Genomic DNA, 144,179 nt, shown 5'->3' on the forward strand with positions numbered 1-144,179 from the left:
CTACATTAGATTAGGCTAGGGCAATTTACAGAGCCCAGTGCAACTCAAAAGGATGTTTTATTAAAGGGTCCTGAAACCCCCTGTTTCAGCAGCAGTTAGTTCTCACCACAGTTTTGAAAAATGCAACAAAAGTGGGTGTGGTGCTCTGCATGCTGTGGAGTGGAGGGGAAGAAGGGGGGACAAACAACACAACAGTGTCTTCAGATTTCTTTTGCTCTCCTTGAGTTAAAAGGATCAAATCTTCCCATAAATGCATTCTGCAATTCATTATTACATATAAAAAAAAAATAACAAATTTATTATACACGGTTTTATAAGCTTTTTAGTAGAATGGAATAACATGTCACTTCTTCTCCATATCATCCATCATCAAATAGACTAGATGAGTGGGCAGTACGGACTTTCAAGGAAAAAGATCAAGTGACAATTAAAACAAGGTTGCTCTGTGCATTGTTTAGCTACTGTATAATGGGACTGTCACTTGCAAAAATAATGATGGGGAAGAAAGTCCTGTGGACACTAGACAGAATACACCCTGACGTCACCAACAAAACTGAAGCAAAACAACAGGGTCTTGTTTTTGGTTTCTGTTTTTGCAACACACTCCAAAGTTGGGATAGAGAGACAATAAAAGTGAAAAGGTTGTGGAATATCCCAATTAAATTGTTTTAAAACAGTCCACAATAAACAGGTGAACTGGAAATAGGTTAGATAGGTAAATAGGTATCATGATTGAATATAAAAAGAGTATCTCAGTCTTTGCAAGCAAAGCTGGATCATGGCTCATCACTTTGTGCCAAATTTCATGAAAGAAGTGTCAAACAAATAAAAAAATCACATTTCTCATGGCAAAATCACAAAGACTTTAGGTATTTCACCAACTACTATACATAATATTGTGAACAATATTGTGAAAAGATTCAGCAAAAGCTATTTGTCAATTCTATGCAGCGATGCCAAAGGGTCTGGGCCAGAGCTCATCTCAGATAATCAAAAAAAGTGGAAATGTGTGCTGTGGTCAGATGAGTCTACATTTTTATTCGGTTCCTAGAAAAAACGGACATCGAGTTCTCAGTCCCAAAGACCAAAGGGACCATCCAGACTTTCATCAGCGATAGATGCAAAAGCAAACGTCATGGTACTGGGGTTTAGCAGAGCAAATGGCACGGATGACTGAAATATGTGCAAAGGTACCACTGACATGGATGCATAACTTGTACAGAGACATATACTGCCATCAAGATGATGTCTTTCCATCTGGCAAATCTCCGCTCTCTACAGAACGAAACGGAAAATAAACAAATGAAGAAAATGAAATCCTGCTCTCCCGGACAAATAAGGATTTCTCACACTCTGCTGCTCTGTGTTTCACGGAAACCTGGCTGAATGACGCCATTCCAGACAGCGCGCTCCATCTGCCGGACTTTCAGCTGTTTAGAGCAGATCGCGACGCAGAATCAATGGGAAAATCATGCTGCAGTGGGACATGCATTTATATCAATGAACGGTGGTGTACAGATGTAACTGTGTTAAAGAAGATGTACTGTTCAGATCTAGAAGTGCTTTTTGTTAACTGCAAACCATTCTATTCGCCGCGGGAGTTTCACTTGTTCATTCTTGTGAGTGTTTACATCCCTCCACAAGCGCACGTGAGCCAGGCTTTACAGAAACTCGTTGATCAGATCACAGAGACAGAACAACAACACCCGGACTCTGATTTAATCATTCTTGGGGACTTTAATAAAGCCAATCTCTCCCGTGAACTGCCAAAATACAGACAGCGTGTTACATGTCCCACCAAAGACAGTAATATATTGGATCACTGTTACACCACAATAAAGTATGGATATCACTCCACGAGCAGCTTTGGGGCTGTTTGATCACTGCCTGGTTCATCTTATACCGACCTACAGGCAGAAACTTAAATCTGCTAAACCTGTAGTAAAGATTGTAAAGAGATGGACCAACGATACAGAGCAGGATTTACAAGCTCATTTTGACCTCACTGATTGGAGTGTTTTTGAAGCTGCTACCACCGATCTGGACGAACTCACAGAGACTGTAACATCCTATATTAGTTTTTAGTGAGGATATATGTATTCCTACCAGGACTTATTTAACATTCAACAATGATAAGCCATGGTTTACAGCAAAACTCAGACATCTTCATCAGGCCAAAGAGGATGCCTACAGAAATGGGGACAGAGTCTTGTATAATCAGGCCAGGAACACACTGAACAAAGAGATTAGAGTGGCTAAAAGGACCTACGCTAAAAAGTTGGAAGACCAGTTCACTTCCAACGACTCAACTTCAGTGTGGAAAGGGCTGAGAGCATCACAAACTACAAGACACCATCCCCCTGCACTGAGGCTAATCAACGACTTGCTAACAACCTGAATGAGTTTTACTGTAGATTTGAAACCCCCCACACCCGTTCTGACCATCTCTCTACACAACCGTTAACACCTCCTGCAATCCCCCTCTCCACCCCTCCTGCACTTCAAATCAGTGAAAACGATATGCGCCAGGTCTTCAGGAAGAACAAAAGAAGAAAAGCACCAGGCCCAGATGGCGTTACACTGGCCTGTCTGAAAACCTGTGCTGACCAGCTGGCCCCCATCTTTTCACAGATCTTCAACAGATCTCTGGAGTTGTGTGAAGTGCTTTCCTGCTTCAAATGCTCCACCATCATCCCCGTTCCAAAGAAACCCAACATAACAGGACTTAACGACTATAGACCTGTGGCTCTAACATCTGTTGTCATGAAGTCATTTGAAAAAATGGTTCTGGCTTATCTGAAGGACATCACTGGACACTTACTGGACCCCCTGCAGTTTGCTTACCGAGCAAACAGGTCCTTGGATGATGCAATCAACACGGGATTGCACTTCATCCTGGAATATCTGGACAAAACAGTCATCGGTCTCATCCAGGACGGTGACGAGTCTGCTTACACACAAGAGGTTGAGCAGCTGGCTAGCTTGTTAAAAAGGCCCAACAAAAGTTGTACTTCCTTCGCCAGCTGAGGAAGTTTAACCTGCCACAGGAGCTGCTGAAACAGTTCTACTCAGCTGTCATTGAGTCTGTCTTGTGCACTTCAATAACTGTCTGGTTTGGTTCAGCTACAAAATCAGACATCAGAAGACTACAGAGAATGGTTCGGACTGCTGAAAGGATTATTGGTGTTCCACTGCCCACCCTTCAAGAACTGTATACATCCAGAGTGAGGAAAAGGGCTCAGAAAATCACTCTGGATCCCTCACATCCAAGTAACCCTCTTTTTGAACTTTTGCCATCTGGCCGGCGCTTCAGAGGCGCAAACACCAGGACAGCCAGGCACAAGAACAGTTTCTTCCCCCAGGCAATATACCTCATGAACAGTTTAATGTTCCCCACTCATGCAATAAAAATGTGCAATATCCTTATATTTATTTGTTACCCCTCCATCCAAGTACATCTTTGCATCTTACTCTATTCTATTCCATTATCATCTATAGCACAACTGTTCATACAATTTCTTTATTTGCATTTTTTTTCTCTGTGTGTTGTTGTCTCTGTGTACTGGAAGCTTATGTAACTAAAACAAATTCCTTGTATGCGCAAGCATACTTGGCAATAAAGCTATTTCTGATTTTCTGAAATTGTCTTTCAAGCACAATCTAGCATGGGTGCTCAACCTAAGGATGCTGATGTGGCGTCAGTGGATTGTGATGATACATTGCAAAAAACACCCAGTACACTGACAATACTTGAGTTGACATTTCTCAAGATGGATGTCTAATACATTTCTCAAGAGAAATGAAGCCAACAGAATATCTCAGAATATATTTAGTGAAATAAACATTGAGTAACAAAAAGATCAGTAGTTCAAGGATTAGTAACATTGATTGATCCAGATGGTGGATCAGCATCTAGAGACGACCTCTACAATCTTGAATGTCAGCAGAGATCATGTCAACTAGCCAAACCCTAGAGACAGATCCCTTGTGAAGACCTCATCACCTTGATGAGACCGACTGAGCATGGTTTCTCCCAAGTTTTTTTTTTTTTTTTGTCACCAATGGAGTTTTGGTTCCTTTCCACTGTCGCCTTTGGCTTGGTAAGTTGGGGACGCTTGACTGACTGCACAGACACTATTGGAAGAGAGCTGAACTGGACGATGACATCACTGATCACTCATCAGAAACTACACTGAACAAAATTATAAACGCAACACTTTTGTTTTTGCCCCCATTTTTCATGAGCTGAACTCAAAAGATCTAAGACTTTTTCTATGTACACAAAAGGCTCAAATCTGTCTAAATCGGTGTTAGTGAGCACTTCTTCTTTGCTGAGATAATCCATCCACCTCACAGGTGTGGCATATAAGCATATTATACAGCATCACCATTTCACACACGCAGTGCAACACATCTCCCCTCAATAAATTCAACACCACGAAAACCAGTCAGTATCTGGTGTGACCACCCTTTGCCTCACGCAGTGCAACACATCTCCTTTGCATAGAGTTGATCAGGTTGTTGACTGTGGGCTGTGGAATGTTGGTCCACTCCTCTTCAATATATAATCCAACCAAAAAGATAACTTAAGCAAAAAAAACACACTCTCTTAAACCACAAACCAGGGGCCTCATTTATAAAACTTTACATAGAATTCATCCAAAAAGTGTACGTACGCACAAAAGCTAGATTCTGTGTATGCACAAAAGTGTTCAGATTTATAAAACCATTAATATGCCATAACCTGCGCAAAAATCCTTTTATAAATCCCAGTCAGAGAAAGATTGTGTGTACGTGCATTTCCACAAAGAATTTCCTCCCCCCAGAAATCACCAATACTTTTCATATGTTGTAGAGAGGACTTCACACGACATCAACACCTCTGTGCAGCTGCGGTTGTACAGTAAGAAATTATCATTGGACTTATTCGAACTGGATAATGGTCCGTTCGACCACTTAATCCTCCATAATATCGAAGTAAGTGCGCATCATTGATCATTTTACTCGCTAAAAATATTTTTATATTGTATATATTTTTATAACACGAGATCTGCAGTTCAGTTTAAAGATGAATTACTGTGCACCTATAGCACTCCTCACTGTCAATAAAAGAGGAAAAGTGATCAAGCGCATCCACTACAAATATGTCTAAATTCAAATAATTTTGGTTTAAATTCTGCTTAATGACTTTATGTAATTTCAGTCCTTATCTCCATATGAGAGTGGAATATTTAATTTAAACGTATATATCGACCAGTGTTGGGGTAGTTACTCAAAAAATTTAATTAGTTACTAGTTACTTCTGTAAATTGTAATGAGATTACTTTACTAGTTACTGCATTTGAAAAGAAACTTCACTACTTATTACTTTACTTTTCTTTTTTTAGGGCCCTATGAAATCCGTTTTATTTTTTTCCAAATTCTGTTTTATTTTTTTCCAAAATCCATTTTTCCGGTTTAATTTTTCTGGATTCCATTTTTTTCTGTTTTATTTTTTCTCAACTCCTTTTTAATGGTTAAATTTAATTGTATTAAAAAAAAGCATGTCTAATTAATTTAAATCATAACACATACATTTTCACAACAATTTATTAAAAGTTTAACAAAAATTAAGTTTAGGGCCCTATTAAATTTTTTATTTTTTCTTCACCATATGTTTTAATGTAACCAAATTCTGTGTTTTAGCATGTCTAATTATTTAAATGCATAAAAACAACTTAATTTATTAATTTTTTTCTTAAAATAGCCTTATTTTAATGCATATAAATATGTCAATGACTTGCTGAAGTGCACGAAAACCAGCTACAGTATGTATGTATAAGACCCGGAAATAATTTCTCTCTCTCTCTCTACAGTATAAAAAATACATTATATATTATTATGTAAAGTATAATATTATACACTATAATATAATACAATGTAATATAGGGCCCTATTTTAACCATCTAAAGGCAAAGTGTAAAGCACACGGCGCAGGTGCACTCAGGGCGTGTCCAAATCCACTTTTGCTATTTTAACGACGGAAAAACGGTTGGCCCGCCCGGGCGCATGGTCTAAACAGGTTGTCCCTTTTCTCTTAATGAGTAATGGGTGTTTTTTGGGCGTAACGTGCAATAAACCAATCAGAGTCTCATCTTCCATTCCCTTTAAGAGACAGTTGCGCTCGTGCCATGACGGATTTGCTATGTACACGGCAGAATTTGGCAAGCACAAAGACAGAACGCGTCTCCGAGATGAAATGGAGCTGCTCGTGTGCAAGCAAATAGCCTAATTCTGATACATGCGATGACTATCCATTATGACATGTAGGCATGTTTATATTTAATTAGCCTAGAAAAAATTCTTATGCATTGCAATCCATTAATTTTTACTATTTGGCATGTTTGTGTGCTGCTGTGCGTCCCTGTGTTTAATAAACAGCGTGTACGTGCGTTGTGGACCCGCCTATACTAACACGCTCTTTAAATAACAAAGAAAAAACATTGTGCCAGACTTTAGACCAGGTTTGAGTTAGTCTATGGCGCAGTCTATTTTCAGCTCCTTAAAATAGCAATGCGCCAGCAATGAGCCTGAACACACCTCTTTTTTAGACCAGCACGCCCATGGGCGCACAAATGGGCGCAAATGCATTTGCTAATTAAACGATGTGGCGCTGGATGGGAAAATGCGAACGGCGCCAGACTGAAACTAGCAAACACACTTGCGCTGCGCATTGCATCGCATTGCGCCAGGTGTATGATAGGGCCCATAATATTGTATTGTATTATAGTTATTATATCCAAGTTGTCTGTCTGGAACGCAGCATTAGGTTAACGTCAAATAAACTATCGTTTACTACAATTAAGAGCCATTCTTTAAGGTGACGTTTCAGCACTTGACAAATGGATAGCGTCTCCTAAGTAGCACTTAAAGCACAGCTATGTGCGATTGCTTTACGTGCATTTTTGGGAAACGCAATGAAACAATAACGAACGATCGTAAAATTACTCGTAGAAAACGTTCTTAAACGCTAAGATCAATCGTTATCGGCAGGCAAACACGGCTTGTGTAACGCAGGAAAGCATGTTCCTATAGTCTAGTAAAGTAGTGTAGTTACCAATATTATTAGTGTAATGCGTTACTTTACTTCGTTACCCAAAAAAGTAATATAGTTACTGTAATCCGCACACAAACCACTCACCACCCCAAAAACTAAAATCGACATGAAAACAGAGCTTAAAATCACAGTTTTTACTTAATTTTCTTACTCCAGAAAAAAAAGTCTTCACACATGGGTCAGAGTTTGTGTGCAGATGCGCAAATTTTCCCATCAAGTTTGTTTTGATAAATCCCACCTTTTGCGTAGGAAGTGGCGTAAACCTCTTTCAGGGCTGTTTTTGTGCACACGCAATGGTTATAAAGGAGGCCCCAGAGCATCCCAAACATGCTCAGTGGGTGACATGTCCAGTGAGTACGCTGGCCATGCAAGAACTGGGATGTTTTCAGCTTCAAGGAATTGTGTACAGATCCTTGCAACATGGGGCCATGCATTATCATGCTGCAACATGAGGTGATGGTCATAGATGAATGGCACACGGTATCTCTGTGCATTCAAAATGCCATCAATAAAGTGCCACTGTGTTTGTTGTCCATGCCATACGCCTGCCCATACCATAACCCCACCGCCACCATGGGCCACTCGATCCACAATGCTGACATCAGCAATCCGCTCACCCAAACGACGCCATACACGCTGTCTGCCATCTGCCCTGTACAGTGAAAACCAGGATTCATCCATGAAGAAAACACTCTAAAGTGCCAGACGCCATCGAATGTGAGCATTTGCCCACTCAAGTTGGTTACGATGACGAAATGCAGTAAGGTCGAGACCCCGATGAGGACAACAAGCATGCAGATGAGCTTCCCTGGGACGGAAACTGTCCGGGTGGCTGGTCTCAGACGATCTTAGAGGTGAAGATGCTGGATGTGGAGGTCCTGGGCTGGTGTGGTTACACATGGTCTGCGGTTATGAGGCCGGTTGGATGTACTGCCAAATTGTCTGAAACGCCTTTGGAGACGGCTTATGGTAGAGAAATGAAGATTGGCGTAAATCCGACAGCTTGTTCCAGTTTGTGCCAATATCCAGCAACTTCGCACAGCCATTGAAGAGGAGTGGACCAACATTCCACAGGCCACAATCAACAACCTGATCAACTCTATGCGAAGGAGATGTGTTGCACTGCGTGAGGCAAATGGTGGTCACACCAGATACTGACTGGTTTTCCTGTTTGACACTTTAAAGCTGCTTTGACAATCAGTATTGTAAAAAGCTCAATATAAATAAAAGTGAGTTGACTTGATTGAAATGCTTAAAACTAGTACAATTACTCAACTCTTGAGTAATAAGCAGTGGTGGTCAGTAACGGAGTAGCTTTACTTTGTTACTGTACTTAAGTACATTTTTCAAGTATCTGTACTTTACTGGAGTAGTTTTATTTTGAGTAACTTTTACTTCACTACATTCCAAAGCATAGGATCATACTTTTTACTACACTACATTTCATTAAACATATCGCTATTCCTTATAATACATCACATGCTCCGAAACGCAGAAGCGGTGTCTGATTCAAGAACGAACTGATTCTTTTTAATGAACCTTTTAAATCGGTTCGCAAATCGCACCAAAAGATTTATTCACAAATTATAATGATCCTATTGCAGCTGTTTTCGAGTCGACAACCATGGACTGTATAAAAACATGGACGTAGTGTCCGTGACGTCACCCATAGACCCCGAAGAGCATTTTTGAAGCTCAAAGTGTGCAGGGCGGGCCATCGCCATCTTGGCAGTGAGTCACCGTGTGACTCTCCCGGGTAATCGAAAATGGGCAAAAAGGCGGGAGCTGTTTGCTGAAGCCACGCCCACCTAACTCGACGGAAGTGTCAGCAGCGGCAATCCACCTGTCACTCAAGTGACCACGCCCTTAATTATGTGGAACTTTAAGGCTTAATATAATTTAAATGGATGAGTTCTAAAAAATTCACCTCCCTCACAGTTGTCATGAAGGGCAAAATTAGCTATATAAACCCAAAATCATTTTTTGAACCAGGCTGTAAACATGTTTTTTTTTTTTTCTGCTGTAAAGTTGGGCATTTTAACATGGGGAGTCTATGGGACTGACTCCCTTTTGCAGCCAGCCTCAAGCGGCCAGTCGATGAATTGCAGTTTTAGTCACTTCCATGTTGGCTTCACGAGAGAGAGCGGGAGGTTGCCGCTCGTCAACAACTCACTGATTCAAATGAACCGTTTAGTGCAAGTCTCTAGTGAACTGAATTCACAACCGGGTCTTGTGAGCGCGCACGCATGACTGATGCTGCTAAAAGTAAGTTACTAATTTTAGGATTATTTATTGCAACTGAAAACCATATTTAGGTCAAAACTGTCAGTTGTTTGTGAACTAAATCTGCTGTAAAGGATGATCTATTTAAGCCCACTGAAATGCTTGAATGCAGACACATCAACATCGTGTCATTATACTGTGATGTTTATAAATTCAAAAAAGGAAACATTAAAATTACTCAGATTAAATAAAATAACTCAGGCACGTTCAAATCCCCCTCCCCCAAAACTAAAACATTTATAAAAAATCTAACTCTATGTGATATTTCTTTTTATATATTTAAAAAAAACAATAAAAATTTTTATATTGTTTGGATTAACTAGCCGAGTAGACAGATTGGGATTTTCCTTAGTTGTCAGTTATAATCATCAAAATTAAAAGAAATAAACATTTGAAATATATCAGTCTGTGTGTAATCAATGAATATAATATACAAGTTTCACTTTTTGAATGGAATTAGTAAAATAAATCAACTTTTTGATGCATCTCTCAGTTAAATCACATCCAGCACCTGTATATAACTGTGATGTTGTTGTTGATTGTTGAAAACAACAAACTTTAAATCACCTTTTTCTTACTGGTGAAAATCAGATGGTCAAATTTGTTTTCTCTCAGGTACATTGCAGTGTAAGCTTCACAGTGAACATTACTACATCACACTCATCAACGTAGTCCATATCAACAACAAAAATATATCTTGACTCCATATATTGGTTATTTTGGGAAAATCCCAGGCATTTTGAGCAGTATAGGATTATAAAAAATATGTGCTAATATAAAATTTAATTAAGTAGCCTACATAAAATTGCAAAATAAATCTATCAGTAGTTTTTTTTTTTTTTTTTTTTACTTAAGTACATAAGAAAATGAGTACTTTTGTAATTTCACTTGAGTAAAATTGAAAAAGGAGTACTGGAGTAATATTTTATTATATGTATCTGTAATTTTACTCAAGTATTTGATTTGTGTACTTTGTCCACCACTGGTAATAAGAGTACAGTTTGAACTCTCAGTAAGCTGTTTTCCACAAGAAGTATTTACTATATATTTTCTTGTGAAAGAATTTAATGGAATCACTAAAGTGGGGGGATGTTGCATATGTATTGTAAAACCAAGAGTGCCCAATAGATGTCAGTGATGCATAGAGGTGAGCAGATCTGTAGCACTGTTGTAGGCAGAGAAAAGCTAGATTGCATTGTATGGCACTTTTATATGTATGTTGATTGCTGCTGAGAGGTGTCATTATTAAAAACACCATCCAGACCTAGACTGTTTTCTGAGCCTTTTTTAGTATATAAGATATTACACATTTCTCTGAAAGCAATAGTTAAAAAACAACAACAAAAAACAAACTAACAAAAAACATTAATTTTGCTCAAGTAAATATACACCGCTGTGCAAAATTTTGGGATCAGTAATATTTTTAATGTTTTAAAGAAGTCTCTTATGCTCATCAAGGCTGTATTAATTTGACCAAAAATACAGAAAAAAATAAAATAAAAATATTGCAAAATATTATAACCATTTATAATAATGGTTTTCTATGTTATTTCTTCAACAAAAAAACCATACTCAAAATTTACATCATCATCAACCAAAAATACAAAGCAACAAATATCCATAATTTGAAATAAATGCTGTTCTTTTAAACTCAAATCAACAAAATAATCCTGAAAAAAGTATCACAGGTTCCAAAAATATTAAGCAGCACAACCGTTTCCAATATTGATAATAAATCAGCATATTACAATTATTTCTGAAGGATCATGTGACATTGAAGACTGGAGTAATGATGCTGAAAAGTCAGCTTTGCATCACAGGAATAAATTAATATTTTAAAGCATATTAAAATAGAAAACCATTATTTTAAATTTCAATATTTCACAATATTTTTGTTTTTTTTTTCCTTCTGTATTTCATATAATAATTACTGTTAATAATGTTCATCGTCTGTTTGATTACATCTTTAATTGATTTTTCCATACATTTCTGCCATATGTACTTAAACTGAGTCAAATACAAGTAAATATTGTAGAAACTTAATTTTTGCCTTGCAATGATTTGTATCGTAAAAAGCGCTATACAAATAAACTTGAATTGATCAAATAAATGCAGCCATGATGAGCAGAAGAGACTTCAAATTTTACAGATCCAAAACATTTGAACAGCAGTCTTCAATTTTAAATCTTAAAGAATGTGTCTTGAGGGGTGGTTAGATGAAACTGTGAAGGGGGATTTCAGAAAATATGCTTAGGGCCCCCAAAATGCTAGGGCTGGCCCTGAAAGTATGGCCCATTTCAGGGATGGTCAAAATTGAAAATCAGTCAGTGCTATAGAAATTTACAGGTACATTTTAAGCCTCCTCAAGCTTCTTGAGGAGACTACATTCTATGACCCCCCTAATTCTCACCATGAAATGTAATTTTTTTTTACTGTTATTTAAAAAAGGCGTTAGAACTTCAGATGCTTCACACACTGATTGAAGTGACTAAACATTAAAAGAAAAATGAACCACCCCTCTGCTAGACTGAAGAGGGCCCTCTCTGGGAGGTTAGTTTTTGATTGCTTGTATGACTTAAGGTAAGGTATCTTTTACAGTAGTATTATAACTTTAACTGGCTTATATATGATATGTCAAGCTTGGGACTGTTCGGCATTCAAAACAACCCAACCTTATTAACCATCACAATTTTTATGTACTATTAGGTGTCAACCTTATTTACATAAAAAGTGATGTTAGCTAGCATACTAGTTATTCCAAATTCCACTTGTATACTTTAATGTGACTCATGTTATGGTTATAGACTATAGGTTTAACAATATTCTGCAGACAAATACAACATAATTTGGGCTACTTATAGCAAAGCATTAACTTAATAGCCCCTGATGGTACCATTTTCTTTATGCTAGGACAATATTAGCAAGACTAATACTATCATAACCACAATGTAAACAATCTGATTTTGAATTCATGAGACAATGTATACATTTAGCTAAAATTGAGTTACTTACATAGTTAAACTGAATGCTTGCTACAGTAGCCTTATTTTGTGGCATAAAAAGGGGGAAATGCAAAGCTGACAATGAAAGAAGCTGAAATTAAATTACCTTATTTTAGTTGGAGTGGTTGTGAAATCAATCTAAGCCCTGTAATTTAATTGACCAATCAGCAGCTGCAACAGTTGTATAGTGCAATGATCACACTACTTTATATTAGTTAAAATTGGCTTACTGCAACAAAATTATGACCACCAAATACAAACATTTGTCTGTTAAATATATTACAACAAAGCTGATAGTTTCATACAGCAAACTTTATTGACATACAAAGAACACAGTCAGTTACCTCATAAGAGCAAAACATTTCTCTGTATAAGAATTATACAGTGAACACTGAGCCAAAGCCTATAGAAATGTGAGATAAAGAGCAATTATTGTTTTGCTGACACTGAAGTGAGAATGCTGGTGTACCAACAAGTTTCTAAACCAAAAGCATGTAGAACAAGACTTTTGAAATTACATTCACAAAGATTTCCCAAAATAGTAAAATATCAAAAACATGACAAACAGTTATTTTCCTAGGAAACTACAGAAGATCAGAAAAAAAGTAGATCGATGACTTAATTCTTAATAATTCACTTAAAATGAAGGGGGGGGGGGCAATTTATTATTGTATTGCGCTGTATTAATATTTCTAATTATCTTCCTCTTCATCACTTAACACTCTCTTATATCTGCGCTTAGCTATGGGAGCAGGACTCTCGTGGTCTGAATCGATGCTTCTTTCAAAGTTATTCCTGGATAAAGGATCCACATCTGAAATATCTGTGGGAGAGAAAAGAAATCTAGATAAATTTAGGAATTCATAGCACTTTAATCAATATCCTTCAGCATCATACATTGATTTTAAAACTTTTAAAACTCTACAATTACCAATCAACTACTTTTAAAAATTTCACAAAGACCTTAAATGACTCATCTTAAGTTGTTTAAAAGTATTAAAATTAAACCATGTCCAATCCAGTTACTATTTTTTTTTCTTTCTCCATTGTAGGATACCAAGTGAACAGGCAGTATAGGTTTACTAACATAAAAGCCCTGCACTCAACACACAGAAAATAAACTTTCCTCTTTGAGCCATAATTCTTTGGCATCAGTGACTCTCGGATTATACTAAACTGCTACCCCTTTGCACCTGCCTAATTTCAAACTGCTTTAAAGACAAAGAACATTTGTAAAGATAACACCAACTGGTAACATCCAAGTCTGCCTCATCCTGACTGTCGCACAAAAACTTATTTCACCCACAACTATTCTATAACTATTCTGTCACCCTCATGTCATTCCAAACCCATAAACAAATGCCCCTTCATTCAATCAAATCTACACCCATATCACATAAAGACAAAGCAAACAAATACAATAAACCAAATTCTAACACTTTACAGGTTAAGTAAAAATATTAAAATGCAATAGCGCATATAGCAAAAAGCTCCTCTATATAATTATTTTTCCAGCTCACTGATGAGCTTATGGACACCGAATGATTATTCTGAGGTAGATGTAGCCTATTATTACATTGCAATAAGTAAGTCGTACTGTAGGCTCTCTTATAAAATAGTCTACCTTTTGATGTTAATTCATGTTCATTATGTACTATAGTAGTAAAGAGAAAGATTAAATGGGTTACTTGCCGCTTGAATTGAGGCGATTAAGTGATCGCGCCTGCTGCATTACAGAGCGCCAACACTATTTATTGTATTTTAAAGCTGATACTTTGTTTATTAATAAGTAACAAAGCACAAATCTTTTTGCGATTACTGGATGGCAAGTGCGCTTCAAATAATGAAGTTCAAGCATTAACAGAACACAGCGTAGACCTAAGATCTTGTTAAGAAGAAACCAAATTATTAATGATTATAAACGAGAATTGTTAATGATATTGCCAATATCCACACAGCTGACAGCTTTACCTGTTGTAGTTTGTTGCACGAAATAAATGCTGATTTTTCTCACTTTCACTTTGCACGTCTCCATTTCGATCTCTCTCGCGCTGCACTGAGCTGCGTTTATCAGGTGTGTGACAATGCTGCTGTGCGGCAGAGATGAGGACTGTTTGAAACCCTTTTTTTTCACTAAAACTTTGATGCACATCGTCTCAGTTTAATACGTGAACATAGCAAAACAATCAAGAAAAAACGCATTACATGTAAATTTTTAAGTTATAACATGTAAATACATAGGCCTAGTCACCAGTGGCGACCTCAGCAAAAACTTCACTCGCAATTTAATATTTTTGGTTGCAAACACGACCGTTTTAGATGCAATTTGGAGCCCTGCCTTATGGAGTTCATTCACGTTTATTTAATACAATAACTAGTAGCAAATTAGAAAAGGTGACCGTTCACACTGTCGTTTAAACTTAGGCAACTAATAAGTTTTAAGCTTTGGCAAACTTTCAAGTATTGCATTTCCCCTCACGTTTTCTTTTTTTGAGCACTGCTTGGATACGTGCACTTCCTGGTTTTCTTTCTACTTATTCAGGCCAGAAGTAAATGAAGTCAAACTGAGTCATCAATTGAGTTAAAACCAACCCACGCATGGTTTCCATGGTGTTTAACCGCTACTGGTCTCTACTCACTGATATCAGTGCAATTTACATGAATCTCAGAGACCATCTTGCTGAACCACGTCAATAGATGGAAGTGGTAATAGAAGTTCTAAAATTGTAGATGAGCTTTTAAGTTACTGTTCATTACCTCTCTGATCATCATCATCATCATCATCCAACACTCTTCTTCTCTTCTTTGATATTTTCTCCTCTATACGATCACTGAAACACAAATAATCAAAATCACACTTAGTAGAAATGTGAAGAAAGTCATGTTTAGCTTGAACCTCCAGAAATTTTGGTCACTAAAGAAGTACATATACTGGTACTAACCTTTGTTCCACAGTATCAGAACTGCCCTCAAATGATGGAGAATCTATAAAGACAGAGAAAACTTAAATCGCTATATTGGTAATTACCAAATAAGTACGTAGTTGAAATAGTTCACATGGTCAAATATATTTTCAATAATAGAGCTACAAGCAGCAATTATGAGGCTAAGCACACCAATGCCATAACATTTAATTAAAAAATAGCATTCTGGCGATGATTTTAGAAAATTGAAAAATAGTAGTGAAATTTCTATATGGTAGAAACTATATGGTAACATATAGAACTTCTATGGTCTGCCACAGACTTCAGGAGTGACAAAGAACTAACAGATAATAGCATTTACACCTCCAGTGCTTGGCCTCTAATAAAATGATCAACATTGGCATTACCAAATATGTCGGATACTTACCCTTTGATTTAGAAGAGGCGCATTTCCTCTGACGTGACAACAGCAAAGCTCTCAGTGCTTGAGCTCTCATCTCTTGATTATCATTATCCTCCATCTCAACAGTCAGACTGTTCTCCTGGTTTCCCTCAGAGTCCCCTTCAGCTGCAGTCTCCTCAACCATGTCAAGAGATGCTGCTACTGACCTCAGCTGATGCACGCTCAGACTGGAAGAAATTCTCCAGAAAGATTCCTGATGAATGACACATTGGATGAGATGATAGATTAGTACAGTGTTTTTCAACCGGGGGTACGCGTAGCCCTAGTGGTCTGTCACGTATTTGCAGGGGTCTGCTGAATCATTACAAAAATGTTTAAGACATTTTTATTATTATTATTATTTTTATCATAAACTGACATGTTATTTTATTGTATATTGACACTAATATAATTATCAAAACAAGTAAATTTTAGGTTAAAGTTCAAGTTACTGTAGGTGTGTTTTATATTTGCCACACTTTTTAAACATTCGCATGAACAGCTTATAACAGCTCTTTGGAGAACAAAGCAGCCACTATGAACTGGTAGGCCTGTTGCGAGAATTACTATGACTTATCACGTGACATATGGACATGACCGTGATAAGTTTTGGTATATTGCCCATTGTGTTTATATGGGTGTTTGTTTACATGAAGAATTAATTCACCAATATTTTAGCCGATCGCAGTGACTCCAGACACACTCATACACACACACACACACACAGAGAGAGAGAGAGAGAGAGAGAGAGAGAGAGAGAGAGAGAGAGAGAGAGAGAGAGAGACAGCTGACAGTGAAAATGAGGGTGTGCAATTACCTGGGTCTTTCTTTAGGTCAAGTCATATAATTATGAAAAAACACATGTTTGCCATCAGCTGTGTGATGAATGTGTGATCTTTGTCGTAGTATCCTTTCAGCACTTAAGGGGCACTGAATCAATAGCATTGATCTCTATGAAGTGAAACATCAGCTTCAGTGTTACCCATGTGATGCTCTGATTGTCAATTGAACCTTGTAAAATGGCACTCAAAGTTAAATTAATTTCAACACCTTGTTTCATTAATCAATGAGATTATAGTTTTTAAGCTTATCCGTTGAATGAATGGTTTTTAATGATGACTCCCTTGTAAAGTCAATCCACTGCTATCACTTGCTGGCGTAACAATGACTGACAGCCCAGAGCTATTACTGAAACATCACTATATAGTCAGTGGCATAAAATGGTCTTAAAATGACAATAATATTGTATCTCGCAATTATTTCTGGGGCGGTATATCGCCAAATAAGAAAAAAAAATAGTTAGAGACCGGCTTATGGACAGGTGGCTTAAAAACTTGATGGGTCATCTGCCAGTGGACCTGACACAACAGAAAAGCTAAGAAAAATGGACAACACAAAAACATATCAATATTAATGGTGGGTGGGGTGGGGGGACCATGAGTATGGTTTGAGATATCATAGGGGTCCAGTACTCAAAAAAGGTTGAGAACCAATGGCTTAGTGTATAGTATTTTCAAATAATTACTATTATGGCAATAAGGAAGCTTCTGAAGCTCAAACCAACCTGTCCGTCTGTGGGTGCACGGATGCCGACTGCGCGTAGAAGTTTTTGGAAAGCCTTGTTCTCCATGGCATCCTCATTCTCCTCTGTCAGAGGAACCAGTGCCACAGGATGAGAAACACCTGGGGAAAGAGCGGCCATATTTTAAATTTAACTTTTTGCATCTGATGAAAAACCTGTGAGTGGTTTTGCCTGTGTAAAACCTGCCAGAATGAGGTTAGGGTGTTTTGGGTGGTTTCTAGGGCTTTTCTACAGATGCAGTCACTGTGGATATGTTCTGAAGAGAAACAGATCATGCTGTATCAAACAACATTAGGCAGTCAAAAAAAGACATGATCAGTAGGAGGCTGTTGTGTTTTCTTTGTTTCATTCTTCTCAACCCTGTTCTGGAGATCCCCAACCACTGCACATAATGTATGTCTCTCTTGTGGGACACACCAAATCGAAATCTAGTTGTGTTAGATGAGGTAGAAAAAAAAAAAAGTGCAGTGGTGGGGGTCCTCAGGGCAGGTTTCAGAATCACTGGTTTAGGGAGTTTGTTCAAGACAAAGGGTAGAGTCATATACTGTATATTCACCCTCACAGTGTGCTGTAGCACTACTTAAATACTCAATAGCCAAATTCAAGTTGGCCGGACAGTCATTTGTTGTTTCTGAATCTTTATTATTGGTATCCGAGACTCTGTGAGCTTGGAGACTGTATAGTACACACCAAGTTTTTAAAATGTGTGCAATAAATGAATAGTGCTCATCAACAGCTGTTGTGATCGTATTCTCACTTAAATAACAGCTCTTTGGAGAACAAAGCAGCCACTATGAACTATGAACCAAGCAAGAGCTTGGACCCAGAAACAGTACTCACAACTTTCATCTGATAGCAAATGGATATATAATATACACCATGATAATTGAAAATGACATTTAAAAAGATAAGACTCAAGACTTCTCTTCCTTTTCTTGGATATCATTTACATTTCATATGACAATAAAATAAAAAGTGGGTCAGTTATTATTGAGGATTCTCCTTAAAAAAAATAAAAAATACACTGTTCACCTCACTTGGTGCAGTATGCATTTGTGCCATGGTTAAACTAAGTTTTAACAAAGCATAGGGGTGCATCAAATAGACAGTGTCAACTTCCACTAATGCATAGTGCAGGCTTTGCTGTCTCATGTCTGTGTCAGTGTGTGGTTTTGCAACAAACAGACAAAAAATTATAAGCATTTGGTGGAATTCCCTTTTAAATTTATCTGTTGTGTCATGTTATATAAATATATAAAAATATTATGAATATTATGGATATATTCACTCATTTATGGTTTGAGCTTCTTAATGTGTTATCATCCTCACTGCTTTCATTAGAAGCTTTAGGCAACAGGCTCTATTACATTCATTTCCAATGGAAAAATAATTTTCAGATTTTCCAGTTTGAGCTTTTGGTATCTTCAAGATCTATTATCGGTATTGCACAACTTTTACTTTACAGCAGTTACTGAAATGGCAAAACCATTACTTAAAAGGGGGGTTTTATTTAGTGTACATTATCATGACCATTTTTTATTGTTTTTTTTTTATTTTTATTTCCACTCTCTTTTTAATTAGCAGAGATTATGTTGCTGTATTGTTTATTGTAAGTTTATTATATTTTGCTTTAGGAGTTGATGACATATGAAAACATTTTTATATTTGGGGGAAAATATGACTAAACTTGGCTTAGGACTGAAATTTCATGTAATCAGGGCCCAACACAAGTGTGTAGTTGTGAAAGTGCATGTAGTTAACCTTTAAGCTAAACAGTAGCACATACAAATAAAACTGACATAATCCTCTTATAACTACCATCTTAAAAGTATACTGTACACTGTACATCATTTTTCTAAAGACACCAGTTTACAGTGGAATCGCTTCTTGAGCCTTCCATTACTGCTTGCAGTTATATTTTCAATTGCTTTGCATATTCAAAGATATTGTATTGTTTAACAATGCAATTTTGAACCGTGAATCATGATAAAAAAAAGAGTATAATATAGTTCAAGTTGAGCTTTACTGTCATTCCGCTACATGTGTGGACATACAGTGGAACGAAATGTCGTGCCTCACAGGACCACGGTGCTACCTAATGCTTCACATAAATACTGTACCTATACACAACTAACCTACTGACAGATTTTGACTATAAATATATGTAGCGTCTGGACCAATCAGACACACCATTTTTCATTTGATTTAACAAATCAATTATTCATTAGATTAACAGATGATCAAAGACCCCTCTAAACATACTAGGTGCCATGATGTCTGTGAACGACACAAGGCCCCAGGTTACCATGGCAGCCAAGGCCCCTCAGCCAGATCAGATAAACCTTTACAACCTAATGGCATGTTTGAGAGTTCTCCATTTCACTACATTTTACATAGGAAAGACACATAATGCTCAGTATAATGGACTCTTCTCTAAATAATTAATAGGAAAACCTTTCTTTGAATGAACACACATATACTTCAAGTCATTGTGTATGTTGTTACGGTTCTTGTACATCGTCTTTTGTGTATGGTATATGTTTTATGCATGCTTATGATAAGACCACTTTTCATGTAATCTTACCTATATGTAATCATTTCATGTTTAGGATCTATGAATTCGTCTTCTGATGATCTAAACGAGAGTTTATATTATGTTTATACCTATGCAACATATTAGCATTCTAAGAACCTTTAGTAATTTTGCATCAACCCCCCACTCGAGTTCCATTTGCAAACTGCCATGCTCTCAGACAAAACGTCGTAAAACTCCCCAGTATTTCCAAACTCCCGCTTGGAATTTCAGCTTTTCTCATTGGACAAGCCCATCCTGAGAGGTGTGAACCATCTCAGATTTTAAAAAGGCTCACAGTTCCGCTCTGTCCGGTTGGTCTTTTCCTTCTGCTAAGAGTATTTGAGCAAGAATGCTTCTGTAACCCGCTAAGTCTGCTCCGGGCCTTCGTGCCTTGACTTTCCATTCACCAAAGATCTTAGGATCTCAGCTGACGTCTCTCTTAACTCTTTTTTTTTTTTTTTTTACTTTCCACTGGGAGGAAACTCCCAATCACCATCGAGTCAGGACATCTTTGGAATTCATTACCCTTAAAAACTGGAAGAACGTGATTTTGACTCCTACACCACTAAATCATCAAGACTTTGCATCCAGATGCTTGTTCCAGGCTAAGGCAATACAAGTATCATACATTTAACTAAACAAAACAGAGGTTAAGTATAAGCTATCCACCTTTTTCCTCAACGCGGAAGTAAGCCTATGGGTGAGACTTCCATTTCATTAGCCGCTATAGGTAAATAACGAGCAGGGTTTTTCACACATTGAAAATTTTTTGGCGGCCGCCAAAACGATTTTTTGTCCCGCCAAAGCCTTATTTGATCTGTAATTGGGTTTTGTGAGTGAAGCAGGCTACAGACGGAGCGACGGAGAGAACGAGCACAGCGCCCCACCCCCCCGCGCGCGCACTCCCCGTCTTCAGTTTCTGTCTTTGCTCGCTCCCTCGCATCATCAAATCAACTGATCCTAAAGGTCGGAAGACCGAATCCATGTTTCACGTGGTGCATTCGGAGAATATTTTTGCTGAATTACCGCTGGGTGTGAATTGCAGTCAAAAAAAAAAAAAGTTGCCTTATCTTCTCTTACAACTTGTGACAAGCATTCCGCACATGCAGCTGCTGACATAACTTTAAATAAACGCAAATAATAATAATAATAAAAAAAAAATCTATCCAGTTATGAGGTGTTGTGTGTGTGTGTGTGTGTGTGTGTGTGTGTGTGTGTGTGTGTGTGTGTTGACAAATCTTTCGCGATGTCCTAACAGCCAGGATTCACACACCGCTAAAGTCCGATTCGCGACCTAATGACTCCTTTGAGCGATTCATTATAATGAATGGTTAAAGCAATTGGTCTGCCGTCAGTGTCTGAATCGGTGTATAACAAATCATTACTTTTTAGAAGAACATACACATCTGAAATGAAAAAGTAAGTGTGCTTACCCCATTTAGCAAGAGTGTTTAGTAAAATTTTGCCTTAATTATCCACAGTATGTAAAGGCCTATGACAATGTGTAGTAAATTACCTATAAAATCATTTAGTTTAAAGTTAGACTGGAGTGAGATGAAACTAGATCAAAGCACAAAGCAAGCTGTTGCTAGCTAGCTGCTAATTTTATATTGTAAAAAAAATTACACTATTAGACCTTTTAATGCTAAGTTTTTAATGCTACTTTTTAATTGATATGATTATACTAAAATAATTATCAGGTCTATCAAAAAAGGATTTTATCTTTCAAAACCTTTGAAAGCCATCCGTGGGAAAAATCACAGCTTTTTTTGCAAAGAGGGAAAGAAAGGATGACAGTGAGAGTGACAGGTAATATCTATGTCAGATAATTGCATAATTTGTAAATAGATAAATTGTGATACCTTTGACATTTCAAATATACTTTGGTATCGATGATGTTTACATGTAAAATAAGTTGTAATCGCTTTCTTTTCCTATCTAGCCTGACAGTGATTTTTTTATTTTTTTATTATTATCATGAATAAATAGGATAAGAAAAAAAATCACAAACTGTTTCTTTGTATTTATTTTAAATTAAACATTTATTGTCAATATTGGGCTTGCGAATCATGTGGGTGGATGACCATGTCTGTCAGCCACCACCGAAGACATTTTGACCCAGGAAAAACCCTGACGAGGAGAATAACAACATGCAGTAAACGGTACAACTGTTTGCAGTACAAACCAGTGTGTTCCTAATTAAGATAACAGATTGAAAATAATATGATAGGACACATCAATTGTCAATATCAAGCAGCAACGGCAACAGCTGTTTTGTACAGCTAAAAATAGCTGGATGCAAATGAAACCTGAAGCTAGACCCATAGAATTTACAAATGGCGGCGCCCATTTTTACGTCAGGAAAAAGGTGGATAGACCCCATTATAAACAGCGCTGATGGTTTTACTCAGGTGGTTAACGGACTCTTTCCATAGCTTCATTCTCTGGTTTTCCTGATGGTATCATCCATCAAATCTCATTTGCCCTTTCGCCTGTAAGAGTGATAGTATGTATGTTTGTTTTATTTGTTAGACTAGTTTGCGTTAATGTTTAGTAGGGGTGTGACGAGATCTCCTGGCATAAGATACGATGTGTCTCGCGAGATCTGACTGGTCTTGCGAGAAGGTGACAATATCCTAGCACAGACCTTTCAGATATATTTGCATTACACTGGCCCTTTCACCAGTGGTAGGGGTGGACAATAATTCAATATCAATATGTATCGCGATATAATTTTTTTCAATAACGGTGATATGGTTTTTAAACACATTTCCGATATTTCGATATACCAGTGTTTCCCATACTTTGATTTATTTGTGGTGTTTGACTTCGTTGAATAAATATGAGCACTGAACGTTTCAAAATCAAAACACGTCGCGGGTGTTTTTCAGAAAAGTTTCGAAGGCATTTTCATTTTATCTGATAAAGAAGCGTTCATAAGCGCAGCTCCTTTGATTATAGCCGTTACTGGAGAAACCACTCTCACAGCGCCTCCTGCTGGCAGACAATCAGTTTGCATTTAAGCCCGGCTCCAGCAACATGCTTTTTTTTTTCCTGCAGCAACTCAAGAGCACTCTTCATACTCTTTACACTGCCTAAGCACATTTGTTTCAATCTATATCCAAAGTACTGCAAAAACAGTTACATTTTGAAATATTTTTACTATTTAAAATAACTGTTTTATTTTAAAATGTAGTTTATTCCTGTGATCAAAACTGAATTTTCAGCATCATTACTCCAGTCTTGACATGATCTTCAGAAATCATTCTATTATGCTGATTTGCTGATTATCAATATTTAAGAGAGTTGAGTACTTTTTTTCAGGATTCTTTGATGAATAGAAAGATCCAAAGATCAGCATTTATCTGAAACAAAGCTTTTGTAACATTACATTTTGATTACATTTGATTTGATTACACTATTCCATTCAAAAGCTTTGAGTCAGCATCATTTCTTTCTTTCTTTCTTTCTTTTTTTGGAAGACTATTTAGCAGAGATGCTTTAAATTGATTAAAAGTGATGATAAAGACATTTATAATGTTAAAAATATTTCTATTTCAAATAAATGTTCTTCATAAAACACACTATTTCCTACTCAGCTGATTTCAACAAATTATTTTTGAGCAGCAAATCAGAATATAAGAATGATTTCTGAAGGATCATGTAATCAGACTAATGATGCTAAAAATATAGCTTTGAAATCACAGGAATAAATTACATTTTAAAATATTTCCAAATATAAAACAGTTATTTTAAATAGTAAAAATATTTCAAAATGTTACTTTTCTTGCTGTATTTTTGGATCAAATAAATGCAGGCTTGGTGAGCAGAAGAGAATTCTTTAAAAACATTAAAAATCTTACTGTTCAAAAGCTTTTGACTAGTAGTATATATTAGCCTACAGTTTGAAGTTAAATATATTAATTTTAATAAGGTGAGTCTAAAATGATTATTTGACAGTGATTTCACATTTATTGTTTGTATGAAGGCTAAATACAAAAAAAAAAAAGTTTTTTTTTTTTTTTTTTTTTTTTCAAAAATTTAAATGGTTTTAAATGAGGTCAGACTTGGCAAATTCATTTTTCATAAATTTATATACACTGACATCTGTTGTGGGCGTTCTTGGCAGTTTTTACGAGGCTTTTTATAGTGTTCATATCGATATCGGAATTATATCGTATCGACCGAAATTAAGAAATATATTGTAATATAAATTTTGGCCATATCGTCCAGCCCTAACCAGTGGTATGTAATGTAAGGTATGTAAGATATTATTTTCACATCAGGCAAGTGGCCAGATGATAAGCGGGAAAATTATGCAGTGAAGTCTTTATCCAGCCATAAAAACAGAATTCACAGTTTAACGCGGAATGTCACGGAATTTCTCAAATTTTGAATTCATTAACCAAAAGTAAGTAATTCCACTTAAATCAAATCACGATATGGCCTAGTATCTGTAAATATAAAGCCACAAAAGTCGATTTAAATATGAATCCTGCATGTTCTGCCTGTCTTGGTTAATGAATAGCGCAGACGCGCGGTTTACACAAACAAACAAAAACAAAAAAACACACACACACACACATATATATATATATGAAAGTGACGTGACCCATACTAAGAATTCGTGCTCTGCATTTAACCCATCCAAAGTGCACACACAGCAGTGTACACACACCCGGAGCAGTGGGCAGCCATTTATGCTGCGGCGCCCAGGGAGCAGTTGGGGGTTCGGTGCCTTGCTCAAGGGCACCTCAGTCGTGGTATTGTCAGCCCGAGACTCCAACCCACAACCTTAGGGTAAGGAGTCAAACTCTCTAACCACTAGGCCACGAGTTAATAAGAACTGAGTTTCTGATTCTGCCTTGCAAATTAATGTCCCTTACGATTTTGATCCTCGCTACATGCTCTGATGCATTAATACTGTTTGAAGGTATTTTCTGTGGCCACGAAAATATCCTTTCTTAGAGTTTATATGAAATTACGCTAAATTTTCGCTGGATGAACAGATTAGTTGATGGCAATTTAATTCTTCTACAGTTACTACTGGCAGCTCATAAATAATTGTAATTAACCATAATTAATTGTAATTATTTATTTCCCTTTTGAGCTTAAATTTACTACATATACTATATACAAATACTAAACAAAAAATAAAAAAAAAAAAAAAACAAAAAAAAAAAAATCAAAATTATATGAATGCTTCACATAATACTGTACATGTGCAAAGAGAAACATCGCAAGTCAAGCAGCTGGCTGGGGAACAGTGAAAGTTGATTTGTAGTGAATGAGCCTTTAAACATACACATATTAGGTGAGATGGTCCATGTTTCAGGAGGCAGAGTGTTCATGTGGGGGTTTCAGAGGAGGGCGGGGTGATTTGACTTCAGGGCTCACAGCCTGCGGGAAAAAGCTGTTGAGCAGTCTGGCGGAGCAGGCTCTGATGCTCCAGTACTGTCTTCCTGATGGTAGGAGCTGGAAGAGACTGTGGGAGGGATGGGTGGGGACCTTTACGATACTGCTGGCTTTGCTGGAGCATCGTATGAGGAAAATGTCCAGGATGGAGGGGAGAGGGGCACCGATGATCTTTGCAACTGTGTTCACTGTCCGCTGGAGGATTTTGGGGTCTGCTGCACTATAATTCCCGTACCAGACAGTGATGCAGCTGGACAGCACACTCTCAATGGTTCCCCTGTAGAATGTGGTGAGGGTGGGTGGGGGGAGACATGCTCTTTTCAGCCAGCGGAGAAAGTGTAGGCGCTGATGTGCCTTCTTGGAGAGTGACATGGTGTTGGTGGTCCAGGTGAGATCCTCTGTGATGGAATTTAGTGCTGCTGACTCTCCACAGTCGAGCTGTCGATGCTCAGTGGGGGGTGGTCAATGGAGTTTCTCCTGAAGTCCATCACAACCTCCTTTGTCTTCTCCACATGGAGGGACAGGTTGTTAGTGCCACACCATTCAACCAGTTGTGCCACTTCCTCTCTGTAGTGCATTTCATCGGTGTTGCTGATAAGACCTACCACGGTTATGTCATCCGCAAACTTAATGATGTGGTTGAAGCTGAACTTGGCAGTGCAGTCGTGGGTCAGCAGCGTGAAGAGCAGTGGGCTGAGTACACAGCCTTGTTGGGCACCTGTGCTCAGCGTGGTAGTGTGCGAGGGTGTTGTGGCTGACATGTACTGACTGATGTCTTCCAGTTAGAAAGTCCAGGATCCAATTACAGAGGGAACTGTTAAGGCCAGCAGGTTTAGTTTATTAATGAGCTGTTGTGGGATTATTGTGTTGAATGCTGAGCTGAAGTCAATGAACAGCATTCTTACATAGGAGTCTTTATTTTTGAGGTGGGTAAGAGCCAGGTGGAGGAAATTAGATCGTCTGTAGAGGGGTTTGGACAGTATGCAAACTGGAGCAGATTGAGTGTGTTGGGGAGGCTGGTTTTGATGTTGTGCATGACTAACCTCTCAAAGCACTTCATCATGATTGGAGTCAGCGCTATGGGACGGTAGTAATTTAGACAGGACACAGATGATTTCTTTGGAACCGCTGGTCTAGTGGGGTTAGCCCTTAGCCTAGCTTGTGTGCCTCCACGCTTGCCACGCAAATATGCACAAAAAGGTAGAAATGCATCTCGATTCAAAAACACACACCATCTTATTCCTAAATGGCAATGGTTAGGCAAAGCTATGTCTGTAACCTCTGGTTCATATGCAAAACTAAAAGATAAAGGATTGTAAACGCTCTCTCCAAAAGTTCAATTCCTTAATGGCTTGTTTGGATGTTATGGGTTTTGTAAATATATTATTTTCATCTCATGTAACATGACACTACCTCTAAAGCAAGACAATGATGCCTACGTTATTACTCCTCTGGCCCTACCCACTAGTCCAGGCCTCAACAGTGTGAGCATTTTAATCGCATTTCTGACTAAGAATAGATGCGTGTGAACCGTACAAGCATGTGTTTGATTATAAAGTCAAAAAAATAAATGATATAAATAGTGTTGTCACGGTACCAAAATTTCAGTATTCGGTACCGATACCAGTGAACATCCATGGTTCTCTGTACCAATTTCGGTACCAAAGCAAAACCAATGCCATTCTTTATACTTATTTACAATTGTGTTTAAAGTTTTTCTACAAGTAATATAATTATGAAAAACAGTAAACGAGTTTCACCCAAATTTAATTTGTGTTTTAATTAATGAAATTAAAACATTTTATTTTTTGTTAAATAAAGGGGAAAAATCAAAACAAAAAAAAAACACATTGAAAAAAAATTATGTAAAAAAAATAAATAAAAAATTAACATTTATTAAGTTTGTTAACAGTAGTAGCAGTATCACATACATTCTACTAAATAATAGTAATATTTCTAGCACAATGCCTTTATGTAAAAATGAACTTTTATTTTGACGGGTTGCCATGAATACCTTTAAATTGACACTGGTTTTACTCAAATTAAACTGTAACATGCTTGTGAAGTGACTCAGAACAGTTCTGGTGATGTTGTTTACCGTATTTTTCGGACTATAAGTTGCACCTAAGTATAAGTCGCATCAGTCCAAAAATATGTCATGACGAGGAAAAAAAAACATAAGTCGCATTTATTTAGAACCAAGAACCAAGAGAAAACATTACTGTCTACAGCTGCGAGAGGGCGCTCTATGCTGCTCAGTGATCAGATCAGCTGCATATTTTACCATATTTTATAGTTTGTAATCTGCAGAATAGGATTTTCTTTTTGGGGGCATTTTGTTTGCATTCAGTCTTTCTCAGTTGTCTTTAAGTTAATATTTCAGTTAACAGTTTTCAGTTAATATCTTCAGGGGTATGCTACAGGAGCACTGAGCAGCATAGAGCGCCCTCTCGTGGCTGTAGACGGTAATGTTTTCTCTTGGTTCATGTCAAATTAATTTTGATAAATAAGTCGCACCTGACTATAAGTCGCAGGACCAGCCAAACTATGAAAAAAAGTGTGACTTATAGTCCGGAAAATATGGTATGTATTTATGTCCTCATTGAGACGGCAGATGCTGAAATTACTGCAAGCGTCACGTGCTTCAGTCTATGTAGTAAACAAACCCGCACGTCTCTGCCATTCATTCATTCACACAGAGAAGCGCAGAACATGCAGGATTCATATTTCAATCAACTTTTGCGGCTTAACATTTACAGATACTGGTCCATATGGAGATTTGATTTGATTAATTTATGCTAACTTTGACAAATTCCGTGACTGTCCATATTAAAATGTAAGTTTCATTTTCATGACTGGATTTTGAGATTCCATCTGCATTTTCTGCTTCGCGGAAATCGTAGCGCTGTATGCGTCAAGAACCGGGTAGACCAGGTACTCTGTACCACCAGTACTTAAAGAAACCTGGTACAGTGACATTTTCAGTTTTTTAGTACCGACTTGGTACCGAAGTACCGGGTCTTTTGACAACACTAGATATAAATAATAAATCAGTTTTATGCAATTTGAGGTAATAAAAATTCTTAAATTGTATAACAAACATGATTTAAAAAATTTCTTTAATTTGGGAATGCATTTATGCCAGTGCTTGTGATCTACTGTTTATGAATTTATGTTTACATAATGTTAATTGTTTAACATTGACAATGTTTACTTGTTTACATTGTCATATGATGCAGAGGTAGAGATTTTATCTCCCTCATCTTTTTTGAGGGAGATAAAATATGTTGGTTATTTGACAGCTGCGCAAATGGATATTTAAATGCTAATGAGTTTTATTATTATTATTATTATTATTGTATGTCTTATTGTAATTTCAGGGAAGAAAATAAATACGAAAATTTAAATGTGGGACACGATTTACCCCTTGCAGGACATTGGAAAAAGCTCTCAACTTTGAGACACTGCAGTAAAGCCTGTAAACCAGGCACAATTAAATGCAGAGTTAAAAAAAAAAACAAAAAAAAAAATCAAAAAAAACTTTTGTTGAAAGATGACGCAATGCCAACAGTATTAAATCTGACAGCAGTAACATCACAGTAAATAATTTCATAATGCTTTGTCCGTAAAAGAGGGCTTTATATATTTATTTTTATTTATGTTTTCAAAATACTTTTTTTACATGCAAAAAAAGAGTGCTTGTGTTAATAAACCCATTTTCTTTCTTACAAGGAGAACCTCAAAGAACAATGAAATACTAAAAATAAAAAAGGCAGAGAATTACCATAAATACTTCTGAAAATGGACACCTTACTATTCACTGGCTTGTTTTTGCTCATGCACAACATAAATGCTTTAAGGGACGCATGTTGAGTAACCTCCTACTGTACACTCTCAAACCACAGATATATTTGTGGAGACCTGTGAATACTTTCACTCTAACTGCAAGCAGAAGTAACAGAGAGGCTTTAATCACTAATGTTTTATGTACTCACCATCCTCCTCACGGTCATCAGCAGTTCTGTTAAGGGAATTCTGTAGCCACAGGACAGGCCCTGACAAACCTGTTAACACAAAATATTAGGAATGTTCTCAGCCTTCACTTAGAAATAATCTCAAAATGATGCCTGATAATACATACCTTGTTGCTGTAAAGTCTGGACCATGTTTCTCAGACTATGAATTTTCTTCAAAGAATTGTCTCTACTCATGCTCTTTTGTCCTTCTTTGGCTGAGTTGTCAACAAGCTCTTCATAGTCTTGTTCATCTTCATCTTGATCAGATTTATCCTCTTCTTCTTCCTCTATCTCCAGTTCCTTCTCCCGTGGCTCTCCAGTGAGATCAAAGAACTCTTCCTCTGTCTGACATGTATAACCACACACACAAATATAAATGTATATCTGCCGACAGAACAGCAGCTACTGTAAATGTTGGCTGGTTGGGAGTTATTAAAGGATTATGAATTACAGATACCTTAATCATTTTACTATGATGATGGCACAGGTAGTTTATCGCAAGTTTAGACACACAGACCTTTAGGGGTATGGAAGCATATGGGTAGCAAAAGGACAATGCAATATCTAAAATGGCAATGAATTTCTGTATTTAAATTTACATTTTCCCATACATGTGTGCAACATTTAGTGCAAAATGAAAATGAAATTATCCTATACATGTGCAACATTTAGTGCAAAATTAAATTGAAAAATAAACTATAGAATTTACATTTGCCATTTTCTACACTAGTTTTTTATGTAAATGAAAAATATTTTAATGCTTCATAAGTTGCAAAATTAAAATGAAATCATATTACCCAAATGGATAAGATGTTTAACATGTCCAAGCAAAAACTGAAGCAAAATTATCATTTAAATGCCATTTTTCCTACATGCATTTAGACTTACGAGTAGGACACTTGAGATTGTATTTTCATCGTGATACCACGTGATAATTGTAGCAAAATGCAGTGTGAATTTCAAAATGCATTCTGAGCAAAATGGTTGCAAAAATGGTGATTTAAATGTCTTATTTTTTCTTAAATGCATTGACACTTACACTTAAGACGTTTCAATTGCATTTTCATTAAACACCCTGTGATCAGTGTAGACTAGTCAATGTGGATTTGAAAATGCATTCCGAGCCGATCAAGCCCCCAACCTATCAATCATTACATCAAGGCGGGGCTCCGCAACAAGATGCACAATAGGTCAATATTCACCATTAACCAAACGTTTTTCACCTGCCTCAACATCTCTCACTGTTTTACACTCCGATTGATGCACATAAGCAAACAGACAGTGCAGTTCTACACTTATTTACTTGCCACCTTACACCGTGGCTACACCGGACGTGACAGTTGTGTTGCATCGCGCCGCATCCAGTGTAGACAGCATCGTTGATTATAATGGGTTCAATACTGTCGTTTGTCGTTCCACTCGCATCTGGTGTAGACACGGTGTTGCCTTCCTCTCTTTTTACCCATAATGGAGCACATGTCCCGTGGCACCTAAGTGTCACGCATGCCTTAAGATCCCTCAGTCTGTTTACACTCCGGTTGATGCATGTGACCATACAGACCAAACGCTGCTACTCCTGGTAAATAAGTGTAGAATTTGCTTACATGCATCACTTGATGTGCAGACAGTGAGCTATGCAATGCATCTGCAATGCTTAGGTGCTCGGAGACACACAATCTATTATAGGAGAAGAATAAATGTAATCATTGACAGCTTGTGGGCGTGATCGGCTCGGAATGCATTTTCAAATCCATATTGACTTAAGCTACATTATGGCAGGGTATTTAATGAAAATGCAGTTGAAATTTAAATTTTTGCAACAATTTTGCTGCACATTTGGCTCAGAATGCATTTTGAAATTCACACTGCATTTTGCTACAATTATCACGTGTTATCACAATGAAAATGCAATCTCAAGTGTACTACCCGTAAGTCTAAATGCATTTAGGAAAAATGGCATTTTAATTATAACTTTGCTACAGTTTTTGCTTGGACATGTTAAACATATCTAATCCATTTGGGTAATACAATTTTAATTTTGCAACTTAAGCATTAAAATATGTTTTTAATTTACATATCAAAACTAGTGTAGAAAATGGCCAATGTAAATTATATAATTGAATTTTCATTTTGCACTAAATGTTGCACATATGTATGGGAAAATTTACATTTAAATACAGAAATACATTGCCATTTTACATATTGCATTGTCATTTTGCATATTACATTTCAAAATGAATTATGCTACCCATATGCTTCCATAGAGGGGGGCTTGGGGTCTTTACATGGGGCCTCAGTAAACTGCTGTCAAAAAGTAAAAACGCCAACCACCTTATCTCCATCACATTCTGGTAAAGACTGGTATAGACATTTATTGCTAAGATATGGCTAGGGCCTCCTACCAGTGGTAAGGGCTCTCAGGACATTACATCAAGTCAAAAAAGGCCACTTCAATGTATCTATGATCTAAATGACCACCTTGTGAAACTTTAAAATTCACAGGCAGGAAAAAAAAAAAAAAAAAAAAAAAAAAAAAGTGGTGCTTGATGGGTGTTAATTTTTAACCCTGGTTTCAGGCATTTTTGTTTTAGTTCAGCATAAATGTAGTTATTACCATTGTACATACTGTACAACATAATTCATCCATTTTGCATTACACCAATGAGGTGCAGAGGGTTAAAATATGCCAGTCATGAAAAAACTTGTCTTTTAATTTTAGGATGAAATGTGACTGCCCTATCAAAGCTTTTTATATTGCACCATGGAATTTATATGTGACCCTGGACCACAAAACCAGTCTTAAGTCGCTTGGGTATATTTCCAGCAATAGCCAAAAATACATTGTATGGGTCAAAATTATAGATTTTTCTTTTATGCCAAAAATCATTAGGATATTAAGTAAAGAACATGTTCCATGAAGATATTTTGTAAATTTCCTACCGTAAATATATCAAAACTTCATTTTTGATTAGAAATATGCATTTGTTAAGAACTTAATTTGGACAACTTTAAAGGCCTAACAAACCATACATCAATGGAAAGCTCATTTGTTCAGCTTTCAGATGATGTATAAATCTCAATTTCGAAAAACTGACACTTAAGACTGGTTTTGTGGTCCATGGTCACTTATGTTGATGGACGCACCATTCCACTACTCCTCCCAGGAGCACTGGGTTTTCTCTTCTTGTAAAGATCTCTGCGATCGGACACTAGACCCATGCTGAGGATCTTGTCGACTATTCGAGCCCTTGAACGCTTGGCTGTGATCCGCTTTAGAATATTTCCAAGCACATCTATGAAAATAACAGAGAAAACAATAAATAAAGGACTTTGCCGAAAACAATAAATAAAGGACTTTACCGAAAACAATAAATAAAGGACTTTACATAGTTAGGTAGATGTGATGATTATTTTCAGTTTTATTATTTCTTATTATTTGCACTTACAAGTACAATTAGAATATCATGGAAAAGTTCTTTAGTTTTCATAATTTAATTTAAAAAAAGCAAACTTATATCCTAGATTCATTGCACACAAACAGAAATATTTCAAGAGTTTTTTTGTTTTAAGTCTGATGGTTACAACTTACAGCTTAGGAAAATTAAAAATTCAGTATCTCAAAAAATTAGAATACTTTCTCAAAGATCAATAAGAAAAAAAGATTTACAAAACAGAAATGTTCTAGACCTCCAAAGTAGGTTTAATTATGTGTTCAATGAATTATGTAATTCAATGTGGAGAGGCGTGGAGGCGATCAGCCAGTGGCACTACTGAGGCGTTATTGAAGCCCAGGTTGCTTTGATAGCGGCCTTCAGCTCCTCTGTATTGTTTTTCAGATGTTACTTATCTTCCTCTTCACAATACCCCATAGATTCTCCATGAGGTTCAGGTCAGGCATGCTGTCTGGCCAATCAAGCACAGTAATATCATGGTCAGCAAACCACTTGGAAGTGGTTTTGGCACTGTGGCTAGGTGCTAAAGTCCTGCTGCAAAATGAAATCAGCATCTCCATAAAGCTTGTTAGCAGATGGAAGCATAAAGTGCTCCAAAATCTCCTGGTAAATGGCTGCACTGACTTTGGACTTGATAAAACACAAAGAACCAACACCAGCAGACGTCACGGCACCCCAAATCATCACTGACTTTGGATTCTGTGCCTCTTCAGTCTTCCTCCAGACCTTGATTTCCAATGACATGCAAAATTTACTTTAATCTGAAGAGAGGACTGTGGACCACTGAGCAACAGTCCAGTTCTTTTTCTCCTTATCCCAGGTGAGATGCTTTTTATGTTTTTTCTTCTGGTTCAAGAGTGGCTTGGTTCTAGGAATGTGACAGCTATAGCCCATTTCCTGAAGACGTCAGAGTGGTGACTCTTGATGTGCTGACTCTGGCTTCAGTCCGCTCCTTGTGAAGCTCTCCAAAGTTCTTGAATCAGCTTTTCCTCATAATCTTCCCAAGGCTGTGGTCATCCCTGTTGCTCGTGCACCTTTTCCTACAACACTTTTTCCTTCCAGTCAACTTTCTATGAATATATTTCGATACAGCACTCTGTGAACAGCCAGCCCTTTCAGCAATGACCTTCTGTGACTTACCCTCCTTGTGGAGGGTGTCGAATGATCATCTTCTGGAGAAGTCAGTAGTCTTTCCCATAATTGTGGCTGCATATTCTAAACTAGCCCAGGAGGTACCCAGTATTTATACTCAAAATTAATCAAACTAATCAAGCTCAAAATGGAATATTCAAATTTTTTGAGATACTGAATTTTACATTTTCCTAAGCTGTAAGTTGTAACCATCAGAATTAAAACAAAAACCTCTTGAAATATTTCAGTTTGCATGCAACCAATCTAGTATATAGGAAAATTTGCTTTTTTAAAATTAAATTACAAAAAATAAAGAACTTTTCCATGATATTCTATTTTTTTTTTAGATGTACCTGTATGTTGAAGAAACAGCTTCACAAAACATGTGAGCAATTACCACTGATTTCATGAATTTAATTTCAAAGTTTTCATGAACCCCAAGTGTTCAAAACATTCTTCATTTTAAAATGGACATCACTGAAAACAGTGATAACTTCAGATGTTTCGGTAATAATCAAATGTTAATTCAGGAAAACTTTATGATTTAGTGAGTTCAGTTGTGAAAGATTTATTAGACATTCAAATATTTTTTTTTTTTTTACTCATTAAAAAGGCTACTCACAGTCATTTATTTTTATCTCATTACCTCATTTCATTTTTGTTATTACAGTGAAAGGGCAATGAAATCAACAACCAAAATTCATCATAGTATTTTTTACTTGATTATGAAATAATGATTATTTCATATAATAAAAATGTATAATTTACACTAACCATCAGAGTCTCTAAACTCCTCAAAGAGCACCTGGAGTTCGTCTTCCTGTTCTTCGGTCCAGAGCACGATACGAGTACCTTTCCTGATCAAATGAGGGGTAAAAAAAAAAAAAAAAAAAAAAAGACATTTTTTTTTCCTAAACCACCAAGTGTTTAAATAATGAGCAAGTAATGACTGATAAACTAATGGCAATCACATGAAGCAAAGCCTAAATTAATACAAATCTGAATTGCCAGTTTTTATTTTTGTAGTTACAATGCCACCTAGCATCTGCAATTGATGAAACTGTTCAGAATGTATACCAAGTTTAGTGAACTTTGGATGCTGGGCTCAAGATATAGGCCAACAGGTCATTATGACCAACACCAAAATATAGAACAGCCCAATATATGCTAGCTTACTAAAAAACACACACAACCTACGTTATTAGCGGCTAAAATTATATTAACTGATGGTGGGCATTCTAGCAGATATATTTGTTTGATATTTCATGTATGTTAGATCTTGTTTTCACCACAGAAAACAAAACAAAAAAAAAACAACTTTAATTTCACCCCTTTTGCCCCTTTTTAAGTACTTTAAGTACTTTTTTCCCGTTAAAAATGTTAGTATACACGTCCTCCCTCTTGTGTGGCAAGGAAAGATAAAAATGCCCTACATAAACTTCAGTTTCTTGCAGAGACTGATCATTTCATTTTATTAAACCTCAGAGAAGAACTTTGTATTTTCTGTACCTTTTTTTTCTTCTTCTTTTTTTTCAAACGGACAGAACCCAGTGATTGTATTTTATGAATCAACAAGCACCATGAATTCAGCTAAAACCATTTTTAACTTTTTTACTTTAAACTTTTTTAACTAATGGGGAAAGAAAGTCATCTACACCTTGGATGGCTTGAAGAAGAGTACATTAACAGCAAATTTTTATTTTTGGGTGAACTATTGCTTTAAGTTTTTGCTTTAAGGATTTTGTGTGTAGCAGATATAGTAATAACAGCGTTAATGGAGTTACTTTAAGTACTGTGCACAGACTTGTAAAAATGCATGGTTTAATTTCATTATCAATCTTTTTTTATTAGCTGTGGCAGCCCTACTGTAAAATCCTGCTATGTGTGCTAGGTGTGTTTTACACAATTTGAATTCACTTTTTTTGAGGCAAAGAAAGCTTATAACATAACCACTAGCCAGCATTGACAAGTTAAAGCTGTAAGTGATGTTTGCAGCAAAATTTGACTAGAAGAGTAAAAATAATGAAACTGAAACTAACAAAACCCTTAAGTAAAAACTATTTGTTAGTTCAGTTGAATTTAAAGAAAAAGAGGGAGAGAGAGAAAGGATGCAGCTTCCTATGTAGACAACAAGCAGCTCACTAGGATTTTAAACAGAGCAAAATGTCTCTACTTTGCTACCAGGCTTTACTTTCCAACTACAGGTTTTACAAAAGAATCATACCTCTCTTTCTTTAAATCCTTCACACTGTCCACTAAACCCATGGACACCATGTGAGACACCACCTCACGTCTAGTGTGGCTGATGCTAAGCAATGGTAATATTGTCTCAACAATATCTGGCACTGAAAAACAAACACAACAACAACAAAGATCATTTAGAAGACTGGTCAAAACTCAAAAAACAAACAAACGACAGACACTGTGAATGACTGGAACTCCACCTCCAGAGTCCTTGTACTCTTCATATAATCGCTGAAGCTGTTCCTCTTCCTCAGGAGTCCACTTGCTTTTTTTCTTGCCTTCCCTAAAATATATGAAAATGTGAATAAAACATATCACTAACTTTTGAGCACTGTAATGAAGTTTTTGATTTGAGCTCTCTTCAACCTTAATATCAACAAGGTCAAAACGTGTAATTACCCGTCTTTATTATATCCCTCTGTCATTTCTCTTACAGCACCTACATTCTTCCAGAACAGCAGCTCCACAAACGCTTTGTTGTTTTTAGTAGCAAACACAAAGAACCGGTTCAGAACATATTTTGCAAATGTAACAAGCTCCTGTAAGGACAAAAAACCCATGAGGAGTTAATTAAACAACTGATTGTTAGTTTTTCTTTTAGAATTTAGATGCAAAGGTGTGAGATTAAGAACTCCAAACACTTTCTTTCAAACACCAAAACCAGTGACTTTGGCATCATTAGCGCTATGCTCTACCAGTCAAGCTACAGACACCATATGGTTACAAAAGATGCAGAAAGAACTACACTGTAATAATGGAGAATATTAATGGAAAGCATCAGTGTGTGTGTTACCTGATAGACAGCCACCGCTGGGTCTTCCAGGATCTTATTAAACATGGAAAAGATGGACAACTGATACAGTAGTGCCTCCATCTTTAGATCCACAGCCAGTCTGTGCAGCATGCGTGTGATGCAGTGGTTGGTGTGAACAGAGTTCTGGGAGTACGAGCGCAGCAGGATAATGTATGGACGGACAACACTTGGATTGGCAAACCTGTCAAAAAAAAAATTAATTATAGAGTATTATTGAACATATTAGAACATAAAACTAGAGAAACCTTTAATCAGCTTTACTTTAAATCAATATGAAATGTAATTATGTTTTTAATACATTTTGATAATGGTTGTTTCTGCTTATTACAAAATAAATAAACAGCAAATAAGCAGAAGTGGTTAAAAAGGCATATAAATTAGTCTTTTTTTTTTTTTTTAATTATCACCACTGCCGATAAATTTTCCCTGTATGACCGTTTTGTGAAAAACCAAATTGTAGAGAGAGAGAGAGAGAGAGAGAGAGAGAGAAACTTTCCGACCATGTGACTACCTAACAGAGATGAAATGTGTATAGACCACACTTTGCTTTTTAAGGTTATACGTTTATGTTACCACAACAATTTAAGAAAAAGTTTTATTCAGACAAATTTATGCCCGCTCCACTGCCAACGGTAGTGCAAAATTCCATTTACGACAGTTCAAGGAACAAGCATGCATATGAGTGAGAAAAAACCCAAGGAATGTCCCAAAGACATGCTTTTGTGTGGATCTACTTTCTTAACCCATGGATTCAGGATCAGCCATTGCCTCTATTAGAAAAGGTCATGTTAGAACTAGCAATGACAGCTTGGAGTAACAAGGAGACAGACCAACTGTTTGATGTTGCTAAACAGTCCAAAAAAATTTAATACTGAATAACTTACAATCTAGACAGTATTGATTCATTTCAGTTTTACAATAAACTGAAAAAGCACAAATGACAGAGCATGCCAAAACTTCTCCAGGGTCCAAAACTCCCCCTCAGACCCCAGAGGGATAAAACAATATTGGCATATTGGTATAAATTATCAAGACAGAAAATACAAGACAGGAAGTTTATTTTTTAGCTGGAAAAATGAACTCCATTTACATCTACTTTAAGTAGAATTAATTCTCCACACACCTCTTGATGAAATCTAAGAAGTTGAACTCCGTCTCAGACACAGCAACAGACTCCAGCTCTTCCTCTTCCTCCAACTCAAGTCCATCCTCTTCCTCAAGAGCAGAATCTAAAGGAACCGACTCTACACATCAAAAAGACAAAGTCAATACATCATCTTACTACTCCAGTACTGGGTATAACAGCAGAGTGTAGTATTGTTTATAATGATATCAAGTAGTATTGTCAGAATACATTTCAGGTATTGGCACCAATACCAATTTTGACACTTAAATACTGGCAATAATAACAGAAATGTTGGTAGGTGCATTTATCCAAAAGGAATGACACACTGCAATGAAGGTATATTTTTTAACCATTTACATATCCCCTGGGAGTCAGACCATTGACCTTGGCACTGCTGGTGCCATGCTCTACTTTTCAAACTATAACAATACTATAAGGTTTGATAATATACACTATTCTACCAAACCTGATAGTATTGTTGTTGAACAATACTAGAAAAGTCCATCAAGTATTGTTGTTGATGCTGCCAGGAATAGAAGTATACTTTAGTCTTCTCTGTAATGGTATGGGGTAAAGAAGTATAATGTAATATGTGACAGTATCAGGTACAGTAATATATGTACTGTGAGCTTACTAGGGAGTTTAGTGAAAAGTATCTGCTTCAGAAGCTCTAGCTCCTCCTCAGGTTCCACCTCAACAGATCCAAACGTGTCTCCTTCAGGCCACACTGCCCTGATTCAAAACAACAGTTTTGCAAGAGAATGAGTAATAATGCAAAGGAGAACTCAGTTTGGTACTTGTATGCTGAATTCTGTAAGTTATATATACAGACACAATCATTATCATGAAATAAAACTGCTCACACCACAAGATAAGATTTTGTTCATTATGCACACCACTAGACACATATACAGTTGATACAGCTCATCAATAAATGGAGAAAGTCATAAAAACCAAACAAATAAAAAACATATAAATAAACATGAATAAAACTTACCTGCATGCTTTGCATTTAAAGAAATGAGAAGCATCTTTATACATATGATTAAGACCATGTGTAAGGAACGTTGTTTTAATACACTTATATTTATGGATGGGAATCTTTAGGCACCTCACATTCTTAACTGATTTAACTTAGATTCTTGGAATCTCAATCGGATTAAAAAATGATTCCTGAGCTACATTTTTTCTTATGAATTAGTTTACGGACTTTACAGACAAGTTCCAGTTCTGTTGCTTGCACACCCATCCTAGGGCTTTCAGCTGTGGACATGGTTCATCATAGGACTTCTGACTAGTCTGCACAGGTCCATCATCAAAATTGCTCCCACATAGACCTTACCATTGCAATTTCCAGAATCGATTCAATCACAAGAGACAATAAAAATACATCAGAGAATATTTTTTTTCTCCAACCCCTAGTTAAATTTAACATAAATAGTGTGCACATTTCCAATTAAAGTTAGGTGTTTAAAAAATGGTGTGAAACTTTAAAATATACTCTATATGTGTTTTAGTACGGTTCCCTTACCGTGCAGCACGGAGTAAACTCAAAGCTTCAGGTCCTGCGCAAGACATAATACAGTCTTGAATCCTGCCCAATGCTTCTGTCCTCTGCTCATCCACTGGAGTCTCAGATGTGGCATCAAAGGGCACAGCACTCTGTGTCAAACTCTCTGACAACTGCAAGCCAACATGAAAAACATCACACAACTTAGTGCCTTCATATGCACAAGCTAAGACGGTTTAAAAATCAGATCCATTCCATCTCAAATTTAACCCCACAAAAACGCAAGCCCCAAAAAATAAAATGCATTAAAGGGATAGTTCACCCAAAAATCAAAATTATCAAAAACTAATATTGCAATGCATTATTATTATTATTTTTTAATTAGTGGAAAAAACAACAAATAAAAAAAAACAACAAAAACAAATAATCATATTTAAGGGGTTAATTCAACCCTTGCTATTCTACTCTTAGCATATTGGGCTTGACAGGTCTACTCATTTTTTTTAACAGCTGGAAATTCCCAACTCACTCTTCTCTGTGCAAAAATTATTAATTTAAATTTCATGCACTTACACTTTCAGCAAAACTTTTAGTTCTAGTCATTTATTACCCTCCTAGAGGAGCTGGATATGCTTCTAGCCTTACTTCCTTATGATGGTGTAACCCCCTTGAATTGCACATTTAATTAGTTTAACCATATGATAAATTCATTGTCCATTTCCTTTATTTGTATATCTCTAAAAACAAACCAACAAAAAAACACTCTTGTATTTTTGCGCAACACTATGATTTACCATTAGAGGGCGGTTAACACTACGGTATGAATGTGGAGTCAATTGCGTCTAGTTCAGACAAAGCCACCTGCTGAAAATGCACAAAAATCACACAAGGTTAAATTTCATCCTGTCGCTGAGAGATAAACAGTCTTTTGATTACGAATTTTTCTTTTGTGAGAACTGTTTTTTCTTTTTTTTGAACGCTGATTCTTCTCGTGTGACTGTTCGAATGGCGAGCCAGAGCCCTGATCTACAATTCAAATTGTCGTGATTCTGCACGGATCCGCTGAAGTTTACAGCTAAGCTGAGATCTCATACACTTACACACTACCTGGGTAGAAAATAACTACACACACTTTACACATTGACATTTGAGGACTTCACATACCTACAAAAGAGCTGAAGGATTATTGAGACATTTATTTTATTTGTTTTGACTCCTGGACTTCATAGACATTGGACTCAATCCCAAACCATCCCCCCACCCCCCTTTCATTTACAGATGTTGAGTGGGAACCAGAAAATTGTATATTCATTCAAACTGTGAAAATTGTTCAAGTTATTATTTTCTTGGTTTATATTAAAAAGTGCCGGATGTTAATTCATTTACTATAAGTGGCCCAATGAGTCATTCTTAAATCCTCCCAGAGTCGAACCTAGGCCCATTCTAAAAGTTATCAAGTGTAACACTCAGAATACTTAACCTGTTGCCACGTGTTACAATGGCAACCCACTTTTAGCCTTTGGCGACCTAAGATAAACCTTTTCACTTTTATGATGCTATTTTTATTACTGTTAATTTACACCTTCCATCTTGTGTACCTTAAACTGTCTGCCAGTTTTATTTAGATGAAAGATTTGCCTCCCTTTTTCCCCTCCTTATTTACTCTGTTGTAGCATCATCTCTTTATCACTAACACCACATCTGTCAGTTGACAGAACAATCATCAAAGTGAAACTATCCACTTTGACAGTGAGTTTTCCCTCTGAAATTAAAGTAATGGTGTTCAGCAATGTACCTCAAAAACGCCTCATCAAAATGAACTGATCAGCGCCACTCCCTGCAAGGATCTGCTGAGGATTGCTTCCATAAGATCTTCACAGGGAAGAGAACAAAAATAAGGGGCATCACTGTTGCGACTGGTCTGTCAACTGACAGAAGTGGTGTTATTGTTTCTCCCAGGATTAGTCACCTCCGAGGCAATTCACATGGTGAGATATCAAATGAATGTTTGAAAGAATTCTTTACAACATTCAAAACTTTCCTCTGCCACTTCCACAATCTCCCACCTCTTTAACAGCTGATGATTTCGCAATTCTTTTTTTCCACAGTCAAAACTACAACCATGAGCAGTCAGTTCTCAACTTCACAAAGGAAGGAACAAGTCCACACTGACAGCTAAATATCTCCTCCTTCCCCTCACAGAGAGGGAGTTTCTAAACCTCTCTTGCCACCATACCTACACTCCAGATCCCATCCTCTATGCCACTCAACGTATACTGCCTTATGAACCTATGTGAAAGATGATTCCAAATTCCAGTTCTCATTCTACTAAATCCATCTACACACCTTTTGAAACCATTAATTATCAAATTGTTTTGTCCACCCTCTTATCACTGGGCAATACATGCTTCATTTTGCCGGATTCAATTAACTCACAGGTAGATCTTTTTAAGTTTGCCTGGGGGTGGGGATTATCCAAAGGGGTACCTCAATCACCACATCACTCTGACCTTTTATACAGGCACATGGTTTTTCCTACAAGTTCTATATTGATGACAGACAGCTTTATTCAATGGGACCTCGATGATGGGTAACAACAGTAACAATGTTACTGTTTGTATTGCACAACATCAGGAAAATCAGGTCCTTCCTAACTGAGCATGCAGCACAACTTATCATCAAGACCCTAGATACCATGCTATAGAGACTGTGCCTGTTCCACGAACTAGCAAACCCAAAAATGTCCAAAACAATTTAAAGGTAACAATTTAATTGATGTTCAACAAATGACTAACAGATATAATACAGATAAACAAATAATAAAGTTTGGCTTAATGAATATTAGATCCCTTTCTACAAAAGCGCTTTTTGTTAATGATATGATAACAGATCATTACTTAGATGTGCTCTGTTTGACAGAAATCTGGATTTAAAAGATTACTGTTATAAACATGAGCCACGCCCAAAGGGTAAAGGGGGAGTAATTTACAGTAATATTTTCAGTATCTTTCAGAGGTCTGGTTTCAAGTATAATTAATTTGAAGAAATGGTGCTTCACATAACATTACCCAGAGAAACAAGTGTTAATGATAAATCCCCTGTGACGTTTGTACTGGCTACTTTATACAGGCCACCAGGGCACCATACAGACTAGGGATATGCCAGTATCAAATGTTCATGTTGCGATTAATTGCTAATGCTTTTATCACAGTATACAGTATTATCATGGTATTGAAATTTAATTTAAAAAAAAAGTGGTCATAATACAGTATAACAGGTTTAATAACTTTTTTCTTATAACAAAAATAACACTTAAATACAATAAAGCAATACAGAAAAATATATAAAGTTAAAAGTTTTACACAGATTAAAGTGCAAAAGAACTATAAAGATCAATAGGTATCACTTTACAATAAGACCTCATTAGTTAACCTTAGTTAATGCATTAACATTCACAATGAGCAATATCTACATTTGCTACAGAAGTTATTAATCTTTGTTAAAAAATATAAGTCTTAGCTCATGTTAGCTCATTAAATAACACAGTTGCAACTTTCGATTTTAACGTGTTATTTAATATTGGAATGCCTAAGATTAATGAACGTTCAGAAGAATTTTTCATTGACAGTTTGTCAACTAATGAATTAACTAATGAAGCCCTAATGTGAGGTGTGAATGAACAATAAAGAATCAAAACACTTTCAAACAATATCTAGGGCATGTTGTAGTCCAGATTAAAAGGTGAAAAATGTTGAAAATAAATAGCCTATAAAGTCTAAATATTTAAGTATTTGGCACTGTGATGAACACCATAGCAAATCCACAAAATCTGAATGGCTATTTAAATCTATTAAAATACCTTTTAGAAAGTAGTGCAGCTGCTTTATTTATGGGGTTTCCACGGTAACGGCGCATTTTCTGCAGTTTAGCGCCATCTGCTGTCAGAGAGTGAATGTGCTTTCATTCAGCACATCTCTCACGTGTTCCCCCATGTGCTTCTAATGCTTGCTTGTTTACATCACAGGGCATACTCAGTCTTTTAAGCAGCATACAGCAGTGTTGTGCATTTTCACCAGTTGATCGGAAAAGTATTCTTAAAATGCATCCCAAATTCTGAATAATTTGTAATATACAATTATTCATGGTATTTAAAAGTGTCCACGGTAACAATATCGTGCATATTCATTATCATGATATATCGCATTACTGAACACCGGCACATGTCTAATACAGACTTTATCAAAGAATTTGCTCATTTTCTATCTGAGTTAGTGCTGGCTGCAGATAAAGTCTTAATTGTTGGTGATTTTATTATCCATGTTGATAATGAAAAAGGTGCACTGGGATCAGCATTTATAGACATTCTGAACTCCACTGGGGTCAGAAAAAAAAAAAAAAAAAAACGTGTCAGGGCCTACTCATTGTCGTAATCATACTATGGATTTAATACTGTCACATGAAATTACACATTAATGGCATTGAAGTAACATTTCCCAACAGCACAGCAATAAGGACTTTATGAACTTCTTAACTTCCAAGATCGATACTCTGCTATAGGAGAGGAAGACTTGTATAAACTTAAATCATCAAAACCTACAACATGATTGTTAGACTCTATTCAATCTAAGATACTAAAAAAGGTGCTTCCAGAAGTCATAGATCCTCTTTTGAATATTATTAATTTGCCAATGTCATTAGGATATGTCCCCAAAACCTTCAAACTGGCTGTTATTAAGCTTCTCATTAAAAAAAAACACAACTTGATCCTAGAGAATTAGTTAATTACAGACCGATCTCAAATCTCCCTTTTCTGTCAAAAATTCTAGAAAAGGCAGTATCCTTTCAGCTATGTTCCTTCTTCGAGAGAAATGGTATCTGTGAGGATTTACAATTAGGATTTAGACCGTATCATAGTACTAAGACTGCTCTCATCAAAGTTACAAATGACCTGCTCTTATCGTTGTTGTATTTCTCTATTAGTGCTACTGGATCTGCTGTGTTTGACATATCAACCAAAACATTCTTGAGTTTACTACAAAATTATGTTGGCATTAGTGGAATTGCATTGTCATGGCTCAAGTCTTACTTATCTGACCGTCATCAATTCATACAGTAGCAGTGAATGATGAGATATGCGACCTGTGCTGGCAAAATGAGTCACAATGAGCAATTTTTCAAAAATTTGTTTTATGTTCACATTCTCCATTAAAAGACCCTCAGAATGATGTATGATTTGTTGGAATCGGTCAAAAAATGACTGAGCAACACCCATTTGATATTGATAGAGTTGGCAAAGTCGATTTTGAGAAAAAACTAAAGTTTTCTGAAAGTTTCAAAGCAAAAATCACAGAGCAACATTGCATATTTTACTCCAGTTATTTTCTTAATAACTATATTAATAATCACAATATAGATATTTTTTTATTTCATCCTTGTTATAAATAAGAACATACGCAAAACAACAACAGAAGAACAAATATAAGAAACAAATAATGCATCACACTACACAAACAAAAGCATTCAAGTAAGAAAAACAAATAATCAAATGTAAAAATTGTCTTTCGTCTGTTCATTACAAATAAATTGATTATTAAAACTACAAAAGCGGTTCAATCAAGAGCACCAAGTGATTCCCTCTTTTCTTTTAATGTTAGATTAAAGGGGTCATATAATGCTTTTTTATATTTGGAGTAACAGAATATGTTGACATGCTTTAATGTTCAAAAAAACTATTTTTCAAATACTGTTCATTATTGTAGGTCCTCTATGCCCCGCCTCTCTCAAACACGTAGTTTTCTACAAAGTCCCTCCTTCTGACAAGTGCAGTCTGCTCTGATTGGCCTTAGTTTTACCATCAGTTCAAGCCCGAAAGGGGAACAGAGTCGCGTGACAGACAGTGATGAGGCTCTTATGTGTCTGCAGTCACAAGCCACGGATGGTTAAGACAGCTGACTCCACTGTCATGTAACCCTCTCTCTCACACACACACGCACGCACACACGCACACACGCAAAACTCCACATTTGAACAGTAAATAACAAATACTTAAACTAATAACAAAACATACTTACAGTAGCTGATACAGAAGCGCCAGATTGTCGTAGCAAAGTCAGAATCACCTCCTCTCACAAAACGGTTGTCCATAAAATGCGCTGCTGTTCTGTTAAAAAATATTTCCACATAGTGACGTAGAGATGTCGGGGTGTGTTTGAATGAGCTGTTTTAGGGAGGCATGGCAGAGTCTTAACTTTTATAAAGAATATCTCTTTGGATTTGAGACTTTAGTCTTTGCAACTTTACAGATCTTCTTCATGCACCAAGAGCTTGTAACACTCCAAAGAGAAAGGACAAATTGAATCATATGACCCCTTTAACATTAATGGGGTGGCCTATATTAAGACCTACTGTAATGCACAGATCTAATATGTTACATATCAGAAGTTTTTCCTCAACAGTTCCCCTATAGGTTCACTTAAGATATAACAGATCATGTTTGTGTGAATACTTAAACACTGTAATTCTGTGCATATTTATCAGCAACTCAAGAAAAGGAACTCCTCTCAGATGAGAAGCGAGTGGAGAAAAGGTACTCCTCTCAGAAAACATACAAATAAAGGTGATTAAACATCTAAAATTATTATTTGGAGCATTGAGATCGCTAGATGAGGGCTTAATGAAATCATTTTTGTAAAAATCTCAAAATGAAGGAAGCAACATTTCCTTACTTTAGCACAGGAAAACCAGTCTCCTCTTGGCTTATATCGAAATCCTCCGACATTATAATTAGTGACTGTTGTACAAATCCTACCTCTCCACTTCTAATTAGTGACTGTTGTTTTGTTTTGATCTCTCCCCTGTGCTTTCGCGTTTGTCACTTCTGAGTGGCGCATATGCAAAGCCGACCTCATATCCGCCCGGCACTGCTTCAGTGTACAACAGTGAGCGCAAGCAAGATTAAAGTGATTATTACATTTTTAATTATGGTTATTTTACCTACAAAAATGCATTGATTCGCTACCCCTAATTTAACTTCTTTTGGACTGATGCACAGCAACATCCACTGAGTGCCATAAAACAGCTTGAAAGATCAAAAGATAATTTTTAATATAACTAATAACTAAGAGTAATTTATGGGCTAATTTCCATTTTTGGGTGAACTAACCCTTTAAATAGGAAAATGTCAATAATGCAAAAAAGCACTTCATCACTGAATTCAGTTATGTCATCATTCAGCTCAGTTCAGTTTAAATAGTATCTGTGCAATCACGTTGATGATCTCGCTGGAAATCAAGTGTCCCCAACTAAGCAAGCCAGAGGTGAGTAAAACATTGAGCTTCATTTCACCAGATTCCTTTGTAAACAAGACACAGGGTCAACGCTAGATTTGCAGAGACCGAGATCAAAAAGCAATGGTGTGCCATCTAAATTGGATCCAACAGGAATAACACAGCACATTTCTGAGAGCAAAAAAAATATTTATACTATGTGTCACTACTGGTTTGTTAAAGATCGTTTGATATGTCCTAATTATGTGTATGTGTCTAACCAAAGTCACAGAAGGCTCCAACTATGAAGGACGTACCTTGTCAAACAGGCTAACAGAAAATTTGTTTACTATGCAAAACTATTATCCAATCATAGCATAGTGGGTGTTTACTTTCAAGTCTTCAATGCGACATGCCAATAAAAACATTTCTCGAGCCGGCCTCAAGACCAGGGTAGAAAATAGCTTATTACTTATTGATATTAATGTTTTTGAATGTAAAAACCATGCGTACATCATAAGTGTTATCTCTTCTACTCGTTAGTGCCATGTGTCTAACCATTTCTACTTCCAATCTGATCCAAATCGCCCAATGACCCATTGGAAAGCATATTTACACTGTTTGAATCGTTTCATATACCCCATATAATGCCATACAAAAAAAATACTAATTCTGTGAACAAGTGACCTATTTCACCCGCAGTTTCAGCGTCTATTCATAGTGTTGGGGGCAGGATGCTTTAGATCCTAGACCGTAAGACCGGAAGTTCCCCTTCTAAGGAACTCAACATGGGAACTCAAAGTGTCCCTCTAATGGACACTTTGGGGAATGCCTCCAGGGTGACCAGTGTCTGAAGCACGTGTGAAACAACAGCAATCTATTGGTCCACGTGGCCCGTGACATCATAGGCAGGTGCCCGGAAGTATAAAAGGGCACCTGCTAAATACGTACCCAGTTTGTGTTGTCTTCAGGGGCCATCTGTTGTAGCAGTGTGTACAATGTCAGTTAACCCAGATCAGCATTTCAAGAAGTGTGTGCCTCCGTGTCCTAGGTTTCTGACACCTGAGGACATGTATGTTATGTGCCTGGTGTGGAGCACGCGCGTTCGGTGGTTGAGGGCTCCAAAAACATGCATTGTGAGAAATTTATGATGCATAAGCTCCTATCACGATTGTCGCTTTTTTTTCGAGTTAGAAGTGGCAACCATCTGCAACTTGCAGGTTGGGTCCCGCCGCTGCCAAGGCACAGTGGAAACTCAGCTCATGGGGGATGCGGGTGGAGCTCTCTGAGAAGTTCAAGAAAGGTGTCTCTCTCTCAAAAACTCCTACCATGGGCTCAAGCGTGCATTGCGATCCAGACGTTTTTACATTAGAATCCTCAGAATCCAACAGCACACTGCTGGGCTCTTCTAGTCAGCATGGCGATGAAGAAGTTGATGTGGCTGGTGTTGATGATGATAGTGTGAGCACTGAATCGACATCAGCAACTCCCAGCCACGCATACTGGGATATTCTGGATGTAATGGATCACGCTTCTAAGCGTCTCTCTTGCTTGGGACTCAAGATTTGCCTAAACTGGCCATCTAGATGAGCGTTTTTTGGCCGGTCATGATCTTCTCGTCCCCATGAGTCTTCCGTTTCTCCCAGATCTCCCGGAGATTTCTAAATCCTGGGGGAAACCATAGTCCTTTCAGCTGCACCTCTTTCAACATGCCGACTATGCTAATCTTGAGAATGTGGATGAGCGTGGATATGAAGATGCCTCTTGTTGAGTCATCTTTAAAGACTCCTGCCTTGAATGACAGGGCGTATGTGGCAGTGGGCCAGGCTAGTGGAGCTTTGCACACCATGGCGGTGTTACAAGCTTATCAGGCTGATCTGCTTAAGGATTCGGATGAAGGCAGAGGTTTGCCCCCTGAGGCAGTTAAAGAGCTGTGGTGCACCACAAATCTGACTCTCCATGCCACAAAGCAGACTGCTGCTGCCACTGGAAGTTCAATGGCAGCGATGGTGGCTATGGAGAGACACCTTTGGATTAATCTTGCGGCCATCCGGAAGAAAGAGAAAAGTACCGAGAAGATTAGGCAAATAGTCTGGTGACGTAGGTCTGCGCGCGTTTCTCAATACAAAGTACGCTGATTTTGGACTTGCATCCTCGGTAGTTTGGACTTTGCGCATTTGACTCGGGAGTGTGATGACCGCGATGACACAAATCCGGTAATTCTGCAAACAGCAGCGTACTTGATAACATCAGTCAGCTCGCCTTGGCTACTGCAATTTTCCTCAATGTATATTTACAATAAAACGAAATAGGATATCAAATACCACTGCCTCCTTTCATTTTCATTTGAAGACAATAATAGCCACAGAAATGTGCTTAGTTTAGGGAAATGTGTATATATACAGCCATTACAATGAAACGAAATATTATATCAATTTGCCTTTTTATTTTCATTTTAACATATAGATAAGTTGAATACAGACCAAAGATTACCTGTTAGATTTACTCAAAACGAATTATATTTTATGTATAACCACTAAAGAGACATCAGAGCCAGCGGCACCAGGGTTTCTACAGACATGAACCAGTTAAATTTAAGACTTTTTAAGACCTTTTTAATACCACCTTATATGAAATTTAAGACCTAAACCTGTAATGTACATACACATTTTTATTACATTCATATATGTAATATTTAATGTGTTTAAATTAAAAAGAAAACAAAATATCATTGCTGTAATAAATGATATTTATTACTACGATACACAGTAAACTTTTAATGTCAGCAGACAATATTCCATACAAAATATCCCTGCAAAATAACTACATTACTGAGATTTTTGGTGGAGTAAACAATTTATTCTGAAGCAATATTTTCATCAGTGTTCTGTTCTATCAGCTTTTACATACTTAAATCTGCATATTTATTTACCTTTACAAAAGCCTATGTTTAACCTTTTTAGATGTATGCATCATATTTCATGTCAAATTATTACAATTTATCAATAAATTCAATATACACTATAGGGCTGCTACAAGGCAGATTAAATAATTTACACTGCAAATAAAAATAATTACAACTGCAATAAATAATGTTATTAGATTAATGTTTAAAATGCATTTATGAATATACAAATAAGAAAGGTTGAGGGGAAAATGCATACTTTCCAACATACTTCTCAACTAAACTACCAGTAAGTGCAGGCGGTAAGTCACTTAATGAGTGAGTCACTGAATCATTCATTCAACTGATTGAGTGTGTTATCACGCTGGTATCTTAAGGACTTTGGTGGACAGCTGACTCCTAAAGTTTTTGATATTCTTCATATTCTGTGTGGTGATCAAATAGAAATTAATCTTTTCTAATAAGTTTAAATTGATTTTTACCATTTATGGGCATTTTACCTTTATAAAGCCATTTTTTCTATAACTGTGCATTATCTTTTGAGTCAAAATCTTACATTTAATCAGTGAATTAGAATAATAAGACATTTGGGCTGTTATTAAGCAAATGAAATCAGTATCAACAAAATTCCTCTTTAAAATCCAAACATGAGCTGCACCTGAAGTGGCATTTAGAAGTATTTACATACTGTTTAATGCAAAACATGTATACAAATGCTTAAATAATCTGATATATTAAACAAAACATTGAATACTGATATTTAAAATAATAATAAAAGAAAAGAAAAGATACTTTAAATGTGAAATTAAAACCGCCAGCAGGTGGCAGAAAGTCACTGTTAATAAGTGAGCCATTGCGATTGAACCGAATCAATTAAAAGTGTGATTCATTCAGGAACAAAATGGCAACGCTGTAATGTTTCTCAAAGACGCAAAACAGCGCTGTGGATTTGTTTGGAATTATTTTGTTGGCGAAATATTGCATAAACAGGCGATATGGTGTCTAAAACGTAAGTCTCTTAATAAAACCTCAAGTTTATTGAACTGTTGTAAAAAAAAAAAAAAAAAAAAAAAAAAAATCATTATTACATTTGTATATAGTAATCTTGAAAGAATGCACTGTAAATGCGCAAGCGCACTAGACTTAACGTAATGCGTGCTTTGAATGTTTTTTTGTGTTGTCAGAATATTGAGCAAAATAGCTCACGTTTCCTGGTATTACTTAACTATATCATGTTATGAATAAACTAAACAATTTTAGTTTCTCCTGATTTTATGTGTTGGCCGTCACACTCATTTGTTCTGAAGTCTCTCACAAAGAGACAAACAGACAAACAGAGTGAGCCTCAGCGCGAACTTGTATTCTGTATTCTGCTAACATACTGCAATTCTCTGATGACGCAGTAACTTACCGCGGGGAAGAAAAAAATCTTCGGTCTGTCCAATGATTGTAAACAGTCATTAGGTCCATCAGACTTAATATATTAGTGGCAATGTGACCAAAAGAATCTGAATTTAAGACATTTTAAGACTTTTTAAGGTCTTATATTTGGAAAACATTATTTAAGACATTTTAAGACTTTTTAAGGACCCGCGGACACCCTGGGCACATATCAGAAGGACTAGCCGAGGTGAGGCTGCTCTCCGCGGATACATGATCACTGAGCTCCCGCTGATCGCGTGGAGCTGACAGTCTCCGAAATAGTTGAAACACATTTTTAAATAGGCGCTGTTTTTATAAATAAACCACAGATTTGAGTTTTAAACAACTATATTCTCGTCTGAAATACTATTAAAATTACATTATGACATAATAACAGAAATATTTTGAAAATGATCCGAATAAATGGTGGTTGAAATCACAGTGCTGCGTGAACTCAACCAATCAGCATGTTTAGCGCCCAAGTCCCGCCCCGAAAATTGCAGCACTTTGAAAAAGTAATACCTCGCCAGCAGGGACTTTCTAAGGGGCTTTTTTTTTTACCCGGAACTTTATTTAGTTCCTGGTTCCTGCGGTGGAAACACACCGAGTACCAGCCCAAAGTCCCTAGTTCCTGGGTAAAGTTCCTGCGGTGGAAACGCGGCTTAAGTGGGAGAATCTGTCTGGAGCTGAGGTTCACAGACAAGATCAAAAGATTAGTGTTGCTAACCACACCCCTCCTCCTTCTAGGAGTCGGCTGGGGAAGGCTAATGCTGACAGAGGGAAATAAGACCTCAGGGATGTGCTAGTTAAGAAATGCAGCACTTGTTTGTGTTCTGATGCTGGCGCTGCTTGATTCTCTTTCCCCCACCTCCCTCTGTGTTTTTTGGATGCTGCTTACATCAGGCTCCGATTTTGGACTAATGATGTTATGTTTCGCCTTGTTAAATCATTTACTGATGGTCCGAATCTTCCTCTTGTGAGCTTCTGGTCAATTAACACAATAGTTTGCTAGCCTGTGGGGCTGACTACTGTTTGTAGGTCTCCTTGAGCCCTCTCCTAGACAGTGCTGTCTCTTCTGCTAGGGTTGTAAGTAGATAGCCCACTCTCTGTGGTCTGGGTGATTTCAGCTGGTCCACATTGGGTGGCCTCTTCATATATACATAGTTATCTGAGGATATCTATGTGCCAGCTCGGTGGCTGCTCCCCTTCCTAGGGTCTTTGAGCAGCGGCTTCCTTGAGCTCTTGCCTAGACAGTGCTATACCTCCCTAACAGGGTTGTAAGTAGATAGCACACTCTGTGTGGTCTGGGCAGCCTGCAGGAAGGCTTTCTGGCTATCTAGGCGAGCTGTGTTTTGGTCTACAAGCCATCGTAAGTTCCTGAGGACATAACTATCTGAAGGTAGCCGTGTTAGCTCACCTGCTCGCTCCGGTCCATTTGAGATTCAGTAGCATCTCTTGGATTCATCTAGAGGCTTAATTTCAGCCCCTTGTGGTCTTGTGTATTTAGGGTAGTATTGTTCACATAGCATAGCTATCTGAGGATAGCTGTGTGTGTGTTTACCTGGATTCGGTTCCCTCATTTCGGCCAGCTTATGTAAGCGGCCTAGGATGTCAGTGGCTTGGCCCCTTTCTTAGGAGAGTTTGGTATATCACTTCCTTTGGTGCTCCCACCAGGCAGGGCTGGCATGCATCTCCACATGGTGTGATTGGATTTAATTCCCCAAAGTGTCCACTAGAGGGATGCAGCGTTGCGTTCCCTAGAAGGGGAATGTCTTGGGTTACCCATGTAACCATAGTTCCCCAAAAGGGAACGAGTCAGTGCGTCACCTTGTCATGCCTTTAGCCTGCCTGTTTATGTCTCCTTCAGACAACTGAATTGGGGACGTATTTCCGGGGGTTGGGGATTGTGGGGGCGGACACATACACAGGGTTATTTATAAAAAAAACAAAAAAAAAAACAGATTATTATTTGAAAATGATTTTCCTTTAAACTAACTAGTAACGTATCTGCCAGTTTACTACAGAAAACTACAGTTCAGTTCAATTAACAACAACAACAAAAAAAACATTAAAATGGTTCAAGAACTGGTAACTTAAACCGGGTTCGTACAGATACTGCTAAATAAAATTCAAGAACTTTCACTACTTTTTTGGTTTTCAAGGACTAAAATAAGATCTCACTTATCAATCAATATTGTTATTATCTTTCAAATTCTAATAAATAAACTAATAAAACAAAATTGTACAAATAAAATGCAGCATATCCAAAGAATGCAATGACTGTGGCAACTTCAACATTGGAAAAGATACTATTGCAAATTTATCGCTTTCCTTATTCAAACAGTTTTTTTTCCCCTCTCATGAACATATGATTGACCTGAAGAATGAAAGCTATATCATACCCTTGGAAATATATTGGAAACAATAGGGGTGTGACAATGCACTTAGTTGAGACAAAATGCAGATACTTGGTTCACTAGAATGAGACAACGTTTCAATACTTTAAGAAACTTTCAAATGACAAAATATTTGAAAGTTTTAATTATTATATTATTTTATATTTTACTTTTTGTCTTTTAATCACAAAAAGTAAAAATGCAATTGCATTTTGAAATGTTTTAACTAATCTAGGGATTAACTAATGCTTATTTTGCTAATCAAGTAATCTACTGATTATTACTAAGTGAATAATCTGATATTTTATAATCTGATAAGTCAAAACAGGCTTTAATATGACTATATTTATATATAAAATAGTGAAGAGGCAATAATAATTGGCCTCAAATAAAGTATCAAAACCAAGTACATTGTTTCATTGAGCAACACTGTTAAATACATTAATACATGTAATATGCTTATATAATAACAAATACCTGCAGAGGGCGCCAATGGCCTGGTGATGTTTCATGTGATTCAATGACGCTTAAATCCATTTTAATATCTGACCACATTTTGAAATCATGATGTACAATAAATTGCATATTTAGAAACATGTTAATGTATTCTCCTGTGTTGACATAGGTTTAAATGATTAACGTTACAAATCAAGTGAGTTTTCCCAGATGAACGTTAAGCAACCCAAACTCACTGCATATGCAGAGAAAGAGTTTAGCCCCTTTCACACATACAGTCTTTACTGGTAAATTACCGTTAGGAGATCATGTGTGAACAGGACCTTTTAAAAAATACAGGTAAATGCATTCTGGCAATCAGATCGTTTTATGGAGATGACGTGATTACTCTGAGCTGCTGTTGAGCTCTGCTGCTTTTTAAAATAGCTTTTCTATGTAAATATGACGCTAGATGAAAATCTTTGATCATTGTGCCTTGCAGCTTTTTCAGTGTGTCTCACTCTAGACCCAGGCTTCTTTTCCATTCATCAGCTGCGACTCTACAGCTGGATAGCCTACTATTATGCACATCTCGTGTTAAGAGCAAAAACTTCTGATTGGCTGGTCATGGTAGTTTGGTTGAGAGTGAAAGCTGTGTATCAACCATAGACTGTCCGTGACGTCACCCATAGACTCCTCAAGAGCGGTTTTGAAGCACAAAGTGTGCAGAGCGGGCCATCGCCATCTTGGCAACGCGTCACTGCGCGACTCTCCTGGATAATCGAAAATGGGCAAAAAGGCGGGAGCTGGTTGCTGAAGCCACGCCCACCTAGTGCTATGGCATTGTCAGCAGCGGCAATCCACCTGTCACTCACGTGGCCACGCCCTTAATTATGCAGAACTTTAAGGGTTAATATAATTTAAACAGATGAGTTATAAAAAATTCACCCCACTCACAGTTGTCATGAAGGGCAAAATTAGCTATATAGACCAAAATATTTTTTTGCACCAGGCTGTAAACATGTTTTTTCTGCTGTAAAGTTGGGCATTTTAACATGGGGAGTCTATGGGACTGACTCCCTTCTGCAGTAGCCTCAAGCGGCCAGTCGATGAATTACAGTTTTAGTCACTTCCTTATTGGCTTCACGAGAAAGAGCACGAGGTTGCCGCTCGGTATCAACAAGTGTTTTTAAATGTAGGACAACTATCTTTTTTTTTTATCCCTACAGAACCGGAGATCCGGCATGGTGCCGGAGAACTTTAAGCCCTGCTGATATGCAATGGAGCATCACTTAATTTCTCTTGTGTTTTCCTCCTCCTCTGTCTTGCTTTCAGAACTAGAACCACCTGAAGCCTCCCTGTAATGAGACATCACCCTCACAATTAGTGCTCTGGGTTTTGCAAGACTATTTTAAGACTCTTTCCATACATTTTAAGACCTCATCGCCACTCCAAATTTTAACCAGTTACATCAGCGACACTTTAACTTACATTTACTATAGGCCTATATTGATTGTAAGATAGCACAACTAAACAGATCCACTTTGTGACAGATCCTTATCAATACAACATAATTCAGAAGGGTGGGAACGAAGCACAAGATAATTAACTGAGTGACTAACCAATGCAACCCAAGAAACAAGAATTAGACCAATAAACAAAACAACTGACAAAACTTATTGAGGAGGGAAAACTAAGCTCTCCCAGCTTACGGGGCAATGAGTTCACATACTATATTCAAAAGATGTATTTGTAACATCAACTCTTATAACTCTCTGCAAACCATAGCTGTTTTGTGGAACACTTCTCATGACAAACATCTGACTGATCAGACAGTTTACCTGTGATTACGAAGTGCTTGATTTGATAGTCTCAGTACTGCACCAGATCAAGTGTGAATGATCATGGAAGGTAAAATAATGACAACTTTTACATCCTTTTAATTGGCGCAATTACCATGTCCCAAATATAAATAAGTCATTTCCATCCCTAAAATACATATTTTACAGTCACTATTATGCACATTTATCATAGATAGTCCATGTCCCAAATATAACAGTAAGTCACATTTCCCTATCCCTTTAAAATTACATATTTTTTACAGTTTCCACTATGTATTTATGCACATTTATCATAAACCCACTGCTCAGTCTAATTTTTGGGGCCTGGAGAAGTTTTGTCATGCCCTGACATTTGTGCTTTTTTTTCAGTTTCTTATAATATCTAAATGGCTAAAGTCTAATCTCACTGTAATCAGCACAAACTAGGCTATAATAATATGTGAGCAGCATGTATGTACATGATTGTGTGTTTTTTGAGAAAAAAAAATGTATGCGTGGTTAGTGAAAACTAAAAATGTTAAATCACTTGAAAAAGGCAATAAAACACATACAGAAAATTGGTTCCCAAGGAATTTTGAGAACTGGAGCTTGTAGCCTAGAATTTTTTTTTTTCTAAATGATGTGAAAATCATCTTGTTTACTCACTTACAGAAAACAATATATTGATTTAAATTTTCTAAGACACTTTTTTTTGTTGGTAAAAGTCATATGCGAGTAGGCGTCAACTATCATGAATTCACACCTGAGAAGACAAAGGCTGCATAATGAGCTGCATAATGAGCCATTCAGTCAGCTGTGTCACCAAATAAATGTATATAATTTTATGTTTGTAGTTTATTTAGAATATATTTAATTATCCCACAACATAATTTAATATTCACTTGTGAGTGCAGTTAAACAGTGTATTAGGGACAATCAAAACTGATCACAAACTGAATTTTTTGCATCATTACTCCATCACACTATCCTTCAGAAATCCTTTAACAATCTTATTTTCTACAAAAAAAAAAAAAAAAAAACATTGTATTATTATCATTATTATTATTATTATTATTTATGTTGAAAAGAGCTGAGAATTTTTTTTTCAGGTTTTTTAGGGGGATAAAATTGAAAGAAAGCAATTGTTACATTTTGTTACAGTTACATTTATTGTTACATTTTGAATGGTATAGTATTATATTGAAACTTCATAATATTTCACTTGATTACATTTAGTCAGAATTGTAGTTTGGAAAAAGTCTTTGGGAAAAGTCTAACTAGTAAAATGTTTACTGTAAAACCCGTCAAGTACAAGTATGTAAATAAATAAAAAAGAGACTTACTCATGTTTATGATCTCTGCTGAGTAAAGTGCTTCATTCTTGTTTCTGAGGAAATCCAAATCTCAAATCCTCACCACATCACATATTTTTGGGGTGAATTATCTCTTATTCCTCTCATCGCGAAGCAAACAGTAAAAATAAAAAAAACTTGAAGAACAGTTCGCTGCGTTGTTTCTGTTGTGTGGGCGTATTCAAAAGCCGCGCGCTTAAGTGAAACATTTGTTCTCCAAAAGCGCGCTCGGCGCGGGGGGCGTGGTCGCATTAGAAGAAAAATGAAGGGAGACGTGAAAAACGGACATCGCGTTGTTTTTCATATGGATACTTTATCACAGAATATTTGTTTTCAGCAGCACTTGTTTAGTTTAAAAAAGTAGACATGTCAGGCTTTCTATAGATTCTCTCTCATGTCTCTTCGTTGAGTATTCACGGAGTTACAGTTCTTTTAATGACCTGTAACTGAAGATCAGCGCAGACAAAGGCTGCAGACAGCACTCCTTGTTTGTTATCTTTATTTTATAAGAGTTTTTGTTGTTATTATGTCTGTATACAAAAAAAAGAGACACAGATTTCGATTGATGTATTGCTCTTATCTGTACTGCTCAAAACGATGCTCTCTTTTCGGGGCTATCAGGAGAAAATACCCCTAAATATCATCCCCTTTTTCTTTCTGTTACTGATTTTCTATAACTTACCTGAAAGCCAGATTCTCTGAGTTCTTGAGACACAATTTGCCATGTCTGCTCCAGGTCTTCAGGTGTGGGTTCTGTCTGAAGGGTCTTCTGGCTACGTTTCCTTCGTTTCACTCTTTTTTTCTAAACATCACAAAAACAAATATATTTTTTGTACAATCCTTGGAAGTAAAATTTCAAATTTCAACACTACTACCAAAACAAAAAATAAATGATAGATAGAAAGATAGAGATTTGTAAACATCTGTTGTTCTTTTTTTTTTTTTTAAACATGTAAACGTGCTGTGTAGGGATGTAACGATTCACTCAACTCACGATCCGATTCGATTGGAGGGCCCTATACAGGGCTCCAGACTGCAACCAAATGGGCACATTTTGTGACCATTTTTTCTGCCGGTGCGACCAATTTTTGTGAGCAGTCACACTGGTGCAACTACCGCGTTGCCCAACTCATACGCGCTGCCATTTCTTTTGCGCAAAGAAAACATCAAACGCATAAACAGCGAAACTAAACCATGCTACGTTTCAGTGACGCAAACAATCTTGTCCGAGCTTTAATCGGGAGCCAAAGTTGATTTTGTGACGCTGTTACTGCACAGATGCAACAGTGCTGCGAGATCCAGTGAGAAGGGTTTGAATTCGCCGCACAATGACAAGGTTGCTGTGAGATTTACTGAGAAGCATTCAAATTCTGCAGAGAAATCTGTTATAAACTGTAACCATGGTGTTGTGGTAGACGAATGCATTACATTTCAGCATTTGTACAACCTTTTGAGAGAGAAATTCAAGCAATTTTCAATGACTTTCAAGCATTTCAAACAACTATTTCCAGTAAAATGTAAAAAAAAAAATACATCAAATCACAATTATAACCAGTAGACAGCAGCAGAGCAGCACTTATTGGCTTATTAGTCATCAATTTCTACTTTTTCTCTATATTTTAAAATGATAAAAACACTAATATAAAATATAAAATCATCAAGAAATCAGATTTTGTCAGAATTTTACACTTGATTTGATTTATTTTATTTTCACTACCAAAGCATAAAACACAATATTATACCTTTCACAAAAAAATGTGATGGAGAATTGTCGAAAAACCCTCAAGGGGCTTAATTGGTGGCAATATCCATAGAAAATTTTATTAATAAATTAAAAACATATTCTAAAACATTTTATCAAACAGTGTAAAATTGGGATTAATACACAAACCCATAAGGAAAATTCAAACAACTTAATAACAATTTTACTCTCTGTTTAAACTGTTCTTTAGAAACCTCAATAAGTGATGTGGGAAGACTGTTCCATACCTTTGACCCTCTATATAATACACTAAACTGTGTTTGAGTCGTACGAGAGTAGGGAGGCCTGATAAGACAACCACTACGAGTTGGATACTGATGAAATTCATTATTAAAAATAAAAATATTACAAAGATGCTGGGGAAATAACTGTTATAGAACTATAAACGAATAAAGCAATTTGAAGTTGATTTACTTGATAAACAGTAAGAATACTTGCCTGAGTAAACAGTGATTGGGAAGGGTGACTACGATTTACACAAAATATTATTCTTAAAGCTCGCTTCTGAAGTCGAAAAATAGATTCCAGTTTAGTTGGGTGGGTACTAGCCCAACATTGCAGTAATTTATATATGGGTACAACATTGAGTAATACAACATGACTGAAACTTTTTGTTAATCAGGTGCCGTATTTTACCTAATATACCAACTACTTTGGATATTTTTGTACTTGTGGCACTAATGTGTGGTTTCCAAGATAAAGAGTCATCTAGTATAACACCGAGGAAACGAGCAGATCTAACATTGTTAATGGAGATATCATCAATTTGAATTTTCATTGAGGAATTAAGTGAATCAGACTTGGTACCGAACAATATAAAATTTTTATATATATAACAATATATAACTTTTTTTTTATGTTTAGTGACAGTTTGTTTGACTTGAACCAAGTAGATAACTTATCAAGTTCTTCATTAACTACTTTTATTAAAATTTCAGGGTTTTTATGGTAGTAAAATACACTTGTATCGTCTGCAAATAAAATTTTAGAGAGTTTATTGGAGACATTTGGGAGGTCATTAACATATAATAAAAATAACAAGGGACCCAAGATGGATCCCTGTGGTAAACCACACTGTAGAGGAAGGGCAGGGGATTCTGTCCCATTATAGTTGACAGTTTGATACCGATCTGAAAAATAACTAGTGAACCAAGAGTAGTGATTTATTCCGTATACTGTAATACGAAAGTTTTTTTTAACAGAATGAAATGGTTAACGGTATCAAATGCTTTTGAGAGATCCAAAAAAATACCTATAGTTTTCTATCTTTTGCTTTGTACAGCTCAGTCAAAAAATGGACAAGTGCCATATAAGTGGAATGGTGTTTCCTAAAACCATATTGGTGTACATATAAAATATTATTTTTGTCCAAATGTTGGATTAGTCTTGCATAAACAAGTTTTTCAATAATTTTGGACAGGACTGATAACACAGAAATTGGTCTATAATTGTTAAAAATAGCATGATCTATAAACTGGTGTAATTTTTGCCATTTTCAACTCTACAGGCACAATTCCTTGGTCTAGGGAAAGATTAAAAATATGGAGTAATGGCATAATGATATCAGGGTAAATAACTTTTAATAATTTACTTTCAATCATATCATGTCCGGGTGAACAGTCTTTTAAATTGATAATTATATCTCTGATCTCTTCTTCGGTAACCGATGTAAAGTTAAAAGCCTCAGAAATTGGCAAATTCATATATTCTAGTGGTCCAAAATGACTAGATGGAATTTTAGAAGCTAATGTTGGACCTACATCAGAAAAAAAGGCATTAAATCTTTAAGCAATTAATTGCGAATCTGAAACAATAGTATCGCCAATCTTAAATGCATTTGGTAACTGCTTTTTAGAATTTTTTTGTTGAGAATACAATTGATTGTTCTCCACAAGGAAGCTGCATTATTTTTATGTTCAACTAATTTCTTATTGTAATAGTGGGTTTTTGCTCCTCTTATATCATGATTTAATCTGTTTCTGTATTTTTTAAATTGCAACAGATTAAATGGAGTAGGACAAAGAAGACATTTTTTATATAATCTATTTTTGATTTTCAGGGACTTTATGATAGCTGGAGTTATCCACGGTTTGGACAATTTGCGTTTCAAAGGCACTGATTGGAGAGGAAAACATGAATCAAAACTCCACGGATGGAGGCGTTAGGCACAATTACCAGCAGCCTTGGCAGCATCTTTCATGAAATCCTGGAGGAGAGCCAAGTATTACCTGTTCCTAAGATAACCACAAGTGCACAAATTTAAGTGGAGACCTACCTCAGTGAGGCAAATATTCCACGGTCGGACAATCCCTTAGACTGCCCTCCCTGGCAGCCACGGCAGCTAAGTTGATCTGTGCTCCCAGCCCAAGTGTAGAGAGTGAGAGGCTCTTTAGCACAGCCTCAAATGTTATTGATGAAAGGAGGAGCAGGCTGACGTCGGAGACCGCTGAAAAACTAATCTTCCTGAAGAAGAATCTGCCCCTCATGGTTATTTGAGCAAGCATAAAACATGTTCAAGAGCTTTGTTACAGAGAAACGGCACCTGTGAAAGTGATTTTTTATTTTTATAAGTGTTAAAAATAATGCTGCTAGGTCAGTGAGGTCAAGGTTGAGGTTTAAACTGTTTAAGCTCAAGGTAAGGTTTAAACTGTTTGTCAATGTTATGTTATTTATTTGGAATGTAATCATGTCTTTCAGTGCCTTTTTGTTGATAGTTTTGTATTTATTTGTTTACAATGCTGAATGCTGCTGTTTAAATTGTTTTAACTTTAAACCTGTTGGTAGCTTTAAGTACTGAAATACCTGTATTTTTATTTATTTATTTATATTTATTTTTGTAGTGTTTGAATAATGGTGTGGCAGTCTTTCATAATCAACTGTTGTTGTGGACTATATACTGGAGAAGTATTTGTTCTCCATTTGAGTGAGATGTTTTTAGGTGGCTAATTGAGCAAAGTGCTTCCATTTATTTTATTATTATTATTAGTTCAAGAATAAAATAAAAATATCGGATTGATATCTGAATCGGCAAATAGCCAAAACTGCGGCATCGGTATCAGAAGTGAAAAAGTGGTATCGGGACATCCCTAATATATTATATTTTATATTTTTGGAGGATATTTCATTACAATTTTTATTTGTTGAGGAATTATTGGTCATATGTGAAAATGTAATCTGTCTGCTAACATGAGAATGTTTTGAAATGTTAAAAACATCTTGATTGCTGTTAAAGATAAAGTTAAAGTTATATTACACAGTCCAATTCAAGAAACACAGATGGAAATCTTTATAATAAATATATTTATACAAATTGAAAGGTTTTTTTTTTTTTTTTTTTTTTTTGTGGCCCCTGTCTGCATTGGTAAAAAGTAGTGTTTACTATACTTCTTATAGGTCTTGCATAATGTGAGTGAAAATCAATTTGTGTTTTCGGTGTCTGATGGTGTTGAAAATGTTAGTGATGGCAAGGTAAAAAGCACATTTTGATAAAATAAGAGAGAAAAGTTGAAAGGCTATATAAAAGTATAGATCAGTAGATTAGTACATGTAAGATACATAAATGAACTGAACCCCCAATTGCTCCCCGGACGCTGGAGCAAAATGGCTGCCCACTGCTCCGGGTGTGTGTTCCCTGCTCACTGCTGTGTGTGTGCACTTGCATGGGTTAAATGCAGAGCACCAATTCCGAGTATGGGTTACCATACCTGGCAAATGTCACGACTTTCTTTCTTCAGTCTCAGTTCTCACCTGTACTACCAGACTGTTTCGACCCTTGCAGAATCTCTCCAGCATCTTCAGAAACAGATGTGTGGACTCCACCAGATCTCTGAGAAATGAGCGTGGCTGCATTCGCTCATCATATTTACGTAGGAGAGTCAGAAAAATCTCCCTGAACTCCATCAGATAAAAGATATTACCTGCACCAACCAAAAACAAACAAGTGACAGATGAGGAACAGAAATATGGGTATACTACCTTAATATTAAAACGAAACTCAGAGGAAAAAGAAACATTTCTAACTGTGGCAATGATCAAATCTATTATTTTAAAATAAGCAGAGAGAGATAAGTAAAAAAATAAAGTGAAAAAAAAAAAACGTACTCTTTATGACATTGGAACTGTGTTGGATGTTTACATCCTTTGAGCGATCCATTTCATTTACTGTCAGCAGCAGTTCCTGATACGCCTTCAGAGCCAAGTGCATCCTGGAGACAGAAAATAATCGATTAATATGGTAATACTTTAGAATAAGGTTCCATTAGATAATGTTAGTTAACTACTTTAGTTAACATGAACTAAGCAAGAACAATCCTTCTACAGCATTTATTAATCTTAGTTAATGTTAATTTCAACATTTACTCATGCATTATTCAAATCAAAAGTTGTGCTTGTTAACATTAGTTAATGCACTGTGAATTAGCATGAACTAACAATGAATAACTGTATTTTCATTAACATCAACGAAGATTAATAAATACAGTAATAAATGTATTGTTTATTGTTTGTTCATGTTAATTAATACATTAACTAACATTAACGACTGAAACACCACTAAAAAATATTACCATTAATATTAAGTGGGCTTTGCTTCACTAAGCTATATTAACTTTTTTTAAATGGTCAAATATGAAGATGTTGGTTCTTATTGGTTCAACAAGACTTAGTTTCTTACATGAAAGTTATGTTAGGGGAAAATAAAAAGAAGAAATTTTTTAATAGCAATTTTTAATCACAAATGACAAATAGGCAGTTTCCTATTGCTCAGTTCAGTTCACTTTTTTCCAATTTAAGCAACAACATAGTTCACAGTTCTCAGAAAAAGCTTTAACCATCAGAAATTACAAATCCAACCTGCGAGACCATGATGTGGCATCTTTCCGGTCAGTGAGCATCATCTCATAGTAGTTGGTGATGTTCTTCTCAATGAAATGAAAGGTGCGGTTGGATATGGTCTCAGACACCACATCCGGTCTGAAGTTCTGATGACGGTTAAAGGCCATGAAGAATGTTATAGCCCAAAGATAGTATGTCTCATCATGCTGCTGGGCCCGTTCACGGATCAACCCCTCCTGCTCAAAAAACAAGGTATATGATGGGGAAAACTCATCTAGACAGAGACATTTGAGTTTCAGTGATATAGATGTGGTCTTATTCACCTTCACAAGGTACATAAGTCGATTATAGCAGTTCTCCAAAAAGTCGATGCAGAACTCACGCAGGAAGAGACGAACATTCAACGCTGAGCGTCGTTGGTTCTCTGAGTCTTGAGCCATCTGTTTGCGTTTAGGTACACGCCTCGTGGGCTTACCCACATCATGAGAATAGTTCTTAAACTTTAGATTTAAGACAAAAAAAAAAGTTAATAAAACTGAGGTGGTCAAATGTTTTTTTTTTTTTTGTAGACCTTTACAATTTGAAAAAGTTTTCACGTTTTAAAGTGATACTTACATTGTGAAGTCCTTGGTGAAAAATCACATCTTTCTCCCCAATAGCCTTCAGTCCTTGAATGACATAGGAGCCACGGAAACGAGAGTGTCTGGTAACAAGAGACAAAATTAGAAGAGTACGTGCAGATCGCATATATGCCTTGAATTGTGTTTGCACTAATTAAGTTAATTTGTCCACAAGGTGGCAACACTGGCCCGGGCCAGCCGAAGAAGAAAAGGAAGAGATGCCAACAGTGCCAAGTCTGCGGTTTTCCCGCTTAATTGGGCTACTTTAACAATGATTCAAAAAGTTGAACCCCACAAAAAAATTTTGAAGCTACTCCAATAACATGGTATTTATCCCCTGGAATGTGAATTTAAGCAGGGGAACCCCACAAAAAAAATTTGATTTTTAACTGGGGACCCCCTCGAAACGCGATTGGGCTAGTTTTGGGCTTGTTTTGAGTAGCGTTGGGCGGGTTTTCTTGTGAAAACCTGGCAACAACTAAAATCTACCAGAAAGCGCAACATCAATAGATGGCAGTGTTGACAAGAGTTTGTGAGAGGGAGTTATGAGATATCCACAACTCTAGTTTAAAACGAGTATTAAGACAATGTTATTGGTCATAACGCAGAAATAGCGCAGACTGGACGAAGGTGATTATCAAATGCAGTATAGTTTGAAAGTCTGCACGTTTGGCTGAAAATATATGCTGGCTAGTGCTTCAGACAAGTGTGCCAGTAGCACTTCAAATGACAAAAACACACACAATTATGTCAAAATACACAATAATAATATGCCTTAAATGAGTTATAAAGTCCAAAATAATCGTAAAAAGCTGGGAGAAAACCTGATATGTGTCAGAAATACCTCACGCACATCAGATTTTAAAGAGACAGCATTGCTTTTAAAGTGAAACTTGCTGAAGTCTGTCATTGATGGAAATCACGGAAATGAAAAAGAAATCACTCGACTGTTCTAGTCGCTGATTAACTTTTGTTGTTTGAAAAAAGATTAATCTATATAGTTTATGCATATAAAATTCATAGTTTGTGAAGATTGTTTTACATTCAATTAATTTTTTTTTTTTTTTTTAATTTTCAGAGCCTAGATAAATGTTTAAAAAAAATAACACAAACTTTAATGCTGAATGGCTATAATTAATGGCTAAAATTGAGAGGAACATGCGTTTATTAGAGACATCATCAGCAGTATTATCAAAAAAATTGTTAATAAGACTTTGTAAAGAGATGTCATTAAATATTAAAAATATACCATCTTTATGTTGTTTCTACATTCATTCAAATGAAACTAACTGAATAACCCTGATTTAACCCATCCAAAGTGCCTACACACAGCAGTAAACACACACACACTGTGAACACACACCCGGAGCAGTGGGCAGCCATTTATGCTGCGGCACCCGGGGAGCAGCTGGGGGTTCGGTGCCTTGCAAAAGGGCACCTCAGTCGTGGTATTGCCGGCCTGAGACTCAAACCCATAACCTTAGTGTTAGGAGTCAAACTCTCTAACCACTAGGTCACAACTTCCCTTTTAGTTGGTTTATGTGTGGGAACTATACGAAACAATGTGAAATGAAAAGATATACATTTTCAAAATTGTTTCTTAAAGGTGCTGTATGTTTTTGACTATGAAAGACTATGAAAAGCATAAAAATACCATAATATGTTTGCAGATATTTAAGAAACATGCTAAGCTAACATACCTGTTTATCTGAAAAACAATGCTACAGTCATTCTCCTTTGAAAATGTGCATTCCGGGCCGGAATATCTGTCTCTGTTTTGGTTTGTGAAACCCGCCCACTGCCAGTTTACCCAACTGTATTTTGGCACCCCAGGTTGCCAGTTGGCGGAAAACAGTGTATTTCATTTCATTCATCGTCAAGTGCACTCGTTCTTGTTGGTGTCATCAATCCGGCAAACTGCGTGTGCGTCAAGTCTGAGGAGGGAGGGCCAGGTGAAAAAAATCCCTCTTCAATATTTTTAATTTTGACTGCAATACCTAGTTCAATCACTCTGTGTCAATCTTACATATAGCACCTTTAATGATATTAGTTGCAGTCTTTAATCAGTGCAAAAGAGTTTAAAACATAGGGATGCACCGACTGACTGGCCAGGGACTGGAATAGGCAGATTTTCTGCATGCTTGGCCTGGACCGGTGACCAAATTTTGATTTTCCCTCTCCACTTCCTGTGAAGTGATGTATCGATGTTCCCTTATTCCCTACGCCATTTGCAGTGCCCTTCAAACTGAACATGTTCGCTCCCTTCGGATTGGAATCTCACTTAAAGAGCAGGTCATATAGTATTTTAAAGTGTCCTAATATTGTGTTGGAGTCCCCTACAACAGGTTTAAATGCATCTAAGGCCAGAAAACATTGTCATATTTTCAGAATATACATTTAATATTATGATCATTTTTGAATGATTTCGAATTGATTTGTTCGAAGCAGTTCTGAGCTTAAGGTCTGTAAACTCCTCCCTTCCATAAGTCTACTCTGCTCTGATTGGTCTGCTGGCCAAGTCTGTTGTGACTGGTCTTTCTGTATACAAATGCATGTCAGACACGAAATGCCTATTACCATAATTAATTTTTTGCTCCGGAGGGTTACTTGTGAACAAAGATACTATAAGGTTACAAAAATGGCATCGATATTCCCTTATCACTTTGAGCCCAAGGATGATACCGATGCAGTTGCTCCACTGGAAACTCCATCGCAAGCACAACTTGATCAGGACGTTTCTCAGTGGTAAGTTTAAACTTTGTATGTGGTACTTTATGTGATGTGACAAAAGTTTTATTGCATCCATTATTATTATTATTTACTTATTTGAGATGCACATGTGGGAACTGTGTTCGAATGCCCAGTGAGGCTGAAAACACAGCGTCTTCTCGATATGATGTAAACGCACTAACTAGCGGAAGTGTTTGTGGGCAGGTCAGAGTGTTCGCGGGCAGATCAGAGTGTTCGCATTATTCAAATGTGTTACCTTGTGACTCATATAGGTAACAGGCGGAAGATTTGAAAATAGGACGACATGTTAAGGCGATACAGAGTTTACTCTTTCTTTTGAGAGACAATATCTTTATTTATCATGCACTTTTTTGATTAACAGCTTTGCAGACTGTTTACATTGAAGGATAGCTACATTACAAACTGCAAATAGATTTTTCGAAAAACCATCTGACCAGCTCTAAAGATGGATGAACAGCCTGTGAAATCCAATTCGCAGTCTACTTGCGGTCGAATGGAACGCATCTTTCTTAAAAAGTGTAGTGCTCGTGTATTTTATTAAACTAATGCCTTTTGAAGATTAATAATAGAGCTATATAGCAATTCTAGTCATTCTGTCCACAAATTTATGATCTCTTGATCTATGGTCTCATAATCAAGACTTCTACCATTTAAGACTTATGGCCTTAAATTGGATACAACAAAATTTAAGACTTTTTAAGGACCCGTGGAAACTTTGTAAAGAACAAGCAACAATCATTGATTTGCTAAAACCGAATTTTATGTGATGCAGAAATAACATTAAATGAAATAAAATTAGGTATTGCAAAAATAAAAGATCAAATCCCTGATAATGATTGATGAAAGCTTTTCAAGATGATATCTCTGAATGATGCAAAAAAATAAATAAAAAATTAGCTATAGTGGTTGCTGGATGACTAAAGCCCTGTTTACACTAGTGCATTTTCATTTTAAAATGAAACTGATCCTCGTCTACACTTGCATTTTCACTGCGTTTCAGAAACATTCCTCGTCCACACTAGACAACTAAAAATGCAGGTCACATGACCATTCATGCAGGTAAAAAAAAAAAAATATATATATATATATATATATATATATATATATTATATATATATATATATATATATATATATATATATATATATATATATATATATATATATATATATATATATATATATATAAATGGTCGCTCATCACGTTCTAAACTGCCAACAGGTTGTGAAGCCACCAGAAGTGTTCGATTCCCTACCAGCAGAGAGCACCATTGAGTCTCCAGCAATCCGCTGACCTAAAATCATCCAATTTGAAGGAAATTTAGAGAAACTGGATTCGTTTTTATGTTATGTGTATGTAAATTCATTTTTACTTCAGATGTTATCTGCAATGTCAAGCGATATATTTAAACCGTTTAGGTGGGTGTACCTGGAGTCAACTTTCAAAATCATTCAAAGAATACACCCTGTTAAATATTATACGCAAATGGTATATATTGACATACTTTCTCATCTTGTTCATTATGCCTGATGTTTCAGTAAAAAAGAAAATTGCAAGCAAATAAATAAACAAGTAAATAAATAAATAAAGTTGTTTAGTGTTCCATGACACTTTAAAGCATGGCTGCAAAATAAATAAAAAAAATAAAATAAAAAAAAAAATAGCAACTGATACATAAATTAATCCACCATCTTGACCCACACCCAATATGATTACCATCTCTCACCTGGCACCTCTCAATAGTGTGCGGCTGCGTTTTTCTGCCAGTTCTTTCTGTCTCAGTAACTCCAGCTCCTGCATGTCTTTCTGTTTCTCCTGGGCTGAACGCATCTGTCCTGCATTCACCAAAAGCTCAGAAGTCTGCAAGAGTCATGTCAAAAACAACATACAGCTGATTATTAGATGAAAGGATCCATGTTTCCCAAATTTTTTGTAATTCTCATAAATGTATTGAACTTGCAATCGTAAACAGTTCACCCAAAAATGCAAATGTATTCACTCTCATGCCAACACAGATGACTTTATCACTGATTTTCTTTGGCAGACAAAGATTTTTAGAAAAATATTTCAGCTCTGTAGGTCCATAAAATGCAAGTGAATGGTTACCAACCTTTCCTAAAATAAAACTATTAATATCTCTGAATGATGCAAAAAAATAAAAATAGATAAATAAAATTAGCTATAGTGGTTGCTAGATGACTAAAGCCATTTAAATTAGTGCATTCATTTTACAATGAAAACGATCCTCGTCTAAACTTGCATTTTCACTGCATTTCAGAAACGTTCTTCGGCCACACTACACAACTAAAAACGTGAAAAACGCTAAGTGAAAAAATAGCACTCTAGTGATCACAGACCAAAATGAAACTTTTTTCATTAAAATACTTGGCATTAGCAAGTTTCTTTGGTGATCATGATTTCTGAACCTTTATTACACTTCCTAGCACCATCTGCACGAGTCAAACCCTAGAAAGTGTGATATATGTAAGTACATTTTTTTATTTTAATTGTTTGAGAAACATGAAATAATTTGAAAATGAACTCTTTTTTTTCTATATTTTTTCAACTAAAGCCAAGGAAACACTCATTTTACAAGCAGCATGCAGTAATAATGACATGAATATGACAGTGCGCAAATGCATTAATCAGCATAGTTTGAAATCACAAGTTTAAAGTTGATCGCATGTCTCCAGTGAAGCGGACCTCTTCCGTCCAGATTCAATTAACACGGATCAACCATCTCGCAGAGCACATGCAATCAGGCAATATACAAATGGACACTTCACAAGATTTCACAGCTTGATTCGACTTAGTAAGGTTTGGGAAATGAAATGTTCATTAGTCATTTAAAGATCTGTTCAAATGATATGCATATTTGCTGATTGCTAACAGCAAACGAGAAAGTCTTATAATGTTTGCCTTTCTGTTACTAATAATATAAAAGCAATCACTATAATACTTTTTGTATACCTTTTTATTCATTTGTTCAACAGTTCTATCTGATTATTAGACAGAATTCTATCTGTATTAGGCAGAACTGTTAAACGACGACAGCAAACAATGAAGAGGGAGAATGTGAGCACTGTGTGCTCTGGTGCTGCAGTTCTCCAAGCAGAAAAACTTATCGGCCAATGCCGATATTTGAAAAATGCCAAATATCAGCCGATATATCGTTCTTGGCGATATATATCGGCCGACCACTAGTGGCAACTTGAAAAGAAACTATGGCAAAGGTATCGCTTTCCTTATTCAAAGTGATTGTTTAAAGGAATATATGAATGACCTGAAGAGTAAAAGCTTCATCATACACTTGTAAAATTATTAGCTATATCATGCACGTAGACACTAGGGGTGTGACAATACACTTAGCTCATGAGATGAGACAAAATACAGATACTTGGTTCACTAGAATGAGTTAAAATATTTTAATACTATTTTTAAGAAATTATCATTGACAAAATATTTGTCTTTTAATCGCAAAAAGCAAAACAATGTAGTTGTATTTTGAAACATTTAACTAATTTAGAGCCGTAACTAATGATTATCAAGTAATCTAATCTAAACTGATTATTTTTGACAACTGTGTAATCGGATATTTTTTATTAATAAAAATAGACCTAAGTGAAAAACAGGCTTTATATTGACTACATTTATATATTAAACTAATGACGAGACAATAATAATTTGTTCAAATAAAGTATCAAAACAAAGTAATAACATGGGTTTATTGAACATCACTGTTAAAATATGTAATATGCCTATAAATAATATAAACATAACCTACTTATGTACATTATGTATTATAACAAATACTTGCAGAGGGTGATGCTTTACTTTACAGCGTGATTCAACGTTTAAATCCATGTAATATCTGGCCACATGCAAATTCAGAGCAAGGGTTTGAACTTATTTGAAATCGCTATGTCCAACAAATCACATAGGCTTAATAGAAATGTGTTGATGCACTTTCCTGTGTTTGGATAGTTTTGTAAATGATTTACGTTATAAATATAGAGGGATAATACACACTGTTTTCCCAGATAAACGTTAAGCAACCCAAACTCACAGTATATGCAGAGGAAGAGTTTGTTGACCGAGCTGCTAAGATGGAGACGTGCTCCAAACTTGTAAATGATAAGTTCAACACAAACCGCCTCAGACTTTTTGCAAAACGAAACCCAAACAAACAGCACATGCAATAAAAGACTAAACAATATAAAGCACTATCAAAGGTTTCACTACCTTCAAGTGCTTTTCATGTCCTTTTTAGAGCTTACACTGCATGAACCAACAGAGCAGAGATATTTTCTGTGTTGTGTGAACTACTCTTTTAAAGAGCAAAGACTCTGTGTGACAAATATTATTTAAATATCTCACCTGATCTCGAAACATGAGGGAGATGATTTCCAGGATGTGGAAGCTCCATTGCTGTTCACTCTGAGCACACGCCAGAAATTTAAGCAGATCATCCAGCCCACTCATGTGAATGGCCCACAGCAGTTTATCATGAATACTGGCATCATCATCCACATTCTGCACACAAAACATCCCACAAAAAAATTCAGCATTTTGTTAGGCAAACTGCACAAAGCTGTTTCTACCCAGATATAAAGTAATATTTTTTTATTATTTACTTTTTTTTTGACACTTTTTTTCCCCCCTAACCTAAATCAATATGTGATAATACCATGATAAAAGCTTCAGCAATTATCATATGAGAAATTTATATCGTCACATGCCTAATATATATCCAGCTTAAAGTAGGACTATAATGACTTAATTATTAAGTTATATTAAAGCAGAAATATTTAAAAACATTCTGTAACTTTTGTATTCTCTTTATAATGTCTCCTTATACCACCTTTTCGTTTTTGCGCTCCTATATTTTTCAACTTACAAGCATATGTGTTCCTTGGGGGAAAAAAGTAAGCATCAAGCACTGAATACAGCATTTTACTACAAAATTAAAATTGGCTGAGGTTGCAGCGTTTCCAGCTCGGTTAGCAGTTAATGCAGCAAACTCCATCTGCATCAGAAACTCCATCTCCAACTGCATGATTTGAACAGATGTCTACAGCATTTACTAGATTTGTAATAAGACGCATTTCTATATCTGTTCTATATCTAAAAACATAAGTCTTCCTACAGTTTTCCACCAAAAAAAAAAAAAAAGCTCCATGGTTTAACTTTTGCAAGTAAAGGAATTAAAAATTTAGGACTGTAATTTTACTTGTGCCAAGTAAAATTAACATTTATTATGAACTATTAATTTATACTCAGTGTAATTATTACAACGGCAATATATTTCTGCCTTTTATAATAAAACATTATCAGTTATTTTCATCAATCATCTATAATCTTTACTATTACTATTATTATTATGGCTTGGGGTCTACCCACCATAGTCTCACAGCAGAGGGGGGAAAAAAGTATGGTTCAAAAGTTATTAGCCTAAACAAAAACAACTTTGAGCTGATGGTGGCGCTACACCATTTGAGACTTTGAAACAGCTATGGTTACATGCTAAGACGGTCCTCTATCTGTGTGTGAAATTTCATAACTTTAAAAGTAGGTGACTCAGAAAATTCGAAATGGTGTTAACATCATGATCTGATAACTAACTGATTTGATTTGTGTAAATTGGACAAAGAGTCCAGGATGAGTTTGGGAAAAGTAGGTGATTCAGAAAATTCGAAATGGTGGGAACATTTTCATGGCAGAAAATTATGTCATAGGATGCAATCGAATCAACTTGAGCAAAGGAATCGGGGGGATGATTTTGTTTCCAGACCTTGTTTCCGAAGTTATTAGCATAAACATGAGTGCAAATTGGTGACGCTAGAGGTATTAAGGTGAAGATTTGGCACGAAGATAGAGGACAGTCTAAACATTAACCACAGCAATTTGCTGTGGTTAATGTTTAGACTGTCCTCTATCTTCGTGCCAAATTTCACAACTTTCCTTTATGGACAGCCATAGACTCAAGAGTAGAAGGACCACCACTAAAAAATAAAACGTAAAATACAATATGTGCCTTTGAACCTTGGTGCTTGGCCCCTAATTATGGTGATTATAGGAAGAGCAGAGATACATGTTAGTGAGGCCGGGTCTTTTTCGGTGTGCATGTTAACAAATGAGTGCATTCACACTGGGAGCAGGACCAACCCGTGAGCATCAAGCAGGAGCGTAGTGTGAGCAGCAGCAGGCATGTGATCAGCTAGAGACAAAAAAGAAGGAAAATCTGACCACCCCCAAGCCATGCCAACAAGTCAAGCCCCCAGCACTCATTATTAAAAATATATATTTTAGCACATTAAAAGATATCTTATATTGTAAAAATACATACTGTCCTGTAAAAAATAAAAAGCAGCATTTAATAATCATGACAACAATATAATATATCATAATATAGTACTATAATATATATTAGTAAAAAAAAAAAACTACCTTTCTAATCTTTTTGTATTCTATTTTCTTTTCATTTATTATACAATTAGAAAAAAGATCTCTAACACTAGCTTGCTCTATTCTTTTTCTATTCTATCTGTTTTCTTTTTATTATATTATTTAAAAGCCCTTGCTACGTGTACTGCGTTTAAGCAAACCGAGACTTGTTATAGCACTTGTATTTCATTGCTCTTTTGTTGTTTTTAATTGCTTCCATTGTCCTCATATGTAAGTCGCTTTGGATAAAAGCGTCTGCTAAATGACTAAATGTAAATAGTAAAGTATATAGAATTATTAGGGCTTGGCGATATGGAGCAAAAAATATATCTCGATATATTTATCTCGATATAAGATATATATCTCGATATCTTTACAGGAAAAATAACCCCCCAAAAACTACTGTAAAAACAAATATGCCAAATATTACATGTTTAGGGCCCTATGAAATGTTTTATTTTTTTCTTCACCATATGTTTTATTGTTACCTAATTCTGTGTTTAAGCAAGTATAATTATTTAAATGCATAAAAACAACTTAATTTGTTAAAAATTTTTCTTAAAGCCTTATGTGAAATGTTTTTTCCCCTCTGAAATTCTGTGTATTCACATTTTTCTGGTTATCAAATGAAGGCATAAAACATTCATTTAATTTATCTTTTAATTATTGAAAATTAAGCAAACTTTATTTTTTGGTAAACAAAGGGGATTTACTATTAAAAATAAAACATGGAAGAAATGTTGTGTGATTATTCCTTAAATTATGTTCGTTTCATTTTAATATTAGTAGTAGTAGTAGTAGTAGTAGTAGTAGTAGTAGGCTATGTACATTCTGCTGAGCAATAGGCTAGTAATAGATTTCTGGCAAATACTTTTATTTTGACGGGTTTACCGTTACGGTTCTGTGTATGTGATACTACAGTCTATGATGTGATATGACGCTAGGTTTACTGAAATCAAATGGTCAGATGCTCATGAAGTGACTCTCAGTGCAGTTCTGGAAATGTTGTTCATGTGTTCACATCCTCATTTAGTGAGAAGACAGATGCTGAAATCACCACGAGCGTCACACACGCTTCAGTGTGTATAATAAAACGAAGAAGCGCTTCTGCGCCATTCATTAACACAGACACGCAGAACATACAGGATTCATATTTAAATAGACTTTTCCGGATTATTATTTACAGATATTAGTCCATATCGTGATTTGATGCGAGTGCAATGACCTACTTTTGATTCATTTAAAATTTGGCAAATTCCGTTCTTATGACTGGATTCTGCGATTCCGTCCACGTTTTCTGCATCGCGGAAATCATAGGGCCCTACAGTAGACATCTGCCTGCTGTTCGCCCGACGCCTTAAAACCGAGGTATCTCCATATAATCGAGCCAGTTGTCCTTTTTTTTATACTAGTTCTGCAGCCTCAGGTCTGGTTGCAGACGACGCCATGTTCAACGCGAGGGGAGGGGGAACAAAATCAAGGAGGCAGGGGCGAGCAAGCACAGAGAAGACCAACAAGCAAAGTGGCGGAATCAGAATTAAATAAACAATATATTGATATATACGATATGTCAAAATCCATATCGTGTTTAAAAAATATCTCGATATATTTTAAATATTGAGATATCGCCCACCCCTAAGAATTATTATTAAAGTACCTGCCAACAGTTACAATTATTAATGATTTTGAAATAACTATTTTCTGCTCATCAAGGCTGAATTTATTCATGAGGCTATATTTATGATCAAAAAAAAAAGAAAAAAAAAAAGAAAATATTGTGAAATATTACAAATACAAAATAGAAGTTTTCAGTTTTAATACATTATAAAATGTAATGTTATTCCTGTTATGCAAAGCAGAATTTTCTTCATCATTACTCCAGTTTTCAGTGTCACATGATCTTTTAGAAATCATTACAATTTATTTGACTCAAACATTTCCGATTATCAATGTTGAAAACATTTTGCTGCTTCCATGTTTTGTGTGGAAATGATGATGCACTTTATTTTTCAGGATTTTTTGATAAATATAAAGTTTAATGAACAGCATTTATTTGGATTTATCAAATATATTAATTAAATTCGTTAATGCATTTATTAAATATAAATCCTTTTAAATATCTTCACTCACTTTGTCACTTTCATGTACGATGAATAAAATTATTAGTTTCGCTCTCTTTTTTAAATCTTATACAAATGTTTGAGTGGTATCATTATTTCCAGCAGCAAAACTAAGAAATGCAAATCAGCATATTAGAATGATTTATAAACGTTTCTAATGACGACTGTTGCGTTCCCAAATGCAAATTAAAGTGGCTCAAACCAAGCGCAGCACTAACAGTGAATCACAACTAAAACATTACTGTAACAGCAGACATGTAGTGCGCTACACTACGGCCTATTATATAATTACAGCACAACCGTTGTGAATTTTATGACAGCACTACCAATCTCAAATTTTCACCGCCATTCATAAAACGAATCATTTGAACACTTTAACTGTCCTGAAGATGGTGGCGTGAGCTCGTGCAGCGCTCTCAGGACCAATCCGTCCATGATGTTTCTTTTCGCAGTTTATTTAGGTAATAGCTTATGGCCATTTGCACAATTTCAATCATCATGCACTAACCAACCTATGCTCCACTTGTGTACCAGGAAAATTCTATGCTGTATACAGTAGTGTTGCCAAAAGACCCAGTATTTTGGTCCCAAAAAATAAAAACATTATGTTACCAGGTTTTCTTAAGTACCGGTGGTACAGAGTACCCAGTCAACCCAGTTCTTGATGCACTATCCGAAAGCTATCCTCTTCATAAAGATGTGGCGACCTCAAGAGGGGCAAATGCATCAAACTAACAAAAAACCACGATCAAATGAAAGAGTTCAAGCAGGTACGTTTCAATTACATTTTTAACCCCTTACCCTTAGATGTGTCACATTTACATTACATTTAGTGATTTAGCAGACCCTTTTATCCAAAGCGACTTACAAATGAGGACAATGGAAGCAATCAAAATCAACAAAAGAGCAATGATATACAAGGTATATGTATATGTATATAATTATGTGTCACTTGCATAATAATTTGGAACACAGTGTAATTTGAATGTTGGACTGAAATAAACATTACGTATTAGCGTATACGTAGCTAATCGTTAGCATAAGTGGAACAGTTTGGATTAAATAAAATACAGACAAATGTTATCTGCTGTATAGACTTTACAATGACTACATGTTATCTAACATGAGTAAGATCTAGTAAGATATTACAAGGAGTAAACAATATACTTTTACAACATTCATTAATGCTTGTGAATGTTATGTAATAGAAACACTTGATCATTCATGTTTGTTCATTGTGCATTAAATAATTTTAAAAGATTGAACTTGTGATTTATGTATTAGTAAATTTTGAAATTAACCCCAAGAAGAATAATTGTTATATAACTACTGTTTATTGTTAAGTCATATTATCTAACAAATGGAATCTTATTGTAAAGTGTTTACGTTTCCATGTATTTGATATACACTTAATATATGTAATCTTATCTAAATTTATTATAAAAGCTGAGGTTTGGTATTTACTGAAAAGTTTATTTTAGCTGGTGTCAGTGATCTAATGTTGAAAGAAAGAAAGAAAGAAAGAAAGAAAGAAAGAAAGAAAGAAAGAAAGAAAGAAAGAAAGAAAGAAAGAAAGAAAGAAAGAAAAAGAAAGAACTACTCGCTCATTTTTATTGTAATTACTTTAATTCTCTGGGCCTTTCTTTCTGCAAATTAATCATTGGCGTTTAATTTAAGACCTTGTGTATTCTCAGTGGAAAATGTCTACTTTCAATAGTCTTTCGATAAAAGAGAATTAAAATGAAAGAAAGATAATTAAAACAGTGCAGAAGCTAGCTTTTGCTGAAGCTAGATGTGATGCATTCTTTTAAACTAACTAGCTACCATCCTCACACAGGTTTTTTTGTTTGTTTTGTATTAATTATGATTTTATTTGGCCATGGCAAAGCAACATTTGCGCATTTAAAAAAAATGAAGCTGTTCTATGGCAGCAATATAACAAAAAAAAAAATAATAATCTAACAAACTGCCTCATAATAGTTGTTTCTTATGCTCAAACAGCATTACAAAAAAAAAAGCTTATTTGACTGCACTGACTGCAACCAGATCTTCAAGCGGTCGCTGCAGTGATGCAAAGATTTTACCAAATGGCAACTGGCCTTCTTTTTATTAAGGAGGAGGAACTTATTCTGTCATATAGCATGTTGCACTTTCTCACATTCATAATTAGTATCAGTTCACAGTCTTTGTATAATTTAAAGGTGACCTATTATGCCCCTTTTTACAAGATGTAAAATAAGTCTCTGATGTCCCCAGAGTGTCTATGTGAAGTTTTACCTCAAAATACCACACAGATAATTTTTAGAGCTTGTTGAAATTGCCACTTTAAGGGTATGTGCAATGAGCTGGTGCTCCCGCCTCCCTTTTCAAAAGAGGGTGGAGCTTCATGATCTCATCTGATTGTACTGTGCAGTAAATGTGCATTTATGAATTACACAGCATGGCATTGTAGCATGGCACAATAAAAATAACGACATATCTGGTCTCATGGTGCCTTCGCATACGGTCACATTAGGAACTCGACAAATTCAAGCAATCAACTTCACATTTTTATTTACGATCATTCTGGTAGCACATGAAAGCAGCATCAGTGAAAACAGGCAGAGACAATGGTAGCTTTAGCACCATTAGCCTTACAGAGAGCCAAGAAGCTCTTTTGGAAAACAAAACATGACGCGTGATGCTTACTTTGTCTGGACGTTTGCACACGGAGTGTTGGTAACGATCCCTCTTTCAGAAGCAATCTTTGTAAAAATCCAGCACTGAACTGACCCTCATTTGTGAGGCAATGCAGTGTAAAATGATTTGCACAAACATATAGGACTTTTCTGTTTTTTTTTCCGGGACATTTCCTTCAACGATGAAATTTAACCACCGTGTCCTCAGCGGTCTATGGAGACTCCTATGTTCTTGGTGCATCCCAACAACACTTGTAATGCCTCTTTGGCACTGATATTGTATCTCCAGCAGCTACAGCAAGAAAACAGTAATGGCGGACTGCTGCTTCTCACTCAGGGCTGTGTCTATGCTAATAGGCAGAGAGCGTCACAAATCGGCGGGACTTTTCCCTAGTATGACGTGTATATAGGGAGAAATCTGGAACAGGTCATTTGGAGAAACGGTTTATGATTTTTTGGGAAAAAAATTAGTGGGTGGATTTTTACCATTATAGGCTGATTGTTTTCACACACTGCAGCCACACAACTGTGTTCAAACTAGAGCTCTGAACCAGTTCAAGGAACGAAAATGAAAAAAAATGTAATAACGTTATTTTATCGTTCCATTTAATATTTAAAATTTGCTGTCATCCAATCACTAATTACAGTAGTACGGCCTATGCAAATGTTACGCTGAAGCCAACGAGTGAAATGTCCGCTCAGCTGTGAACTCATCATAGCTAAGTCGCAATGGCAATGCACCGCCCTTAGAGTTTATCTGAGGATAGTGTAAGACGAATTCAACAGATCACACGCACCTGCAGCGCAAATGGAGAAAACAGAAAAACTATAGGCTTACATAAAAACGAGTATAGGCATCTACACTAAATATATTTCACTTGAGTCATATTGAAAGATTAACGAAACAAAAGAAAAAATGTGCTAAATTACAGTTCATTTTGACTCGTTACAATGTTTTTGGAAAGGAAAACGAAACGTTAAATCTCAATGTTTTAGTTGAATAAAGATATCTCAATGTTTTAGTTGAATAAAGATATATGTAAAGAACAAAAGCATTCAAGTTCAAGCAGAGCCAACAGAAAAAAAGCAGACCATGCAATTACAAATCGAGACCGTACATATGCTAGATTTGGCCTATGTTTATCGTGTTTAAATTGTTTCACATGTTAATGTTGAGAAAAACAATAATATTCACATGCTCGGATGAAAGTTATCTCCTCAGTCTGATAACATTAAGTGAATGCAGTGATGGACAGCTGTCTTTCCTCGACTGGTGTTTGGATTTCATGTGATTTCTCATTGTGGTTGTGACATTACGATAACTCATATTAAGATAGGATTCATTTGATAAAAAGTAATTCAATTTTGCAGGATCATTTAGTAAGATCATTTTTATCAAAGTAATCCCAAACTTCGCAAGGCAGACAACGACATTCTGTGATTGAATACAATCAAATTGTTAACACACTCCATAGCGCCACCCAGTGCATCTAGTTATAACTGACTTTTAGTTTGTGCGCTTATGATTTATCATGGATTCCCTGCATTTACGGCCATTTTGACTTGTAGACCAATGAACATCAAGGATATGTGTAACACTGACTGTGCGTTCACACCAGACGCGACTTGCGGGAATAAATCACGCTATTCACGCGTAGTTGGATGCTTGAACATTTTGAGTTCATTCGCTTCATTCGTGCGTGAAATTCGCTTCATTCGCGCGTGAAATTAACTTAACAACAGACGCGAATTCGCGTCATGGGAGGGGCTTCTGCCAGTTGAGTTCACGCAGCATTGTGATTTCAACCACCATTTTTATTCAGATAGTTTTCAAAATATTACTGTTATCGTGTCATGAAAGTTAGTTTTAAAAGTATTTCAGGCGAGAATGTAGTTGTTTTAAACTCAAATATGCGGTTATTTATATAAAAACAGCGTCCATTTAAAAAATGTGTTTCACCGATTTCGGAGACGAGCTCCATGCGATCAGCGGGAGCTCAGTGATCATGTATCCGCCTAGAGCAGTCTCAACTCGGCTAGTCCTTCTGACATTTGCCGCTGGCTCTGATGTTTCTTTAGTGGTTCAAGATAAAATATAATTCGTTTGGGGTAAATCTAATCTTTGGTCTTTATTCAATTAATCTATTAATATGTTATATATATATATAATCACGTCACTACTAGAGCAAGCTCCTGATTGGTTAACGCGGCGCGAAATTTCGCTAAAGTTCAGATTTTTCAACTAGCGCGTTTCACCCGAAACGCTCAATTCGCGCCGCCTCATTCGCGCGAAACGCGCCGCAGGTTGTCTATTCACGTCTTTGCCTTGACTTAACATTGAAATCACTTGCGCCATAAGCTCTATTCGCGTCTGGTGTGAACGCACCATGACACAGTACATTATAGAGTATATTTTAGTCTAAAAACTCTCACCTTTTCCTCATATGGGTCTGCAGGGACATGCAACACATTTCTAACCAGCAGCAAAATTCTTTCAATCAGTAAATTATCCTCCTCTGCTCTTTGCTCCCAGTCCTAAGAAAAAGAAAACCCATGAGGAATCATAAACCATTTCTAATAAATCGTACAATCTCACATATGAACATAGATTTGATCCTCACCAGCTGCAGAAGGTTGTAGAGCGTTTCACTCAGCACAGTAAAGATCTTCTCATCTGCAAATGCCTGAAAACACAAAAGAATATACACATTAGGGGTGTGACAAGACACTTATCCCACGAGACGAGACACGAGACTAGGTTCACGAGAACGAGACAAGACTTTTAAAGAAATTCTCAATGATGAGATATATAGGGAAAAATTGTCTTTTATTCAACTGAAAAACACAAAATGAAAAAAAAAAATGTAAGTTCATTTTGAAATCAAATTATAATTTATCTGCAAACGCCCGCATAAAAGTAATCTATATAGATTATTTTCTGTACATCTAAGAAATTTACATTAAATGGTTCTGTAACATCTAAGAGCCACAACATCCCAGCATAGACGCTCCCAATAAAATATTTGTTATTTAGGCTAAGCATCAACATTCACAATCACAAACCACTGTTATTTTTAACAGAAAAGCAAGCATGGGCTGCTGCGTACATGGTTTGTCATGGAAGAATGCGAGCAGCGCTTCCTTTATTATCACTAAAAGCTGACATCTCAGATAATCACGATCTCATAAAGCTCTGTTATAACACAATAAATATATGCACAATGAATCTTTCACATTGTCTACACATCGTGTGTTAAAATGAGAGGATTCGTGAGCACACAATTTCAGCACTCCGTTGAGTAGATTCTAACTTAATCACCTCTGATTGACCATTGCGTTACAGCAGTGGTTCCCAATCCCGGTCCTGGAGAACCACCAACACTGCACATTTTAGATGTCTCCCTATTCAAACACACCTGATTCAACTCATCAGCTCATTAGTGAAGACTCCAAGACCACAAATGTGTGTGTCAGATAAGAGAGACACCAAAAACATGCAGTGTTGGGGGTTCTCCAGGACCAGGATTGGGAACAGGGCTGTGCGATTAATCGAAATCGTAATAAAATCACGATTTGAGCGTGCGCGATTTCTAAATCGCTTTATAGCACGACTTTCCGCGGTCCCGACCTCCCGCAGTATGCTATCCGATCCAATCAGAATGCAGCACACCTAAGTGGAGCACGAGAACAGAACAGACTGGGCATATGCCTAACGTCAGGTTCACACACTCTGTCTGTGATGCGTATTTTTCCCGAGCCCATGTTAATGGATCAAAGCTTCACACTGCACACGGTAAAAGATGTGATCAGAAAAGGTTAGAAATCGAGAGGTGCAAAAAGAATGAATATCTAGCGCATGAGCATAGAGAGAGTTGTGAGTGAGTGAGTGAGTGAGAGGAGACATGTTTTAATTGCGCGCACTCTTTCCGGACGAGAGCAGCGTGTATCTGAGCATGCGTGTCTGGTTTTGTGACAAAGCAAAAGAAATCTGCGTGCGAGCGGAGAGATTCGCGCTCCGGGCATTATTTTAAATGTGCTTTTTGTGCTCTCGCTGCTGCTTCTGCACCGCATACACATACTGTATACGCACTGCAGACGGAGTACGTGTGAACCTTGAGCAATAAATATATTTCAGCACCTGAGGCACCGCTACAATGAGTTCTATAACCAATGCATGGCAAAAAATAAAAAAAGAGCCCCTGACACGGGTTTTTATTTTATTTTATTTTATTGCCATATGTCTAGACATTTTGTTTGACATCTTTTACTTAGTGATATTTTGACTTATGTCTGTTCTAGAGGCATGTTACAACTTTTTGATAAAGCGCTAATGGGTCTTCTGTTAGAAATATGTTTCAAATTTATACTGAATGCATTTATGACTGTAAAGCATGTCTGTGTGTGTCAAAATCGTGATTAAAATCGAAATCGCAAAATTGATCAAAAAATCGTGATAGGTTTTTTTTGTCCATATCGCACAAGATGAGACGTTTTTACAAAAAAGTAGACAACAAAAATGACAGTGTGGGAAAACAGCAGTTTAGAAAGCACTGAAAGAAACAACTGATTGCAGACGTCCCCCCCCCCCCCCAAAAAAACCTTAAATTTTCATACTTTTTAGTGAAATTATTTGGTCTGAGATGAGGTAAGGGTCCCAAATTTTTAAAGGTTTAAAGGGGGAAATGACCATAAAAAGTAGTGCTGGGCGGTATACCGGTTCATACCGAAAACCGGTGTATATTTTCGTTACGATATTAATTTTTAATATACCGCCATACCGATGTATTTAATTACTCAACATTCGGAACGTTATGCTGCGCCACGGCCGCGGCACACTGTTTCAGACGGACCCTTTACAATGTTGCACTTCTAATCAGTGACTGCGAGGCGTGGTGAGGGTAAACACAGTAGTGCTCTGGTGTTACGTTATAATGCCTGTTTCACACATACTCCGTCTGCAGTGCGTATGCGTTGCGTTTTTTTTTTTTACGCACCCATGTTAACGGATTCCAGCTTTCATACTGCACGAGGTTGCGGTCCGTCAGTGCGTTCAAGGAGCGGTGCGTCTGCGGCAGTGCAGCGATCGTTTACGTAACGAGTCTATTTTTTCTGTGCTGCATGCGCTGAATTAAAGTGAAAACACATTGTTCGCGGGAAAAATGAACATGGATTGACACGGAAATGCAGTCATTTCACAATAAATGTATACTAATTAAAGCTGTTTCACACACAACACATGGGTTTTTGGCTAGGTTTAAAACAAGAAAAAGTGCACTTTTAGATAAACAAGGAAGCAAGGAAAACAAAAGTTCATTAAGACCCGTGGGATTAAAGATTTAAATGCAAAAGGCACGAGACTGTTTCTGTCTGTGGTGTTTTAATTTTAAATGCAAACAAGGCACGTAGACTAATTATTCTGTTTAAATGTTTTGCCGCTGCTTGAGCAGCTTATTATACAAACCTAGAAGTAAAATGCATGAATAATGCGTTGTTTATATTTATTTTATTTATTTAACTATGAAAGATTGTTACTGTTCTGTGATAAAAGACTCACAATGCTGAAAAGAAAAAAAAAAAAAATATATATATATATATATATATTTTTTTTTTTTATTTTTTTTTTATATGAAATCAAAACAATGAACAAATGTTGTGTTTGTGGACTAAACAGCCGCGGATCAGTAGCGGACTGCAAACTCGTCCCACTGCAGACGGAGTATGTGTGAAACAGGCGTTACAGGGAAGATGGATGCTGCAGAACTAGTAGAACATGACACAGAAGAACTTGTGCCAAAAAGAGGAGCCTGCTCTGTTTGGAGGGTTTTTGGTTTCCAAAAATCCGACGTCGACCAAACAACCATTTTATGCAAGTGCTGTCGGGCTAAAAGCACGTCTTGGAATATCAACCAGCAGAAAATGCATTGTACACCTGATTATGCATGAAAAAAAAAAAAACGTCAAACCGGGAAACCGGCATAATTAAGAAAAAAAACGTGATATAAGTTTTTGTTCAAACCGCCCAGCACTAATAAAAAGTTTGAGAACCACTGGTGTAGATGCTAATATAGTTGTTGTTCTTTGTGTGAACGGGCCTGTATACCTCTTTATAGGCCTGTAGGTATGACGTCACTTGGAGGAAGTGATGTCGGAAGGCTGGATCATCAGGAACTTTTCCAAAGCAGAGCAGTGCTGGCTGGGTCAGGTTAACCATTAGCCTGAGAAATATTTGAAACAGTCATGTCTTATTTTACATAATTTAATCATTACATAACTTGATAATTGTAATAATTTGTCATTAGAATAGCAGCTATTTTACAGATTTTATACAGAAATATTTTATCAAAAAACAATGAGCTCAAACACCTGATACAGGCATCAAAGAGCGGTTTGTCCTGTGTGTGCTGGGTGATGATTGGTAATAGGTCATTCTGAAGGATCTGTCCAGCTCCCAGCTGCTGTCTGATGTCCCTTGTGTCATCCTCATGTCTCAAGTAACGAATCAGATCCTTCACACTCTCTATAATAAATAAGTCACAACCATGAGCGTGTCATAAGATGCAATTATCATATTCAAAATACACAATGCAGAAGACAAAATGCATAAAACATTTTCCTGAAATTCCTGCTGTAAAGCAGGTTTGGCTTAAAGGGCTAAGCATTACCAAGGCAGTCTGGTTCTTTGTGGTAAATATCTCCTTCCAGATAACCCAGTGCACTGCATGTGGCCAATAATTCACAGTTCATCATGAACAAGTCCATACAGCAGTCCTATCTGAGAGAATAAGTGGTCCAAATCTAAAAATAAAAATGATAAAGATAAAAAAAGGACAGATACAGCTCAGTGAAAATTAGATTTGAATTGATTTCTGATTTGACAGTTGTAACACAATTCTAGAAAATCTGTCATTGTACTAGTCATGTTTTTATTTTTTTTGTATAAGGGCAATAACCCCATTTTCTTTGATTCTGATCAATCGGCGTAAAAAAGTAAATGCCAAACTGTTTTTGTTTGTATTCTTTTTTTTTATCCTACGGGGGCAGTTACAAACACAGGGACAATCACAAGTCTAGGGCTGGTCCGAATACCATTTGTTAATCTTCGAAGTTTCGGTAGTAATCAACACCGAATATTCAAAGCTTCGGAGGGAGGGGGCAGAACATATTCTTCTCTCTAACACCGTGTCTACACCAGACGCGAGCGGCGCGGCCAAATACAATAGAACCTGTCTACACTGGATGCGGCGCAGCTGACAAATTCCTGACAGTAAACTGCTGTTGCATTCTATTTATGACATACTGGCACAAATTTCAAATGATTTTCAATGGTCGCTTTGTCACGTCCAGTGTAGACCTTTTATACAGTCTATGGTGTAGACAGACTTTAGCTGTTGCAGCGCAGCGCAGCACTTAAACTGTCACGTCCAGTGTAGACACGGTGTAATAAAGGGTGGAATCTCTGTGTGTGTCTGTCTGTCTGTTTGCATTTGTATTATGTCGAGAACCGTTCATCCAATCGACTTCACGCGTGGCGGGTGTGTTGCTGAGGACCCAAGGGAGAGCAGTTTCGCATTTAGGCTTATATGCACCGAAAACGGACACTGCACTGCACTAGTTATACAAAACACACAGGTCTGTTTGAGCAATAATTTTAATATAGACAAATTAGGTGTTTTTTTTTTGTTTTTTTTTTTTTATGAGTGCCGTATTCGCAAGTATTTAGCAAGCAAAGTAAGTGCACGTTTTTATCATGTTTAAAATTACTGATTAACATGCCGGATAAAAGCAGTTCGTTTTTTTTACACCAACAATATACTATAGGCGTACTACTTACAGAACTCAGGTTCTTTTTTTAAACTTGAAATGCCGTTGTGGTAGGCCAGTTTCATATTTGGCACTCTGCCTTTGTCAATTTAAAGTGGTCCCACACAGCTGAGGTCTTCTGCATTTTTGTCTTCTCTTCCAGATGAACTGAATAATGACATTCACTAATGGGCTATTCATATTCAAGGGCAAATGGGAACCATTCTGCGGGGGACGCCAGGTGTTCGAGAAAAAAATAAATAAAAAAATATTCAAATCTCAAAATTGAAAATCGAATGCCAACCCACTGAACGAATATTCGAATAATCAAATATTCTGGTCCAGCCCTACACAAGTCAGAACATTAAATCTTGTTTCGTCACAAAAAAAAGTTAGGATTATTAGAAATTATTGGAAATCTACAATTTCCTTTATTATGTGGCAAAAATAAACAAAACAACTGTTCTTTAATTGCTGGTCTTTTTATTGTTTTGCACTAAAAATCTAAACTTTACATTTTGCAAAGCTCTTCAAAGATACCATTTATGTATAATGTAGTTATAAGTACATATTAATAATAAGAGTTAAAAAAATGCAACCTGATGTAATAATTAAATTATTAAACTATTATTCTGTATTTAAAAAAGAAAAATGTCTTCCATGACATGCATCTGACAACCATACTAAATCTGTAAATATATATTTATAAAAAAAATATGTAAATATATATATAAAAATTAGAGGAAATTTGTTTCAAAATTTAAAAGCATTTAATTCAGATTCTACTGAAGATTAGTAATGAACACTCTGAAATCTACTCAAATTTCAGCAAAGAGCACAATATTTGTACATTTCTGCTAAAGCCTGTAAATTAAATTTACTTCAGTCGTACTCTGTTACCCCATGAGTTTTTTAAGTCAAGTAACACATGCAGCGCTCAAATCACTACTTATGTAACGTTACTTGTACAAATTCCAGCGTGTAGACCCATCTTTAGAGAGAGCTAGAACATTACAGCAGTGGTTCATCACTACGATCATCACTACACTGTGGCAACAAAAAGTACTGCAGACTCTTAAATCACATTCAAAGCTGTCTAAATGTCACTGGATTAAATTACAACACTAAATTAAGTGGCATCAAACAAACAATACGTCATTTAGTAACTTTTTTGACAATTTAACTGCGACTTAAATGTCCAAATAAATTTGGGGACCACTGTATCGCTTCATCCGATTAAAACATGCACGTTCGCAGCTACTGTCACAATAAAACACACAAAAAAAACTGCCTTAGAAGCTACCGTTATATTAGTAAAGACATTTAATGGTAACGTTAGTGATAGATGTTTATCTCAAAGCACACAAAATGTGCACATCACTTCGGCTTTTAAATTTTATATGTTCCTGTAGGTGCGCAATATATGTGCAACACGTAATATTAATAGACACATGTAATACATAAAAGTACGCTACAGCATATCTTATCACTGTTTTATGTTAAAATATAATGTACGTTAGTTAGCAAGGACAGTCATACATACCAGACCATGTCAGATCGTCCTACGATCAACAATCTATAAATCTGTAACACTAAAGAGTATTGTTAATATATCCGCTCTCAGTTAATCGTTTATCAGCAGTCATAAATAATCTGAAATCAACTGAATTCAGCTAAAGTTGTCTCACGATTCAAAGCATCTGGCACGCGTCGTGCAAAGCGCGCTCATCAGAACGGAAATGACGCCAGACCGTGACACACTGCCATACTTCTTCTTCTTTGGTGTTTATTGGCGGTTGCCAACCTAACTGACTGGTGACCGCCACCGACTGGAATAAATTTATGGATCAGGATTTCAGGACAAAAATAAACCATAAAAACCAATCAAAACAAATAAAAAAATTTTAACAAAAAAAAAAAAAAAAAAATAGAGAAATCAAGAGAAATGTCAATTATATATATATAAATAAGTTTCAGTTTCATTATATATATATATATATATATTATATATATATATATATATATATATATATACATATATATATATACATATATACATATACATACATATACATATATACATATATATTACATATACATATATACATATACATACATACATATATATATATATATATATATATATATATATATATATATATATAAAAGGCTATATTCTTTTATATGAGTCAATTTAACCAAAATGTTTTCTTCTTCTTTAGATTTGATTGGTTGGCTGACAACCAATTTTAAAGGTGTATTATCACCACATACCAGACAGGAGTGTGGAGCAGTATATGACAAACAAGGGAACTAATTATATTCTTTCCATCAATCCTGTATTTTTTTAGGTAAATCATGAGATTGACACACTGTTTTCCTAATTGATGTTGTTCAGTTGCTTTGACGCAATCTGTTTTGTTTAAAGCGCTATATAAATAAAGGTGACTTGAGACGTTTGACCACATTCGAAGTACTTCCTTCTAAAAGCATCTGAACAATAACATTTACAATGTCTTTCTTTAGTATTTGAAACATTTCCCTTTTTTCCTCATATTTCCTACATTCCAATAACACATGTACTGACTCCATTACCTCACAATTTTCACACAAACCTGTTGGATGTTTGCCTATTTTGAATATTGTCTGATTCAGTCCAGTATGTCCTGTTCTAAGCCGAGTGAACAAAAACTCTTCTTTTCTGTTTCTGCCCCTCATTCTGCCAATACCAAAATTTTTCAGTATATTATAAAGGTGTCGACCCGTATCATTTATATCCCAGTATTGTTGCCATTTATCCGACATTCATGATTTTATAATACTCTTTCCCTCAGTTCTACTTAATGGAACACTTAAATCCACAGTTTGTCATTTCAATGACAGTTTAGCCAGCTTGTCAACAGTTTCATTTTCCTCAACTCCTACATGAGCAGGAACCCAAACAAAGCCAACGTTCAAGCCCTTCTCATGTTCTCATGAAAATTAACGCCACCCAAAGAGTTAAATATGTAATTGGGGAAAACATTCCATACACTATCTTTATTTCTAATTAATTCAGTTATCCATTTAAACTTACATTATCAAGATCGGTCAAATTTAAAACTTCAAGGCCACCAAAGTTTCTATTATTATTTATTATTTATTATTATTTATATTTTCGTAAATAGTGTATTTTCTTCCTCCAAATAAAATCATAAAGTATCTTATCATTACCATTTAATATTGCAAATTTCCTTATTTCAAATTTTGTTTGTTCCAATACACTCTTAAAAATAAAGGTGCTTCACAATGCCATAGAAGAACCTTTTTGTCTAAATGGTTCCATAAAGAACCTTTAATATCTGAAAAACCTTTCTGTTTCTCAAAAGGTTCCTTTTGGTGAAAGAAGGTTCTTCAGATTATAAAAAGGTAAGAAAGAGATGGTTCTTTAAAGAACCTTTGACTGAATGGTTCTTTGTGGAACCAAAAATGGTTCTTCTATGGCATCGCTTAAAGAACCTCTTGAAGCACCTTTATTTTTAAGAGTGTAACATTATAGTTTGAATCAAAGCCTGTTGCCAATATTTAACAATTAAATTCTTAATTTGGTCACAAAAATCTTTGTTTCAATAGACTATTATTTAACTTACAATATCCTCCCTTAACTCTACATGACTGACAAACTAACACATTCATTTTAATAGATATGCCTTTGTGATCTGTTAAAACTGATGGTTCAATAGCGGGGAGATCATGTGACCCTTTGACGGCGGTGCACGCATGGTCCTTCGCTCTGCTCACTCTGTCAAATATTCTACAATCCTGATAGTAAATTTTGAACAACTCTCTATCTATTCTAACATGAGTACTTCAACAGTCAAGGACAATCGGGAAAGAGTGATTGAGCAATCGCCAATAAAGAAAACATTCAAAGATTCCACCATCAACAAAGAGGATCTCGACGGCGCCATTGCTAATGGTATCAAGCTAGCACTTAAAGAGCAGCAAAGTACTTTGGATTCAGTTGTGGCCTCAACAGTAAGAGATGCGATAGACTCTATACCGACCCTAGTATTGCGTGACCTACTGTACATATGGACATACAAGCAACCAGCAATTCTGTAAAAGAGCTAAAAGCAGAAGTTAAAAAGCTAGCCATCACAGTGAAACAGACACGTGACCGGTTTGATTCCATTCAAGCATATGCACGTAAGGATACGAGGACAGTCACGAACCTGAGAAAGCAGCTAGAACAACTTATCGATAAAGTGACGAACATGGAGGATAGTAGCAGGAGAAATAACATACAAAAAATAAGCAGATGATGTTTGACTCTTCTCAGAAAGCAGAGGATTTTATCAGCTCACTGCCACAGAAGGCAGCATCTTAACTGCCCAGGAGAGGAGAATATCAAGGTGGACATGGACATTTAATCTTCTGCTATGATCTTCTATGCTGCAAACTTGTCTAGTGACTGATAAGCTTTGAAATCTTTTCTTGGAGCTAATGTAGAGAAAGTTTGATTACTAGTTCTTGACACTGTGGGCTTTTTGGGACATGTTTTGCATTGGAGTGAACTGGTTACATATCCAAACATTTTTCAGTTTTTTTTTTTTTGGATAACCAATATTCTCAGTAATGTGCGGTCTGTTTTGGTTCTTGTTCAACATTGTTTGTCATTCCTTTTTTGTGCTACTTTTATTTTATACAACAGACATTAATATCTTTATTTCATTTGAATTTTAAAAGGATTGCGCACCATTGGGAGGTTTGGCATGTAGAGTTACTTTAAGGTGATCTCATTCTGTGCAGGATTGGATTGCGCCATCTTCTGGTCGACCATCTGTTTCCTTGGTGTGTGGTGGAATTGTTGATCGCATTACAATGCCTTTCTATGTCAAATCTGTTTGGAAAAGGGAATTATCTGACCTTAATTTACCTGTCGACTTGGGAGAAAGTGTGGTCTAACCTCAGTTTAATCTCTAAAAACGTGGCTCATCATCTTATATATTTCAAAGTTATCAGTGGTGGACGAAGTACACAAATCAAATACTTGAGTAAAAGTACAGATACGTATAATAAAATATTACTCCAGTAAAAGTGAAAGTACTCCTTTTTAAATTTTACTTGAGTGAAAGTACAAAAGTACTAAATTTTTTATGTACTTAAGTAAAAAAACCACTGATAGATAGATTTATTTAGCAATTTTATATAGGTGACTTAATTTAATTTTATATTAGCACATATTTTTTATAAACCTATACTGCTCAAAATGCCTTGGATTTTCCCAAAATAACCAATATATGGAGTCAAGATATATTTTGTTGTTGATATGGACTACATTGATAAGAGTGATGTAGTAATGTTCACTGTGAAGCTTACACTGCAATGTACCTGAGAGAAAACAGATTTGACCATCTGATTTTCACCAGTAAGAAAAAGGTATTTTAAAGTTTGTTGTTTTCCAGAACATCACAGTTATATATGACATGAGAATAAGGCCTTTAGTTAGGAAGAACATTTTAAGGAAAATATAATTATGTTTTCATAATGATTTTTTCTTCTCAAACCTTGTCTGTGGTGTAAAAAAAAAAAAAAACCCTGGCTAAATGCCCCCAGAGGGCATCACTTCCCACTTTGATAATTACTCTAGTTACCATGTTCTGAACATCACATCCTGTCTTTTCCCCCCAGATATACAGGTGCTGGTCATATAATTACAATATTATCAAAAAGTTGATTTATTTCACTAATTCCATTCAAAAAGTGAATTATATTCATTGATTACACACAGATTTCTTTTAATTTTGATGATTATAACTGACAACTAAGGAAAATCCCAAATTCAGTATCTCAGAAAATTAGATTACTTAAGACCAATACAAAATAAAGGATTTTTAGAAATCTCGGCCAACTGAAACGTATGAACATGAAAAGTATGAGAATGTTCAGCACTCAATACTTAGTTGGGGCTCCTTTTGCCTGAATTACTGCAGCAATGCGGCGTGGCATGGAGTCGATCAGTCTGTGGCACTGCTCAGGTGTTATGAGAGCCCAGGTTGCTCTGATAGTGGCTTTCAGCTCTTCTGCATTCTTTGTTCTGGCATATTGCATATTCCTCTTTACAATACCCCATAGACTTTCTATGGGGTTAAGGTCAGGCGAGTTTGCTGGCCAATTAAGAACAGGGATACCATGGTCCTTAAACCAGGTACTGGTAGCTTTGGCACTGTGTGCAGGTGCCAAGTCCTGTTGGAAAATGATTTTCTGCATCTCCATAAAGTTTATCAGCAGCAGGAAGCATGAAGTGGTCTAAAACTTCCTGGTATATGGCTACGTTGACCTTGGACCTCAGAAAACACAGTGGACCAACACCAGCAGATGACATGGCACCCCAAACCATCGCTGACTGTGAAAACTTTACACTGGACCTCAAGCAACGTGGATTGTGTGCCTCTCCTCTTTTCCTCCAGACTCTGGGACCCTGATTTCCAAAGGAAATGCTAAATTTACTTTCATCAGAGCACATAACTTTGGACCACTCAGCAGCAGTCCAGTCCTTTTTGAAGCGAGTCGCTTCTGACGCTGTCTGTTGTTCAAGAGTGGCTTGACACAAGGAATGCGACAGCTGAAACCCATGTCTTGCATACGTCTGTGCGTAGTGGTTCTTGAAGCACTGACTCCAGCTGCAGTCCACTCTTTGTGAATCTCCCCCACATTTTTTGAATGGGTTTTGTTTCACAATCCTCTCCAGGGTGCGGTTATCCCTATTGCTTGTACACTTTTTTTCTACCACATCTTTTCCTTCCCTTCGGCTCTCTATTAATGTGCTTGGACACAGAGCTCTGTGAACAGCCAGCCTCTTTTGCAATGACCTTTTGTGTCTTGCCCTCCTTGTGCAAGGTGTCAATGGTGGTCTTTTGGACAACTGTCAAGTCAGCAGTCTTCCCCATGATTGTGTAGCCTACAGAACTAGACTGAGAGACCATTTAAAGGCCTTTGCAGGTGTTTTGAGTTAATTAACTGATTAGAGTGTGGCACCAGGTGTCTTCAATATTGAACCTTTGCACAATATTCAAATTTTCTGAGATGCTGAATTTGGGATTTTCCTTAGATGTCAGTTATAATCATCAAAATTAAAAGAAATAAACATTTGAAATATATCAGTCTGTGTGTAATGAATCAATAATATACAAGTTTCACTTTTTGAATGGAATTAGTGAAATAAAATCAACTTTTTGATGATATTCTAATTATATGACCAGCACCTGTAATCTATCTAGGTCATGGATCCTCACATCTGGACCTCGAGATCCACTTTCCTGCAGAGTTTAGCTCTAACCCTAATCAAACACACCTGAGCATGTTAAAAATTACCTCAACTTATCACCAGCAAGCTTGTTAGCTAGACAGTTAGCATAAGCTAACAATATTTAATATTCAGTATGGTTATGAAGAAACATTTATAGCCTATCTGTCTACTCGGCTAGTTAATCCAAACAATATAAAAATGTATACTGTTGATAAACAATATACAAACAAACATCACACATAGAGTTTTAATAAAACTGTTAACGTTACGGCAGCGGGGAATTTGAACGTGCCTGAGTTATTTTATTTAATCTGAGTAATTTTAAAGTTTCCTTTTTTGACCTAAAACATGACACGGATGTTGATGTGTCTGCATTCAAGCATTTCAGTGGGCTTAAATAGATCACCCTCACCCTCACAAGATCTCCCGGTTGTGAATTCAGTTCACTAGAGACTTGCACTAAACGGTTCATTTGAATCAGTGAGTTGTTGACGAGCTGCAACCTCCCGCTCTCTCTCGTGAAGCCAACACGGAAGTGACTAAAACTTCAATTCATCGACTGGCCGCTTGAGGCTGGCTGCAAAAGGGAGTCAGTCCCATAGTCTCCCCATGTTAAAATGCCCAACTTTACAGCAGAAAAAAACATGTTTACAACCTGGTTCAAAAAATTATTTTGGTCTATATAGCTAATTTTGCCCTTCATGACAACTGTGAGGGAGGTGAATTTTTTAGAACTCATCCATTTAAATTATATTAAGTCTTAAAGTTCTGCATAATTAAGGGCGTGGTCACTTGAGTGACAGGTGGATTGCCGCTGATGACACTGCCGTCGAGTTAGGTGGGCGTGTCTTCAGCAACCCGCTCCCGCCTTTTTGCCCATTTTCGATTATCCGGGAGAGTCACACAGTGACGCGCTGCCAAGATGGCGATGGCCCGCCCTGCACACTTTCGACCTGTCCCAAATGGCACACTTCATGGGGACTTTCGGTCGCGTGGACTTAAATTGAACCCACAACCTTAGGGTTAGGAGTCTTACCACTGGGCCACGACTCCCCCCCTACAAATACATAAAAAGCGTTTAAAAACTACGAACATGGTGGATGCATGCGACCGACGGTTTAGTAGAGAGGTTTAGATAAGGAGGTTTGAGTTACTAATAATCTACATTTAACCTGGTAAAAAAATATTTATTCAATGTTATCTGTGATATATTTCTGTGCCCAAGGATTAATAAACTGTACCCACGAATTTCCAATCTGTGTGCTTAGATGTTGTAAACCCATACCCACAAATTCATAATCCACATGCACGCTTTCGCAATCTGTTCCCTCGGGTTTGTAAACTGTACTCACAGATTCATGCAGCAAGCTCCTAGGTAGCCTATCTGTTAAAAAATCATATTTTATATTATTTTATTGCATATTATTATGTGAAATAGGCCTACAGCAAAGTGTCTTAAGTGATTCTCTATCAATAGTTGTATGAGGTGGAATACAACGATTTAATAAGAAAGATGTGCGTCAAAATCTTCAAGGATTTAAAGCATTTATTGTCATATACCCAGTGAGGAAACAAGTTTCCCTGAGCAATTAAATTCTTACTTTGCTGTCCATTATGAATGCCAAGACAGTGCAAAAACTATACACACACATACACAAACTATACACTATACAAACTATACACACTATTGCCAAGCAGCCAAACATTAATAGAGGAAACAGAGCCACCACAGGTAGTGGAGGGACATAACACACCCCCACAGCAAAATGGTGACTCCAGTCTCCATAATCATAATATAAATAACAAGACACATAATTCCAGACACAAACACCCCACCAATAAAGATGCGTGTGACAATTTCAAAACTAAACTTCTTTTATTTATTTTTTTATTATTATGCAGTTGCGACAATACAGTTACCAAATAACTGTAAACAGAAATACTGGACTAAGGTACTCTAGATAAGGCTTCTGCCAAGATGTTATCAGTACCATGGATATGCTTGACCTCAATGTTAAAAGGTTGTAAGATCAAACTCCAGCGCATCAGACGTTGATTGGCGTTTCTCATGCGACTTAGGAACTTCAGGGGGTCATGATCACTATAAACGATCGTTCTACCTGAAGCACCCAGATATACTTCAAAGTGTTGGACAGCAAGAACAAGGGCAAGCGTCTCCTTTTCAATGGTGGAGTTCCACCGTTGATGTTGATTAAACTTCTTGGAGAAGTAGCAAATGGGGTGATGGACGTTCATCTTGGAGGAGAACAGCGCCAGCACCTTGATTCAACCATTAAAAAAAAAAAAAGCGCCAGCACCTTGATTCAACCATTAAAAAAAAAAGGTGTCGCAAAGTCAGGTGCAGCCAACACAGGAGCTGAAATAAGTAATGCCTTTGCATTTTCAAAGGTGCTCTGACACTGGTCAGACCATTGATATACCACCTTTGGACTAAGTAAATTAGTCAGTGGAGCTACTACAGATGAGAAATTCCTGCAAAACCCACGGTAGTAGCCCACCATACCAAGAAATCTGCATAACTCATGATGATCAGCAGGGGGAGGAAACCTACAAATAACAGACACTTTGGCATCCAAAGCATGCACCTGGCCACCTCCTACTACTTTACCCAAGTAAGTGACTGTTGCTTTACCAATCTCGCATTTAGCCAAATTAATGGTCAAATTGGCTGCAGACAGTCGACAAAATAGCTCTCGAATCTGCTGAACATGTTCTGGCCATGATGCACTATAAAGGACCACATCGTCCAAACAGGCCTCACAGCCAGACATGCCAGACAGCACTGTATTTATTAATCACTGGAATGTTGCGGGAGCATTACCCATTCCAAAAGCCATAACGTGGTAATTCAGGAAGTCGTCAGGGGTAACAAATGCAGATATTTCTCTTGCACGACTGGTGAGGGGAATCTGCCAATAGCCTTTCAGCACGTCAAATTTACTAACAAAAACTGCAAAACCCACCTGATCAATACAATCATCCAATATGCGCAACGGGTAACAATCAGGTCTAGTAACTGCGTTAACACGCCGATAATCAGTACAAAACCGAAGCGTACCATCAGCTCAACTGGAGATGAACCTAGGCAAGCAGAAGCACGCTCAAAATAAGGCTTCAACATATAAATGTGACAAAGACGCTTCTGCTGCCGTCGGTCTGGAGTGGCGATTACATAATCGCGGTCAGAAACTTTATGCACTACCAGATATGGGCCAGTAAAACGAGCTTGTAAAACAGATCCAGGAATGGGAAGTAACATAAGTACTTTATCGCCCACTTCAAAGTGTCGATCTGTGGTCTTACGGTCATACCAGTTTTTCATCTTGTCTTGTGCTCTTTCAATATTTTCATGGGTTAACTCACAGGCTCTGTGTAAACGAGAACGAGAATGTAACACATAGCTCAGAATGTCTTTTGCAGGGAGTTCATTTAAAAATTGATCTTTCAATACAGACAATGGACCTTGTGGAGTATGTGCAAAAACAAGATCAGCGGGACTAAATCCAAGTGACTCCTGTCTCACCTCTCTACAGGCAAACAGCAGCCAGGGAACTGCATCTGCCCAATCCTTACCAGTCTCGAGGCAATATGCACGCAACATGCCCTTCAGCGTTTGATGATACCGTTCCAGTGACCCCTGGCTTTCAGGATGATAGAAACATTATGTTGTATGCTAAGCTGTTTCAAAACACGGGTGAACACACGAGACATGAAATTCGATCCACGATCAGTCTGAATGATTTTTGGCAGACCAAACACAGAGAAAAATTTTAGCAGCTCCTTTAACACCACTTTGGCAGAAATTTTTCGCAGAGGAATGGCCTCCGGAAAACAAGTAGCTACACACATCATTGTTAAAAGATATTGATATCCACTCGTGGAGCGCACAAGTGGACCAACAATATCAAAATGACATGATCAAATGGTGGGGCCAACACAGGAATGGGATATAGAGGAGCAGGAGGGATTTTCTGGTTGGGTTTGCCAACCACCTGACAGATCTTACAGGTTTTACAGAAACAAACTACATCCCGCTTCAACCCTGGCCAGTAAAAATGTTGACTAACACGGTTTAGTGTTTTAGCGACACCCATATGACCAGCTACACAGTCATGAGCTACACTCAAAATTTTATCTCTGTACTCAACGGGCATCACAATCTGATGAACAGAGTTACCATGGTCTGGAACATTGTAAGGCCTCCATTTCCTCATTAAAACACTGTCCTGAAAGAAAAAACATTGTGGTTCTTTATCAATGTTAATATTGATAAAGAACCACAAGAAACAGTCGAGCGACAGATAAGGACAGCAGTTTGTAAGTGTTTTTGCCTCGTTTTCTCATTAGACTGCTGCGTGATCATCATTGCTAGGGAAACTTTGCTTTAATTACTGTGCTACATACACTAATAAATACGTGTGAAGTGGCGTTTGGTTTTGCGTTTACCTATCGCGGGACTGGACAGTTTCGGTCTGCTAAATAGGGAGGCGTGACTATAGCCAGTAAGCCGGTAAGCACTACTTAAAGAGCTGTTTTGTAATCGCTTGTCAGAAGAAACAGTCGAGTGACAGATAAGGACAGCAGTTTGTAAGTGTTTTTGCCTCGTTTTCTCATTAGACTACTGCGTGATCATCATTGCTAGGGAAACTTTGCTTTAATTACAGTGTGTCTTCTATCATATTCAAAAAAAACAAAAAAAAAAAAAAAAAACCCTGGCTACGTATTCTGTACTAGACTAACTGAGACTTGTCATAGCACTTGTATACCGTTGTTGTTCTCTCGTTGATCTGATTTTTTCTACTGTTCTCATTTGTAAGTCGCTTTGGATAAAAGCGTCTGCTAAATGGTTAAATGTAAATGTAAATGTAAACGTAATATCAGGTGAGGCAGAGCGGAATAAAGAGACTAATGACACATCTGCTTTTTGAGCAGCAATCAATTTTGTGCGTGACAAGCACGCAGACTCCGTCATAATTTTATTTATTTTCTTATCAGGCCCAGATAGATCAATGGCCGAAGACTCGGAAGACGTCTCAGACTCAAGATTCACAAAGAAAGAATCGGACAGTTCATATTCAACAGGAGAAATAGAGCGCCCTCCCTCCTCGACATAGCGCGAGTAATCGTGCATGCAGGGAAAACATCTGGATTTTTCTCTACACACTCATGGTCGGCTGATTTGCTAGGTACAGTAACAACTTGAGGGAGAACTTTTGAACTCACTCGGTTCCACACATTACCACCTGCCAAATTATTGCCCAAAATAAAAGACATGCCAGTAATGGGCAGATATTCACGAACACCAACCGCAACGCGGCCAGTGACTACACTAGATTTGAACATGATTTGGTGAAGTGGAACAACAGTAAAGCCCATCTCAAAGCCACGGACTAATACACTGGTGCCATTTTTTGTTGTTTCAGACAAAGGCAAAACTCCTTTCAAAATGAATGATTGTGCAGCACCAGTGTCACGCAAAATGCGTACGGGAATGAGATTATCATCAGACAACGAGACAAAACCACCACTAAGGAAAGGTTCATAGCCAGTCTTCACGTCGCTTGAAAATTCACGACAGGGTGAATCAAAATGTGGAGACGCTTTAATAAACCCAAAGCCTGGCTGTCTACCTCACTTGACGAACACCATCGATCAAACAATGCCTCTTTTTCCCTCGCAAACTCGATATAAGTTTGATGCTCGGTTTTCTCACATCGGCGAAAGTGTTGTCGATAAGCTTCTGGGACTAGTTGGTAACAACAAAGAATAGCAGCCTTAACCACATCGTAGTCTTTACTTTGCTCAAGTGAAAGTGAAGAATACACTTCTTGTGCCCTACCAGTTAAAACTGACTGAATTAACAAAGTCCATACTTCTTTCAGCCAATTTAAAGTTGATGCAACTTTCTCAAAATGCGGAAAATATTTTTCCACGTCTTTCTCAGTGAACGGTGGTACAAGCCTAATGTTTTTACTCATGTCAAAAGACCCAGTGTGACTAAGATCAATATTTTCCTGTCTAGCTCTTAAATCTAAGCGTTTCATTTCCAACTCGTTCTAAGAGACTTTTAAACGCAACGCTTCTCTCTCATTGTCTAACTCTCTCTCCCGAATAGAAAGCTCTTTCAACCGAATAGAATCTCTCATATCAACAGGAGGCAAAACCCTCTTCTCTACCAAAACTGGTAGCAAAACAGTTTTAATGCTGTCTTTGAGTCGTTTTTCGGAAGCAGACAAGTCAATTTCATAATAAATAGCCAATTCCAAAAGTTGTTCTTTTTTTAAGATTATTAATGCCTCTACAGAAGGGTGTTCAGCAAACTCCTGAACTATAGACATGACTAATATAGCAATCCAAAATAAACAAAACAAAATACTACAGGCTGCTACACCACAACATTTTAACATAACACAACCACGCCACAATACTGACAAGCTGAGGAAAAGTTAGACTCACGAATGGGCTAAAACCCCAAAAATCACTGCAACCAACAAAAGTCTAACTCGACCTCCACCTGCTTATACACTACTTGCAGTGCAGTGCACTATTAAATCACTAAAATGACAGAAAAAATTTGCGAGTACCAGAAGACTGGGAGATTCACTGCTACACCCCAACCCCTACTTACCTATCCCAAAGAAAATTAAACTTAGCCTCACTAGTCTTCAGTGGATCCCCTACCCGGTGTACATTAAACGTTAAGGTCGTGAGGACGTAGCAGACCAATTGCACAGTCTACCACAACCCCCGAAACGTACCGACTAAGGATACCACCAAAAATAGTGAAACTAAAATAATAAAGTGGCAGACTCAGTGTCTGCCCGGTGACTGACTTATTGAGGTGCACGCTCCTCTACCCAGAAAAAATGATGGTACTCACCAACAAGTCGCTCACAAAAATATTACTTCCTACCAGATTCAAAACGGACGAGCCCCCAAATGTTATGATCAGGCACACTGGTCACAACATAAAATGACCACAAAGTCAGTTGGACTCATTTATCTAGGGGATTTATTAATCAGTTGAGTAAATTACAAACAAAACAGAAAAATAAGAGAAAGATTATCTACAATGGGACAAAAACAAATGCAGGAAGATCAACAACAAGCGTGGATGCCAGAACTCAAGTCTCTCCCCTCTCCATGGAGTGCCTCCGATTTTAAAGGGTGTCTCTCCGCCCACTCGTTAACGATCACACCTGCACACAATAACACATGAAAACATATTGCCAAGCAGCCAAACATTAATAGAGGAAACAGAGCCACCACAGGTAGTGGAGGGATGTAACACACACATACATACATACAATATAAGAAACATAATAATAAAAACTGCTGCAGTAGTATGAATATAGACTATGAAAATAGAAACAGACTATGTATATCTATATATTCGAGGATAAAGTAGGAATATAGAATGTGAAAAATAGAAATATAGACTATGTATATATCTATATATGCAAATGTACAGTATTAACTTATGTGCAAAAAACAATAGTGCAGTAACGTGCAAATTGAGTGCAACTACGTAATAGCAGCAGTAACAGTAACAGATGTGCAAATTGAGATGAGGCTACATGAGTAATATTAACAAATATACAAAGGTAGTAATAACAGCAATAACATTACAAATGTTCAATGAGATGAAACAATTTGAACCGATTGTTCTCTGAGATAGGTAAGTCCACTAGCTAGCTACCTGTTTAAGAGTCTAATAGCTGAGGGGAAGAAGGAGTTCCTTAATCTGGAAGTCCCGCAATTTACACTCCTATACCTTCGTCCCGAGGGTAGGAGTGTGAACAGTCTGTGTTGGGGGTGGGTGGTGTCTTTAATGATGGATGTAGCTCTTCTGTGGACTCTGCGATAGTAAATGGCCTGCAGAAAGGTGAGTGGAGTCCTGATGGTATTCTCAGCAGTCTTCTCAACTCTCTGCAGACGTTTGCGGTCCCATAGAGTAGTGCTGCAATACCACGCAGTGATGCAGCTGGTCAAGGTGCTCTCAACTACACAGCTGTAGAAATTGTTGAGGATCTTAGGTGACATGCCAAACTTCCTCAGCCACCTCAGGAAGTACAGCCGCTTTTGTGCTTTCTTAACCAGCTGGGTGGTGTTGAGTGTCCAGGTGAGGTCCTCACTGATGTGGACCCCCAGGTATTTAAAGCTGCTCACCCTCTCCACTTCAAGCTCTTGGATAAACAGTGACTGGTGAGTTCTCCTGTTTTTCCTCAAGTCCACTATCATCTCCTTTGTCTTGTACGTGTTGAGGGTAAGATTGTTGTCCTCACACCATGTCACAAGACTGGCCACCTTCCTCCAGTAGTCCGCTTCATCCCCATCAGTGATCCGTCCTATCACTGCGGTGACATCAGCGAACTTCAGTATGATGTTGTCCTTGTGGGAGGCTACACAGTCATGTGTGAACAGTGTGTAGAGGATGGGACTGAAAACACACCCTTGTGGGGTGCCAGTGTTAGTAATGACAGTGTCCGAGGTCCTATTTCCAATCCTAACAGACTGCGGTCTGCCAGTCAGGAAGTCTTGTTTAATTTGTGATAATCTTAGCACTTGATTATTATTGTATTATAAACATGACATTATGACTGACTTTGGAGTAATTTGTTCCTCTTTTGTAAGTCGTTTTGGATAAAAGCTTCTAAATGCATAACCTACAGTCATGGCCAAAAATATTGGCCCCCTTGGTAAATATGATCAAAAAAGGCTGTGAAAGTTCATCTGCATTGTTAATCCTTTTGGTCTTGAAAATATCATTATGAAATAAATGTTTTTCTCTAATACACATTGGCCACAATTAATGGCCCCCTTTTATTCAATACTTTTTGAAACCTCAATTTGCCAGGTTAACGGCTCTAAATTTTCTCCTATAATACCTGATGAGGTTAGAGAACACCTGACAAGAGATCAGAGACCATTCCTTCATCCAGAAACACTCCAGACCTTTAGATTCCCAGCTCCATGTTGGTGCTTCTCCTCTTCAGGTCAGAGGACTGGAATGGCCATAGCAGAAGCTTGGTTTTGAGCTCAGTGATCCATTTCTGTGTCGTTTTTGAGGTTTGTGTTTGGGTTATTGTACGGTTGGAAGATCCAAACATGGCCCATTATAAGATTTCTAACAGAGTCAGTCACTTACAGATTTTTTATCTGTTGGTATTTGATAGAATCCATGATGCCATGCATCTAAAGAAGATGTCCAGGACCTCCAGCAGAAATATAGGCCCACAACATCAAAAATACAGCAGTATATTTCATTGTACACACAGGGTACTTTTGTTTTCTCTGTGTTCACCAAACCCATCTTGAGTGTTTGCTGCTAAAAGGCTAATTTTTTAATTTCATCTGATCATAGAAGCCATTCCCATTTAAAGTTCCAGTCATGTCTGATAACTGAATATGCTTTAGTTTGTTTTTGAATGAGCTAGGATAATTTTTCTTGAAACCCTCCCAAACAACATGGTGATGTAGGTTCTGTTTGACAGGTTTTCTGAACCAGAGACTCAACTATTTTCTGCAATTCTCCAGCTGTTACCCTTGGAGAGTCTTTAGCTACTCAATCTCTCCTTCTCACTGCACATTAGGACGATATAGACACACGTCCTCTTCCAGGCAGTTTTGTAACATTTTCTGTTGGTTGGAAATTCTTAATTATTGCCCTGATGGTGGAAATGGGAATTTTCACTGCTCTAGCTCTTTTCTTAAAGCCACTTCACCAATTTGTGACGCTCAATTATCTCTTGCTGCACATCAGAAATATATTCTTTGGTGGTTTTCTCATTGTGATGGATGATTAAGGGAATTTGGGCTTTGTTTTCCCTCCTCTTTATATTTCTGTGAAACAGGAAGCCAGAGCTGGATGATTTCATGTTTATTATCATGCTGGAGTGCTCAAAATTGTGAATATGAATGGGAATATACTTCAGAGATATTTTACTCATAAGAATTTATAGGGGGGCCAATAATTGTGACCAACGAGTATTTGAGAAAAACATTCATTTCATAATGATATTTCCCCTCCGTTTTAAATTCTTATTATCCAATGAAAGGCTACATTTTTGTGAATTTTTAAAAATAAAAGACCAAAAGGATTAACAATGCAGGTGAATTTTCACAGCTTTTTTTGATCATATTTACCAAGGGGGCCAATATTTCTGGCCACGACTGTAGGTTATGCATTTAGAAGCTTTTATCCAAAACGATTTACAAAAGAGGAACAAATTACTCCAAAGTCAGTCATAATGTCATGTTTATTATACAATAATAATCAAGTGCTAAGATTATCACAAATTAAACAAGACTTCCTGACTGGCAGACCGCAGTCTGTTAGGATTGGAAATAGGACCTCGGACACTGTCATTACAAACACTGGCACCCCACAAGGGTGTGTTCTCAGTCCCATCCCTATCCGATACATGAGGGTGAGTCATTAACGACTCACCCTCATTTCGTTCCAAACCCATAAGACCTCCGTTTATCTTCGGAACACAGTTTAAGATATTTTAGATTTAGTCCGAGAGCTTTCTGACCCTCCATTGAAAATGTATGTACGGTATACTGTCCATGTCCAGAAAGGTAATAAAAACATCATCAAAGTATAGTCCATGTGACATCAGAGGGTCAGTTAGAATTTATTGAAGCATCGAAAATACATTTTGGTATTTTCAACTTTATTCAGCACTGTCTTCTCTTCCGTACCACTCTTCAGACAGTTCACAACACTGCAGTGACGCCGCTGACGTACGACGCTGCTGACATGTTATCTTTGTTATTGGGCGCACCAGAAAATACGTCAGCAGCGTCGTACGTTAGTGGCGTCACTGCAGTGTTGTGAATGGAGGTCTTACGCGTTTGGAACGACATGAGGGTGAGTCATTAATGACATAATTTTAATTTTTGGGTGAACTAACCCTTTAATGTGCCTTAACTTATTTAGATGAAACGATAAAGTTGCTTTTTGGCAATGGCTTCAAACAAAGAGAAATGTACTCTTTTCTTGCTGCTTCTGGATACAACATCAGGTAATCATTAAGCTTAGTTTAGTTGGTAACACTTACTATAAAGCCCATATTTATAACACATTATAAGGGTATTCTTAAGGCATTATAACGAATGCTCAATGCATTATATATATATATATATATATTAAAAAATCTGTAACACTTTCTATGGAGCCCGTATTTATAATACATTATAAAGGCATTCTAAAGGCATTATAATGAATGCATAATGCATTATAAAAAAAAAAAACTTATAATATGTTGTATCATCTCATGAATATTCATAAGAACAGTTTTAATATATTATAATATTTACTTATTTGTGGTTATAGCTTTTAAGAGTATGATGATTTATAACACAATGAACACGTTGCGTCCACTTTTACAATGGATTATATTTCTCATAGTTATAATGTATTATAAGTCTCATTTCTTTCCATCTTTCTTATGCTATTTTACTTAAAGTGGTCAAAGACCATTTATAAGTAGTAGTAGTAATAATAATAATAATAATAACATAATAATAATAATAACATTTTATTTGTCTCTCAAACAGCCATAAGATCAGATATCAGATCCAATGAATGTGTAATATGACACATTTGCTTTGAACTATTTGTATTGTAATATCAGTTTGATTATTTTGATGGTACCCTTTAGACAGCTTTTGATAAGTAACTCTGCAACTACATGTCAGCAAGCGGACATTAGAGTATTAGTATGTCTGCTACTGTAAATATATGCTAACACATTACTTTGATTGTCAACCAACAGATAAACTGACTATAATTGTCTTTGCAAGTACATCAACTTGTCATACCATACTAGATTCTACTATGCTTGAGCATACTAATACTCTAATGAGAGTTAGTTGGCATGTTGTTGCAAAGTCGCTTATAGCTGATTGATTAAGGGGACCATCAAAATAAAATGTAACCATATAAAACATTGCATTTTTTTTTCAGTTGGAGTATTAAGCTCACATCAATTAATTAACATTTGTTCCACAGGAAACACTCAAATAACACTCAACATCTAACCACTCACAAGCTGTAGTAAGATACTGTGCAGATCTTAAATAAACAATGTCAAGATATGATACAGTCCATTATACTGTAAATGAAGTAGATTTAATATGGTGTTCATTGTGTGTTATAAATAAGCATACTCGTAAACTTATAACCACAAATATGCAAGTATTATGATGTATTATAATTGTTGTTATTCATGAGTTGATATAACATATTATAATTTTTTTTATAATGCATTATGCATTCATTATAATGCCTTAAGAATACCCTCATAATGTTTTATAAATAAGGGCTTCATAGAAAGTGTTACTAAAAAATCTTATTATATGTTTCATCTCATAAATAATCATAACAATTATAATACATTATAAAACTTACTTATTTGTGGTTATAACTTTTATGAGTATGGTTATGTATAACACACAATAAACACCATGTTAAAGCCATGTTATTTATAATGGATTATAAGTCTTATATCTTGACATTATTCATTTAAGATCTGTACTGTATTTTACTATCTTATTGATATTACAATAAATATAGTTAAAATCAAATGTGCCATATTACACATTCATCTGATCAGATATCTAATCTTATGGCTGTTTAAGAAAAAATATTTTAATTTTTGTTGTTGTTGTTGTTATTTATAAGTGGTATTTGACTGCTTTAAGTAAAGTAACAAGTTAACAATGGCAAGATATGAGACTAATAATACATTATAACTATGGCAAATATAATCCATTGTACGTTAAGTGGATGCATTGTGTTCACTGTGCATTATAAATCATAATCTTAAAAGCTATGACCACATATAAGTAAATATTATAATGCATTAAAACTGTTGTTATGATTACTCATGAGATGATACGACACATTATAAAGTTTTTTATAATACATAATGCATTCATTATAATGTCATAAGAATACTCTTATAATGTGTTTTAAATACGGGCTTCATAGAAAGTGTTACAGTTAAGTTTAATCGATAATGTATTGCTTCACTGATGTTAAATATACAATATATCCTTATACAAATGAAAAACCTTTTTTTTTTTTTTTTTTTTTACCGCATCTTATGCTTATCTTGCAGTGAAAGGCATCTAAGAAGATTAATAAAATCCCTTGGTTTAATACGGAGGAGTTTTGACAGGCCCCATAGTGAAATTCGCCAAGCTGTTATGGTACAGTATGTCTTAAAGCAGTGTTCTGCGTTCCTGCTCCTGGAAAGCCACTAACTTTCTGATTTCAGTTCCAGTCATTTACTAAAACACCTGCAGTCAGCTGCAAAAAAACTGCCTGAAGTTAAGAAAAATCCAAATGGCTAAGTGTGGTGTCTCATACTCTGAATTTGTGCTCTGCATTTAACCCATCCAAGTGCGCGCGCGCACACACACACACACACACACACACACACACACACACACACACACACACACACACACACACACACACACACACACACACACACATGCACACACCATGAACACACACCCGGAGCAGTGGGCAGCCACTTTTTGCTGCAGCACCCAGGGAGCAGTTGTGGGTTCAGTGTCTAGCTCAAAGGGACCTCTGTTGTGGGTAGTCCTGGTCATTCACTCCCCCAACCTTCATTCCCTGCTGGTGCTGAGACTCAATCCCGTGACCTTCAGGCTACAAGTCTGACTCTCTAACCATTAGGCCACGACCCATAAACCTAACTGTGTTTCAACTGGACACTGGCAGTAATTTCCATGTAAACTCAAATGCTTTGATTTGTTGATTCAGATGCATTTAATTAAGTCAGGGTGTCCAATCCTGCTCCTGGAGGTTGTGTGTGTGTGTGTGTAAAATATTTATTGTGGTAATAATCCAAAATAATATTTATTTAGAGTGAGCTTATGCACTGGTCACCTTTGCAAGGAATCTGTGCATTGCACAATCCAGCCTTGCTACAGGTATATATATATATTATCTATATTAACCCTATTTTTTAAAGCTTTTTTCCCCAAAAAAATATTTCTCTTAGTTATTTCTCTAGGAATGATGTGGCTCTAATAATGAGAGAACTTGATGCCAGTGGTCTTCTTAGAAGATGTCCTGGGGAAAAAAAGGATTGAACATAGGAACTACTTCAGCCATTGACCAAATTACACTCGATATATTGAAAAGTTAATATTATTAATATTTAAATGAATATGAAAAAAACAAAACTTTTTGATTGTTTTGATTAAATAAAATATACTGTGATGCATATTTTATCATTTGTTGTAGGAAATTACAAATTGAAATTCTTTGGAATCTGGGAACATCTTGGTATTGATGGGTTTACAACCTGTAAATTTAATGAAGTTCATTGCTTTGTAATTTTAGTCTCTGAAATGTAATCTAATTTATTGTATTTTTCCATTAACATACTTGAAATGGCCTTAATATTTTTTTGGAAAATTATTTGGCTTAAGGCTGGCACCTCTAACCGACAGCAAACCTTCATTGCAAGGTACTTCTTTGATGCCATTCAGGAACACAGTGGTACGTATATTTGATATCTTACAATGAACATGATAGGAGAGAACTTTTCATATCGGTAGACATTAGTATTATTATTAAAAATATTATTTGTATTTATTATAGGTTACCCACGATTCATGAGGGCAGACAGAGGAAAGGAAAATCTTCTCGTCTGACAGATGCAAGTGGCATTTCACTTCCGGGAGTCTGGCGATCAAGGACGAGACTCCTTCAGAGTGGGCACATCAGTACATAATAAGGCATGTGAGCATAAATGGATTTATATATTATAATGCATGCAAAATATATATTTTATATCAAGAAATAATATTTATTAATTCGTTTTATTAGCGAGCTGAATGCTTCAACAGTATGCTGAAGAAAACATGGATCAAAAAATGGCAGGTGACTTTTGAGGTGTACTGTGTTGTCTGTCAGTTGGGATGTATAGCACATGCTTGTTGATGCTAAATTGAAGGCATTTTTGTAATAGATTTACTTATCTAAAAAAATCCTGGACAATCCTCTACACACATGTAAGTTAAAACTTCTTGTCAGCCCTCATGTATCTGCTCTTATTAAATGAAAAAATAACAATACATGCTAACCTACATAAATTGCCTGCAATATACACACCTTCCCCTTCTTGAGAGAGAGCTGAACATAGAGCAAAGACTGTGGAAAACTCTTGTTTGTTTGTGGAGTAGATGAGCCTTTGTTGGTGACAAATGAAGAATTCAGAAAAATATCAGAGGCTATTCTGGAAAAAACAAACTTCCCATCATCAGCAGATGTGTCTTTGGCAGCTTACTTCTTGTTGGTGGAGAAATTCACCACAGTCCTTCAAACAAGAGGCATTCCCATTCCATCCAAATTTGCAGAGGCAAATTAAATATACCAGCTGCTGGCCAAAGAGACACTGACTTTTTAACTGCTTATCCAACAAAATAAATTCATATAAAGGGACCAAATTATTAAAAAAGTTCTACGAATGAAGATGCAAAACATGTTTAATGATGTGAACGTACATTGAAACTAATAATAAAACATACCAGCAGTGTTAGACAGAGATAGAAGGGCTGTGATTATAATGTTAACATTTTACCAACATTGGTATTTGTACTAAAAACTGAAAATGACAAGAAATGTTACACTATCCATGTGATAATCTGTAACATTTACCATTTGTAACCTTAACGGTTCTTTAAATCTGGCCCCTCCACTGTTTTTAGGGACAGCACCACAGAGGAAGCTTCAGGTCTCAATGCTGCATCATTGTGCAACATTGTACCAATAAACTGGTACTTGTCGCTCAGATGTTGTAAAGCATGTGGTGGCACCTTTTAAATATTAAATATATTTAAATATATGTTTTACATATACTTTGATGGATGATATTTTTGAATGGATGTACTCGATGGCCGTCGAGATGTCGAGGGCAACAAAATAACTCATCTCCTTCGAGCAAAAAAAAAAAAATACAATATAAATTTGAATAACAGACTTATAAAAGAGTTTGAAAGAGTCAATTTTCACCAAAGAGAGAGATACACACACAACACAGCTTAATCTTCACACACACACACACACACACACACACACACACACACACACACACACACACACACACACAAAAACCCACATAAGTTCGAACTACAACATAAACAGCAAGAGACAATTTTGTTAAGGTTATGTTGCCTGATTTGCTTTACTAATTGAAAACAATAACACATGTAAAGTTGTCATTATATTTAGAAATAATTGTTGCCTACTGATGTATGCATTAAAAAGATTGTGAAGATTACTAACTCTGCTACGTTTTATTGGTAACACTTCACAGTAAGGTAATTTGTTAACATAAGTTAATGTATTAACAAACATGAACTAACAATGAACAGTACATTTACAATAGTTCACAGTGCATTAACTAATGTTAACAAATACAACTTTTGATTTTAATAATGCTTTAGTACATGTTGAAATTAACATTAAGATAAATAAATGCTGTAGAAGTATTGTTAATTCTTAGTTCATGTTAACTAATACAGTTATCTACTATTAACTAATGAACCTTATTGTAAAGTGTTACCTTATAATTAATAAAAGAGAATAAGGTAACAGAGTGTGGATCTCCCTCTTATGTTTTGATTTGGCATTTAAGTATTAGCTATTAAATATTAAGAAAAAAAATTCACAAATGTTACATGAAAAATAAGATTTTAATTTTAATTTTAATTTTTTACTTTAGCACAAGACCTGTCTTTCTGAAGGCATTGTCAGTGCGGGGTGCAGCCATGAGTCGAACAATATTGGGATGGCTCAGTCGGCTATAAAATACAATGAAATGTTACAGGCATTTGGCAAATTATCAAGTAAAACTTAATTGACAACAATATAGCTAGCACACAGTAGAAATGCACTATGTTGTTATTCCCAACTGTTCAATTCTCCCCAACTGTTAATATTAATATAAGATCAAATTCAAATTTAACACGGGTTAATTCGTGAATAAAACACAGGTTTAATTTTGGACACATGGAAGGCGGGATGAATCCTCCTGTACGCCGGCGGTAGGATGCATCTTGTCGTCTGAGGCAGTGCGTTGGGAAAGAATTGCACCTACTCCCACCTCTGATGCATCGACCTCCACCACGAACTGACGTGTGGGATCAGGGGCGACTAAGATGGGAGCCGAAACAAAGCGGCTCTTGAGGTTGGAAAATACAGTTTCGGCTGTATTCGACCACCTGAACTTAGTTCTGGGGGAGGTCAAGGCAGTCAGAGGTGAGACTAGTTGGCTGAAATTGCGAATAAAATGCAGATAAAAATTGGCGAACCCCAGAAACCGCTGTAGGGCCTTATGGGAATCTGGACTTGGCCAATCTATCACAGCCTTAACCTTGTCAGGATCCATACATATTCCCTCAGACGAGACAATGTAACCTAGGAAGGAAACAGACTGTGCATGAAATACGCATTTCTCCGCCTTGACAAAAAGCCCATTCTCTAGTAACCTCTGGAACACTCGTCTGACGTGTTGCACGTGTTCCTGAAGAGACGAGGAAAAAATCAGTATGTCATCCAGGTAAACATATATGAACTGATCTACCATGTCTCTCAACACGTCATTAATGAGTGCTTGGAAAACCGCAGGTGCATTGGAGAGCCCGAACGGCATCACCAAATACTCAAAGTGCCCTCTGGGAGTGTTAAAAGCGGTTTTCCACTCATCCCCCTTCCTGATGCGGACCAAATGATAAGCGTTACATAAATCCAATTTTGTGAAGATGGATGCTCCCTGTAACCTCTCGAAGGCTGAAGACATCAACGGCAAAGGATACATATTCTTTACCATGATGTTGTTCAGCTCTCGGTAATCAATACAAGGTCGCAGAGAACCATCCTTCTTCCCCACAAAAAAGAATCCCGCCCCCGCTGCAGAAGAGGAAGGGCGGATGAACCTCGATGCTAGAAAATCAGAAATATATTTCTGCATGGCCTCCCTCTCAGGAACTGAAAGAGAGTAAAGCTTGCCTTTAGGTGGAGACTTACCTGGCACTAACTCTATGGCACAGTCATAGGGACGATGTGGAGGGAGAGAAGCAGCGTGGGACTGAACACTTCCTTCAGGTCCAGGTACTCCGCGGGCACGTTTGACAAAACCGTTGCCTCCTCCTGAAACACAGAAACAGACACAGCAGGACAAGCAGAAACCAGACAAGACTCATGACAACATTCACTCCACGAGGTGATGGTGTTGGAACCCCAATCCACTCATGGGTTGTGCTTGACTAGCCAGGGGTGACTGTAATGTTAACCCAATAATGGGCACCACAAATGTTGTAGCCAAATTAAACAGAGGCAGTGTGAATACACAACTTTGAAATGTAAATAAATATTTATTTAAACTTACAAAATGGCAATCATCCAAGCCCAATAATATAATTAAACATGACAAAAAAAATAGAAAGAACAAAGTCTTGACCAAAAAGAAAAATCCAAATTAATTTCAAAACAATAATGCAAAATATAAAGTTTCCAAAAATGACTTTCTTAACAAAAAGGTCAATTTCAAAATAACTAAACAAAATGCCCAAAATACCTGCAACCCTCAGGCCACACTCTCCACTGCAGCAACAAACACAGACTGCCTTCCATTACAGAGTCATTCACATTTATACTGGTGGCCAGCACCATTACCCCATGGGGAGGGACAAACTCACATACAAAACTTGTACACATGTACACATGTTCCCTTAAATATACAGAGTCTGAAAGAAACATATTGGCATGATGTTCAACTTAATAAATCTACTTTGATGTTATTAAGTCATTCACATTAAACAGGAAATAACGGCAACAACTCGGCCGCGTTGCCCCTGAAACCCCCACGCTCAATTAATACATGGTAGATTCCCACCCTAAGCGGAACCAATAATTCCTGCCATTGTTTCTTACCGGGACTCTAAAAATCACGGGACAAATGCTACACAGGAACAATACACATATAGTTTACAGGAGTTCCATTCACTCTCTGATCAATAATTACAATAAACTCTTGTATCACTAAACAGTCTCTGTGTGTGTTTGTGAGTATGTGTGCGTTATAAAATTCCATGTTGAACGTGCGGTCCTTCCGTAACCGTCACAGTGACCAAGGACGATGGGTGCCACAGGGGAGTCCATGAGGAGGAAGGGGATGTTCTCGGTGTGGTTGCCGGAGGTGAGAAGGGTTATAGGTCCAGTGGTGTGGGTATTGTAGGGCAGTTCCTGGCCATTAAGTGCGCTGACGGTGATCTGGTGAGTGAGAGGAGTGCTCGGGAGTTTCAGGTGTTGTGCCAGAGTGGTGTCCATAAAGTTACCCTCGGCTCCCGAGTCCAGAAGGGCGTGACAGGTGTGTGTGTTGTTGGCCCATCTCAGTTTCACCGGAAGGAGAGTGGATGATGTTGAGGACTTCCCGGCGGAGATCCCACCCAATAGTAGCTTCAAATTTACTACCGGGCTGGCTCTTTTACTGGGCAGAAGAGTAGAAAATGTCCAGAGCCGCCACAATACAGGCACAGTCCTCAGGACCTCCGCCTCTCTCTCTCCTCCCAGGTCAGTCGAGCTCTACCCACCTGCATGGGTTCGTGATCGAAGACGGGACCGGCCGTGTTCTCTCTACTCGAGCTGCCACTCTCAAGGTTGCTGGAGGGACGTGTCGGACAGGCGTGCGCCCCCAGGCAATTGATGCGAGCATCCACGCGGTCGCCAAGTCGATGAGTCCATTGAGGCTGGTTGGCAACTCGAGGAGGTAGATCTCCTTGTGAGAACGGTCGGCCAACCCATGCAGGAACATATCCCACTGCGCCTCCTCGTTCCACTTGCACACGGCCGCCAAGGTGCGAAATCTGATGGAGTAATCCGCCACGGAATGATTCCCCTGCTTGAGCTCCGCCAGCTCGCGGGCCGCCTCCTTGCCAGCCACGGCTCGGTCGAATACCCCTCTTCATCTCCTCGGAGAGGGAGTGGAACGAGGCGCAGCATGGATCTCGGTTCTCCCACACCGCCATTCCCCACAGGGCGGGCTGCCCGGAAAACAGAGTCAGCACGAACGCCACCTTGGACTCCTCGGTCTCAAAGGTGCGAGGCTGCAGGGAGAAATGCATGGAACACTTGGTAAAAAATGTTCTGCAGTAGTTGGGCTCACCGGAGTAACTCTCGGGAACTGGTAGGCGTGGTTCCGGCCGGTAGTTGGGTTCGGGAACAACCCGGGGAACAGACGGTGCGGGTGGCGCAGCTGGAGTAGTCAGCTGTTGGATCTGCTGGGTGAGCTCAGACACCTGTGTCACCAGCGCTTGGACAGCACGTCCGGTGTTGAGACCACGGTTACTAACCGTGACAGTAATAAACTGAGTGGCACAACATTCAGCACCCTTACTAACAACTCATTTGACTCTCCTGATATAAGTATGTCAGCCAACAGCACTACTCTCCTAAGGACATATTCTGGCAATATCCTAGTACAGTAACGTTCTTTTAACCGCAAGTTGTACAGTACAAGGACTAAAACTGGCTAGAACATTTTTGTGTGTGTGTGTATAGAGACAGGCCCATCAGGCACAAAAAGAGAGTGCCTGACTGGCATGAAAGATGTCTGCACACAAAACAAAATGGATGGCCCTTGAGTAAATAAAAGTAGTACAAGTAAATAGGAAATACATGCAAACAGTTGCTGAATCGTCTGCCTGACAACTGCACAAAGAAGTCAAAGAAAAAAGGAGAATTCCGCCGACTAAGGCAACTTTATTGTGCTTATTGCTAAATTTGTTGAAAAAAAAAAAAAGAAAACATGACAATCCCCAAAATGCAAAAACACACACCACGATATACTGAATTAGTTAATTGAATATAATAGGACTTAATAGTCGATGATATTCGAGTAGACTTAATAGTCGATGAAAGTATGCATGTCAGCAAAAAAGAGCAGGTGTCTGTGGCAACACGTTATTTGCACAGTGGCTTTGCATTAGAGGAACTCCTTAATTTTACTCCAGCCAGTCGATTAGATGCCAAATCGCTCTTGAAAATGATCAAAAAGGCATTAGGTAGATGCAATACTGACCACTTGCATTGTGCAGTGCTATGATGCTGCAGCAGTTATGTCTGCCTGTCACAATGGTGTAGTAGAAAATTTCAGAAAAGTTGTCCCACAAGCATGGTACATTAATTGCCATGCACATTTGGTGGACTTTGTTTAAAACATACAGTCTGTGGATGAATTATTTGAAGCTGTGCAGATGTTGTATCATTTTCAAGCTCTGTTCCTCATGATCTCTTCTGAAAAAAAAAAAAAAAAAAAAAACACCAAAAAAAAAAAACATGGATAGTAAGCCATTGCAAGCTCCACTTGAACAAACAAAAAAAAAGCTACCTGAAACAATTCTTATTGACATAGTCAGTCAAACCAGTCAGTGTATTAAGAAAGGGGCAGTCCTTTTGTATTCTAAATAAAGTATTTATTGTACAAAACATGATCAAACAAAAAACAAGGACAGAAATGATGATGAAGTTTTCTTATTTGCATGAAAACCAAGCTACTTCATAATTTCTCTACACAACATGAGTGGCTGAACATGACTAAAATAAGTAGGTAAATCTTCAAAGCAGAGAGTCTGTCAACACTATATAATGTAGAATGTTTTCATTTGGATTTCTTTTTTCTTTTTTTTCACATTTACAAATCACAATTCTTCTTTCTCCACATATTGTATGACAAAAACATTGAGAACATTACATTATACAGAAGTTTTGAACTGTACAACTTAACAGGGTAATGGCTTATGATATCCATATCATACTTTCCATACTTTGTGTCCTTAAAGGACCTTAATATAGAGACCCTGTGGCATTTTAGAAGACTTGTACATCATTCAAGTAATAATGTTCTAAAAAACATTGACAGAACTGAAATGGCAAGAGTAAAAATTATATGACACAATTACATGCATTTGTTTTTTGACCATAAATATAGAGGATTTATAAAATTTGTCAATTTTAATTTCATAGCAAGGTTTCAAACTGTTTTGATGAGGTAGCTTTTTACTTATATTGTGACCGATTTAGTTTTCAATAGAGATAATTTCTTGTGGCCCATATAACCTTGTTTCTGCTGTGAACGTCTAGTTAATACTAAGTTCCAGTCCTTTGTAATATGCATTCTCATAGTGCATAGCCACTTTTTTCAAGCCACAAACTAGATTTGCCAAAACTTCACTTTCAAATCAGATGTTACCTAGAATGTTAAGGCTTTATAGAGTTCAGTTTTGTGGATTTGATAGTATTACAAAACAACAATTTAAAACTTCAGGCATCGGTCAGTTTTGAAATTTTAGATATGATTTGTTTTAGACAACTGGTTTCTGCTACAGCAGAAAGATTTCAAAGGCATAAAGACAGATATGGTGGATGGACTATACCTTCTGTAAACTCATTAGACAATATTTAGCTATTAAAGGGGTCATATGATGTGATTTCAAGATTTCAAGTTGTTAAAGCCGCCCAAATGTTCACGCAAAGAAAGAAGGCGTGGTTTCAGTAACTGTAGTTAGTGTTGAAGCAGCCATGTCAGGGATATGCTATGTGTATCTAGGCGAAAGCAAAAGTACTTTATTCGGCCTTTTCCTAAAGTAGATGCATTTAGGAATCTTTAAGATTACTTACAACAGAACAGCAATGCATTTTATGGATGACCATTTCGTGAACCTAGGAGAGGAGGTAATTCTGCTACGACAATCTGGCGCTTCTGAATCAGCTACTGTAAGTATGTTTTCTTATTAGTTTAAGTATTTGCTATTGCGGTTAAAATCCAGAGTTTTGCACGTCATGTATGTGTGTGTGTGCGCGTATGTGTGTGTGTGTGTGAGAGAGAGAGAAAGAGAGAGACAGGGTCACACAGTGGAGTCAGCTGTCTTAACCGTCCGTGGCTTGTGTACTGCAAACACAACTCTGTTCCCCTTTCGGGCTTGAACTGATGGTAAAACTAAGGACATTATTAACTGTCTTTACATTTATTTTGAAAGATGAAGCTCACAAATAGGGAAAGGGGCGTTACATTTCCAATGAGTGCTTGCTGTGTTCGGCCAATCACAATGCACTGGGACAGTTGGCCAATCAGAGCAGACTGCGGTTGTCAGAAGGAGGGACTTTGTAGAAAACGATGTGTTTGAGAAAGGCAGGGCATAGATGACCTACAATAATGTACAGTATTTGAAAAATAATGTGTTTTTTGAACTTTAAAGCATGCCAACATATTCTGTTACTCCAAATACACAAAGTAATAACCTTTAAAAAAAGCATCATATGACCCCTTTAAAATCCATCTACAAGTTCTTGTGCTTGAAAAGGTCAAATAGAAATGGAAATAAAAATTCCTCTTGCCATTTACTTCCTATAGTGCAAAATTTATTGTTGGTAAGTAGAGTGCCCAAAATGATCTTTTATACCCTTCAGCACCATCCCACTGCCATCCTTTTTGTATTTTGCTCTTTTGTGATATATACACATATTACTTAGATTTAGTGTAAGAAGGCTCCTCTTTTATCCAACATCATAGTGCTTTTGTTTTCAACAAAGGGACATATTTGAAGAATAGGAAAAGATTTATATTCTACTGCACCACTCCCCCTCTCCATCCTTTGATTTTTCAGCACTCCCAAAGTTTACTGTACCATTAAAGTTTGGCAAGGGACAGGGAATGGTATTTGATTAAATACAACTAAAGTTAAATGAAATTACTTTTCTCTAAATTGTCTTATCTACAAAAGATATGGTACTGCTGTGATCCACAGTGACATCTGTTCTTTTATTCATGTAAATACATGTGCAAACATAGTGACCTATATGTTACTGTATTCAGTACAGCTGCATATAGCCATGAACATGTTTTATTTTGGTTTACTTTGACACTGATTTATTGATAACAGACTGTTAAGGCAGAGTTAAGGTAAGGAAAGACATTTCTGAAAAGAACATGTAAAATTAAAGTTTGTGGGAAACATTATTTTTCTTTTTACAAATTACAATTATTTTACTGTGTGTGAGAGAGAGAGACACTATTTTCACTTCTTTTTCAATAAATAATTTATTTTTGTTATTTATTTTTTGTTATGATGATTTTGTCCATCACAGCTGCTGAACACATGAATAGTACTACATCATAAATTCCTATGTCTAAAATAAATGTTTATGTTCCTTTTCTGCCTAAAAGATGTAGAAATAAAAATGTCTTCCTTTCATTTCCTTTGTCATTTTCATGAGTAAAAAGAGGATCAAAGTAGTTATGAAAGGGTGCCTAGACTATTTGGAATTTCGCACCACAGTGGAAGCAGCTTTAGTGGAGGGTGCGGGGTTCATTTGTCTCCTGTCATGATTTCTTTAATGCATAACATTAGCATTGAAGTACAATAGAAATGCATGTAGGAAACTTAAGAATAAGTCTTAGTATGCTGGCTTAAACACTTTGGACTCAATGTCAAAATCTTTCTCACAACTGAAAGATGCATATATATGCAAATAATAATTAAAAAATATATAATAATATTATACATTCCTAAATGACAGATCAACACTAACAACTCCACAAGTGTTTTTTCATATGTTCTACTATATCTTGCACTACATTTTATATATATATATATATATATATATATATATATATATATATATATATATATATATATATATATATATATATATATATATACACACACACACACACACATTTTCCATCTTCTGAATCTGTCCCCTAGACAGCCATAATTCAACAAGTTTTCAGCATCAAGTATTTTTTCTGTTTTCTCTGAATGTGTTATACTGCAAAAACCAAAAACAAAATCACAGACAATGAGAATATATTTGATGTAGAGCGAGATTTTGGACCTGAATCTCAAACCTACCCAGCGCAATGCAGCAAAAACAAAAACCAAGAAACCAAGTCTTGTTGTGTGTTTTGTGTGTGTATATATATATATATATATATATATATATATATATATATATATATATACACAGTATATAAACCAAATATTTGGTAATTTTAACTAAAATTCAGATTCAAATAATAAAGTGAAAAATTAGGATTTATTAGGATCCTGGACCTAAGTGTTCTACTTGGACTTATGAAAGAAACAACAAATGTGTTTTTGTTCTATGTACATTATGTAGTATTCTTTCCAAGGAATGTAAGGAAAATATAAGGAAATTGCAGAGACTTGCATGCCTAACACCCTCCTTCCATCACTTCCCCTTAGCTCAACCAAAACACATAATTCTATGAACAGCCACAGCGGTCCACCACCATTCCTGGGATTTTGCCATGGATTATCTGCTGTTTATCATTGAAGTACAGCATGTTTATCGGCGACATCTTTGTGGGTGTGCAGCATGGCCCTGCCGAGCCTCTAGGATTGGCATGCTGAACCAGATGAGTATGTGGGTACTTCTGCATGAACATGTACTCACACTGGCCTGAACAGTAGTTTGCTTTGTAACGTTTGGGTGCAATGATCCAGTCCCAGCCAAAAGCTTCAAAGTCCACTGTGAGCGGGTAGCGACAACAGCGGGATTCTGTGGAGTGTTCATCACAGTCAAGTCCCAGATTTCTCCGTGAGCGCTTGGTTGTTTCAAGAACCTTGACCTCCAGGAATGGCTGCTGGAGATTACGGGAGGAAGAAGACATACAGAGATGGGTCAAGCACCCTCTATAAAAAGCAGTATCAAATGCATCTCAAGTGACATAAAGCTAAAAAAATTTAACCTTTGGTTTAGTACAATGATTATTGTTTCCACTATAGCAGTTTTTTGGTCTAACAGGTCTAAGGGTCCTTACCAGTCCTTCCTCTCCAGGCTGCAGAGACGTCACAGCCAGGTCATTGCCATTCTCATCATAGGCATTTATATCAATGCCCCAGTTTGTGTGTGGCTGCTTGAACCAGTTCTGCAACACATGTTTGAAATCAATGCTCTGCCAATGACCTGCTTGCGAACTGAGCTCTATTTTGAGTGACCGGATACGGATGTGTCGGCTTCCTTGCTCAGTGATAGGTTTAAGGCGAAGGATCTGCAGGTAAACAGTGGAAGTTTGCTGTAGTGGCCGCAGATAAACCCACAGCTGGGCTTTCAGGACCTTGGTAAACATCAGTTTTGGACTGAACTTGAAGAAACAACAGCTGGGTTTCCCATCAACTTGCACCAGAGGTTCAGCTGAAGGAAACAAAATAAAATGCTATTATTCACTGAAATTGCATTTAAAATGGTCAAATAGTATGACAGTATGATATAAACAAAACAATATAAATCTAAAACAGAAATATAACTGTAAGGAGTTTCAGGAAAACAATGCGTAGTGGACACATGCATTTAACCCTTTCTAGTCTTCAGATGCTGGCGCCCAAAAATGTTTAAATTTTATTGGAATGGTATGAAACTTGGTGCCAATGGTCATACTTGCAATATGAACTTACAAAAAAAAAGAAAAAAAAAAGACTGGAAAGGAATAGTCATACTTCTATTCTTAGTGGTTTAAAATGGCCTCCATGGGAAAGGTATTCGAAATGAGAAAATAAATAAATAAATATAACCACATGCATATTAACTACTATAACTGTAAAAAATGTAATTTCTTAAATATTATGGAAGTCAATGTTTGATTACCAGCAATCTTCAAAATATCTTCTTTTATGTTCAACATAAGAAAGCAACTCATTAAGGTTTGAAATGACATGAGGGTGAGTAAATTATGACATAATTTTTATTTTTGGGTGAACTATCCCTTTAAGTACAAATTAAGCAAAATAATCTACTTCTTAATCTACTTTTAAATCATAGCTCGTTAATGAGTACGCTAACAATTTTAATTGATATTCAAACTTTTCACTGCACTTCAGTAGCCAATAAAGATATCCGACTGTAAATGGACCAATAACGGCCCTGATATCCAGTGTTGGGTAAGTAACTCTGAAAATGTAATCAAATTACTGATTACTGATTACTCCTTTTAAAAGTAATCACGTCACTGTTCTGATTACTTTTTCAAAAGTAATTAGTAACATTACTAGTTACGTAAGTTTTTTTATCCATGAAATTTATGAAATCCCAGCATACTGTACACACTCCCGATAAATTTTTGTTATTAAAGCATCAACATTCATAGAACACTGTTATTTTCAACTAAAGCAAGCGGCTGCTGCGTGCATGGTTTATATGGCATGGCAGAATGCCAGCAAAGAGCTCTGCATTTATACACAACCATATCACCCTGCAGCTCAAGACTGGTTGCCCACTGAAGTTAAGCAGGGTTGAGCCTGGTCAGTAACTGGATGGACTATACTGTCCCATCACAAGCTGCGCTGGAACACACCGCACAGACTTACAGCCGACGGCAAACTAACACGAGTTGTTCATATCAGCAGCTATTTATAGTATATATTCGTCATTCAAAAGGAGAAACCAAAACAAAGATATACAAGATAAACGCAGATATAAGAAACAAAGCAGGCTTGCTTACCATTTTGAATATCAGTAACGTTAATAACTTTAATCATTTTAAGCGGCTCATGTTGTTATGAAAACATTCGCATATTAGATTGCTTGGGAAAGCTCACATTACATTTAAACAGCCTTCTGTCTGTACCGCCTTCATTCACATGCTTGTTTTCATCACTTTTCCTTTAATTCTTTGCACTGACTCGTTCGCTAAACTGAACATCCAATCAGAGCTCTCCCTCGTGCAGACGGCCCGAAGTCCCCGACCCCGATTCAACATGTTAAATGGGGCAAACTGCCACCGATGTGAGCCCGATGAGAGCCGACGAGTGGAACACACCAAACAAACTAGCCCGACCATTACTCGCCGTCTGTCCGACGATGGCAAACGGCTGATCGTCGGCTTGGTGTGTCCCGGGCTTTAGAGGATTCATTAGCACACAAATTTCAGCACTGCATTGCTCAATGCTGCAAACACGTGTTATAGCCTAAATACAAACCCGATTCCAAAAAAGTTGGGACACTGTACAAATTGTGAATAAAAATAGAATGCAATGATGTGGAAGTTTCAAATTTCAAGATTTTATTCAGAATACAACATAGATGGCATATCAAATGTTTAAAACTGAGAAAATGTATAATTATAAGGGAAAAATAAGTTGATTTTAAATTTCATGGCATCAACACATCTCAAAAAAGTTGGGACAAGGCCATGTTTACCACTGTGTGGCATCCCTCTTCCTTTTATAACAGTCTGCAAATGTCTGGGGACTGAGGAGACAAGTTGCTCAAGTTTAGGAATAGGAATGCTGTCCCATTCTTGTCTAATACAGGCTTCTAGTTGCTCAACTGTCTTAGGTCTTCTTTTGTCGCATCTTCCTCTTTATGATGCGCCAAATGTTTTCTATGGGTGAAAGATCTGGACTGCAGGCTGGCCATTTCAGTACCCGGATCCTTCTTCTACGCAGCCATGATGTTGTAATTGATGCAGTATGTGGTCTGGCATTGTCATGTTGGAAAATGCAAGGTCTTCCCTGAAAGAGACGACGTCTGGATGGGAGCATATGTTGTTCTAGAACTTGGATATACCTTTCAGCATTGATGGTGCCTTTCCAGATGTGTAAGCTGCCCATGCCACATGCACTCATGGAACCCCATACCATCAGAGATGCAGGATTCTGAACTGAGCACTGATAACAACTTGGGTTGTCCTTGTCCTCTTTAGTCCGGATAACATGGCATCCCAGTTTTCCAAAAAGAACTTCAAATTTTGATTCCCATCAATTTTGATTCGTCTGAGCACTTCTACTTTGCCTCAGTCCATTTTAAATGAGCATTGGCCCAGAGAAAACGTCTGCGCTTCTGGATCATTCCTGAGCCCATGTTGTGATTTCCATTACAGTAGCATTCCTGTATGTGATGCAGTGCCGTCTAAGGGCCCGAAGATCACGGGCATCCAGTATGGTTTTCCGGCCTTTACCCTTATGCACAGAGATTGTTCCAGATTCTCTGAATCTTTGGATGATATTATGCACTGTAGATGATGATAACTTCAAACTCTTCGCAATTTTTCTCTGAGAAACTCCTTTCTGATATTGCTCCACTATTTTTCACCGCAGCATTGGGGGAATTGGTGATCCTCTGCCCATCTTGACTTCTGAGAGACACTGGCACTCTGAGAGGCTCTTTTTGTACCCAATCATGTTGCCAATTGACCTAATAAGTTGCAAACTGGTCCTCCAGCTGTTCCTTATATGTACATTTAACTTTTCAGGCCTCTTATTGCTACCTGTCCCAACTTCTTTGGAATGTGTAGCTCTCATGAAATCCAAAATGAGCCAATATTTGGCATGACATTTCAAAATGTCTCACTTTCAACATTTGATATGTTATCTATATTCTATTGTGAATAAAATATTTAGTGAGATTTGTAAATTATCCCATTCCTTTTTTACTCACAATTTGTACAGTGTCCCAACTTTTTTGGAATCGGGTTTGTAGAAACTCTGCGTATGCTTGCAACTGTTAATCGTTTATATTTTATATTAGATCATGTTGCTTTTGTGAAACCATTTATTTGCTTTAGATATTTTATGTTTATATATTTCTATTTTGCGTGAGTCCCGTGAATCACTTTATTCTCCCGCATCCCACACACATGAGTCTCTGCACTTGCCACTCTGGTACCAGGTCTCATGGGAGCAGGTCTCTAATCCACTGGCACTTGACTCGTGCAACATCCTTTTTACAATCTCTAGATAATAAAACACTGCATTCTGTCAGCAATGTAACATGGCAGTAAGGAAAATATAACCCGTTAAATTACTATACAAAAAAAAAAACAAATAAAATTAAAACACGACAAAACAAACCAATACTAAAAAACCCAACAAAATTAAAGAAACGCATTACTAAGTAATGTGTTACTGCCCAACACTGCTGATATCTGAACTGGGAAAAGCTGCTGCTGCAGAAGGTGAAGAGCAGATCAGACAGTGAGGGAGCTCAGCGTAATTTATGGACTCACAAAGTTTTGAGAAACAAACTACATGGTAGTGTTATCATAAATATCTACATTACTCTTTTTCCACAGTATCTACCGAATATACACTGATACAAGCTGCGTCTCTTTCCTCTCCGACAATGAGTTTGACACGCATCCGCCTCTTGTCAATTACTGAGTCTGAATATCCGCGCAGGATTGCAGGTATTCCGCATAATTTTAATCATTCAAATGAGCCTAGCGCTTTATTGTTACATGAGAACACAGTCTGTAATCGCAGAAAATTGGATGCGAGCTCTCAAATAGGCCTAACTTTTACAAATTAACTGCCTGTCTTCTCACTCCGATATTGTTTTGTGCACACTCAGACTATATGCAATCGCGATCCCTCCGTGCTTGAAATTATTCCTCCTTGCTCCTGGATTAAATTTTGTCAAAAATTTCAAACATTCAGAATAGATCCACGCATGACCGATAAAAATGCTACTGGAAATTTTATTGGCTGTAAGTGAAATGCATCAGAAAATGGGAATGGGGTTTGTATGATTTGTACATATAAATATTCTAGTCTAACTGCATCACTACTTTCTACAGACATACCAGTCAAAGCCATCTGATTTATCTAAACAACATAACAACATAAATGGCTTATTAAAACACTGCCTATAAAAAAATCAGTGTTGTCATATTTTGAATACCTCAACTAAATTGAGGTTATTTGTTTTATAATTATTTATATAAATCTGTAATAACTATAATTTATTACTGACTGTGCGCTTGTTATTTTTTGTGAATTCAATTCAGTTTGAAATAAAAATTTTAAATCATGCTTCCTGGGGTTTTTTCAACAGTTACCCTATTTTAAAGACACAAATACACAGAATAAGCAAATGTTTAAGATTGAGATTTTTGTAATGGTAAATGATCAATGTTTATACAGTATGTAAATAAAAGCCTATATTAAAATCTGTTTATCATATACAGCAAACTTGTCTTTTTAGAAGACTTAGATAAAACCATTTAAACTTGAAATAATGATTGCCTTGACAAAAAAATGGATGGACAATATATATATTATTAAAATATCTATATGGAGTTATACAGTAAAGTTTTGCCAATGGTATTGAAAATAATCAACACTTTATAATAACTTTCATTTATAAATCATTAACAAACATTATATAATGATTAACAGATCATTAGTTAATATATATTCATAGCTAGAAAAATTTGATAATGTTCTTGTTAATGTTTACTAATGAACTTACTAAACATTACCTAATGATTAACATATGATTATTTAATGTAAATTAAAATTCTTACAAATGTCAGCAAACCTTCAGTTCATATGATCTTCATTTGTTGGTCTTTTTTTTTGTGTAGACCTCTTTTTTACACATCTTAACAAATAATCTATTAATCATTTGTTCAAGTTTTTGCAGTACCCAATCCTAAATGGAAACTATTCATAATTTGCAAATGTTTATAAATGTTTACTAATCATTAATACTTTATGAGCAGTCATCTTGATGGCAAAAAGTGTCCTGAAAGACCTGAATTTACCCTATTCACACATATTTACTAATCATTTATTAATCATTTGTTAATGTTTTTGCAGTAGCCAATCTAAAGTGGAAACTATTCATCATTTGCAAATGTTTCTAAACAATTACTAATCATTTAGTATCTTTATGGGCATTGGAGTTTTAGCTAATGTAACAAGGTTTGTGTAAAAGGCTGGCTGGTTAAATTTAGCTAAATGCTTGTTAAAGACATAACGGATTGTAATTTTGGTGCAAGAAAAAAAATGTATTGCCTCAACACTCACATTAGTATACTACTATTCAGTATATCATTAAACAGGATAGGTATTCCTTGTATCATAAATAAACATAGGAAAACAAATTTTTACATTACAAATCAAACATTTTTAAAAGAAATACCTTTTCATTTATCAAAACAATATAATATAAACAGATTGAACCATGTTCCCTTATAATAATTAAATTGACCACTGTACACGGTTGACCCCTTAACCAACCCTTAAACCTACTTAAACCACCAAACCTGTCCCTAACCTTACCCATATAACACCTCAACAGCAGCAAAAGTGTTGTGCATTAACACAAGCTTTTAATCATTTTATAACATCTGTTAAAATCATTTGTAGATTTTCAATAAGTGCTTAATCATATGAGAGTTTAACAACATTTGTAAGCATTTTAACTTACATGAAAAAATTATTTGTTTGAACATTATCTAATGTTTAATAAGTGTATTAGCAAACATTAACAAGCACGTCATCTCACGTTTCTAACTCTTGAATATATATTAACTAATGATCCAATAAGCATTATATATTGTTTATATTGTGATTTATTAATGAAGTTATTATAAAGTGCTACCAAGTCGTCATGAAATCAAAAATTATCCTACTTCCTTTTTTTTTGTGCACATTACTAGTCTTGTGGTGAACACTTAAACCGTGCAAGTCAATACACTGGGGGGGAAAAAATTATTTGTAGGCCGTCATAATCTTTAATCAAAAACTGAACATTTGTTTCCACTCTAGATTGGCGTTCTTGCTCTGATGATGTCAGTTTGACGTCTTGGGGAGAATCCTCTTGTTAAGTATAATGCAAGGACTGCTGTTTCCGAGTCCAAGCCTCTACTCATTTCACTTTGAGAATACTATTTCAACAGCCATTTATGAGCACTTTTTAATATAATATTACATATTTAAGCTAAACATTTAAAAATTTGCTGTACACACTACAGTCTCCGTCCTCACAGTGTCTCAGACACTAATATTTTAGCCAAATCACTGTCTGGCCATCTGGGATTTCAGTATGGAGATAAAGGTTAGGTTTATAATTTTTTTTTCCAGTATTACATGACATTGTGGGTGAGATATTCTTAACTACTCCTATCTAACCGTGAATCTGTTATGAGCAAGAGGTGGATTGGAGGTGTACCACAATAAAACCTTGCCCTAAATTCAATATTCTGTTTCACTTGGACATACATCACAACACTGAAGTCAGTTGCAACTTCCAGTTCATGGGTACTTTGATACTGATAATTTTCAAGGCATTGAAGTTAAAAATTCCTGTATCATGCCCACCAATTTCACGTAATTTGACAATAAGATAAAAGTGGGTTTTGTTCAAAATAGCTATTATCCACATAGATCTTTGATATTAATTAATATTTTTGGGTAATTCATTAAATATTGCCAGTTAAAAAGTATATAGTTGTCACGGGTCGTCACGGAAAGATAACAGCAGACGAAGATTTATATTCCAAACAGACTTTACTGAGACTTCGGACTTGGTACAACTCATAACATACGCTAATAACCGACAAACGTTAGAACAGAAACAGGACTATAAGTACACACATGGTCAATGAGAAAACTAAGAAGGGACAGCTGGACGAGGATTAACTAATCAGAAACCATGGAAACTAATGAGAGCTCATAACAGACAAGACCTTTAACTAAACTGAACGTAATTGTGACATTAGCTCCCCCCTCAGAAGGCGTGACCTCACGCCACAACAGAAGATGACAGAAAAAGAGAAACGAGGGTGGAGGCTTAGGTAAAGGGCGTGGTGCTGGTGAAGGACTGGAGCCTGGAGAATTTTGAGGAGGCCAACACCATGGTGGAGCAGACGATGGGAGGAACCAGGGAGGAGCTTTGGCTGAAGGACAGGGTGACACCCAGAGGCCGATCCACGGAGGTGGAACCAGGGTACCTGGAGGAACCAGCGGAGCGGAGAGATCGAAGGACCAGGGCGACATCACAGGCCTGGAAGCCCAAGGTGGAGCGGCTGGCTCGCGTGCCTGAGGCGGAGCCGGGGATTCGGCTGACCAGGGCGACGATGGAGCCAGTGAGGACGACAGGGAAACCAGAGGAAGGGAGGAGCCTGGTAAAGCCGAAGGGGTGGAGGGTCGAGGCGAAGCCAGAGACCCGGAAGTCCGTGGCGGAAGCTGAGCGACGACCGACCGAGGTTTGTCCGGATGTACGAGGGAGCCCAGAGGAGTCCTAGGGCAGACGGGCCTCGGTGGAGCCAAAGGAATGCAGAGCCGGAGTGGAGCCGGCGGGAAGAGAGGTCGAGGTGGAGACATGGGCCTGGAGGGCCCGAAGTGGCAGCTGGGGACTCAGCGCAATCCCAAGCTGGTGGAGGAGAAGCCCTGAGGCGAGGCTGATGAGCTGCAAGGAGCTAGCGGCAGAGGAAGAGCCGAGGAGCTGGAGGACACCAGTAGGGCCGACGAATCCAGGGGACTGGCTAAAACCAGTGGAGGAGATGGGACCAGGAAATCAGATAGGGACATAGGAGGAAGATCTCCGGACGGGACCGGAGCCTCTAACAATCCGGACGGGACCGGCGAAGAAGACAAGGGTTTTGAGGGTGGGTACTTGGGTGGGAATTGGATCTGCAGACCACAGATCTATAAGGTTCATGTCCACTTCTGGCTTTAAGGTGGACTGATCAGCGTGCTTAGTCTCCTCGGCTTCAGTGGGCTCTGGCTTTGGTTCCTGAACGAGCCCTGTTGGTGTCTCGGGCTCGCTGACTGTGAGGGAAAGGCCACCCATGCTGGAGCATCAGCCAGCATTGCTGTTTATTTTGATGTGGTCGGTTACTCAGTAACAGACCTAAAACTAAAGATAACACAACACTAATATTTATTTTTGATGTGGTCGGTTATTCTGTCACGGGTCGTCACGGAAAGATAACAGCAGACGAAGATTTATATTCCAAACAGACTTTACTGAGACTTCGGACTTGGTACCAACTCATAACATACGCTAATAACCGACAAACGTTAGAACAGAAAAAGGACTATAAGTACACACATGGTAAATGAGAGAAAACTAAGAAGGGACAGCTGGACGAGGATTAACTAATCAGAAACCATGGAAACTAATGAGAGCTCATAACAGACAAGACCTTGAACTAAACTGAACGTAATTGTGACAATAGTCACTAGTAGTTTTTGAAAAGAGTACTTTGTACTTTTACTTAAGTACTGTTTTGGCACCAGTACTTTTACTTGTAATTCAGTATTATTTCAGCAACGTAACAGTACTTGTACTTAAGTACAAATTTTCAGTACTCTTTTCACCACTGCAGCTGGTGGCGCTAAGAGGTGAATAAATCTCAATTTAAAATAAATCAAATAATGCACTTAATTTTCTTATTAACCCCTCAACATGGCAAATCTTTTCACAGTTTAGCATTTTCAGTGTCTTGGCTAGTAGACAAAGTTTTGTGTGATACGCCTGAAACCCTGTTATACACTGTGTAATAAACCCTGGAATACTAGGGGGTAGGGGTAGACACACTCTTTTAAATGAGTCTACTCCTCATGATTACTGTTATAAACATGAGCTGTGTCCAAAAGGTGAAGGGAGAGGTGTTGCTACAATTTATAGTAATATTTTCAGTATTTCTCAGAGGTCTGGTTTCAAGGATAATTTGTTTGAAGTAATGGTATTTCATATAAACAAGTGTTAATGTGACGTTGTACTGGCTACTGTATACAGGCCACCAGGGAACCATACAGACTTTATCAAAGAATTGGAGGATTTTCTATCTTAGTACGTGCTGGCTGCAGATTAAGTCTTAATTGTTGGTGATTTTAATATCCATGTTGATAATGAAAAAGATGCATTAGGATCAGCGTTTATAGACACTCTGAACTCCATTGGGGTCAGTCAACATGTGTGAGGGCCTACTCATTGTTGTAATCATACTTTAGATTTAATTCTGTCACATGGAATTGATTTTAATGGCATTGAAATTCTGCAGCAGAGTGATGATATATTGGATCATTATGAAATCGGCATACTCACACCTTAAAATGGGTATTAAGAGCAAGTTGTACACTTGTTATTGCTGTGCTTTGTAGGATTGAACATGTACACTCAATAATGTCCACTAAGGTTTCGGACACCACTAAAAATGGATGCCTCTCAAATAGTCCCCTATTTATGGGTATAGGGGAACAATTTCAGACACAGGACGTGTAAATATGAGGTTGAATTCAAAGCCTATTTTAAGTGATGCAAACTTAAAGCTTCCTGCTGCCAATTAGTTTCCCTGTTTCTGAAAAAAACATTTGCCTGACATTCAAATAAATTACACACTTTCTGGATTATTTTTTTTTTTTTTTTTGTGATAAAGTAAAACAATACATAAAGTTCTGTATAATGATGTTACAACAGTAATCCCAGGCAGACCCGATCACTGTAGGACCAAACTTCTGTGTTGCCCATACACTGTCAGAAAAAAACAATGTATAAAAAAGCAATCTGATTTCTGCTTATAAACAATGTCATTTTACTTAATGTTGTTCTAAAGAGCTCACATTTCTTAACAGTATCATAAATCTACCAGTGGCGGACTGGCCATCTGGAGCACCGGGAGTTTTCCCGGTGGGACGCTGTACAAGGGGCGACCCTTTGCTTAAATATATATAAAAAATTTATTGTAGTAAATGTACATATATCCTTCCATCGGCCCAGACGAATGGCCCGCGCAGCCAACTTGATTCAAAAATTCTAAATAAGTTAGCGTGTTCCGGCTCATTCTCAAAAGTGCTCGTCAATGTCAAAATGTTTGAAATAGCCAATCAAAGTGTAGAAGGCGGGATTTACTGTTCAGAGACACAAAGCTGTGCGAGACATGAATGCGAGCTGGGGTAAGATTTAAGCAGCTAAACATGACAAGAAAATTCAGCAATATTTGATAACCATTTACGAAAAAAAAAAGTTAAAAGACAGACATTAATTTTCAGGAATACAAATTACTACTGGCCTTATCAAATTTCTGAGATTTTTATGCCATTGTTTACGTTATTCATCACAATGTACATATTAGCAGTTTTCAGCAGACATGAGATAAGAGTTAATGTAGCTATATCTCTATAAAGGTATTCTGCCTTGATTTCATGTGTCTAAGAAAATGTTTAAAAATTAATAAAATCATTCTCAGTCTTACTCTAGAACATTATAAATCTGAAGACTTTTGCTTTTGAGTGCTGTGCATATGAAAGTGATTTATATTATAGGTCTAATAAAAATATAATTTGCTTATTAATTCACATGCATTATTTTATATACACACTGGTAGTTAAAAGTATGAACTAATTAAGGCTTTTTATTTATTTATTTATTCACTAATTTATTTGGAAGAAGATGAAAAATTTAGTAAAAACTGATATTATGAAATATTACACTTAAAATAGTGGTTTTCTATTTAGAATGTTTTAAAATGTAATTTATTTCTGTGATCAAAGCTGACATTTCAGCGTCATTACTCCAGTCTTCAGTGTCCCTTCAGAAATTATTTTAATGCTGCTTAATTTGCTGCTTAATCATTATCAAAGAACAGCATTTATTTGAAATTCAAGTACTTTGTAATATGTGTAAATGTCTTTACTGGAACTTTTTAATGCAAACTTCTTGAAGAAAAATATTAATTTATATTTTTTAATCTTACCCAAGATTATATTATATTACAAACCCGATTCCAAAAAAGTTGGGAGACTGTACAAATTGTGAATAAAAACAGAATGCAATGATGTGGAAGTTTCGAATTTCAATATTTTATTCAGAATACAACATAGATGACATATCAAATGTTTAAACTGAGAAAATGTATCATTTTAAGGGGAAAAATAAGTTGATTTTAAATATTATGGCATCAACACATCTCAAAAAAGTTGGGACAAGGCCATGTTTGCCACTGTGTGGCATCCCCTCTTCTTTTTATAACAGTCTGCAAACGTCTGGGGGCTGAGGAGACAAGTTGCTCAAGTTTAGGAATTGGAATGTTGTCCCATTCTTGTCTAATACAGGCTTCTAGTTGCTCAACTGTCTTAGGTCTTCTTTGTCACATCTTCCTCTTTATGATGCACCAAATGTTTTCTATGGTTGAAAGATCTGGACTGCAGGCTGGCCATTTCAGTACCCGGATCCTTCTTCTATGCAGCCATTATGTTGTAATTGATGCAGTATGTGGTCTGGCATTGTCATGTTGGAAAATGGAAGGTGTTCCCTGAAAGAGACTACGTCTGGATGGGAGCATATGTTGTTCTAGAACTTGGATATACCTTTCAGCATTGATGGTGCCTTTCCAGATGTGTAAGCTGCCCATGCCACATGCACTCATGCAACCCCATACCATCAGAGATGCAGGCTTCTGAACTGAGCGCTGATAACAACTTGGGTTGTCCTTGTCCTCTTTAGTCTGGATGACATGGCATGCCAGTTTTCCAAAAAGAACTTCAAATTTTGCTTCGTCTGACCACAGAACAGTTTTCCACTTTGCCACAGTCCATTTTAAATGAGCCTTGGCCCAGAGAAAGTACCTGCGCTTCTGGATAATGTTTAGATATGGCTTCTTTTTTGACCTATAGAGTTTTAGCCGGCAACGGCGAATGGCATGGTGGATTGTGTTCACTGACAATGCTTTCTGGAAGTATTCCTGAGCCCATGTTGTGATTTCCATTACAGTAGCATTCCTGTATGTGATGCAGTGCCGTCTAAGGCCCGAAGATCACAGGCATCCAGTATGGTTTTCTGGCCTTGACCCTTATGCACAGAGATTGTTCCAGATTCTCTGAAACTTTGGATGATATTATGCACTGTAGATGATGAAAACTTCAAACTCTTTGAAATTTTTCTCTGAGAAACTTTTTGATATTGCTCCACTATTTTTCGCTGCAGCATTGGGGGAATTGGTGATCCTCTGCCCATCTTGACTTCTAAGAGGCACTGCCACTCTGAGAGGCTCTTTTTATACCCAATCATGTTGCCAATTGACCTAATAAGTTGCAAATTGGTCCTCCAGCTGTTCCTTATATGTACATTTAACTTTTCCGGCCTCTTATTGCTACCTGTCCCAACTTTTTTGGAATGTGTAGCTCTCATGAAATCCAAAATGAGCCAATATTTGGCATGACATTTCAAAATGTCTCACCTTCAACATTTGATATGTTATCTATATTCTATTGTGAATAAAATATAAGTTTATGAGATTTGTAAATTATTCCATTCCATTTTTACTCACAATTTGTACAGTGTCCCAACTTTTTTTGAATCGGGTTTGTATATATAATTGCATAGGAGACAGCTATTTAAATGGTAACATTATATATTTCACAGTATTGTTTACAGTATTTTTCATCAACAAAATAATTTGTATACATTTTTCCACAATTGGAGCTCTATCCTTTAAAATGATAGATGTCAAGTTCCTGCAAAAGAACAAATTCTGTATATCGCCAGCAGAAAGGCACCATAAAAACATTTTCATTTTCTGCACTATTCAATCTACTAAACGATACCAGAGTATTGTGTCATATGGACTGATAATACTGGTATTTGACTTTAGTGATATTAAACTGTCCCTCATAAAAATTCTTAAAAATTACTTACTATTTGCCAAATACACCAGGAAAGACAAATTATAATATAAAGAATGCTAGTCATTTATGGTGTGGTGTAGTGTGTTGTGGACCGGGTTTGGTGGGCCGCTCTGTGCCAAAATGTCCAGGGCCAATTTTTGGCCCCAGTTTGCCCCTGTAATCTACCACACTTCCACAAGCAAGCATATCTGAATTGTTTTAAAATGCAGTCAAGAACACCCTGTGTTGTTTTTATTTGTCTTATTCTGCCTTGATGTATCCAACTCCTAGATTTTATAATGTAATAGAGCAGGATAGGGGCTGTCTACAAAGTACAAAATGCTTTTACATCCAAATGCTTAGCTGTAGAAAAAAAAATCGAACAAATTGTACACACAAGGCCTTGAAATGCACACCCACACAATGTATTTAAAATACATATAGAGTTGTATCCCAAATTAAAATGATGTGTCTTGTTACTGGTTTCTAGTACAACTTTTTGATGGTGGTTTTGCACAGAAGCATAATAGAACACATACTATTGAAAATTAAACCAATTCATAAATTAGTTTAAGTGAAAGTGATGTGACGTGGCCAAGTATGGTGACCCATACTCAGAATTCGTGCTCTGCATTTAACCCATCCCAGTGCACACACACAGCGAACACAGTTGAATTAGTAAATAATTCAAATATCTCCTTACTATTTCCCGTCACATTTATGGTAATTACTTTTGCCAGTGCTTTGCAACAAGCTTAAGCCTATTGCATGCATTTGAATGCAGAACTGTTCAGCTGCACTGATGGCACGCACCATACTGCGGGACAATAAACACGTTGAGCTGCTCTTGACAGTCACGTTAGCAAGGTCTTGTGTTGTTTCCACTAGCACGGCAACACTAATTGATGGATGTTTAAAAATATGAAAATATATTAAATATATTCACATCTTAATTATGACGTAAAAAACACAGAGGGGCGTAAAAAAGTTGGGGCCCGTTGGGCCCGGGCTGAAATGCAGGGATCTGTCAGGTCCTACTCATTGTCAAGATCATAATCTAGTCTTGTGTAAACTCCAGATAGTTAAAACTGTAAATTCTACTCCTTGTTACAAGCATGGTAGAACCATCACTTCTACTACAAAAGACTGCTTTGTAAGTAATCTTCCTGATTTATCTCAATTCCTCAGCATATCCAATAGCTCTGAAAAACTTGATGATGTAACAGAAACTATGGACTCTTTTTTTTCTAGCATTTTAGATATGGTCGCACCTTTATGCTTAAAGAAGACTAGGGAAAACAGTTTGACACCATAGTATAACGAGCACACTTGCTTCCTAAAGAGAGCAGCCAGGAAAATGGAGTGCAGCTGGAGGAAAACAAAACTACAGGTATTTCATGTTGCATGGCGAGAAAGTACCCTATGCTACAGAAAAGCATTAAAAACTGCTAGATCTGATTACTTTTCGTCTCTTTTAGAAGAAAACAAACATAACCCTAAGTATTTATTCAATACAGTGGCTAAATTAACAAAAAATAAAGCACCAACAGGTGTTGACATTTCTCAGCAACACAGCAAATACTTTATGAACTACTTTAATTCCAAGATTGATACTATTAGAGAAAATTGTAACCATGCAGATGTAATCATTGTCATTAGGATATGTCCCCAAAACCTTCAAATTGGCTGTTATTAAGCCTCTCATTAAAGGGGTCATATGATGCGATTTCAGTTTTTCCTTTCTCTTTGGAGTGTTACAAATTCAAAGAGATATTCTTTATAAAAGTTAACTACCGCGGACAGCTGACTCCTAAAGTTTTTGATATTCTGCATATTCTGTGTGGTGATCAGTTCACAGCAGTGATAGAAATTAATCTTTTCCAATAAGTTTAAAGTGAATTTTTTTTTTTTCTTTATGGACATATTTACCTTTATAAAGCCCTTTTTTTCTAAAAGTGTGCATCATCTTTTCAGTCAAATTCTTAAACTGAATCAGTCAATTAGAATAATAAGTCATTTGGGCTGTTACCAAGCAAATTAAATCAGTATTGACAAAATGTATCTTTGCAATGCAGAGAAAACACAGACACTGCATTAAAAGTTGCATTTAAATGCATTTAACTTCCAGTTACAAATGCATTAATACTGTTTTCATTTTAAACATAAAATGCTGAATACTGATATTTGCAATTATAAATATATAAAAAATGAAAAGATACTTTAAATGTGAAATTAAAACTGCCAGTAGGTGGCAACAAACCACTAACAATAAATTAATCATAATGACTGAACAGAATCATTTAAACGGTTGATTCATTCAGGAACAAAACAGTGTCATGTTGTTTAGAGATGCAAATTGGAATTATATTTGTTGGAGAAATAGAGCAAAAACAGTCAATATCGTGTCTAAAACGTAAGTGTCTTAAATTCTTGTATATTGAACTTCTGTATAAAATCAATATCACAATTGTAATCATGCTGCATTTTGGTGGAAAAACATCAGTCTTTGCATTTCTGCCATCATATCTTGAATTTTGTGATCATTCTAAATGCATTTTAATAAATTGAATCATGCAGTGAAAGAACGCGCACTTGTCTAACCTAGACTTCCTATTGCCTTAGCTAAACTTTAGCTAGTCTCACGTAGCCAGACCTTTAGACTGCGGCTGAAGGACTGGAATTCATGGTAGCTTAATTTTGGCAAAGGCCCGCGCACGAGGCCATTTGACATGTCAAACAACCAATCACAGTTTGTTTAAAACGTGTAAAACTCTCGGACGTATTTGAAAGATTCTATGCTGCAAACTTTCAATATTTCACATACTTTTGAAACTCCAGTGTTTAGTTGATCCTGATAAGTGCTCGTCGTCACAGTTGTAAACACTACGGCTTTGTTCTTTCATGAGGTGATTTGGCATCACAGCATCTTTGTTTCTGGACAGAACGTTGAAGAACGTGACACACACGTCTCCCAGAAATCCTGTAGAATTCAACCAATCCGATGACGACTTAGACACTCCTGAAGTGTTTCTACTTTTGTGTCCCATATGAATCAGATGTTTAGCCAACAGTCCGTGGGCGTGACGTCTGAGGCTGAGACTAAACTTTAGCTAACTTACATGGTAGCTCTCATGAGTCATGGATGTTAGCGAGACAAATTAACTATATTTATCTTTTGTCTTTTGGATAATTAGCTGTAAATTCGAGGCACAGCTAGCCGATAAGGATGTGTGCTACACTGCTGTGCTGCAGAGATGCGGAGGGAGAAAGACATTGAAACTCGATAGAGTCTCAACATTTCCCGACCCAACCTGATATTTTGATTTTTTATTTGTTTGACAGGGACAGCTGTGCGCAAACATAAACACACACACACACACACACACTTACATATATTAATTAATTTATATAATAATAATAATAATAATAATAAAACTCTCTCGAGGAAGAAAAAGGGCAGGTGCTCAAGCCCCTTTGATGTCTTTGTGTGCACGTGCCTGTTGGGGACACTTCATTTGATTGCACAGATACTATTTAAACTGCACTGAGCAGTATGATGACATCACTGAATTCAATTATGAACTGCCTTTAACTGAAAATTTAATGTTTTCTATTATCCTTTTGCATTGACACACTATTTTCCTGTTTGATACTGTAAATTTGCTTTGACACAATCTGTATTGTTAAAAGCACTATATAAATAAAGGTGACTTGATTGGACACTATAAAGCTGATACAGAGAAAGGTATTTATTTTAAATTAATTTATTTATTGATTTAAAGTTCAATAGTCTGTACATTTTTTTTTTTCAAATTTATGTGAATATAGCCAATGTTCTCACAAGGACCTGGAATGGGTCTACTGCGTAACCTTTGTATTATAGAATAATATAAATTTTTAATATTGTTTTTCTATTATTAATATATATTTTTATTTTTTAAATAGTAACCACTATAATTATCTTCTTTATAATATTTAAATTCAAGTGAGCTTTATAAGGGTTTGTCTTTGTATCTTTCAAAGACCTTGATGCACAAATTGCTCTTGTTTTGTTAACTGTAAATAATAATAATAATAATAATAATAATAATAATAATAATAACAATAATAAAATAAAAAATAATTCCGGCAGGAAAACATTAATCAATTTATCCTTTCACAAGTACTTTGTAGATGGTCCCTACTTGGTCTAAGTGCTAGTGCACCACTGCCAAAGCCACTAGAAGACAAGCCTGCAACTTTAGCCAAAAAGCTCCTGAAGTTTGCAGACAACACCACACTCATCAGCCTCATTCAGGACGGTGACAAGTCTGCCTACAGACAGGAGGTTAAAGAACTGGCTGTCTGGTGCAGTCTCAACAACCTGGAGATCAACAAGCTCAAAACAGTGGAGATGATCGTGGACTTCAGGAGAACCCCCCTGCACTCTCCCCACTCACCATCATGAACAGCACTGTGACTGCAGTGGAGTCCACAATCTCTCAGGACCTAAAGTGGGACACTCACAATGACTCCATTGTGAAAAAGGCCCAGCAGAGGTTGTACTTCCTTCACCAGCTAAAGGAGGATTAACCTCCAACAGGAGCTGCTGAAACAATTCTACTCTGCCATCATTGAATCTGTCCTCTGCACTTCTATAACAGTCTAGTTCAGCTCAGCTACCAAATCCGACCTCAGAACAAAAAATAGTACAGTCCAGACTGCTGAGCGAATCACAGCAACAACCCTCCCTTCTCTCCAAGAACTGTACTCATCCAGAGTGAGCAAAAGGGCTAGCAAAATCACTCTGGACCCCTCACATCGAGCACACTCCCTCTTTGAACTGTTGCCATCTGGTCGACGCTAAGAGCTCTGAGCACCAGAATGGCCAGACACAGGAACAGTTTCTTCCCTCAGGCAGTCCATCTCATGAACACTTGACAATAACTGTGGAACACACAACACTATTTATACACTCATACACTTATTTATCTAACACACATACTTAGTCTACATTTCAAATTTGCACATAATATACCTGCACATACAATTTTCAATTTGTAGATTGTTATTCCTTATTTACTTAGTTCTGTTTTTTATTCTTTTATTATCTGTGTTTTTGTTCTGTTGCTGTCATTCTGATCCAATGTGGAAGCTTTTGTCATGAAAACAAATTCCTTGTATGTGTAAACATACCTGGGAATAAAGCTCATTCTGATTTAACATCATTATTGTAGTTTTGCATTTATTGAAAGATCCATGTTTGTATTTCCCTGTGTGTTTTTATTAACATTATATGTTTTGTGCAAATGAGTTTAAGAGCATCTGTTACATAATTATCTGTCTCAGGCCAGTTTCTAAACATAGGCAAACTAGGCGGTCACCTAGGGCAGTGGTTCTCAAATAGGGGTACACGTAGCCCTAGGGTACTGCAGGGGGGTACGTGAGAGAAAGTGGAAACTGACATTTAGGAATAAATCATGAAAATAGGTTATTGTATTTTTATATGAAATTAGGACTACACAAAGATGCATTAAAAATGAAGTCATAAATTTAAAATGCATTTCAATTTATTAGAGTTATTTATTGAAAACCGGATCCAGCATGTGGAGCAGTGTCTGCGTGTGAATTAATGTAGGTTAGGAGAGGTTGCAAAAAAATGGACAGCTGGTTTCTTAAAAGAGGACAAACTCCTCCAACAGAAGATGAACACGTTAAAAAAACAAAAACAAACCAGAGCCTCAAAAATACCACCAGTTTCTTGATGAATACATAGGGATTGGATTTACATTAACTTCACATAACCCTTTTGTGCTTTTTATGCAGTGAGCTGTAAGCTAACAGCGCAATGAAGCCATCTCATCTTCAACAGCATCTACGGACTAAACACCCACATCAAGTCGGGAACTCACTCAAATTTTTCAGAAGAAAATTTCATGAATTTACATCATGCCAAGAGAACATGAAAAAAGCCACAAGTGCATCAGCAAAAGACCTCAAAGCATCATATGCTGTCTTTACTTTTGGCAAAAGCTAAAAAGCCATTTAGCCTGGCTGAGGTAATGATAATTCCTGCTGCAGCTGTGCTCACTGAGACCATGGTGGATATAACAGCAGCAGACAAGATCAAAAATGTACCGCTGTCAAATGACACCATTTCACGTAGAATTGACAAAATGGGGACTGCTATACACTGCTCAAAAAAATTAAAAACACTTTGAAAACACATCAGATCTCAATATCATGCAGGATATGTATACTGATATGGACTGGGTAATTTGTCAGGAATGAAAAGATGCCACATTGTTTAATGGAAATGAAAATTATCAACCTACAGAGGGCTGAATTCAAAGACACTCAAAATTAAAGTGAAAAAGGATGCAGCAGGCTAGTTCATTAACCCTCTGGAGTCTAAGGGTATTTTTGGGGCCTGGAGAAGTTTTGTCATGCCCTGACATTTGTGCTTTTTTCTGTTTCTTATAAATATCTAAATGGCTAAAGTCTAATCTCACTGTAATCAGCACAAACTGGGCTGTAATAATATGTGAGCAACATTTACTGTATGTACATGATTGTGTTTTTGAGAAAAAAAAATGTTATGCGTGGTTAGTGAAAAACTAAAAATGTTAAATCACTTGAATAAGGCAATAAAACACATACAGAAAATTGGTTCCCGGGACTTTTGAGAACTGGAGCTTGTAGCCTAGATTTTTTTTTTTTCTAAATGATGTGAAAATCATCTTGTTTACTCACTTACAGAAAACAGTATATTGATTTACATTTTCTAAGACACTTTTTGTTGGTAAAAGTCATATGCGAGTAGGCGTCAACTATCATGAATTCACACCTGAGAAGACAAAGGCCTGCATAATGAGCTGCATAATGAGCCATTCAGTCAGCTGTGTCACTGAGAGGGATGAGTTACAAGAAAGAATGTGAGGACAAAATAAATGTATATATTTTTATGTTTGTAGTTTAATTAGAATATATTTAATTATCCCACAACATAATTTAATATTCACTTGTGAGTGCAGTTAAACAGTTTATTAGGAACAATCAAAGTTGACTTTCAAACTGAATTTTTTGCATCATTACTCCAGTCACACAATCCTTCAGAAATCCTTTTAACAATCTTATTTTCTACAAAAAAAAACATTTATTGTTATTATTATTATCATTATTATTATTATTATTATTAATGCTGAAAAGAGCTGAGAATATTTTTTTCAGGTTTTTTAGGGGGGATAAATTGAAAGAACAGCATTGTTTATTACATTTGTTACAGTTACATTTATTGGTACATTTATATTATTTACATCAAGCTTTTGAATGGTATAGTAGTGTACATTGTTATTGAAACTTCATAATATTTCACTTGATTATACATTTAGTCATGAATTATAGTTTGGAAAAAAGTCTTTGGAAAAAGTCTAACTAGTAAAGTGTTTACACGTTATGTGAAAACTAGTACAAGTATATAAATAAATAAAAAGAGACTTACTCATGTTTATGATCTCTGCTGGATAAAGTGCCTCATTCTTTTTTTCTGAGGAAATCCAAATCTCAAATCCTCAACCACATTACATGTTTTTGGGGTGAATTATGTCTTATTCCTCTCATCGCGAAGCAAACAGTAAAATAAAAAAAAAACTTGAACAGTCTCGCTGCGTTGTCTTCTGTTGTGTGGGCGTATTCAAGCCACGCGCTTCAGTGAAACATTAGAATCTCAAAAGCGCGTTCAGCGCGGGGGCGTGGTCGCATTAGAAGATAATGAAGGGAGACGTGAAAAAAACGGACATCGCGTTGTTTTCATATGGATTACTTTATCACAGAATATTTGTTTTCGGCAGCACTTGTTTAGTTTAAAAGTAGACATGTCAGGCTTTCTATAGATATCTTTCTCATGTCTCTGTGTTGAGTATTCACTGAATTACAGTTCATTTTAATGACGCGTTTGTAACTGAAGATCAGCGCAGACAAAGGCTGCAGACAGCACTCCTTGTTTGTTATCTTTATTTTATAAGTGCACAAAGTTTTGTTGTTATTATGTCTGTATACAAAAAAAGTAGACCCTTTACAGATTCGATTGATGTATTGCTCTTATCTGTACGATCAAAACTGAAAGTGTAATTTAAGTTCTTTTCGGGGTTATCAGGAGAAAATACCCCAAAACGCGTATACGTGTTAATCGACTTCAGAGGGTTAAGCTGAAATTTCATTGCAGCAACTCAGAATGGTACTCAGTAGTTTGTATGGCCCCCACGTGCTTGTATGCATGCCTGACAATGTCAGGGCACACTCCTAATGAGACGAAGGATGGTGTCCTGGGGTATTCCCTCCCAGATCTGGACCAGGGCATCACTGAGCTCCTGGACAGTCTGAGGTGCAACCTGGCGATGTCAGATGGACTGAAACACAATGTCCCAGAGGTGTACTATTGGATTTAGGTCAGGCAAGCGTGAGGGACATTCAGTGGTATCAATTCCTTCATCCTCCTGGAACTGACTGCATACTCTCGCCACATGAGTCTGGGCATTGTCGTGAACCAGGAGGAACAAGGACCCAATGCACCAGCGTAGGTTCTGACAACGGGTCCAAGGATTCCTTCCCGATACCTAATGGCAGTAAGTGTGTCATTGTCTAGCCTGTAGAGGTCTCTGTGTTCCTCCATGGATATGCCTTCCCAGACCATCACTGACCCACCACCATACCGGTCATGCTGAACAATGTTACAGGCAGCATAACATTCTCCACCGCTTTTCCAGACCCTTTTACATCTGTCACACGTGCTCAGGATGAACCTGCTCTCATCTGTGAAAAGCACAGAGCGCCAGAGGCGGACCTGCCAATTCTGGTGCTCAATGGCAAATGCCAATCAAGCTACACGGTGCCAGGCAGTGAGCACAGAGCCCACTAGAGGACGTCAGGCCCTCAGGCCACCCTCATGAGGTCTGTTTCTGATTGTTTTCTTAGGGGCATTCACACCAGTGGCCTGCTGGAGGTCATTTTGTAGGGCTCTGGCAATGTTCATCCTGTTCCTCCTTGCACACAAAGGAGCAGATACAGGTGCTGCTGATGGGTAAAGGACCTTCTACTGCCCTGTACAGCTCTCCTAGAGTAACTGCCTGTCTACTGGAATCTCCTACATGCTCTTGAGACTGTGCTGGGAGACACAGCAAACCTTCTGGCAATGACACATATTGATGCGCCATCCTGGAGGAGTTGGACTGCCTGTGCAACCTTTGTAGGGTCCAGGTATCGCCTCATGCTACCAGTAGTAACACTGACCCTAGCCAAATACAAAACTAGTGAAAAACACTCAAAAAAGATGATTAGGGAAAAAAAATGTCAGTGGCCTCCACCTGTAAAACCATTCCTGTTTTGGGGGTTTTCTAATGGTTGCCCATCTAGTGCACCTGTTGTTAATTTTAACAACACCAAAGTAGCTGAAATGAATTAACAACCCCCTCTGCTATGTAACTGACCAGATCAATATCCCAGAAGTATAATTTACTTGATGCTATACTCTGATTAAAAAGTGTTCCTTTAATTTTTTTGAGCAGTGTAGTTGAGCAACTGGTGGATAAACTCAGAGCTGGTGAATCATTTTCCCTTCAATTGGATGAATCAGTTGATGTCAGTGGACAGGCGCAATTGGTTGCTTTTGTGAGATATGTGGATACCAGCGACATTCGCAAACACATACTTTTTTGCAAAACACTGGAGGGGAGAACATCTGGACAGGATATTTTCAACATTGTTAGGTCATTTTTCTTAGAACATGAAATCAGATGGAAATCCTGTATCCTGTGTGCACTGATGCAGCAGCATCAATGACAGGTCGTATCAAAGGCCTCAATGCACACATCATGCAGAAGAATCCTGACATGCTGTGGACACACTGTGTTATACACAGAGAAGCCCTGGCATCAAAGAAGATGAGCATAGAGCTTAATTCTGTTTTGAATGACACTGTCACGAATCTGGTTCATGGACTTCCGTCCAATTGCCGCCAGCGGTCGCTCTTCCATTTTAATGGCTCTCTCACTACACAGATTTTCAAATGTCACCCCGGACTACATTTCCCAGCAGTCATTTCACTAATCACACGTTCACCTGAAACCAATCACATATACTATATAACACCCACTCAGATCCTGTTCAAACTGGCGAGTATTGTTTAAGCGTTTATGCTATTTAGTGTAGCAACTTTCGGAGCCAGTTCCCTGTCCTTGTTTTAGTTCTAGTTCTAGTTTCCATAGTCTAGTCTAATGCTGGTTTCACACTGGAAGCGTGAGCAGTGCGTATTTCTTTTGCATATTTTTTTCGCCGTGCATGTTAATCAATGAGTGCATTCACACCGGCAGCAGGAGCAGCGTGTGAGCATCAAGCAGGAGCGTCGCGTGAGGAGCAGTGAAGTGGGGGTTTCGGCACCAAGTCTATTTTTGCTGCACTGCTGACGCTCAATTAAAGTGACAGCACACTTTTGATGGACAAAATAAACATGATTTCACACAAAACGTGCTAAAAATGCACAGAATAAGCATGCCTAGTGTGTTTTAACACAAATTAGAGTATGTCAGGAAAGAAAATGAAGGATCAAAAATATGTATAGAAGATTTACCCATTTTAACTTGTTTTTAATTGCCATAAGCAAATTATAACTTAAAACATTTGATCAAACTCACAAAGAAAAATAAGTGAAAAAGACGTGACAAACTTACGCCTTTTATTTATTTTCAGTTCCCCAGTTACAGAAACTGAGCTATAGACACAATAAATGCACATGAGACATACTGACATCTTCAACATTCGGTCTAAAAAAATATTAATATAAATATATTATGATTAATATTATGAATGCTCAGTGTGTTCACCTCGGATAAAAACACACCTTTTCATTTTTTAAATGAATCTGTATGAACAAATAATGACTTAAACGTAATATTCTTACTTAACAATTAGCTAAAATAGAATGAATAATTATATTGCTTCAGGTCTTCAGTTACAAAAACAGACAACAAGGCACAAATGACAAATAAGGACACAAGACGAACACAGACACAAAACAATCATATAAATCATATTCACATCCTAAAAAAAAAATTAATAATAAAAAAACAACAATCTACAAAAAATACCATCCTCCTTTTTTTATTCAGCTCTACATAAATACATTTTGACATTCTTACTTAGCCTAACAAT

The 144,179-nt window shown here is 36.9% G+C and overlaps 2 protein-coding genes across 3 annotated transcripts in view; both read right to left on the reverse strand.

Moving 5' to 3' along the window:
* Positions 1-12,675: 12,675 nt before the first annotated feature.
* timeless (timeless circadian clock) lies at positions 12,676-87,984 on the reverse strand. The gene is made up of 30 exons (XM_042765944.1): positions 87,759-87,984; positions 85,078-85,210; positions 84,779-84,932; positions 84,516-84,630; positions 81,037-81,099; positions 80,849-80,950; positions 71,551-71,706; positions 68,900-69,033; positions 64,418-64,505; positions 64,126-64,302; positions 63,821-64,038; positions 63,071-63,174; positions 62,717-62,886; positions 57,890-58,009; positions 39,634-39,785; positions 38,737-38,834; positions 38,100-38,220; positions 36,956-37,157; positions 36,562-36,701; positions 36,363-36,445; positions 36,143-36,263; positions 34,693-34,775; positions 32,480-32,628; positions 29,461-29,680; positions 29,315-29,383; positions 17,312-17,430; positions 15,733-15,961; positions 15,324-15,366; positions 15,139-15,212; positions 12,676-13,204 (listed from the first exon to the last, which is right to left on the reverse strand). Exons 2-30 carry the CDS (start codon positions 85,172-85,174, stop codon positions 13,074-13,076), a joined length of 3,732 nt encoding a protein of 1,243 aa, XP_042621878.1. The 5' UTR covers positions 85,175-85,210; positions 87,759-87,984; the 3' UTR covers positions 12,676-13,073.
* Positions 87,985-118,639: 30,655 nt separating this feature from the next.
* Positions 118,640-144,179, reverse strand: part of gdf11 (growth differentiation factor 11) — a 64,816-nt gene continuing 39,276 nt past the window's right edge. Inside the window, exons 2-3 of one of the 2 annotated variants that reach the window (XM_042765946.1) lie at positions 119,423-119,796; positions 118,640-119,242 (exon numbers count right to left, since the gene is read on the reverse strand). In XM_042765946.1, the coding sequence (XP_042621880.1) occupies positions 118,865-119,242; positions 119,423-119,796 (752 nt within the window). In that variant the 3' untranslated portion in view covers positions 118,640-118,864. Of the gene's footprint in view, positions 119,246-119,422; positions 119,797-144,179 lie in introns of both variants that reach the window. The other variant, XM_042765945.1, reaches the window with a different exon arrangement.

This window comes from Cyprinus carpio, chromosome A11 (genome assembly GCF_018340385.1).
Source record: "Cyprinus carpio isolate SPL01 chromosome A11, ASM1834038v1, whole genome shotgun sequence".
Taxonomy (NCBI): Eukaryota; Metazoa; Chordata; class Actinopteri; order Cypriniformes; family Cyprinidae; genus Cyprinus; species Cyprinus carpio.

Bases quoted from the DNA above. Each gene is read 5' to 3' on its own strand.
- timeless (XM_042765944.1), bottom strand. From the start codon at position 85,174: ATGGACTTGTTCATGATGAACTGTGAATTATTGGCCACATGCAGTGCA. The intron at 64,506-68,899 runs GTGAGAGATGGT...TCTTGTTACCAG, and splicing joins ACACTATTGAGAGGTGCCAG to ACACTCTCGTTTCCGTGGCT. The intron at 36,446-36,561 runs GTAATTACACGT...CATATATTTTAG, and splicing joins GAGGGATATAATAAAGACGG to GGAAGGCAAGAAAAAAAGCA.